The sequence below is a fragment of the Plectropomus leopardus genome, chromosome 13 (genome assembly GCF_026936395.1).
Source record: "Plectropomus leopardus strain MGB_pleo_1.0 chromosome 13, ASM2693639v1, whole genome shotgun sequence".
Lineage (NCBI taxonomy): Eukaryota > Metazoa > Chordata > Actinopteri > Perciformes > Serranidae > Plectropomus > Plectropomus leopardus.
The window spans coordinates 16,757,573-16,890,000 of record NC_142188.1 but is presented as its reverse complement, the minus strand read 5'-3'; the positions used below and the strand labels follow the sequence as shown (position 1 = coordinate 16,890,000).

Sequence of the window (132,428 nt, the reverse complement as noted above, 5' to 3'; positions counted from 1 at the left end):
TTTTGCGTGTATTTTCAGTGATAGGTTGAAGCTGTTTGTGTGGAAGTGAAGTTGAGGAAAGAAATGTGTGGTTATAATGAGGGTGCAAATACAGAGTATTATAATGAGCAATTATTATACATTATTCTACATTTTTGGCTTGTGACAGCCACATTTACTTGTATTATGACCTCAGTTAAATCAAGATATTTTTGCTTCTCAGGACGTTTCTCTTAGAAAGACTTTCAGTTTCAGGACGAAAAAATGTCAAGTGTTTCAGAAAAAATATATTTTTGTGTAACAGATTTTTTTTTCGTCTTTTTTATCCTTTTAACCATCTCGTGCACCATAATTTTATCTCTTACACCATCATCAGGTCAACATTTATATTTAGCAGAGCTGAAAGTAATAGATCTGCACACCAAGTAGCTCCCGTGAGAAGGATTTGAATGCTGTGTAATGTTTTGAGTGCTCAGCTTTCATCAGACTAAAGGAAGCTACTTAGGGGGTGTGTGTCTTTTTCATTGTTTCAAACTTTCAATCTGGCCAATACTTTGTAAATACCTGCAACATTCCCACTGTGTTTAGTGTTAGTTAACAAATGTTAACATGGTAACACACTAATGGTTAACAATGGTTAACACACCTACTATAAATCAGCATGTTAGCACTGTTATTGTTTGAGTGCTTAGCTACTTATAAATCACACACACACACACACACACACACACACACACACACACACACACAAACACACACACACACACACACACACACAGCCCTGCTGTGTGGTACACAATGCACACTCACACTCACTGATCAGTTTATTGTTGTGTGCTTCCATGGAAAACCAGTAGGAAGACTGAGTAATGCTGGAGGAGGTGTGTGTTTGTGTGTTTCTGTGTGTGTATGAGTGCGTCCCCTCTCCCTCTCCTTCCTGGAACTGCCCTGTACCTCCCTGAGTCCCACAGTAACAAGTGAGAAGAGAGTTCACTTCTGTTCTCTGACTTGGCACTTTACTGCCATTAACACAGCCCACCTCTCCACGCCGAAAATACAACACCAGAAAGCTTTTGAGTCTTTTGTGTGTGTGTGTGAGACTGTGTGTGTGAGTCAGCAAGAGTTTCTGTGTCAGTCTCCGAACAGGCAAATACATCGTAAAATTGTGTGCATCCATTCAGTGTGACATGTTCAGCTCTCGTATGAGTCACCACGGAGCAGGAGGAAGAAAGTGACTTTAAAGAAAAGTGGGATAAGAAGTTTAAACTTGATTATTAAGTGGATTGGAGCTGCATGAGGTCAATATGTTCACCAACTAGTAGGCAGCTAACCTGCTGTTTGGTGCAGAGCAGACAGCGTACAGCTTATCATAGTTTATTAGAGCTTTTTTAAAAACAGCTGCATGCTGCTGCTCAAAATGATGCTGATGAGAGTGGTGAGACTGAACCAGAACACTTAAGTTGCAGCCCTTAAATCCAAAACAAAGATGCTACAGTTTTCTGCAGAGCTCAAGGGAATAATGTAAATAACTCACCTCTTTCACATTAAATAACACAAAAATATAGATCCGTGCAGCTTAAACTTGTAAGAAGCATGTATCAACAAAGATAAAGTACCAAGATGGACTTGTTGTGTGGACTCCTTTGTATTTTCAAAGTGACCTTGCCTGAGCAGGCAGTGCAGGACAGCTAATGAAGGAAGGGGACAGCTGGGCTGGGATGGGCTGAGCTGAACTGGAGGAAAGACAGAGAGCAGAGGAGACAGCGGATCTGTAATGGAGACGGTGGAAAGAAGAGAGGAAGACAGCTGCTGCTGTGTGGACCACACATTATTATCACCCTACATATCTCACAAGCTCTGCCCTTTTTACTGCGAGGCCTTCAGCTGATAGAAATGATAAGGAGCTGGTGTCAGGACGCAGTGTTGTGTGACTGCTCGTAGCCCCAAAACAAACAAAAAGAGATTGACACAAATGAGTTTAAAGGAGGCTTTGTGGAGGAGAGACTGCAGAGAAAATTAGATTTGTGGCAGCAGTAAACAGACAAACACACCTTCCCTGATTTCTTTGAGGTGCTGCTGTAATGGTTTAAACCATCACATTATAGGGGTCGCAGTCACATGCAGAAAACACTGTTTGTAGACTGATGCACATAATGTGGAACCAAAGTTCACAACCACGAGTTCCTCTAAGAAACTTTTTGCTTTAAGCCATTAGCAACATATCCCAAGGTTAGCATAACAAGCTGATGATGATGCCACTGTGATGAAAAAATTCTACAGAACACGGGTCAACAGATTATTGGACTGGTCGATTATTAGAGCTAATATTTGGCATGTTGCCGGCATTTTATTGTAATGATTGCCAATAAAATTAATTTATTATAAAGTGTGCATATTACACTCAACCAGCACCAGGGAAGGCAGTCTATACATGCAAAGAAAGTGTCAGCATGGGAGGAATTTTTACTTTGTGAACCCTCAGGGAGCTATTTTTATTTATTGTTTTCAAATTTTCACTTAACCTTATAAAAATAAAATTTGCTGAAGGCATTTAAACAAAGTTTTGTGTTAGAGTTTGTGATATTCTAAATTCTAAATTAAGACAGAAATATTTTAATTTTTATTGTAAAAGCATAGCAGTTCCAAATATCTGTTATCGGTCTCATTAAGTACTAACAATCGGGTCTACTGTGAAAAACCAATATGGGTCAACCCCAGAAAGGAACAATTCTATTGGTAACATCCACAACTTTTGTCCGATAAAACGCAAAAATAATCGTTCTAATGAGTAACAAACTTGAATGAACCCAACCGGACTGTTTGTTGGAAACGAGGCTTTTGAGATATTGTTGTCACCCGGCTGCCGTATGGAACAGCACAGACTTAGACACCAATTCCTGACCCCCTGACCCCTCATCTCCTCCTCCTAAAACCCTCCTCCCGCCTCTGTCACACACTCCAACTGCCATCCATCTCCAAACTCAATCCCTAACCCGACACTTCAAAGACGGAGGCCAAGACCCCCATTTCCATAAATGTGTGTGCATGTGTGTGTCTGTGTGACAAAGTGACCACAGCGGGTCACTCCAAACTGAGGCCACACCAAGAAATCAGACCATTGATCAATGTCCCCAGCGCCCCAAAAGACAGGAGAGAAAAAGAACAACACCGAAAGGGAGGGAGAGATAGAGCAAGAGGCGTAGGAGGAGAGGGGGACGCTTGAGTCAGCAAATACTGAAGGTCAACATCGTCAGAGAAAGGTTTTGTCTGCAGAGGGTGTTTTATTTTTTTGTGTGGTTCTTTACCTCAGAGTGTTGCCCAGCGTACTCCTCCTGGAGGTCTGGGGGAGACAGGGAAATGGCAGAGAGCTCTCATCCCAGGACCTCGCTCCTCTTCTGAGCCTCTCCTCCTGCACTCCTGGGGGAAAACACAAAGGGTTAATCATACCATAATCATATTAAACCTGCAATACTTTTTTGGCCACCCGGGGGCAGCAGGAACAAGTTGTAATCACAGCACTGACATATCGTCAACTTTTAAGTTGATATAGCAAACGTAGATTTATATACACATCCAGCAGTTACAGAGCAACATGAGCATTAATTCAGTGTGTTTATGTCCAAATGATAAATGTAAGATCAATATTTACTCTTTTTTGGTTTTGTTTTTAGTCTCTACAATCTCCCGTGGGAAATTTCTGGCTCTTTAGCTGCCAAATGCTCCACTACTTTTATCAGCTATAGTCACTAATAGTGTCTGTCTGTTAATGTTAATTGAATTTTTAAAGCTTTCTCACTGAAAAAGCTGCCTGCTACAGCAAAAATGACATTTTGAGAGCTACATGTGTGAATCATAACAGAAAAGCTGTGGGTCAAACAGCTAAACAATATGTTGAAACATACTATGAGTTTCCTGTTCTTTGAAATGATCATGTCACTGGCAATGGAAATCTTGGATTTTAGGCTCCCTCCAGCAATGCTCATTGGGTATGTATTAAAATGAAAAAAGAAAATCATGCAAATAAAAGCAAAATGAGAATCTAAGACATAAAAAATACATAAAATATAGGGCTAAAATATAGACATATATAAATTAATAAAATACAGGTTTACAAATGTGAGTAGACAGTATTTGCACATAAAAAACTCAATGTAAACTAGAAAGTAGTAAATATATATTAGGGCTGGGAAATTTATTTTATTTTCAATAATAATTTTGGCTCCATGCAATTATGAAAATAAGATAACTGAGATAAAACAGTTACTGTGCTGCACTCTTTCACAACAATGCTCTAATTTTTTCTTTGACGAAAGAGTTATTCAGACCATCTGGGAAAAAGCAAGAAATACATTCAAAAGTATTATACTGTGATTAATTCTAACTCATCTAACGTCATTGTCATACATTTTTAACCCTCCACATTGCCTGTAATCTCTCCATTTCCAAATACAGAATTTACTTAAGACAGTCAAGATTTGGGCAGCTTTGTGAAAGTAACAGATTTAGAAGTCTATCTGAAGTGTGATTATTAGTTAAAGCCACAGTTTAAGTCTCTCTCTCTCTGTAAAAACAAGCCCCTGAACAAGCACCCACATGCAAACAAAAACAAAAAAATGAGCATACAAAGCATCTAATGATGACGCTGATTTTAACAATGAAACTATTGTGCATTTTTGTGACACAAACTCTGCCCTCACATAAAATACTGCCAATGAATATGAGTTCCCGTGTTTGCATGAGCTCCCTGCTTCCAAGTGTGGAGAACAAATGATTTTACTGCGACTCATTAAAAAAAAAAAGAAGAGAAAAAAGGGAGGAAATTATAGAGGAAAATGAGGTAACAAGGCAGAAGAGCTTGGTGATATATTGATTTTGGTTATTTAATATCCTGAATTAGTGTTTCCTGGTTTTATGGGCTGCCTGAGTTAATCAAATCAAATCCCTGAGCTCATTTAACATCAGATGAATGAAATAAGTAATGAATTCCTCTGTGTATTTGTTCATCATATCCACAGTACTACTTCTCTCTCAAAATATTCTTATGTGTATATGTCAGAACAGACTGTAGTGCCAAGGTATTTGGAAAAAAAAACCTTTGTGAAGTTTGATTTTGACAGTATTACCACCCCCTGGTGTCCAATGACAGAAACATAAGCACTTCTCTTCTCTTGGTACACTGGAGGGTTTCATCTTATCTCACAAAAATGCTAATTCACCCTTTTTCATTTATGCGTTTTTATCTTCTAATCTCCCTGCTTCTTTCTTTTTGCTTCCTCTCCACCACCTCTCCGCTCTCTGCACAAGCAGCCGATGAGGTAATCAGTCAGCTTGTTACAGTCTGATAAGTGATACGATACGACTATTGATTTTGGCCCTGGTGTCCCAGTGCAGGGGTCAGTCCTGAGCCCCTGAGCTGCTTTCAGGAACCAGAACAGATGCTGACCGAGCTCTTTCACAGCTTTTGTCAAAAACAGACGGACTTTAAGAATATGAACAAAAGTATTGTTAAGGCAAATTGTATCAGCTGGAATTTGATGTTTTGGCTGCACAGAAAATCAGCTATTCAGGTCAAACTTTGATCAACAATGGATGAAATCATCAAATGCATTCCACTTGAATGGCATAATTACTTTAGCACAGATTTGAAGGTAGAGAAGTGTCAGAGTGCATTGTTTCCCCGTCCACCACAACACAGACAAAAGCAGAAAAGAAGACGACCCTTTTCTCCATCATCCACCAATCAACATCGTCTACAGAGAAGAAACAAAAACACTAATTTAATTAAAAACAGGGCATAATGCCTAACCTTTCAAAGCAAATCAATACAATTCATTTGACATATGATGACACAAAACATTGTTATTGATTAGCTGTTAGATATCTTTAAAGCTCTGATGTTGCTGATGTTTTTAAGAAATATAAAAATGGGCCAAACATGAAATGAAATCAAGTGTTTGTCCGTCAACAGAAAATCTCACAAACTTATGAATGTATTTCCATGAAATCCAGAGGTCATTTAGGCTTTAGGCTCAGGTACGACTGATTAAAGTGGCAATCAGGATCTGGGAGTCCTGCCATTAGAGGATTATTGTGTTTCAGCCATTTGATTTGACAACCATGTGCCTTGTAATTGTTATTGTGAACACCAGTGAGACAGTCTGATCATCTAAAACTGATGACAAAAAGACATCAGTCTGTCCTGACAGGGAGCCCCAAGAAGGACAGATGGTCAAGGTCTTCCCTGAGGGACACAGAGGAGGGTTGGGGGTGGAATTTGTGAGATAACAGGGTTTATTCAGATGCCTCAATCCCCTTTAAGTGGATTATTTTTCTTGGCATATCAAAATCTGTGTAAAAAATGTAACCTGTGAGATGGGTGAGACCATTTGATGATGTGTTACATATGCGACCCATCAGCAGCAGTTGGCAGCTAACTCAAAGAAGAAAATAAACCAAAAACATCCCCATATTGGGGAGACAATGAGATCCAGGAGCTCCTTACCCTAGGAGCAGAGGATGAGATAAGCTACTATGTAACAGAGATGGTAAATGATTGTCATTCCTTTGTTATGCCATTGTTATTATTTAGAAAGCAGGTGCCCAACGCTTATATATTTCAAACTAGAAGCCAACCCAGTTGTGTTACGTGTCATGCCTCTTCGCATAATGGAACGCCGGCATGCTATCTAAAATCACAAACTTATGTGGCATTATGCCAGCATCATTTGGTTCTGTACAAAGAAAAGCAAAGATAGTGTACTGAAGGGTCTTTGTTGCAGCCATATCGCTGGAGCTCTGTTGAATAAAACTTAATGAAAACAATGTAAACAATAATAAAGTTAATTTTAATCTACCAGGAATATACTATGCATGTATTTGCCCAAATATGTCACAATGTGTCAAAATTTTAGCAACGTTTTTTAGTGTGTTAGCTTGCTAACATCTGCAGATTAGCACTAAGCACAAAGTACAGCAGATGCTAATGGGAATGTGACTAAAGTTGCAGGTATTTAGTCATAAACTTTGGGGAAATATTGTAGAAATTGAAATTTTGACTTCATGATGGCACTAGAAAAGTTACAATAAGGGAACATCAACATTTTTGTAACTCATTCTCGAAGGAACATGAAGGTCTGGACCAAATTTCATTACAATCCATATAGCAGTTGATGCAATTGTCCAAAATCACAATTATCAACCTCAAGGTGGTTCACTTGGGAGAGTCAAGGGATCACCAAGGTCACAATGATTCATCCTCTGACAACCATGAATGTGTATATGCCAAACGTCATGGACACCCATATGATAGTTGAGATATTTCAGTCTGGACTAAAGTACTGGACTGACTGGCCATCCAGTCATGCTGCTAGTGTCTCTAATAAATCAAAGAAAGACTCATAGAAACAGTGATATGCAAATGCAGGTACAAATACTGAACTGTGTACATGTACACATGCATGCACATATAATTGCATAGATCTGACCCAGGCCCTCTAGTGATCAGCTTTACATTTTTTAATTTTCATAAAACCCATTTCAGGGTCAAAATACACGAGCTTTGATGATCTCTGCATGGAGTTCATGAACACACACGCACACACACACACACACACACACACAAAAACTATCTCTTATCAGGAGATGACATCTCACCCTGTTTGATGGGCTGATGTGAACCCGTGGCTGCAGATTAGATAGAGATTATTAATCCTTTAGATCACTGCTAGATAGATTACATCGCTATAGCAGCATATGTCCTCACCACAGGGACCACACTTAATGTGAGTACAATGACACTATGGTTCAGGGTCCCACAGGGTGCTGCAGTATTAACTTCAGCTCAGAATGTCATTAAGGTTATGCAGCCCATGTGGCATGGCTTCACTTTGTTAATCACAACCTTCTAACGTTATAGTCATTGGGTTACTTCAGGTCTCTGTGTGTTTCACTGCTGTGCTGATGAGGGAGGAGTAAAGGAGGGTGAAGGAGAAAGAAGCTGCCGTCACACAAAAGGTGTGGCTATATCTGTGCCAAGGTGACTCTTACAGAAGGAAACAAGTGAGAGAGAGAGGTGTTCAGCCCAGTGCCCAAAGAGTGACAAGCCAGCAAACACATAAGACTTATTAATGGGGACAAAAACTCAGTATATCACACAGTATATGTTATTTTTTGTTGAAATATCAATAAATATCGTGTATGTTATATGACAACTTTTATGAGAAACTGTATAAAGATAAAATAAAGACTTTTATTTTCTCTTTTTTGTTTAATCTGCCAGTTATTTTATTGGTTAATCAATTATTTGTCTTGTTTTGTTTCTAAAATGTTAGAAAATATATGTTTGTTTAAAAGTTCTTAACAGTTTTAGAGTCCAAGATTACATCTTCAGATGTCTTGTTTTGTGAGACCAACATCCCAAAAACCACAGATATTAAGTTAACAAAAGATATAAACCGAGAAAAGCAACAAATCTTCACACTTGAGCCGCTGGAACAAGCAAATATTTGACATATTAATTTGAAAAATGGATATACATCCATGGCTATCAGAATAGCCAAAACAGATTATCAGTTTCCTTTTTTCTGATGTGCTTTAAAAATGATAAAATGCTTTATCCTGTGAACTACAAACCCAATTTTATCATAATACTTGTAAGAAAATATTGATACACTTGAGTATGTTGATATTGTTTTGTGATTTTGTATCGATTCTCAAAAACTATTTGGATTTTAATTTTTTACAATCTTTTTATTTTCTTAGTTTGTTTATGTTAAGGATCCTACAAGCACTTTTATTTAATCTTTTCACTGATATACGCAAGTGTTCATTCATTTGGTCACATTGAACAAAAAGTAGTGAAAGTAAGCTGTCTGTATGCATATGGTGGTGTTTCCTTTATACTACGACAGTTTTCCTGCAATCAGATTTAAAAAAAACAATCACAGTATCATAATATATTGCAATTAGGGCTGGGCGGTGTCTATTGAATTGGCATATGACGAAACATTGTGATAGGCAATGATATTATCGTTGTTTGGAGGGGGTAATCAACCACTCAAACCCCACCGCAAACTGCCAGCTTTGTGAGTCACCAGCAAATTTAAAAAACAACAAAAACAAAGGCATTCAGCCCCATAGCTGTGAGCAGATATTGATCAGACAGTGGCAAATTGTCATGATGGCGTCAATAAACTTTGTTGCTAAAAAGGTACCACTTTGCCCATTTGGCAGCTCACAGTTCATCTGGTGAAAAAAATCACAAAAGTCACTTTTTAAGCATGCATTGATGCCATAGAACCACCACAAACCTGGACGCCAGTGATGGTGTGGTAGGACTGATGAATGTCATTGTCTATCAGCTCAACCCTAATTGCAATATATGGAATCTTCACCTTGGTATCGTGATACTTATCGTATTGCCAGATTCGGGCCAATACACAGCCATTTGCACATTCACATTTGGTAAATGTAATATTGCCAAAATGCAAATATTCTCAGTGATTTTCCACATTGCCCACAATAACCAAGTACAGAATTAAAACAACTGAATTTATTGTTTCCCTTAATTTTCAAGTGAAAATGTCCAAAATTCTCTGGTTGCAGCTCCAAAAATGTGTTATCATTGTGAACTGAATATTTGAGAGTTAGTAGGTCAGACTAAACAGGCAAGATGAAGAAATCTAGGGGGATTGTTTTCTTTCACTTTGTGAACCAAACGTCTAATCAATAACCAAGAAAATCCCTGGTCCGATACGACCAGAGATACTTGAGTATAGCTCCCTCTGTATGCACTGAAAAATCTCACTATCATAGTATATATCACCACATTGCTCTTCCCCAGACATATCCATTAAATATAAATAACAGAGCTTACAAGTCAACAGCACAGTTTCTCCACCAGAATAGAATCAATGGGAATAGTAAAACACTTCCCAGGAATAGAGCAGTCAGGTAATGCGATTTCTATGTATCTCTCTTTCCATTTTCGCTGTCATTAACTGAACATTCATATTGTACTCTGCGCCCGGCACTCTGCCGTCTGCCGCTGTGTTTTTTTTCCAAGAAAGTGGAAAGCTGCTTTGTTGCCATAATATGCCCTGTGTGATGCTTGGCCCACTTTCCAGCCTGCTTTCATTGTGTAAGCACACATACATAAAACATGATTTGCTGCTTCAATTTCTGACTTTTATTCAGCTGGGATTTGGTGGCAGACAACATCAGAGCCATGAAAAGCAGAGCAGAGCAGCGGCGAAATGCAACTCTGGCTCTGATCCTCTGAGCGAGGGAGGGAAAGAGAGACAGAGACAGAGAGTTGGCTTCGTTACAGAGAACAAGGTTTAATCACTGACCTCTACTCTTACAACTGAAGACAAATGGCCATGATTAATGAGGGCCATTCATCTTATAGGTTACGAAAAAAAAACCAACAATGGCGACTGCATTTGCCCGAGCTGCTCTGACCGATCTACCTGCTGTATATATTAAACTCCAGCTCTGTTAGTTTGCACTTCACTTCTGATCGAGCAGCTGAGGTCAGGCTCTGTGTAGATTCAGTGCTGTTCACTAGAGGGCAGCCTGTCTGAGTGTGCAATGCAGGCTTTCCTCACTCAAAACTGATTTGATGTTCAGACCTCAGGGAAACACTGTTGTTACAACAATTAATAGAGGAAATAATCATTTGAATAATTTCCGTAGAAAACTGTTCCCTCCAGCTTCGTTTTAATTTATTCCCTAAATCGTCTCTTTCACCTTTATCCAGCAACGCGCACCTTGAAGAGAAGCATGAGCTGAGACCAGCGGGAGAAGTGCTGGAAATTCTTTTTTTTCTGTGTACATGCACCATTTTTTTTTTTTTAACCTAAGCCATTTCACTGCAACATTTTATGTTTGTCTTTCTTTTTCTGCTCTTCCTCCACAGCTGGATCAGACTGAAAAAACAATAATTTACAGTGAAACTATTTCAAATTTAAGCAAAATTTTGAGCAGCTTCCTAGCCAACCTAATATGGAAATGTTTTTGGGCTTTTTTCTTTTTTTGGAGGGGGCTGAGTCTCTCATAATTTGTTATAGTTCATAATCCCATCATATTTTGAAAAAATCTCAAATCTGAAGTAACTGATAATTAACCGTTGCAACATTAATTTTTTGGAGTATAGTACAATATTTGCTTCTGAAGTGAAGCAAGCAAATATAAAGTATCTTAAAATGAAAGTACTTATAATACCACTTGAGTAAATGTACTTCCACCTCTGCCAGAGGAGAATGAGCTCATCATGTACAGTACTCAATCCTCTCTGAAGTGAAACGGCAAATCGATACACTCCTCCTCTTACTCTCCTTTCTCGATCCGTCTCTCCGCCCTATAATGTTCCTCTAAGATTTCACATCTTAACTCGTCCTCCACCGCGGCCAGATTAGATGAGATGACATGAGATCGAGGGTTGGGGGATGGCGGCAGCAGCAGCAACGGCTGCAACTGGTCAAATCTATCTCTGTAACTGATCTTAGGAGCAACAGCTGATGCTCAGCCGCAGCCGCACACAATCAACCATGACTATGAAAATTGTACCAGAAAAAAAGTATGATGTAGCATGTTCACAGACAGCTGATGACTAATGAGGGTCCTCTGAGAGGACACAGTGAGACGTGGGCAGAAGCAGCAAAAGCTGACTGCACAAAAGAATTAAAGAGAGCAGGAAGGAATTAATAAAATAAAGACTGTAGGAAAGTTCTCATTTGACTTTTCAGCGCTTCAGTGACAGCCAAAAGCTTCGTCTCGGCTTTTGTCTGTCTCCGGCTCTATCAGCCTGCTGCTGCTGTTGTAACAATTTGTCTGTCTGGAGGATGTGGATCATCTCCTTTCATTCACGCACTTTGTCTCCTCTCGCATTATTCTGCGTCTCCTTGTCTTCAGCTTTTCTTCTACTATGTCGAATACATTTCTATGCACAGATTTCCTCTTTCTCAGCTCAAAGGAGTGGGAACATAGTGTGCATGGGGAAGTTGTCACAGAGCGGGAGGTCTGCCAGACGAGAGATCTACACATATTTCATGGAAACACGCTGGAGCACCTGTCAGCATCTGGCTACACTTTAACTTTGCATTGAATCTCTATGCAGGGAAAGTTGAAATGACACAAACAGCATGAGAGCCGCTGCTGTCACGCTTCACACCGGCTGCAGAGCTGTGAAAGATTTTTGTCTCTATCATGTTTCTCCATCCGTGACTGCTGCAGGATGGTTTGTGCTGTCACAACACATGGAAACAACTCTGAGGGTGAAGCTCACAAAGCAGAAGTGGAAGAAGTTTGCTTCCTCCAGCTTTAGTTAAAGCACCAAAACAACAATTTAACAATACTGCATTACAAGTAAAAGGCCTGCATTAAAAAAATCCTACTTAATGTTGTGGACAAAACAACATAGCCAAAAACAAACCCATGTTCTGTATTGTATGAGCTTATCATGTTTAATTCATATAAAATCTCAACCTGAAAATTACTTGTGACTAACTAGCTGCCAAATAAATGTAGTGCGGTAAAGGTACAAGTCCTTTCTGGGATGCATAAAATGGAAATACTCAAGTTAAGTTCAAGTACCTCAAAATTGTACTTGAGTGAGTACATGTAGTAACTTTACACTACTGCACAGATATGCCACTGTGAGCCACAACAGAGTGTAAACTCTAATTTACAAGAGTATAATCAGTAACCAACAACACAAGGAAGAAAAGCACGAGAGCACAAGATTAAGTTCCAGACAAGAGAACAAAATGCTAATATCTATGTCAAGCCCTGAGATGATTTCCAAGTTCTGCCTCTATATGCAACACTACATGGTGGCAGTGGAAACAGTATATTGTCTTCCTCTCTGCAAGTGTGCAGGCGCCTATACATGTGCATCATGGATGAATGTGCATACTGTGAATGCTTGCATCTATGTGTGTTCATGAATGTACGTCTGTGACTGTGTCCTCTGCCACGGCCACAGTAAGTGTGTTATTGGAGCAGGGTGAGCCGGGGGCAGAGACAGCAGAAACAAACGAGGTCCTGTGCAACCCGGAGACTGTTCCATGAATCATCCAGGAACTTATGCAGCATACAGAGCCTTCAGCTCACAGTTAATAACTTCCCATAACTTTCCACAGTGTGCAGATAAAAAAAAAAAAAAAAATCCATTGGGTCATATTCCTCTCAAACACCCAAATAAATATAAACGGCCGTTGGTTAGAACTCAACTTAACACAATGAAATAAGAGCTGTTTTTGTGTAGTGGTGCAAACTGTGAGACCGAACATGCGTGAAAATGAAACCAAAATCACCCTCAGCCAGCTCTGCTACAGTAAATAAAAAACAAACATCAATATACCAAAAAAATGTTATTTGCAAAAACACTTAACACCCCCTGAATTTAGTTTAAAACATGAGCTATTTCTTCTGCCTGTGACTCAATTAGATCATGCGTGTGTGCATTTGCCTGCAGCAGGTACAATAAACAAGAACACAGATAGCATCAAAGTCGGCCAGAAGGGAAGCCCACAGCTGAGGGAACACGTTTTTCTCTCTGAAGCACATGCACTCACCTGCACGTGTGCTTGTAGATGTACAGTATGTGAGAGAACAAAAAACACAGTTATGCAAATGTGATCTAAGAACAACAAAATAACTTGAAGGACATGGGAGATTATGTGCTGTTAATTTATTCCCAAGATTAAGAAGTAAAATCAGGTTGTTCTTTGTGTGTTCTCTCTGTGTTTGATTTTCTTGTGTTTTAAAGTGTAAGTTTTAGGGGGATTCAGTGGTATCTAGCAGTGAGGACTGCAGATTGCAACAGGCTCTCCTTGTTGGGATTCCTTCAGGGTTCATTGTTCAGGAGGTTTTTACCGGGAGCCAAATTATCCGTAGAGGTCTGTACCTCTCCAAAACAACCACATCTGGTAATTTAAACCTGAAAAAACACAGAAAAAACTGCTTTATGTTACAAATCAGTGTTTCTCTGATGCAGATTGGCATGTCGAAGGCAGGCGGCTTGCCAACCACCTGCTAACAGCTCAATCTAAGAAAAACACAAAAATCTTATTTTCAGGTGTTTATACACATAATCCAGTTATTATATTATAGTATTATATCTATTCCCCTAAATCCTACACTCTGGCATTTCACATTGAACCCACTGCCCCCTGAAGCATGCCGTTTGCTTAAAAAGACCATCTTCTTATGCACTGAGCTGAGTGGCAGGCCAATGTTTTCACAGCATATATACAGTATGTCAGACACTGATAACTAGCACTTCAGCACCTTACACTCACTCACACACACACACACACACACACACACACACACACACACACACACACACACACACACACACACACACACACACACACACTGTCAGATCCGTCAGTGTGTAATTTTCTTTTATTCAGTGGCAAAGGTCAGTATACACACATTTTCGTGACAGCCTCAGCCTCAGGGTTTACTACACACTGTATATGTGCGTGTATCGAGCTAATGGAGACTGACATGAGGACTGACATGGACGCTGAGCTGTGCTGCGCTGGGCCTGGCGGTCTAACCCAACAGCAGGGATAAACTATAAATAGACAATCTCATTCACCCCCAACACTCCGCCCCATCCTCCCTTTTTTCTGCTGTTTCCTCTTTTCCTTTATCTGCACACCTTTTATCACATCTGCTTCGCTTTATTTCCTCCAAAAACTCTGTGCTCCATCCCTGCATCCCCTTAATTTTTGTTCCTTACTTCATCATCTCCCCCAAATCCCCATTTTCATTCTCCTTCTGTCTTTTGTCTCTGAGGATTTTTGTTCCGGAGAGAAGATGAGCCACAGAAAAAAACAAAGAAAGAAAAAAAATTCAAAATACTGGAAATACTGGAATAACAAATAGGCCACCAACAATCTTGTGATCTCAAAAGAGAGTGTGTGGGATGGAGGAAAGGGGGAGATGGGCTAGTTAAGGGGGGAGATGGAGGGGGAGACTGAGTTATGTAAGCGAGGCTAATCCCCTCCCAACCCTGCATAGTAAATGAGACGGGATGACACTGGCCTCATTTCATCCGTTCATCTCCGTATCCGCCGCCCCTACCCCTCCAAGCCACCTCCACCTTAATCTTTCCGTTTGATCTCTGACAGCAGACAAGAGCTACGTTTTAAACTGCAGCAAATCCTGGTCCGCTGACACTTTATTTTATCCTCATATCAACGATAACATCTGATTTTTGAAAGCTCGCTCGCAGTGAGAAAGGAGTGGAACACATTCCTGTTCAACAAACTCAGCTGACAGCGACTAAAAATATTCCAGATCTTTTCTGGTATTAGATTCCTGACATTCATGCTCTAAAAATGGAGCTATGGTAACAACACATCTCCAGACTTAATAATACAAAGCTTTGGATTTAGACTCAAAAACAAAGGCCTAGCTCCCACCACATGACGCTCACCCCTCTAACCCGACAGTCTGACCTCTCACCCACACAGTCACCCAGACATCCTAATCTGCACTGCTAAGTGTTGCTCAAAAAGGTCAACAAGGCCAGCAGAGTGTGCTCATAACGGTGGATCACCTATCAGGTATCACAGCACACAACTATTGATTGGATCATCTCACAAGGAAACATAAGATATTACATTACATGTAAGGGTTTTCTGTTTAAAATGACCTTCTCTGTGCTTTTTTGTAGCCAAGTGTTGCAAAAAGAAAAACACGAGGAAGCAATCAAAAAACACCTGCATATGGCTATATGAGAGAATAAAATCACATGCAAGCATTGATATGTGTACAGCAAATTTGGGCTAGCGCACAGGCTCACAGAACTGCTAGCACTGAGTCTCGTCTAGTGGGAGGCAAGGCTGTCATTAACCCTTTGAAACCTGAGCAAATTGCTTTGATTTCCTTTAAAAATATGGGGAAAAGGCAATGAGCAGCTCAACTAAAGAAAGAAAGAAAGAAAGAAAGAAAATGCTGAAAACTGATAAAAACATATGTAGATTTTTTTCAGTGATTTAAAATATTTAATTATACTTATAAGAAATATAGTTTTTGTGACATTTACCCTTGTTTTTTAAAATCTTCTGGTCATTTCTTTTTGCGTTTTACTAAATTCTAGCAATTTGTAGTACATTTGTTGTGATTTCCTTATGTTCACACCAACATTCTCAGATTTCAAATGGTTAACTATCAGTATTATTACGTCAAGATTGTGATGTATGATATATTTTTTTTTTATCTTTGAGAGCCCAACTGACAATAAATTTACACATTTGGGACTTTAAAGAGTAACTTCACATCAGAGTGAAAGGCAGAGTTTTGCTGCCCTCTCTGGCTGATTGTTTACCTCACCCTTTACTAACCTTGCACACAGCATCACTGACTTTGTTTATGTAAACAGTAAAATTCAACTGTTATTCTGAATATGATAATATTCTGAATTTTATTCAGGTCATGTGAAGACCATACTCTGTTTAGATATTTTGTGTGACATTTTCTAATTAATACATGTGAGATATGCCGATATCGTAGGAATATTGTCTTTTTTGAAACAAGGGCAAATACAGCAAATTTTGTACATGCATATGTAGTCACTGACAAGTGTGGTTGGTGAGATGCGTTGCAACTGTAACCATGCGCAACATTGATGTCATGGTGCACTGACACAAAGCGGAGTAAGCCTTTAAGGTGAGAACCACTGTTGTGCAGCTTAAAAAAACCCCACCAACATAATCACATAACATATTTTCACATAACATGGTCCCATAAATATGGTTATTTAAAAATCGATGTGCACAATTTAAGATATTTCCTGGTTTTATTAAGCAGGGATGACACTCTTTCCAATCATAAACATATCTTTGGCATTTCTGTGTGGCAATTTCTTAATATTCATCAGATAATCTCCGCTGACACAGCTGCGATAAGCTAAAATCATCCAATAATAAAGGCAACCAGTCAAGTTTCATGACCTTCATAAATATGTTTTAATGAGTTTTTCCACTTAACTATCAGCCACCAATCAGTTAAAACACAACATTAATAAACAATTATTGGTCCGAATGATATGTAACGTTTTCCTAGAAAGCAGACGGTCAAACTCTGTATGTAAATGAGCTACATTGGCATTATGATACTGTTTATTAACCCCTCCCCACCTCTTCAATCCTCCTGCTCAGACAGGACGCTCCACTAAACTTTGACCTACTTATGTCCGCCCTCCGTCTGGGCCAAGAGAGGGGGAGAAAAACGCCAAGACCCCAAACGGAGCGAGCTTCACGCTGATCCAGCCTGTTAAAAATAATATGAATATCAAAGGCTTATTTGGACAATACATCTTTTGAATGTCAAATCGCAGGGGGAAGCCGAGGGAGGCTTGAGGACGCGTGCATGTGAAACAATCACACTGGACTCATTGTTTAGTACTTTAAAATTCAGCAAGGCACACACACACACACACACACACACACACACACACACACACACACACACAGACACACATACACACACACACAAATACATACACACACATACACATACACACACAGACACACACACACACGCTGTATCTCATGCTGAGGACTTGATTTCACTTTTCTGCTGATCACCCACAAGACAAACCCCGTCCTTCATCTTTTTATCCGCACTGTGTCTCTCGTTTCCAAGAAATCTCACTCAGCAGATGGACACAATCCTCCAGAACCAATTCTCTGCAGGATAATGCAGAGCAGACAAAGACGCCACGACACAAAGGCAGACAACACCTCCATGATTCAGCTCTGTCGCTGTGAGCCCACTGAAACTGAGCCGAAACCCGGTGACAGCATCACTTCATAAACCTCAACTGTGTTTAAAATCTGCCAAAATGTTTCATAAGCACAGGACGGCTTCCAGGCCAGCTGAGTCCCAGCAATCCACGTGTGATGGGACCACTGAGGGAAGAGGGCTGGCTCGGACAAGAGGGTGGTGGGAGTTATGTTACCACGGCTGGGACAGCATCCCAGAGGTTCCCGGAAGATTTCTGGGAACATCAGGGCCCAACATGTGCATGGGAGAAAGAAAAAGACGGAGGCATGAGGGGGGAGACATCTGTCAGCAATTTAAAGGGAGGGATCAATCACATATTTTTGAGAGTACAGTATGCAGAGATACACTGGGGTCATGATGCAAACACTCTCTCGTGGTTAAAACTTCCCAACCCCCCCACCCCCCCTGCTCTTTCTCCTCTCTACTTCCACGAGACAAGCTGATCACAGTTTACCAAGCTGACGCAGGAAGAGGGGAGGGGCACCGAGTGGTACGCACTCTGCCGAGGGGTCATCTGGCAGACGCATCCTCTGAGCTGGCTTCACTCCGCCGAGCAAAACACACACACACACACACAGGGAAAGAAGCTGGCCAAGAGGGCGGAGGAAAGCTAATCTATAAATCAGACACAAGTCCAAACAACTGGGTGTCAACAGATCTTTGCTTATGTTATTAGCTCAGAGGTGCCCCGCTGCAACACGCCGAGAAACACACTGTTTCGGTTCTGCTGAGGTAGTTGTTTCAGATGAAGAAATTCAGTTTAGAAAGACAAAATCATATCTGAAGGGCCCCATTAAAAAATCCTGAGGAAATTACAGCTAAAACACGCAAGCAGGGCAAACAGGCTTTTAAACTGGATCAATAATTCATGTTTTGCTTCCCTTGCTGGCACAAATCAGGTTTCCGATAGAAGCAAATCAACAAACAGCTTAATCAATGGCTTTCTCGCCTGTGAGAAAGCGGGGTGTTGTTAGTCACATGAAAAGCTCAACTCTGACTGATGATTTCTCTTAATAATTTCAAGCTGGAGGAAGAAAAACATCTCTTGATTCAAGAATTCAGAGAATGAGTTTTCTAATGAAGATAATATTGCTACCAACAAAAACACCTGATTGTTGCAGCTGCAGATCGTCTCCCGACCTCCAAAAACCGTTCATCTGCTACCGGGCAAAGCGCCTCAGTTTTGGACCTAATACAGGTGTCATCCATCAATCTTGTGTTTGTGTGTATCTGTGTGTGAGTGTGTGTATGGTCTGCTGTTTCAGCACTGGCCATTTCAGTCCTCATACATCAACCTCCTGACAGCAGTGAAGTGACGCTTTGTGACATATGAGGCCACTTTGCCTTCTCCTCGGAAAGAGAGAGGGAGAAAGGCAGGGCAGCGCTCAAATGGAAAAAAGCTGTTTCTATGTATGATGATGGTGCTCAGAGAACCCGTTTACACTTGAAATAAAGTTACTTTTGGGCGATGAGATTGCATTTGGAAAGTGCTTGACTACATGAATGTACAGGTATGAATGCACCAAAAATGCATTCAAGATGGACTTTAGGGCGATATGGTGATATGGCTTAAAAATAACATTACAATTTCTTTTTAAGGCTGTATCGCAATACACAATATATATTTTGAAAGCTCCTATATACTATTATAGATCACTAAAATACAAAATTAGTAAATTAACTACAGTTACAATAAAGTTATATAAAGTAGCTACTTTTATAATGAAGTTAAAGAAACTACTGCTTTAAAAACTTAAAGTCTTTCTATAATTAAACAAATTCAAGCAGAACCACTTGCGCTTTTATTTTGAAGCACTCGGCCCATCTAGTGCATCTAGTGTTGAAGTTTTGTTGTGAACATGAAGCTTCTGGTCAACAGATTGATATTAGCAGTTAGCAGAGAGTTAAATGTTGATGCAACGCAAGAAATAAACTAACAGCTCTCCAGTTCATATATTAATATTAACTGCACGTAGAACTGGCGCTCCATGGCAACCCAGAGCGCCAACACTGGGCTGGCGGAGGACTGTGTGTGAAGTATCATGTTTGTGAATCTTTCTTTTTGAATGCGTGTCTGTGAAAAGGAGAGAGCCGAAATGCCAAAGCAAGTCTCATGGTGGCGGCTTAAAAATGACGTGGCAATTTATACTTGATGTTCGCGATATAATCATTTTATTAATCCCATGTGGAACAAGCCATGATAATCTAATCACCTAAACAACATCTGGAGGGGGTCAGGGACACGTTGTGCCCACATTGAACACAATTGTAAATGCAATTTCGAACTGTGCTTTTACATACAAAACCTACATTAGCAGAAATACATAATTGCATGCAACTGTCCAAAACCATCAAGGTAGCAGACTTTAGACAAAGCTAAGCTAATAGCAAGAAAGCTGGAAAACCTATGGATATTCACTCATGGATGGAGTGAAGACTGGAGTGCTTTCAATTTAGTCAGATGAAATACAAATACAAGCAAAACTTGGCAACTGAAAATGCAACCGAGCAGTTTATGATGCGAGTAAGCAAATGTCAGAGAGTGGCTATAACTGTTTGGTTGTTTAAGCTGGACAGAGCTAAATGATCTCAATGTGGACACTGGAGACAAATATTAATACCAGGTGTAAACTTAATAAGGTTAAATCACAGCTAAATACAGTCTGGATACCAGACCCATTTTAATGCCAGGTGTAAGGGGGGGGTCATTTTTAGCACAAAGGACAGCTGCTGCTGGTTGCCAACTTCTTACATAATCACTGTGATTCTTTCATTGTAACATAATAAGAACTTTTTGCAATTTGACTGTGCAATAGAAGTTTCTCTACAGTGTCTTCGGGGCAAAGTGAACAAATGCACGCGTGTTGAACAAACACAGTTTGATTGGCCTGCTAATGGATGTTTGGAGCAGTTGGCAGACTTCAGCACTCCTGGTTCTAATGTGATCTGTGCCAGAGCGCTGCCCACTAATGTCCATTATACACAGACTTACTCCACTCAGCATTGATTCTGTCTCTTCTTACAGACTGTAAAGGCTTTCAGAGCCCGTCTCCGCCTGCCATCTCAGCTATCAGATTCCAGCAGCAATTTAATTGACCTGCAATCTACTTATGCAAAAAAAACACGTTTTGAAGCTGCTTTCATGTTGAAAAGGGTTCTGCATGAGCATCATAACAGACAGGCAGTGTGCAAGTTCATGGAGCATTTTATGGCTGTTTTGGGTTTTTCTTTTAAGTCTGTAAAAGTCAAAGGGGGTAATGAAAGACTGAGACTGAGGACAGCTTGATGATGACAGGAGCGGTCCACCCGAGTCTGTACAGCCACACCTTTGGGCTGATGAATGAGCAGATGTCTGTCTAAGGAGCTCTGTATTCCTCTGGACTGGTGAGGTAACCAGTGGTGCTTTGAGCTAAATGCTTATCTCAGTATGTAAAATATGCTCATAATGACAACGCTAACATGCTGATCTTTAACAGGTATAATGCTGATTTTGCTCTTGGCTTAGTGTGCGTTAGATATAATTAGCACTTGATGGGAATATCATTAGTTTTGCAGGTGTTTGGTAATATAAAAAAAAAAGTGCTACCTCTTTTGACCTCCTGCAGCTTGATGGATAAGCCACCTGCACATGTTCATGACTTGACAAATGGGGTTAATTTAAGTGTTGTGGTCAGGAGATGGATTCAATTTGGACACTGAGAAAAGGAAACCCTCCATTCATGCATTACCTTTTTTTTCTTTCCTCATTGAGATTGCTGTTTTTTATTTTGATTGCACTGCACAGACGTGGTCGTCATCAGTGCACATGTGACGGTCTTTATTGCAATCACTCTATTAGTGATTATCCAATAAAGAATAGCTGCAGTGTAGAACTTTATGTTAAGTATATCTAGACAACAGACAAAAATCCTAAAATTCACACTTACACTCATAATTTTGTTTGTCTGTTGAGCTAGATGAAACTTTCAATGAGGTTCAGTTTGTGTTGCAGTGTCTTATTTCTAGGGACAAAACGGATGTGCTTTTTAGTAAAATTACATCAATTTATGTTGACTTCTCTTCGCTGTACGACTTTGAAAAACTTGAGCAAGAGAACCCTTTTTTTGTAGATTTTATTTCTCAAGCTTGGGAGGGAGGGAAAAATATTTTGTTCAAGACCAAGCTGTGAAATAACGTGTAAGTTTGAAATAAAAAGTAATGAAATCTTGATCATTACAATTGGACTTTTGGTGTCTTGTAAACCTGTGAGCACTGGGCACTTTGTGAACTTGAAGAAAAATAATAAAGAAAATCAATCAATTAATCAGTAATAGGACAAGTCTGAATAATGCAGACTTAAAATGTAAGAACGTAAAAAAATCATTCATTCATTTTGAGAGCTTTGTGAAATTAACAAAGAGCTAAGAAAACCCAAAATATCCCCCGTCAGTCATACAGGGTCAAAATGCAAAGCTCTTTTTATCTGCATGGCTGTGTTCATTTTTTTAATATAAAATTGTTTAAAAATAGAATAATTCAATGGCGAGCATTTGCAGAGGAGGCTGGCTGCACTGTTAATGCATGCACAGGAAACTATCACCACAAGTCAATTTATGTTGGAAGTTTCACCCACTGAATACTCTTACACTGCCACTGTGAGACCTCACTGATTTTACTGGGAGTGGACCATCAATAACTCAAGAGTTCAAAAAATTACACTCTGCAAAAAACCCTCAGATGTCCTTCAATATTTAACGAGGAAACGAAATGATATTATAGATTGCAGCGGCAGTTGGGCCTCTTAAAAAGTTCCGAAATCTATAATTTAAGATTCGTCAGAGAAGTTAACAGTTTGGCACACAGGATCAGACAGAATGCAGCCTCCGTTAAGTGAACCATCAAGTGAAGTCAGACAGTGGAACTAACAAAAATTAAGAAAACTCAATATCATATTTAAGGCTGATTTTCGATGACGGTGTTTCATAGTAAAACAATTCAATATTGAAAATTCCATCTGAAAATAATCAGAGTTTAATAACCATTTCCCTCTGGAATCTGAATCTTATGAAGAAATGCTGCCTGATATCAGAGAGAATTGTCAACCCGTTACAACTCGATGGAGTGAGCGGATTCAAAGCCCTGGAACAAGCCAAGAAGCAATGAGATAAATGTCTCTAAATGACGCCTGTTTAAGTATTTCAGCAGAAAGTGTCTATAATCAAGTTCTACTCAATTCCAATAAAGTGGGATGAAACTAGAAGAAGATGAGCATGTAAATGCATGTCTGCCACTGTGAGCCAGGGATGGATCGGTGTATGTCGGATGTAAACATGAAATCTGCTCGCACTGCTTGAGCTTTGTAAAACTGTTTTTAGGAACATTTTTACTGTAACAATTTGTCTCCCCTTTTACAGTGCCGACACCGACTCTGAACTCTGGCAGCATTTTACTGTAAATGCCAGAGATCAAGACTATACATGGAAAAGCAGTACTTAGTTTTTATGCACCGTAAATCTGAAACAAACACCCAGAAAACTGCACGTCTGCTGCACCTCTCAGTTCTTTTAAACAAAGACTACAGACTTTTCTGTCTTTTAATAGCTCTGTTTTTTTGTTTTTTTTATTTATTTCAGGTTTCACATTCACACTATACATTTGTTCTTGCATTTTATACCTGTCTTTGCATGTTTTATCATGTTTTTGTTTTCTATTCTCTGTTGCTTTAATGACTGTTTTTAACTTTATTTAAATTTCTTTTGTGCTTTGTCTCAATACTTTTGATGTTTCATGTCGTGTTTTTATCTTGTGTTAAGCATTTTGAACTGCCTTGTTGCTGAAATATGCTATATAAATAAACTTGCCTTGCCTAGAGATGATTCATCATTGGCAATAATCAATAGCAGGCATAAGAAGAGCTATCTCCTCCTCCACTCCACTCATGTCCATGCTGCTTTGTTTATTTCTGGCCACAGAAAAAAAATCTCTGGTATGAAAGTCCACAAAATGTATCTACAAATGAACCACACATGCTTCATTTAAAGACATGGGAACTTATTTTACTGTCAACTTTAGGAGTTTGCCAGTTTATTAGGCGCCCACTCTGCCTGACAAAAGACAGATGCAACATGCTGGCGTCTTCAAGTGTAGAAGTTACAGCTTCAATATGTTGTATATTTGACACAAATTATAGCAGATGTCGATAATTCATCTCCTGTATAATATCTCGGTCAGTGACTTTGAAAGTAAAAACTGTATGAACATAAATGCAAAGATCTCAGTGATGTTGTTGCAACACTTCCAGTCCAGAATGGGCCTTTTAAAGCAGGAAAAGAAAGGTCACTGCAAACCCGGGCAGCTAATTACCCTCTCACATACAAGGGTAGGCTTTGTGTGTGTGTGTGTGTGTGTGTGTGTGTTTTGCGTCTGACTGACAGCTTGTCTCTCCCCCGCTGTGCTCTTGCTCTTGTCCTGTTTTAATGGGCTGACAGTGAGAAACTCTGAGGGAAATCTCAATGACGCTCCTACCGCTGAGACACATCACAGCTGAGGGGAATCACAAGCAAAACTGGATCTCAGAACCAACATAACTCCCACAAACTGCATCTAAATAAACAACTACACAGGTGATAGCAAACTGCAGCAGAACATCGAACATGTCTGACTTTGGACACCAAAAAAAAAAAACACATCTGCTGCTCTCCTTTTGCGACTCCTATCATCCACATATCAGATTTTTCACATGAAAGTTCAGTATTTAGGAAAACAAAACACACCTCCAGTTTCATACCTACAGTGACGTCTAATAAGAGCGGTTTCAGTTGTGTAAAGCTTTTGGGCTCTATGTTACATCACGATGGATGACAACAAATTAAATATTGTTGACGTGCCACTTGCGTGCTTTTAATCACATCCGCCGCTCAACATCAGCATCATCATCGCTGCAGCAAAATGAAATGGAAGCCATTTCAGTCCCAGATGGCTGCAGAGGCATTTTGTTAATTGAGCCTCACAGGTGTGGATCAGATTCCTGGCTCTCTCGATATCACTTTAATGTGGGATTTTCCTTTACTTGTTATGTAAGAGAGCTCCCGAGTGCACAGATGTGGCCCCTGCGTGAACATTTACGTGCTATTTTCAGCTGAGATTATCTAATGAGCAAATTAAGCTGCAAAAGGCTGCATTTTGAGCAGGGGGCGTGTCTGCAATGTTTCAGCGTCTTCAGAGCTGTGCAGATGTGCATCAGCTGTGATCAAGCCTCCAGCTGTGCTCCAGTTTTCAGACTCACACATATTTGTTGACTCGATGCAGACATGAATGGAGATGATGCGAAGTCGGTTTATTCTACAGTAGAAGAAGAAAGCAAGGGGGGGAAAAAAATCTCATAATCAACTTGAAAAGGGAGAGCGGGAGCAGATAAACTACTACTATGAAAAGCACACTGACCGTGACTTTGGTCATGTTCACGCTTGGCTGCCCCCCCCCCAGGGCTTCCACTCCTGTGACGAAGCCATGTGATAAAAATGATCCCTCAGCATCACACCCTCCTCCCCTACCTGCCCCCCATCCGCCTCTTCAGCTGCGCCAATCCTGATCGCCTGACAGCTTGGTTATCAACTCCCACCACCACCACCACCACCGCCCCCCCACCCCCCCGTATGTGTCCTGCCACGTTCCTCCCTCCTCGCTCACGGCCCTGCCTGTGCTGTGCTGGATGACAGGGCAGGTTGATATAGGGTTTCCCGATAAGGTGGCGTGATGCCTAAACACCAAGTTAACATCTGATCAGGAGTGGAGGGAGCAACAAGAATCCATGTTTGCAGCATGCATGCATTCATGTGTCGGTTGTCTTAATGTTTAAGTCTTATAGCTGTGACAAGATGACATCAATCAATCAGCTGCAGGGGAGGGGGCTCACCACAGATGGGAAGAAGATGGAGAGCATCTCAGGCATTCTTCAGCATTTCTATCTGCTCCTGCGGGGATTATTTATGGTCCAATAAGACCCTGGGCGTTTCCAGTTCAACTACTAACTAATCCATATATTAAAGTGGGCCTTGAGAGCATAAAACAAATGGTGCTGAGGTGTGTGACCTTTCCTTTTCATCACATTCCCTTCATCCTCTCTGCTTCTCTGTTTTAATCATACAAACAAAACAAGCCGCAAGAGAGAGAACAAGAATAGTGGCATGCAGGAGCTGTGTGTGTGTGTGTGTGTGTGTGTGTGTGTGTGTGTGTGTGTGTGTGTTTGTGTTTGTGTATGGCAGTTGCAAGGGGCAGCCCAAACCCCATTCACTGAAACAGCTGGATGAAGATAACAGAGCAAAGCTTATTCTCTCCCTCACGACCCTCTCTCTCTTTGAGCACGCACACACACACAAACATACATATATACACACACACACACACACACACTAGTTCAAGAGGGCAAACAGCTGAATTTACTGCAAGAAACTAAAGAAACTCGAAGGAAAACTAACTGGAACCACTACTCCAGCACTCTAAACACTCAGACAAGTCAAACTATCAATAACCAATCAGTCTTGTAAGCGATACACACCCAAACACAACACAACCCCCATAACTTTGTATCATCAACCTCCATTTTGACATAAATGGCCATTTGCCACGCTAGTTTTTGGATAATTTTGCACAATTTAGCCAAAATCACAAAATAAGTTACTCCCCTTCTTAACTATAAGTATAAAACACGCTTTAAAACAAAGCCAACAACTTCTCTAGACTCGCACGTCAAAGACAACAGCGCAAAAACACAGACTGTCCCACCAAATCACTGTTGCACGCTGTGATCTACTCACCTCAAGCAAGATGTTCTTTACGCGCAGCCCCGTGCAGCAATATTTCCTCCAGCAGTAAATGCGTGTATCCGGTCGCCTTTTCTGTGCGCGTACAACTTTTCTGAAAACAACAACCAGCCAGAGGAAGACAAGATCTCTACTCTTCTTTATCTGTACTTGTGTCTGTAGTTTCTGCTCCTTTCCACACAAACAGAGCCGTGCAGTCCTCGACAGCTCCGGAGATCCGCCGCTGCTGCCCGGGCGGAGTGTGTTTGGTACTGTCACCGGCAGAGCCCGGGCTGCTGCTGCTGTGCGGGGCGGGCTGCCTCTGCGCTCCAGAAGGGGCTCGACTGCTGATCCACAACAGAAAGGTTTAGGACCGGGGAGGAAGGGCAGGGGGCTCCGCGAGGGGGGGCTGCGACGACCGGTGAAGCAGTTTCTCCAACGGATGTTGGTACTTGTACTTCACTTGAGTATTTATATTCCATGCTACTTTCTACTTTTAATCTTTTACATTTCAGAGGTCAATGTTGTTTTGACTCCACTATGTTTGACAATATTAGTGGTTAGTTACTTTTTATTGTTTAGGCTACTATATAAAATAAATGATCTTATATTATTTTCTATTCTAGGTGGGTCCAGAACCCTGGTTTGGACTCACTGTCTTAGACTGTTGAAGAACTATATAATGCATATTATGAAAAAGACATTTATATGGGGATATTTTTATTTTGGGAATTGAAGGGCTCAAATTTGGCCTAAAAGGCTCAGTGACCTCAGTACTTTAGAAAGGATGTGATGCTCATGCAAACAAAGAGGTAATGAAAAAAAACATCCACAATATTTCTTTAATGAGGCCAATTTGCTGTTTAAAATCTAGAACAGGGGAGCAAGTTTGGTACAGGTGAGCTCCTTACTGGCTCTGCTCGGCTTTGAACTCTCAGATTCCCGCCCACCACCTCATGTCCACTCAAACACCCTTGAAACACAATATGGGGTCTTCTCTTCTAAACACAATGTACTGCCACCTGCCTGATTCATCCATGAAAGAGGAGCTTTATGAATGCCTGAATGACTTCATTTGTTGGAGGGATGTATGGATTTGATTTCCACAAGATGTTCAGGTGCAAAAATCCCTGTCTGTCAAAACGAGCAGCTGCTGCAGCGATGTTAATCCATATAGAGTTACCTGAGTATCCTGAGGTGTGAAAGGCTGGCGGTCATGAAGAATGTATACATGAACCGTTAAATATTAATAAGTTACATCTTGTATCAGTCAGTCTGTCTGGCAATGTGTTAATCGGTCAGTCAGTTTAATTTAGTTCGGTAGTGTGAAGCATAAAAAGGCAAAAGAAAGCAAACATAAAAGTGCAGTTTCACTTGTTTTAGGATTTTTTTTCTGAAAGCTAAAACTATAACTTGAATTGTGTCAGAACAATTAAAATCACATATTAGTATTAAGAAATGGGCCTTTGTAACAAGGCACTGACCATTAATGTCATTGTCCCTGTTTTGTTTTCCTGGGGACTGTTGTTTTGCATTTAGTGCTCTTCATTTCTTGTCATCTCTCGATTGTTCACTCACTTGAGAGGGAATCAAATACACCAAAAAGATACTCAAAAAAAAAGATTCCCACAGATTTTTGTTGCTCATTTAACGGCACCGTATGACATTAAAGGGATCATTAAGGTGGAATCTTTGTAATCCAATCACCAGAATTTACGTTGGCATTGTGTGTTTCTGCAAAACGCTGATATGTAACATTTGGACGTTGTTATGTAGCCGACATGTTGAAACTTAACATCTTTTCAACCTCACTTTGGTTATTGTGTGGTTATGTTTAGGCACATAAAAAAAACACTTTTTTTATGGTCAGGAGAAAATTTTGTTTTGGCTTAAATTGCTTGATTTGTGTTGAACAATCACAGCTGGAAATGCCACCAGTGTCTCGCTAAAAAACAACTGCTGGTGCGACCTCTAGCTCACCTGGTACAGTGTGCACCCCACATAGGCTGAGTCTTGCAGCGGCCTGGGTTTGATGCCAGCCTGTGGCCCACCTTTCCTGTCATTCTATTGCTGTCCTGTCAATAAAGGTGTGAACACCCCCACCCACCAAGAAAAAGAAAAAACCCTTTCTTTGGGGGCACAGCACCACTAGAACTGGCACCAGTCCCTTGTTAAAAAACACCCGTTTTTGTTGCTCTCAAACAGCAACCCACCGTCCCCTCCACCTCCCGATGCTCATACACATCTAATCAGAGTTATGTCACTTTAGAAACGTTCATGTGTTACATATGAATTGTACAAATGGAGCATATTTTTGTTTTGCATGCACAGTATTTTCTTCTGGTGACCTGGCTGTGCTCCTGTACGGCAGCATTAAATTGTTCCCATGTGTGATGTGATTCATCATCCAGCAGCTCAAACATGAAGGTAAAAAACAAAGTGCAGCTTCAAACTATCTCACAGCCTCCACAGCATCACCTTCTGTCTTTGATGTTCAGCCGGCCGGCCTTCCTGCCTATAAGAAGATAGATATTCAGGAGGCATGTCGCTGCTGAACTCCTACTGACCTCTCCTCCGCTGCGTACAACATGCCAATTTATATCCTGCACCAATGCCAAGTACCTAACCCCCACCTCCTCCTTCTCCTCCTCTTCTGCCCCTCAGTTTCTCCTTATCATCTCTCCCTCCACATTGTCAACCACCTCTGCTCCTTTTCTTCCCTCTAATCCCACTCCATCCAAATAACCTCCACTCTTCATCTCCCACTTTACTGAACATGAGCTCCATCTCCTCCTTCTCTGCTCCACTCAGCCTCCGCCCTCCCAATTCACCACCACAGCCCTTCTTTTCTCAATCCCTTTCTCCTTTAAATCGCCTCCATGGTTCATTTCAACTTCAGGCTTTGGCAGCCCACAACGCTAATATGATTTCCAGCTGAAATGAAACGTGCAAATGTGCTGCAGCCTCTCCTTTTCCCCCGTGGGTTCCCATTGGAGTCTACTTCATTAGGCTCTGGGGTGGCTGGAGATTTTTTTCTTTCTGAACTGGAGGAGATTAAAGTCAGACATTTTCTGGGGTTCATGTTTGTGGGTAGAGCATCACTTATTTTTCCAGCATCACAAGAACCCAGTCACTTTATTGTCTTCTTACACAATATGCAAAGTATGTGTGCGTGTACTGTTGCAGCTGTGTGTGTGTGTGTGTGTGTGTGTGTGTGTGTGTGTGTGTGTGTGTGTGTAGCTCTGTGTTCTCAAGTGTGTACTCTAAAAAAAGTCCTTGCCCTCGGCAGCCTGGAATTTTGTACAAGACAAGGCTGTTGATTTCATAATCACTGAGAGAAGGATGCTGCATATGTGAAGCAGGTATGGAAAGTCCTGCTCATTTAACATTTTTCTCACATTTGTGCTGAAATGGTGCCATTTTAGCAACATTAGAAATGTGACTCCAGTTAAGGCGAAATCAGTCTGTTGGTCTACCGGGTGGATTGCCATTAACTTTATCCAAGTTCCCAAGAGGATGAACTCTAAAAACACTGGTGATCTCCTGACTTTTCCCGTAGCACCACCAGCACGTTCACATTTGTGGTTTTCAGTCAAATACCTCAGCAACTATGACGTGGATTGCATCACATTCATGTTCCCCAGATGAACTGTAGTAACTCTGGTAATGCTTTGACTTTACCTCAGTCATCTTTTAAATGTGTTTAACTTTTTAACTTTATTTAATAAACATACACCTCCAAAATGAATGACATTTCTACGAGCCTCTGCTGTAAGTTGTGTTTGGTGCTAATTGGCAAATTTGGGGAGAGTGGGGCAACTGTAACAAGGGGTAATTTTTAATAATATTTTAAACTGCACCAGTCAGAAACAATACAGAACCACAAAATTCATTATGGACATGGTCTGTGATGCTCCCTTTCTGTCAGTGGACAAACTGATGTCTCATTTTTGTCAGAGTTTTGTTGTTATATTTATATAGTTATTTTAACTAATTATACTGTTAAAATTAGACTGGATTTAATCGTCCAGCGGGTATTACGTAAATTGTTCCACCCATATCTGTTTTCTTTGAAGTTTTTAATGGTCCTTGGTATTTATATGAAGGTTTCAGTGTCTTGATATAATTGCCCCCATATGCTGTAACCGTTGCCCCGAGTTGCACATGGGGGCAGATGTAACATTTGGCTTTTTCAAACACTATTGTGACTCTAACAGTGATTGTAAAACAATTTAATGACTGTTAACAAGTAGAACGTAGATACATGTTACATACAAGAAAACCGGATTTAAACAATTCAAGAGGTTTCTGAGTAATATTAAAAAATGTGATTGAAAAGTGACAATTGCTCCCAGTCTCTCCAAGCCTACACCCACTAGAATGTCTGTAGACCAGTTAAAATAAAAAAAAAAACATTAAAACATTTCAGACTTTGATGATAAGCAGTGCATGTTCAGGTTTTGTGTCAACAAGGTGTCAAACATTTGTCTGCTGGACTCTGTTTGCTTCTCTCTGCTCGTCTGCTATACATACAGGTACATACAGGTATATATATATATATATATATATATACACATACAGTATATATATATATGCTCCACTGTAGATACTCATGCTGTGTTAGTCAAGCACACATATGCCTCTGCAGTAGCTCTGATACCGTGAGAACGGGCACGGGGCTCCGCAAGGGGGGACTCTGAGAAACAACCTCACAAACCCGTCTCACACAGTGTTTGGTGTAACAGCTCCATAAAACAAGATGAAACAGATTAATGGAGAATTCCTCACGCTCATGCCTCAGCAGAAATAATACACTGCGAGCCTTTGTTTCCAATCCGCTTTGGTCTGTCCGTGGCTGTCTGTGTGAAGGCCGAAAGCTTGGATCATATGACTCACACATGCTCTGTCCCCTCAGGGTCTTCATCCTCCACAAGATACCTGACCAGAGCCCGACCCTCAGCCTCAGCATGATTCAGAAATACCAAAGTGCTTCCGGCAGAGCTTCTAAAATTATTCAAAAGATTCTTGTGATGCGCATTATTGCATTTTTGTTTTGTTCTGTTTCTTCAAAAAGCACCCTTTACTTGTCCAAACTTTATGTTTAATGACTCATGAATTGTTTATGCCTCATTTGCCAAGAAGATGAATTTTAGCCATTCAATAAACAATGAAGCTCAAAGTGGAAACAGGAGGGATCCGCTAAACAAAACAACGTAGAGGGATTTTGAATAATGCCATTATCTTTGTTTTGGCCCGTTAAAAATGTATCAAGCGTTCTAACATCTCTGTCATGTTCCCAATTAGAGCTCCCCAAACCCAGAGCTGCACCGCCTGCTCTCTGTGGAGGTTTATTTACATATTTCCATAATGGTCAAATCAGGAGAGTGCAGTGTAGCATGAAACACTTTATTCTCTGAAATTCCAGCTCTGGTCTGAGCCTGCGAGCTCATCCGACGTTGAGTTCTTTGTCTTTAAGCAGAATCAGTGTGGCTGGGAAGCAGAGGAACTGGGGCAGAAAACAGCTTCATCTCTGTTCTGATACTGCTGTCTGTTCAGAGCTTCTCATCTCTTTGCTTGTAAAGCGATATGACAGCTCAGTTTCTGTCTAATTCTATGAAATACTTTGCTGCTGCAGTCGAGGCCGTGGCAGCGCAAACTCACTAACACCACACACTGAAGATGATTATTTAATACCGCGTTTCTACACATGCTCATTAAGAGTATGTCTGTGCAACAAAAATAACCACATAGATAATTTATTCAGTCACCAGCCCCCACTTTGATCTTCCTTTTATTCCCCGTCCTGATGCGCTTTCATACATTTTAATTACAGTCCCATACGCTCATCCATCCTCTGCTACACTGGTACAGCAGCTGAACTTTGACCTGCGCAAAACCCCTGCATACTGGTAAGATATCATTTATACTCATAAAATATATAAATGCAACCATAACATGCTTCAGGAATGTAAGTATGAACTCATGACATTACTCTGAGAACACTAAAATGAGGATTTTCTCCTCATCAAAGTTAAATACGAAAATGTTTTACTATTTTAGAAAAGGGTTATGTAATCTTTTTTTGTGTACTATAAATGTTTGAATGTATGCATGAATTTTGTTCTCTCATCTCTCAAGTCTGTGGCTCTAAACCCAAATACCCATCTGTACTGAGGCAAAGCTCAAAAAGTATCTCACGTTATTGTTGAATATAAGTTATACATAAGTTATTGTGCAAATTTTACCTCAAAGTTACAGTTAACAAAGTCTTATTTCATAATAAAGTCAATCTTTCTTTTTTAAATTAAGGATATTCTCACATTTAACTAACCAATTTTGTTTCACACTGTTAAGCGCATCTTAAACAAGAGTATCTCTAAAAAGCGACACAAAATCAGAAAAAAAAATGTTGCAATATACGCTTCTGCAAACCACAAATATGTTACATTTGCAAGTTTTATACATGTCAACATTTCTAAAGTTATATAATATATGAGCTGAGTTGCCGTCAGTAGGTGGAGGAGAGGGTGGATGGTGTGTCACCTAGACTAGATGCCTGCCAAGCTGCAGACCATTGTTCAAGATCAACGAACACCAAAAACTGTTATGTTTAATGTTTATGTTTTGTTGTGATCTGTCAATGTTTTTCCTGCAGCTTTTTAGGCTCCAATTTTAGGGGGGTTTGAAGTGACATGTAAAAGTTTTTTTCATTAGATTGATCGAGTGGCTTTTCGGCTCCCCATAGGTGTTAATGCAACCTGTCGTTAGGGATATTGGCATGAAAAGTGGTTGTGTTTTTTTGCCAAGACATTACTGCTTTTCCTGACTGGGTTGTGCTCCCTAAACTGGGTACTGTAAACCAAAACAGGATCTTTTTCAAAAAATATCAAAGTGGTTTTTGTGACTAAGCCGAACCATGTGTTAACTGCAACGCTGATAAAACATAATGTTTCAACATATCCTCTATATAATAAAGACAAACAAATGTAATGAATCTGTGGTTTGCAAAAACTCACCATGCCTACATTACTCAGCTAAAAAACATTTGGTAATAAAGGCAGTGTGGTCTCCTCTGTTATGTCATTTTTGGTGGTGCACTTTCCTGGTTGGCTTAACATTAATGATTTGACCTAATGTTGACATTTAAAGTGCAGCTACAGTACAAAGTAGTCTGACTGCAGAGAAAATATGGCAGTCTGAAAGCATGAATATTAGGTTTTGTTGTTGGTGCTGTCAGAATCAACACACAAGTGTTTCCTGACGTCTGCGTCTAAGAGAGAACTGAACTGAGATCAATGAACTACAAGTTTTGCTTTTAAGTAATACTGCATGAAAAATCATCTCTCTCCTGCACCTCCTTGTGATGTGAACACACTGTAAGAGCAGCTGAGCAGATTTTCAGGCCGCCAGATTAAAGCTAACTACCTTCAGTAGCTAACACCGCTTCTCAGCCTCAACCTCCAGATTCAGATTTGAATTTTTTTTTTCTATTTTTTATAGCAGCTAATTTTCTTTGCTGAGCTGAAAATGGGATGCCAAGAGCAATCCTCCCTGGATTATTTAAACAGCTACTTCAAAGGAGAGCAATTATAATCCTACATTATTGATATGAGGAGAAAAAAAAACATAGTGAGTAAATGTCATAGAGAGGAACTGTCACAGACACATTTGGACGTGGAGAATGTGAGCGCAGGATAAGTGCTTTTTAGGTTTGAGGGTTTAATTTCTTTATATGACATAAGAAGGTAGGTTGAGTAGAATTAATCTTACACCCTGTTCAAATACATAACAGTTCATATAACCATGATTACTTGCACCCACAGAAAAATGCTCTCACTGACTGCAGAAATACATTTTTGGGCCTATTTATGAGCTTGTTTTCCTTAAAAAAAATGTAAATATTTTTTGTGGATCACTGGAGCAACAATTGAACGTATATAAATAATAAAATGTAGCTAATACGCATACACAAAATAGCTGTAGCGTAGATTATGGTTTTTATTTTTTGTGAAATTAAACTATTTTGTGCTTTTTATCATCTCATAGTAAGCGTGCTGACCCAGATTAGAGCATGGATGTGTGTGTCTGTGTTTGTAGTTAGTAGTAAGTGGCAGTGATTTATGCTGCACATGTCCCAGAGAACTCAATGCAGATGGTTATTTTAGTCAGGCAAAACCTGCAGGCAGAACGCTGTCATGTTGTGTAAATCTGACTGCAATGGTCCATCGCTGCAGGTTAATGATGAGATTACTGCACGTTTTTTGAGAAATGATGAATGAGAAAAAAAATAAAATTATGTTATGTTATGTTATTAAACACTCACCCGAACAGTTGTGATTTTACATTCTGCCGCCCTTGTAATAACTTTCTGTTCATTGCCATCAGCTCTGCATGAATAATAACCTTTTACGCCTCAGTGACCGCGGCATAAGAGTTTACTGACCTTTAAAAATATCTGAATCAGGACCAAATGCTTTTGTCTTCAGACCTTTAATTCCTTTTCCTCCTATTATAAACCCCCTAATATACTGTATGTTTTTAAACTGCACGTGTTATTTTTGACTGCGCTTTGCATGTTTTATGTGACTGCAAGTGCAGCCACAGGATGTGTGCCTGCGTATACTCACAATACTGGACATGTTGAAGGTTGGACTGTAACGTGTTGATGGTGGGTGACTTATTGCTTTCTGCCAAGATGGCGAGATCAAGCTACCAGCATGTTTCTAATATCAAAACAGGTCAAGGACGAGGCCGCAGGACAGCGCAACTCACAAATCACCGCTGCATCTTTTCACAGCGACACGTGTGTGAGGAGTTTGTGTCTGTATACTCATTCACACCCCAGACAGGAAAATAGAAATTTCTAAACAAATTTTTTCCTGGCAAACATTTTTTAAATGGAGCTCACTTGCAGACAGATGCACCGCTGTTTAGAAAACAGAATTGGGGGTCTTAGTTTGAAACAGCAGCTGTGGAGATGTTTGGATTGGCTGGGCTGATGCAAACAGCGTGACCGTCTCCAGACACTCAGCAGATGTGCATGAACACACACACACACAAACACTCACTTATGGTGCCTGCCGTCTTACAGTTATGTCTGAACTGGAGTCATAAATGTTGTTGTTGCAGGGTCCTTGAACTCTGAGGAACACTGATGAGTCATGCACAGCTTCTTTGTTTGTCACAGTAAAAGGATGTGTGCAGGGTGTGTGTGTGTGTGTGTGTGTGTGTGTGTGTTTATATGTATTTATATGTGTTGTTGTAATGAAAGTAAGGAGACAGTCTTTCAAATGAAGGTGTCAGACTAAAATCTCTCTCCTGAGCAATATATAGCACACAGATATACATATGTCCTGACCTTTGACCTGTAAGATTATTTCCCTACTAGTATGAGTGAAGTATTATAGCAGCAAGTCCTCAAACCCATACAACCATATTAATTTGTCATTCCTCTTCTAAAATATGACCTACAGGAGAGTTTTGTAAATTAGCACTCATGCTGGTTAAGTTAAGTTCAGTAGAAGAATCAGGGTTGAGCAAATACATTATATGACTGGACTTGATGTAATGACATAATGTGACAATGTGTACATGTGTAACTTAAATTAACACAAAGCTGACTTTTAATATGGGACAAGATATAGGTTTGTTGTTTTTTTTAGGATGGCAAAGACATTACCCGTCCTGCTCTGCCTTCCTCTGCTTCTGATTGGCTTACCCTAACAGTCTTGCCCCAATCCTAACCCATTTCAGTCCTCATGCCTAAACCTAACCAATCCAATCAACAACAGCAACGAGTGCTAACCACTCAGACGGAGAGAAGGGTGGGTCATTGCCATCCTGAGAAAAAAAAAAGTTGGCACATGGGACATGATTCATGGTCTCCTCTGTAAATGTTCTTTGTTTGCATGAGATCATTACTACAAATCAATGCTTCCCTCACACACACACACACACACACACACACACACACACAACAACAACAACAACAAATAAAGGCAACAATGACTTAACAAAAGTATGGGATAACAAGTCCAAAAGGACAGTTTGTTGTGATTAATGGGTGAGTCTGAACCCTTGCACTCTGACTCTAAACCATTAAATAGTTTTGATCTTGGTCTGATCTTTGTAAGGCCAAAGTGTTTAAACATGGTTACATTCATATACTCTATACATACCATATGATAATGCTTCTTCTATTGTATTATATTGTGAGTCTTTGCATGCACTCAAGAAATAATGCTGCACCTGAAAAAAAAATGGCTGAAATCTTTACATGTCTTTACAAAATCTGGTGCCCATCCATGTTGAGATAATTCACAGGATAAGTAGGCGAAAAATCTGACTAGTGGTGCTAAAGAAAAAGTCAGTAGGATTAATCCTCTGGGTACCATGAATGGCTGCACCAAATGTAATGATAAGTGGTGGATTGACCTTGGCATCACTGGCAGAAAAAGCTAACTTCAGGCTGTGAGACATGTAGCAGCAATTTGGAAGCCTTTATTAGTTACATTGCTTATTCATGAGACAGTAAAAAAGTCAGTGGACGACAGGAGAGTGATCCAGGAGGCCATTCACACCCAGGGCCAACCTTGATCTGAACTTGAAGACTGCATTTGAGAGCTGAGAAAAGCTTGTAACTTTTGAGCTCAGATTATTTTGTAACACTCGGGGTTCAAAGCGGGGCTGCTGGATAGAAAGATGGTTTTGAGCAAAAAAAAAAAAAAGCATCAGAGAGGTGAGAAGGGACTGAGAGATACTTTTTATGTCAGGAGGTAAGAGGTACATGTGAGAGGACGAGAAAAGGCCAGAGGAGGAGAGGAAAGAGGGTACGCTGCACTAATGTGGGGAGACAGGGCCAGTCTGGGGAGCATCTGTTTTTAGAGTCTCTAAACTCTGCTCTCCATCCATCCTCTTCCTCCTGACCCCCTCTGCATCTCACTCTGTGTCTGTCTTTTATTTTGTGCCCACAGTGTGCTCTAAACAGCCCGTGTTTCGCCATCAGAAAGCAAAGACCAGGATCTTCTCCCAGAGGAGTTGGATAACAGCGAGCGGAGACAGCAAGGCTGCAGTTACTTTTCCACAGCCCAGGGTCAGTCAGGACTGCTCTATTTAATGGCAGAGGGCTATAAAAATATTGAAGTGTTATTACGGTGGGGGCTTGAGAAATAATTCAAAGCATGTGTTTGTGTGTGTGTGTGTGTGTGTGTACCATTATTACATAAGAGATTAGCATTTGCGGGTCTGGATGCAGAAACAGGATTGGAAAGAAATGAGGGGAGGTTTCTGCCCTCATTTATTTCTCATCGGCAAGAAATCTGGAGATAATTTGAGGTCGGGAAACCTCAATCACACAACAGTTATTCAATAATTTAAGGATTATTTAATGCTTGTTGGAGTTCAGCCACTTGAACACTGCTTTTTGCACACAAAAAAAAGTAAAAATCGTCCTTTTCTTCTAATTTCTTCAGTGTAAAAGAGTGGAATTTACTGAAAACATGCTTGTCATGCTCCTCCCATGTCCTCCGCTGAACCCCACAACTATTTCCCTCTGTTTGCAGGACTCCATAGCTCGTGTGGCCTCTCTGGATGACTACATCATTCCATCTTTATATTTTACTTAGAGAAGGCGAAAGTAGGTCTGGGAGTGTAAAAAGAAAATACCTATGTAGTTACCATGGCCCCTGGGTCAACCCTGAGCTCATAACAAACACTAAACTGCAACACCATTAAAACTCCCATCAGTCGTGATCAGGAAGGATGGAGAGAGGAGCATTCAGGAAGGAAAGAGAAGAAAAGGGCTCTCCAGTGCTGTAAAGTCTAGAGCTGCACTAATATCAACCCCGGAGACTCTCTGACCTTCACTTTCAGCCAAAAAAAACCCAGCAGTAACAAGCAGAGCCATGTCTCAGAAACGTGCCTTTTGTAAGACTGACTTTTTTTTCTTTTCTTTTTTTTTTGCACGTACAACTGCTCTGCTTGTTTGCATAGTTCTCCTGTGATGTCTAACACAAGTGAATATAAGACCTCCTCACAGATCCTGGTGGTTAAGTTGATAACTTTTTTTGCTTCCCCATAAAAATAAATGGATCTCCAGCAAAGTATGATGCTTGTTCCCATTAGCCAGTTCACTAACTGCATCATCGGTTATTCGACCAGGTATTGAGGATGATAATGAAGGAGGGAGGAGGGAAAGGGGAAACGCACGCAACTGCTGCAATGCAGAGCTCGCTGGAACATGCATCACTGAGCCTGAGGTGAAGGTAACAAGTGGAGTCACATAGACGAGTGCACACACGCACGCACACGCACACACACACACACACACACACACACACACACACATACACACACACAGAAAGTCATTAATTGCTCCCTGCTGACTGGACACCTGGTACTGTTGTTTCTATTAATCAATCACCAAAGCAGTAATACCCACACAGATTTCCTCATTATTTTACGCCGCAGTTTTGTGTGCTTTTGTCTGTGCTTTGCTGTGTTGCATGTGTGTGTGTCTGTGTGTGTGTGTGTGTGTGTATGTGTGTGTGTGTGTGTGTGTGAATGTGTCCAACTGGGTCAAACCCCCCTGTTGCCTCTCAGATATTCCACTGGGAGATAAACATAGAGTGATGAGCTTTAATCCAGGATTGGAGCTGGATCCTCTAACTCAGTTAAACACAGACACACACACACATACACCTACATTCACAAACACACGCACAAAACGCACAGTAGCAAAGCATGTCAGATCTAACGAAAAAAAAAACCCTGAAACTAACTTTAACTCCCTAATCGCTACCCAGTTACAAGCTCAATGCACCATCACACACACTCATGTAAAGTCTTTCCCTCCAACACTTATACATACACACACACACACACACACACACACACGCGCACACACACAGTCAGAGTATTAAAACTATTATCTCCATGTCATCTGTGCCCTATACTGCATGTATTTTGGTGTCTGTGTGTGATGTAACAGCAGTCTGTCACAGATTGTGTTTTACAATCTTTCAGTCTGATTCTGTGTGTCCTTAACACAGATGTCACTGTTTGTTTGTTTTTTAAAGTTAAAGGGAAACTGAAGTATTTTTTAGCCTAGGTCCAGTATTGAAAGAGCAAAACATACTGTGATGTAATCCATAAAGGCAATTGTACACAATCAGTTTACATCCTTCAAAACTGTTGCTTTTGCTACTAACAGGCTCAAATTGTTATCAGAATGACCCCAAAGAGAAATTAAATGCTTTTCCACACCTTTCACTGGTCTGTTTGATCCTGTAACCAAATCTCATTGAAGGAGGTCTTGTTCTGAAATCTCATGTAGGGTGATGTGTTGCAGGAAAAACAACAGTGAAAACTTTAGAGAGAGTTGGAGAAAGAAGTGCTGGGAAGAGTTTGTTGTGCTGGAATACAGAAAGCATAGCTTAGTGTTTTCTAAAAGATTTCCAATATCATGACTGATGAAAAAATCTGCGACATTTCAGAATGAGATTTAGCATTGAGAGACTTGGTCACAATAGCAAACATACCTGCAAAATTAAGGGAAAAAAAATCTCTGTCGGATCCTTTCCATAATGTTGTCAGACATTTATAATAACAATCTGAGCATTTTAACAGCAAAAACAAGCACTTTCAAATGACAGACATTGTCCAATTGCTCTTCTGGGCTAATTTTAAAAATTGCATTTCTTATTAGTCATCTGGACACAATGACATGGGAAAACAGGAGGCAGATTTTAAAATAGCAGCATTTCCCTTTGTTTGTATGATTTTTCTTTTTTTTAAAAAATCTATTTCCAGGTTATTATAATCTAACAAACACATAGGTATGCATATTATATCCTATTTCTGCTTATAGATACCCCTAAATCCTACAAACTGGACCCTACTGGACTTTTGGCAGAAGAAGGCACAATAAGGCCAGCGCGCCCTCCACCCACCATCGGTGTTGATGGTTGTGGGCTGAAGTTAGCGTCAGCAGCAAAGTGAAATAATTTGACAGTGTATTGACGTAAAGACAGCACCAGCTACATGTGCTTCCAATAAATGGCAGGGCAAAATGATGGAAAGAGGTAGGAAATGGTGTTAGTCAGCAGAAATGAGACACACATGCATGAATCAACACGCACGCACACACACACACACACACACACACACACACACACACACACACACACACACACACTCTCACTATGTCTGACTTCTCCATCCATCCTAAACAAGAATGACACTGAAATACAGACAAGTGTTCTCGTCACTGAAGCCTGAAATTGCCTTTCCTTCCTGCTGTTGATTGTGTTTCACACTCAGTGAAACAAGAGCTGGGACCCCATGACAGATTCAATGTGTGTGTGTGTATATATCTAGTCCTATTCATTTGTGCCACGCTCACACCAATTTGAAAGAGATTTGATATTCTGCTTGCTAGATTGAATTTATGCATGGAGGGTACGCACTGTTCAACAAGAGAGCTTTCCGGTCAGTTAACCAGCCACCAATCTAACTCCTCCTGCAGTTAGCACGGCGGGACCGCAACGAGTCATGTGGCTGTGCCATGCTGCATATACTGTGAGATTAAACTTTATTGCAAATTAATTTATCTGCAGAAAGCGATTTTTCTCTGCAGCTGAACTCTTTCTCAGAGCAGACATTTTGACCTATAGCACAGGTGTTACTAATAAATCTAATAATGGCTCGGTGTATTAAAGTGCTCCAGTGACAGTGAGCAGACATCAGAATACAAAGATCCTGAAATCAAAGCAGCTAAATGGTATTCAACCATCATTAATTTTATTATTTACACCTGTGTTGCTGTTTCTTATGTGACATGTCAAAATGTCATCCAGTCACTATCTACAGGGAACCAGCTGCTGCTGCCTGGCCTCACCAAAAACACACTGCTGACACACCGAGCAGGACAGGCCATCTCCCAGTTTTTTCAAGCACGGTAGAAAAACAAGCCTTCTTAAACCACCATTATTTTTTTCCTCTGGTGACAGCAAAATAATGTTAGCAACCATATTAACTAACATCACCCTTTGCATGGGAAATCAAACGCAAATAGCCTGGTTAGGCTAGAGTTAGCTAAAATGTGCACAAAATACAAAACATACTGTAAAGGTGTTGTCCACTGTGCCAGTAAAGGTAAATGTAAATGTGCATGGAAAACACAAGTTCCCCCTTAAAATAGAAAAAAATCAAATTCTTACCTCGTTTAGGAGAGTTTTCTTTGAGTGCCCAGAAGCTCAGTTTTTTTTTCAGCGGCGGCTGAAGATTTTATTCTGGCCTCGGCCCTTGCATGTTGTTCCTTCTCTCTCCTCCTTTCACACTTCAGCTGTCCTGTCAAATAAAAGCAAAAAGCTTTTATTTTTTATCTGTGTTTGATTTTAGGAAAACTGAACAAAACAGGTTTAAACCAGAAATCACCACTTTCAATTAGGTCAATGCGAAATGCACTTTAAATAAATGAAACAGTCGTTTCACTTATTCAGTGTACCCACCACACACAGTTTAAGCTGCATTACTTTTGAGAGAATGAAAAACACCTATTTCCTTTATATTGCACTCCTCTACTTCACTATATTTCAGAAGGCAAAAAAATGTAATAGTTATTCAGTTTACCATGTTCTTCCCCTCCTGATTTCCTGTGCTTCTTTCCTTCATTTGCCCACTACACACCTGAGCTGCATCAGCCTCGTGAGTCCTTCACCTGAGCTTGTTCTCTCCGTTTTCTCCACCTAAACTTCTTCCCTTCATCAGACAACTTTGCATTGAACACCTGATTTTCAGTTTAGTCTTTGTTGAATCTTTGATTTGGTTGTGTGATATTCTGTTTGCTTTCCCTTCTGTAAAGAGCAATCTTTTTAGCTTCAGTCCCCTCCAGTCTCATGCATTTGTGCCTACCTGCTTCACACCACACAACAACTCCAGTGACATGCGACCTCGTCAGCTCCTTCATCTTGTGCATCATAATTTAATTACATATATCATTATTAGATCACTTAGTACTTTGAATTTAGTCATGATGCATAATAAGTACTTTTGCTAGTCTATTTTTGTGACAAAACTTACTTTAACACAGTATTATAAATATTTTGGAATCTAGGACTTTAACTTGCATTGGAGTATTTTTATATTTCTATCTTTACTTACACAACCCGTGTGTAGTATTTAGGGACATATATAGCTCTTTTTCAAGGCTGACATTTTGACACACTATAGCAGGAAAAGCAAAGTTGTATGTACTAAAATTAAATGATAGCTGCATTCCACTAAGGTCAGGCCTTGACATCGTTCACGCACGCTCACTGGTATAGCTTACTTGGACACTAAATAGAACTGAGTCATGTGCTTTTCCTTCTATAACAGGTACAAATGTCTGCTGTGAAAAAGGGCAGAAATTGTATTTTTTGTGTACAATCACCAGAAACTACGAATCATCATGTTTTTGTTACTTTTGAATGACACGTTCATATCTACATCTTTCATGTTTTTACCTTACCTGAGGGCCACCGTAGGTTCTCAAACATACTTGGAAAAGGAGCGTTATTTGGTTACCTGCACCCTCACCATTATATGACACTAAATCCTACAGACTGCCCCTTCAAGAAAATATTTTTTGACCCTCTTCTGCCACTGGTTATATTGGTTCAGTGTGTTTTATTATGTACTATTATCCTGTGATTGTCACTTTGTGGCCTCACTGCCTGCTGTTCGGTAAAAGCACATGTATCAGTATACAGTGTTTTGATCTTAGTTGTTGTAGTAGTTAATCATAGTTGCTGGTTTAGACAATACTTTACACACTTAAGAAATAGTTTGAAACTGTGACTGATGTGTGTATGAAAGAATACAAAACTTCTTGCATAAGCTTTAGAGATACAAATTTTTCTACCGGTGGCAGCATTATTTACATCAGTGATACTGATGTAGAGTTCAACTTTCAGACTCTCTCTGGGGAGTTTTCTTTTTGCACAGGAAGGTCAGAGGTCACGGGAAGCTATGGAACAGCGCCTCTGGACCTGGTGGGAGTTCAGCCTTACTGTTGTTCTGTGACACATTCATCAGGTTGGATGCCGTCTGACATGAAGGAATGATGCCGGGTTTTCTGGGTCAAGGTCAGTTTCCCTCTTACTACGACAACCTGCAGGACTGTTTAAGTTTAGATAGATAAATAGATTTATTTGACAAGATTTAAAAACATACACGACATGCTGATCAGTGACAGACTCCATAACAGATATTTTAAATGGTTAAGGATTAAAAATTTAAAAAAAGCTTTATGGCTTACTTAAATTGTGGTCCTCAGGCGTGGTTGTGTTTGTCTTATAGGACAATTAAAGGAAAAATACTCAGCCTTATCTGCTGCAATCTAAACTATGTAAAACAACAACAACAACAAAAAAACCTTCAGCTTTTCATTCAAGCTGAAACAATGACCTTCATCACTTACTGAGGCTGTTTGATTCGGGTCTTTGCCCGAGATAATCCTGCTCCTTCAGCCCAGATGTCATCCAGCCAGGAAGACAGTGAAAGCTTTACTGACGTCTGGACTAGAAAACAGTGTATACTAATACAAACCTACTATAGGAAACACAATTAGATTACTTGCCTCTCTGAATGTTTTGTCTCCTTTAGATTATCTCCACAGCTGTTTGATCTGCTGTGTGTCCTGCAGACAGGGAAAATATGATTACATTTGCAAAGGTATGTGGATAGATGAGCTGAAACAAAAGAAAATGTAGTATTAATAATGCAACTTTTTTAATATAGTTAACTATATTTGTTATGAATTGAGAAACCATGCTGGAGGATTTTCCATAGACAGACTATCTGTGACCTCCAGTGGTAAACAGCAGAAGTACATTTGACATTATTGCAAAGAAAGGATCACTAGGTGGCGCCACAGGTGTGAGAATGAATGAGTATGAGCTCATAGTCAAAAGGGGAAGCCAGTGCAGGGCCCTGAGCAACACACACACACACACCCACACACAGAAAAAAAAACCAACACTAATTACTGAAGCACTCAGGATGAACATACAACCATAACATGCAGCAGAGCTTCCTGCTCTGGAGTATAAATCGAGTCTTCTTTTCTGTTTGGCCAGTTTCAAACATCAAAGCTTAACACACCATGTGTGCTGCGCTGGAGGTTGTTTACACACTGTCAATATTTCAAAAGTCCAAAGGTCAAAGATGAGACATTTAGTCTCTGCTGCTCCAGTGTGTCAACAGCTGCTGGTGTGTGTGTGTGTGTGTGTGTGTGTGTGTGTGTGTGTGTGTGTGTGTGTGTGCGTGTGCGTGTGCGTGTGCGTGCGTGCGTGCGTGTGAATATCCTCTTTAACACAGGTACACAACACCTGAGCAGCAGTCTGTGTTTGTCTAAATCTCTTTTATTGTTATTCGTTGCAAAGGAGAGGAACAAAATCACATGTTGGAGCCAGTTTCAGTGTTATTGCTCACTGCAGTTTCACTTGAAAGCTGCTATCAAAACAGCTACCTGAAGTGAAAGTGTGATATCAGAAAAACTTGACTCACTCATTAGATTGAGAATGTGGTGTGAGCTGATCATCCAGGTGACGTGTCACCAGGACACAGTGGCTTGGGTGTGTCTGTGACCTCCCTGGTGGCTGCGACTCTAATTTCCTCCTCTTGTTACTTCCTCTACTCCTACTGAGCCATCACAAAACCACAGGGCATCTTTTAATATTTTGAAAAAGCTGCCTTTTATTGATTTTGTTGGCTGCTGTCAGGAAAAATCAGAGGAAATTGGCTGCTGTTGAGACAACTACAACAAAAGCCCAAAGTGGTTTATTCTTTCTGACTTACATTACAATGCAACCAATAAGCTTTAAATGTCAGGAATCATTTTGATCTCCAATAATTAACCCAGTTTTGGGCGTTTCCAGGATACAACTTGAAATTCTACACAGGTTTATCTTCATCCTGTCTGAGTTTGACAGGCATGTGTCTCGTCTGAAACAACTTTGACAGACAGACAGCAAGCCGGTCGGGCCGAGTTGAGGAAGCAGATAAAGGGCTGATTGATATGGGAATGTGGCGTGTATGACAGCAGAGACGCGTGGCTTTCCTGGCGTCAAACCGGTCTAGGAGGAGGCAGAGAGAAGAGTTTGCGTGAACCAGCAACAGTATCTGTTTGTTTTGGGGAAGAAAAGTGCAGAGTGACACACATCCCTTTGTCACTTCAATAGACAGGCTTTCCATGATGGTGACATCCTCTCAACTATCTCAGTGCGGAAACAGCAACTTACATTATCACGAGTTGATGTAGCCGTACAATAGCTGCACACAGAAGTAACAGTGAAGTGTTATTATGAACTGAATGGATACATTTGGTATTCTTTCTTTTTTGGGGGGGTGTGAGACCACAGGGAAGGACTTAAAGACGACTCTGTCACGCCTGTCCCAGCAGTATTAGCTGTACTGTACTTTACTGAGGCTCCAGATCCTCTTAATTCATCCCGGCTGTCAAAACTTTAATACCACACATTTCTGTCTGTGTGACATTTCCAGCATCACACAGGGTGCAAAGATTCAGCACGCAGAGTTGTCTTTTGATGGGTGGATGGGGAGAGAGAAAAGGTTAAAAATGAACCTTTGACGTCAAACATTGGGACATCAAACCTTGAATTCAGCTCTCGTTTCTTTGTTGTATTGTATCTTCATCACAAAGCAGTGAATGTATTCAGCAGTTTTGCGCAATAATAACCCATGTACAAGCTATTTGTCCTTTCGCCAAGCTTAATGAGTCACTCTGACTTTGCTTTCTGATTTGTTCCACATGACATTTTGTACTTGTGTAACTGTAATATGTAGGCTATTAGGACACACGCTTAAATGGGTGTGTCTTCGTTCTTGTTGTTTCTCTGGCAAACACAAAAGCACCGCTGCTCACGTCTAAATAAGAATTTAGAGCCGCAAATAAACAACAAAAAGCAGAGCAGAGATAATAGAGCCAGCAGGAACAGAAAGAAAGAATAGGCTAAGAGGAGCAGGAACTATCAACCGCTCTGATATGATTCCTACACCTCTCTACTCTTTCCACTTCATCTCACCTTGATGTGTGATTGATTGTCTGCAAGCTAAAATCCTATTTTTCACTATCGTCTGTCACCGCCAGCCCTTTCATCTGTCTCTCCTGGGATGATATTTATCTACAGCGTGGATTCACAAGAAAGACAAAAGGATCTGTTGAAATATGTTTCTCTGAGATGTAAATCCAGTCCAGGAATAGAATAGATGTTTTAATCTCAGATTATGATACGTGACAGGTTATTTCTATGAGACGGAGTGCTTTACAGGCAGATAAATCATAACCAAAATCCCAACTCTAACCAATAAGACACCACTGTAAGTTGAATAATGATGAGAGTGATTAAGTTGTAGTTATAAAATTTAAAGTGTTTGGTGCTTTTATGGCATTGCCTCTTCAAAAGAAAGAGTGAATTTCGCTTGTCTCTTAAATCATTTTGCTCATAACTTTTACTGTTATTTTTTCTGTACTTATTATTTTGAGATAGTTGCAGTATCTTGGAATGACATGAGTGTTATTTATTGTTCACATTGTTCAAGTATAATGACAAAGTTGGCCTGAATTGAATTAAACTGAGTCAAATTAGGTTATTGGAGAGTTTTTGCCCAAGGTTTAATTTCTCAGGCAGACCTTTATCTCACCTCCTTCACCTTATCCCAAACAAGCTCTTATCTTAAGTGGCTAAAACCCAAATCTTGATAAAAGCAGGTATTTTTTTTAGGTTATCTCAGTCTGGGAAGAGAATAAAAAAAAGAAATTAACAAAAATCCCTTTTCCCATTAAGATGTCTACAATCCTTATCAGTGACTCTTAAGCATTTTGCCTTGTGACCTAAACAGAACAAAATGTGCGATACATTATAATTAGAAACTTTCTGGAAATAATGACTTAGTATCTCAAAATAATGAGAAACTCTCAAAATAACGGGAAGCCACACTGACTCATTATTTCAAGGTAAGTGATTATTTTCAAGTTTGTCATCTCGTGAGATACTTTGTCTTTATTTAGAGAGTATAAATAATGGACGTAGCTACCATGACATCATTCTTTTGTGTGGACTGCTGTGTTGAAGCCGCAAGTTTTAAAATTTTGGCCGTCACCATCCTGTTTATTTGGAAGTGACCTTAGTTGAAATAAAGGTTGGAGCTGTGGGCTGTCACTCAAGCGGCCCCACTTTTAAATACGTGACAGTGCGAGAAGATAAATCAGGGGGTTACCAAAGTCAGCATGGGTTCTCCTTTGGGAAACATGAACATCTTCACAAAATTGTATGCAAAGTTATCAAGTAAATGTTGGGATATTGAGTATAGAGTACAGAGTACCCGCCTCATCGGTTTACCCTGTCACGTGTACATTATACTATAACACCTACACAACTTCCATTAGTTTAGTTTGCATGTGAAATAAGACGGTAATGTGTTGTGGCTGATCAGCACACATTACATCAAAGCGGCAGCATTTTTATTTACACACCACTCGAGAGGCCAAACAGGCTCTTGACGTTGACCCTGATTAAAACCGAGGCAGCATTACGCAAACAACACACCAACCAACGCTGTTTGTTAATCACATGTCAAGCTGTACGCACTGCAGGTACCTGGCACTTTTACAGCTCGCCCTTTGGCTGTGTTTGACTGTGTGTGCATGACACTGCTGTCCTATTTATGGCTGTTCTGTCGTGCTGCCGCCTGTTAATATATGACAACAGCTGAGTTATTGTCTGAATGCTGGGTGTTGCCCTCTCACCCAGGAACATGAGTAAATGTCACTTGGATGATGGAAAAATCTTTGTTGTGTATTGAATGTGACATTTCTGAAAGATCACTTCAAAAGGCTCTGATTAAAAGTAGGAACGCTGCTTTTTCACAAAAGCTGAGGGAACATTTTCTTTTTTAATGCCTTCACAGGACATAGGAAATAGTGTATGTTTGTGTTTTGTCAGCAACAACGTCCTGAGACAGTCACGTTGGATCCGAACCAGTCCTAGGACATCAACATTTTCCGTACCACTCTGTGCCGTGCTGTCTTGCAGCCCTAGGCTGTGCAGCAGGAGCTCAGGCCAGCTTCCAGCAGCAGAAGCCTCTTTTTCCAGAATGTGTGACAACATTTACCAGCTCCTACAATTTGCTAAACCTCTAAGATACAAAACACCAGTTTCATTCCATTTTTGTGAAATGTGAGAGTGCAAATATACACAAGCAATGTTGAGGAGAGGGAGAGGTTGAAGTACAAAGTTTTATTTGAACTCATTATGGCTGAAATGAGAAGGAACCCACTGTCCTTTTATTCTTTGTGTTAGTTTAGTGAAAAGAATTTGCTTTGTGTGCAAGCATGATGTAACATGCAAATAGAGATCAAAATATGCAGATATACAGTGACAGATAAAGTGAATGATCCCTAATTAATAGGTTAAATTGAAAGGGTAAATTGTTGTATCTTTCCTCTCATTTGTAGGTTATAAATATTAAATTCTGTGGTGCTGGTGCAGCCTCTGCATGCTTTTGGCTACCGTGCTTCTATTTATTACATTTTGTGCAACACAGGTGACTTGTGACCCTCCTGTTTCTCACAAGTGGCATCTAAACAGCAACACTGACAATAACTTCCAAAACACAATGTACAAAATTACAAAATAAATATGCTCCTTTTTTAAAATCTTTTTTTTTTCTGGTTTTGCAATAAAATAGGCTCACAAAGCTCTTTTTAAACAACCTTGGCACTTTTCATTAATATTAAGATGAGTCTTTGTTTCTTTGACTTTAAGGGAAGAAAAACACAGCAGGTTCGAAACATAATTCATGCAGCAAGTGTAAGAAAAAGGTCATCATACATTGAGTTTGGTCTAAGTTTGCATCAAACAGAAGCGAGGACGCTCTCTGCACACAGAGAGTTGTTGTCTGCAGAACAGACATTGCTCGGTGCAGCCAACAATTTTCATTCCAGTTGAGAGGACGCGGAGCTGGAGGTGCTGTAGACTCATGTTGTAGCCCTTATCCAGCTTCTCTTTCTCTTCTGACTCCGCTGTCCACTAATGATGCTGAATTTCATTTCACTGCTCATTAAAAAAACATCTTTGCAGCGGGTCCTGCCATCTGACGCTGTTGCAGAGATGATTTCCCCAGGAATGAAATTAAGAAAAACTCAAACTGACCTGTACACATCAGACCTGCAATGAGAAAAAGGGAAAAAAATAGAGTTAGTCTCAGCAATGTGTTTCCATTGAATGGTTTGTTAAAAAGCAATCACAGCATCAGATCTGACTATATGTGGACAGTGCATGAAGAATTTACATATTTGCATTTTTGCAGTATGTAATGAAAACTCCACAAATAAAACCCTGCCATTGTGTTCACCTTGTCTCGTGCTTTGGATTGAGGTCAAAGGGCTTTAATGAAGGCTTTTAATGTGTGAAGTGAGCATCTATGTCTTTCTTCTTTCATGACTTTGATCAGTGTCGCTGACTAGAAAGCTTATTGTGAACCACAGCATCACGTACAGCGTCTCAAACACTGACATCACAGGCTTGTTAGATTCAATCACATGTGCAATAATGCAACTGTGCCTCAGGACCGTCTATGGTTGTGTATGCATTGCTATATATGCATATAAGCTTATGGTGTATCCTTGAGATGCTTTTGCATTTTTATTTTGATATACAGTAATAAAATACAAATCCGCAGCCTGACCCCGAGGGTATGAGAAAATAATTGGGAGCTTGGAGTTGTGTTTCACACTGTAAGTCCCTGGGGAAGATCTCTAACTCCGTCTCTTTTCTCTCTCTCCTTCAGCTTTAAAGGTCAGACGAGTGTTTAATTAATGCTGCCCTCTGACAGGAGATGCGGCATAAGGACACTGATAAGAGAAATAAACTATGTGATAATGAATGATAATGACTGGTGATAAAAGTGAGAAGAGTGACTTATAATATTAATTTAATTTTTTGTAAAGAGGAAATCGCAAAAGAAATGTCAAGAATTAAATTGAGAACCAAAGAGTCGAGCATGAAACTCCTCTGTCACCCTGATTTCTAAGGAGTTTTATACGACATTCAGTGGACATCTATGATCCAGAGTCTGATTCAGGTTGTATGTACACAGTTTTTAACACAGATGTGGCTGAGCTGGTGGCTAGCAGCTAACAGTGCTAGCAGTGCAAACAGTGCTGACAGAGCTAATTCTGTTAATCTAGGGGGGAACCGAGGGTGGGCGCTAGACTTCTGCCACAACGCCGTAGGTGGAGATTATGTTACCAGTGGTAACTGCTGTATGAGGTCAGAGCAGAGTGGCAGTGATTAGTAAGCCTTCCCAAGTCATCACATGTTGGCACTTTGCAGAGGACTACCGCGTCTACATATTATGTCTTCGGTATCCTTCTATATCTGCTGTTTATGTTGTGAGATGCTGCTACCGTGACACACATGGTGGGATAACGTGGCACACAAGCACATCGCAACCAGAAACGTCAACAAACGCACATGCTAGCATGATGATGTGATGGTTAGGATTGGGGAAGGAGGCAAATGGTAAGGTCTAGAAAAAAAGTCATCACAATCACATGGGAAGTGAACACCAGACTCCCGCATGGAAGTCCGAGGTTTGTTGGACCCATCCACCACCACTCCCACCCTATAAGCGCCCTCATGCTCCTTACATTACGTCATTACTGGCAGCGTTTCAACCTGACACCATCTTAATGCGTTACGCAACGGTTCTGTCCGGCCACGTTCTCACCTAACACTGTCCAGCACCGTTACAGTCGCATGTAAAAGGTGGCTTTCGGGGTTGCTATCCCATCTCACTGTCAAAGCAGCAGTATTTTAAGAGTTCGGAATGCGAACAGGCTTGTGGGACACACACGCACAGAGTCGCATGCACCAACATGCATGCGCTGCTATGCTTTATATATACCACAATAAACAACAGAGAAGCTCGGATTACAACTCACACAGAAGGAGTGTGACTTCATTCTCTGCTCGGGACGCCATTACTCCACTACATGTTTACATTAAAAATACTTGTTTGCTGCTGCGTTCATGCTCTGAATTTAGTTTACAGCTCCTTTAATGTCTACCATGGTTGGGTTCCCCTCATAAATGTTTAAGGTGATACAGTTTATCTATGAATCAGTCTGTAGCACATGTTTTCATTTGTGAATCTCTGAACCTAAACGTTTCCACAAATTAAAAACAACCCAGCAGTCAGATCAACAAGCTGTCAGCTTGCAGATGGATCTAAATCCAGTAAACTGTGAGATAAAACTGAGTTCTCAGCGTTGTGTATGTATCCAGTCTTTAAAACATCAGTGCAGCGAACTCGCACTCCAACTCTTTGATCTATTCCTTTAAGTGCTTGTTTGGCAAAGTGCCTGTGTAGGAGAGATGATGTGTTGGTAAGGTATATAAATGATTTACCTCTGATGCTTTTGGCGAATGCTGTGCCCTCACAGTCCGTCATTCTGCGTTACAGTCTCATGCAGGGTGTCACTCAGCAGAGGATTGAGGCTCAGATGAGCCACAGTCAGTTTTCTCCTTCTAATCCACTCGAGTCAAACGATGTCCAGCTGACAAAGCTGCGGCCTTCACTGCTGCAGCTCCTCATGCTGAGAAGCGGCCAATAAAAAAGCTCCTCTGGTTCCTGACAGGCTGCAGAGTCAGATTCCATAAAAGCAATCCAATACCTCTCCTTTAAAACTGGTATTTAAAGTGCATTAAAATAATACTGTCATATTTTCCTCAGGTTGTCAATTAACATGTGGTGAAATAATCATTATTTAATATTTCTCCGATTATGTAAAGGTTAAATAACATCATTTAATTGTTTATTCTTGATTTTTTTAAAAATGTTTTTGTTTATTGGCCACTTGTTTCTTGTTTGTGGGAACTGCTGAAATGAGATGAAATGTTATAATTATAATAAAAGCCAATATACGGCTTCACCATAAGGCAATTTTTAACCATATATAATGGATTGCTTCAGCTGCAGCCATAAATTAGGGCTCCAGTACAGTTATGCTTATTTGTTTGAAAATATTCTTGTGATAATTAAAAGTTTAACTCCAACAAATCATTAGCTGTGGCTGTCAAGGGTTATGAATTTAATTTCTTACCATTAATAACATATAAAAGACTATCTGAATAATTAATATTTTCAGTCATTAATAATTAAATACCGTATATTACTATGTCATTAACAATACATGTAAAACAAGGTGATATATTAAGAAATTTACAAAAATGATTGTTAGTGATATTAAATAATGATTAGTTCACCTTTTCTTATTGATGGCTGGTGTAAAGTGTTATGTGCCATCATGAGTTACTTTGTATTTTTTTGTGTTGGTTATTGCAATTGATTAAGTCAGTATTAAAAGTGAAAAACCTCGCAAACCGAATTCCTCTGCTCACCACGTCCATCTCCCTCAATATTTATAATGTGTGAATGTCACGTTTAAAAATGCATAGGCCATCTGTGCACTTGTCAGTGCAAACAAACTTTGGCTAGCTGCCCTCCAGTTTGAATTGAGCCAAATACGGCCACCACAGAGCAGAAGTCTTCACATGTATTTATATTCCCATGGGGCTCTGCTTCTCGTTGGAGTCTGTGTGTGTCTTCTGCTTTGTGCTTTGTGGATCAGGGATCTTTCTGCAGTTGAGATCTCAGTCCTGATACTCCGACTGGACTACAGACTGACTGCAGTAGTCATTCTGGGCGGTAGTGAGGTGAGGTAGATTACACTTTGTTTCCATTTCATGCCCGGTCCTTCAGTGGCAGTTCTTATTTTCACGTGTTATGTGTTTGGAAATTAAGCTTGACAAGCAGCTCACAGGTTAAAACAAAAGAAAATGAATTTCTCAATCAAAACAACAACAAAAAAACTCAACAGAACAAAGTAAAGAATGTAGTTAAGACTCTCATTGCTCGAGTCCTCAACAATAACGAGTCATATGACAGGCACTTCAGCACCAGGTAAGAACACAGCAGTCCTCCCACCACAGGGGGAGCTATGTCTCTCTACACAGAGCTCTCATCCGGCCTGGGCAGCAGCTGAGTGTGTTTCCTCTTCTCTAAGATCCTGTTGAGTTCCTCTGCAAAGGAGTAGCAGAGCGGTGATGTGCTTTCAGACTCACTCTGCCTCAGCAGCACGTAGCTGTTGCCGTTCATCCTCCTCAGGACGCTGGGCAGTGTGGCCGACAGCCCGTTGGGGAAGTCACATTCTGTAGAGGGACGCTGCGGGGTTGGTGGGAGAGGAGGGGCCGGGGGAGGAGGCTCCTTATTGGGTGATGGGTGACCCTCACCAGGGACGATCTGGAGGAAGCCTCCGTCCTGGATGTTGCCGTTATGCTGCTTTGAAACGCCGTTAGAAATGCCGTTGCCGTTGCAATGGCTTGAGATGGTCTTCAGCTCCATGTGGGAGGAGTTTCTGTGTTGTTTTCTGTTCCTGTTGTGTCTCTTACTGTTTGGGTACGCAGAAGCTGCGGCACGTAATGAGTACTTTCCTCTGTTGCCCACTCGCAGGCAGAAGCCCACGTAGACAAGGACCACAGTGAGGACCACACACAGGCCTCCCAGGATGGTGATGAGGGACAGGTACATGGCCTCCATGTTCCTGGGGGAGAGCAGCTCTGAGTGGGGGAGAAGAGGGGCCGGGGGTGGAGGCAGGGGCCTCTCGGAGGAGGGACGCTCAGTGGGCGCTGGCAGGGTGGCGAAGAGACTATAAGGGTCCTCAGTTGGTTCAACAGGTGGGGGAGGAGGCAGGTCCAGACGGATGGTGACATTGTAGGTAACCATGGGGACCTTGATGTTGTTCTCGACAGCGTAGCAGGTGTACAGCCCACTTTGGTCCTGGCGGGCCTCGATGATCAGCAGGCCGTCTGTGCCAGTTCTGAAGCCGGAGTTAAGGCCATAGCCCTGCAACTCACTGCCATCCAAAGTCCAGAGGGGCGTCGCCAGGTTGGAGTTGAGCTCACACTGCAGCAGCACATCATCACCCACACGCACAGAGCGGCTCCGCACAACAACATCTGCAACACAAACACGTCAATACTGTGAGTCTTATTTCACACTGAAGGTGCGCTCCAACACCCATACTAACGTACTTTGTAGTATGCCAGAAAAAGATTTAGTATGTCAAATGAACTACGTCAAAAGCACCAGGGATGTTCTACTGCATCTGGTGGCAGTTTGCAATATGCAAGCCAGCATGATTTTCTGGCTATTCTGACCCACAAGCCACTATGCAACAGTACATATGTCACACCGACTGAGCCTTAAACAAATGGCAACTCATTGACCGCTGAAATTTTGGATTATGGATCTATGAACAAGAGCCAAAGGGTTGAAGTTCAAGGGTTAGGGTTAGGGCTGCCCTGCCCTTAAATGTGTGTGACTTTGGGCCTTAATAAAATGTCGCCAGATTCTAAAAAATTTAACTTGTCATGAATGTTGAAATTAGCTATGGGACAATTGGGGAAATTGGGTATTTTACCATGGGGGTCTATGAGGATTTACTCTGTTTTTGAGCCAGCTTAAGTGGCCATTCAAGGAACTGCAATTTTTTGGCCCTTCTACAGTGACTTTATTCTTTAGCCTCAAAAGTTGTTGCTTTTTTATGACAAAGTTGTATGTCTTGATTGTATTCATACTCAGTGAAACAGTATGTACTTTATATGGGCATCTGTGGTATGCACAGAAAGTAAAAAAGAAAAAAAATATACGATTCCTAACGCAGGTTGAGTATACACGGAAACTCACCAATTAGCCTCTGACTCGTTTTATATACCAATAATGTAAAACCCTGTTACTTTATCAAAGGCTGTCAAACATTATTGAGCCACAAACTCCATTTCCAATATCTTTTAATTCCTGAAATAATTTTACCTGGGACAGAGAGAGAACAATGAAGGGGCAGAAGATGCTACATTTTATTGGATTGAAATTGCAAAGAGAGAGAAGGCATTTGCCTGCCTTGAATATCAAACAGATCCCTCTCCAGAGATGGCAAAAATGTGATTAAAGAAAGGAAGAGAGGATTTTTGCCAACGCAGTGTGCATAATCAACTTTCAAAGAGGCCTTCATGCCATCTGATGACAACGATGCATCTTTCGAGTCCTTCCTAACATTCTCTATTTTTAATCTCCCTTTCATCATTCACTGCGTAAAAATGAAACTTTTTTTGAAGCAGCAGCACCTTGCTGCAGATGAGATTTCTGCATACCGTCTTGTGTGTTTTCACATCCTCTGCTGCCTTGCTGGATGTCCTGGATTAAAGTGGATCTGTGAAGAAAAAACAATAAGCATATTAGTAAAAAACAGGTACTTGCTGTGACAAAAAACATATCCAGTATTGCTGGTACATGTACTGAGATCTCTGTTTATATTATGTGCTGTATTCTGTCACATATCATCTATTGTCTCCATAACAGCTTTCAAGTGGGTCAGCAGATCTATCCACGTTTTATCAGCCCACACTAAGTACGCAGTTGCATGTTTACGATCACCGCCAGCATTAAGTTTCTGCCAGTGTTGTGATTACTCAACAGTTCTGGGAGCTGACACTGTGACAGGGCACTGTGATACTTGAGGTTTGTCAAATCAAACACACTAAAGGGCACCTGCAGCACTTTAATCATCTGATCCAATAACACACACACTTGCACCCTTCAGCACCCACCTGTCTGCTTGTGCCATTACGTCCACACACTGGGCTCCGTTCCAGGCACAGTGAGGGTCCCTGGCGAAGATGCAGTCGTAGCAGGAGGTGTATCTGTGACAGGTAGAGAGGGGGAGCTGCACCACGCCTGATGGAGAGCCGACGTACACGCTCATCTGGTGGAGAAAAAGAAGAATTAGATACTGTAGGACCAAAGATTACTTCTTAAATGTGTTTGTGTGATCGACAAAAAAGCTACCTGTTTTGCAGATAGCAGCAAGTTATTAACAGGCTGGGGTTCCTCAAACGGTTGAAGCTCCTCAATGATGTGCAGCTGACCTTCGATTTCCACAGCTTTATGTAACCAGCCTTCATCTGAGTGACAAATACAAAGAGGAGAAACACTGAAATTACAGGGCTATAACAGCACAGCAGTAGCAAGTACTACCAGCTGAGAGTAATATGTATTTCTGTCAGCCAGTTTCCAAAACATCTCACTGGGTTTATTTTGATTTTCTACCTTGTTGGCAGCCATTGATTGCTTTCAGTATGCCACATAAATTAACTTGTAAACACTTGTAAACAACTACAGGTAAGCGGTCCACTTCTTTGCCTTTGTTTCCCACAGGGTAGTAGTAACAAGGTAAAATATTAAGTTGCACTCTTAAGTTTTCTCAAACACATCAACAACATGATAACCATAGAACAACCTTGTAGTTTGACTAAAACTGTATAGAAGTTAAGAAATATGATTAAAAGTAAATGCAACTAGTAACTGATACTGTTTGCACGGCAAAAGTGACAACAAGACTCCGGGAAGTCGCTGCACTCAGAGGAGAAAACCAAAGTGGATTTTTAAAGATTTTGCTACACATTTGTAAGCCAGGCCCCCTGTTTCAAGTCTTTATGCTTAGCTAAGCTAACCAGCTCCTGGCTGTACTGTCGCTTTTTATTTAGTGTACATGAGTCTTGAGAATTATTCCTTTAAGAGATTGCCTTATTAAAACCTGACATAGCATGAATTCATACACACCTGTGCCGATGTATAACACGTGGTATGTTCGTCCATCTACGCCTTGGACCATGTGTACAGCCATGTGTGTGTAGTCTGTGGTCCGCCTGAATAAAAGGGGGCGTCTGTCTGATGGTTGCACCGGCTTGGACATCAGAGGATGCCTCCTGACAAAGTTCAGCACGTCATCGGGCAGGGAGGTAGACACGTTTATGCCCTTGGCCCTCAGAGAGTTGGTTATACACTGCAGGAACAGAAGCCACCGAGAGGGGATGATAAGCATAAGACAACGTACGTGGGTATGTGGGCTGCAAGGATAAGCGGGACAATTCTCGGCTCATTTGTAATAAAGTTCTCTGTAAATAGAGACGATGGTGGAAGGCAGAGAGGATGTCACGAGGCTTAGCGAGATGGTCTGAGGGGGAAATTAAGAGATCAAGGGGAAAACGCAAGCCTGTGGAAGACAGTGTCTGGAGAAAATGCCACTTTTCACTTGGACAACAATGAGCCTGTGTGAGTTCAGCAGACGGCCTGAGCTGACACGCGGGCGACTCAGCTCTCTCTGCACCTGACTAAGGAAACGACTTCCCTCCAGCCAACTCCTCTAAGAGGCTTTCACGCTCCCAAGTTAAAGCCCTTGACCAGTTCTTCTTTCCGTTTAATAGCAACGTTAGAATTAAGTCCTACAAAGTGTTGAAGTGACACTACAGTGGATAATGTCTGCTCCTGCTAACGATGCCACGGCCCTGAGTGCCGCACTAAGCCATTGTCGCCAAAGCTGCCGGCTGGAGTTAATCGCCATGGAAATGGGTTTCACTGACATAAGCTGGTTGTGTTTTGAACCTCATCCTTAAGGCTGTCACTCATCTTCGCTATCATTTTCACTTCATCTTTACTTTGGATCAGTTTCATCTGCTCTCTTTTGGAGTTTTCTGGTGTGAATCTTTGAAGGCTGAAGATAAGTAAAACATTACTTCTTTTTGAGAGACAATGGGCCTCATGCAAGAAACAATATATGAAAAATAATTATCTTGTGTTTGCTCATATCCAGAGTTTCCTCTTATTTTGTTAGGACCCATTGATTTTTGGGATTCACCAATGTTTTCTTATCTTTGCTTTTCTCTTAGGCAAGAGAAAATGTTACGAGTGGTCGAGAGCATGTGTACCAAGATAAGAGAAAAACATTTCACAGTCCACAAAAAGTTGTCCAGCACAAGGAAATCTAAGTTTTATATTTGAGGCATTTTTTTAAAAAAAGCATTAATATCATTTGATCACATTTAGAAAATGTTTTAGAGTAATTATACTGACTGTATTATTAAATTCCCGGGCTTCTACACTTGGTGCACTTTTATCATATGACATTTTTCATGCAAAAAACATTTCATGTTTCCAGCTTCTCATATCTAGACCACTGTATGTGTAATGACTTTTTCTTTTAATTATTTAAAATATTTTTATTTATTAAATGGGATTCATTATTAAGCGCACCTGGATAAAAGCAAATTTGGGTGGTTAAGAGCACTTAGTGCATCTGGAGCTGACTTTTCTTATATTTTCTTTTACCAGAAAATTAAGAGAAAAAATAAGAAACATTTAAGAGAATGTTGCTGCATTAGGCTCAATGTGTGTGCATCTGTGTTTTTACCGTTCCAGGTCGTGGGTCAGGGATCTTTCCAGTGTACTCCTTCCACTTAGACCCAGAGTCTGTGTTCTCCATGTAGGGTCCTTGAAAGGCATCTTGGACTTCAGACAGAGAGAACCGACACACCGCAGACGCCTTAACGTTTTTCCTAAAGACAGCACACACACACAGAGTGAGAAAAAGACCAGAGCACACAGGCTGGGAACAATAACAGCAATAAACCCAGTGTTGCCATAGGGACAGCTGAAGAAGTACAGTAGATCAGTGGCTCACCTAAAAGACAGAATGAGACAAACGGGAGAAAAGCACAGGGGAGGGGATGAGCACTGTCAGAGATAGTATGAAGACGGTTAAAAGTCATACATCCCTGAGAAGAGTAGGAGGGGAGGAGGAGAACGCTACAAAATGGTTTCAGAGAGGTCTAGTAAGAGCTGAGGTAAGAGATGGAGCTTGAGAAGAGACAGCAGCAACAAAAACACTGACGATAACGACTGTCTGAATGTCAGTTTATGCTTTCCACAACACAAAACATCTTGCTATGGAATAGCATTCACTTTTCAACCAATGAATTCTGGCAGAAATGAACCACATTAAACAGTGAAATCTAGTTCACACAAAAGGGCTACAGTCATAATCACTTACATTCTCCTGAAATCAAACCCCATTTATGGTACTAGTCTGCATTTTTTTCTGCAATAGCTATTTGAGGTAAGTAAGTAACTAACTCTCTGTATAGTATTTTTTTTTAATAGTGTTAGACTTCTCCACAAGAGCCTGACTGTAACCTGTGCACTCTCTTCACACTGTGTAAGAACTGTATTAAGTTACGGCTCAACTTATATCTATAAACAGATATCTCAATGGTATAATTTACATATTCAAATCGTGTTACTAACAAACAGATCTTATTTCAAAAAATATTAAAAATCTATATGTGGGGGCAGATGTTATCTGGTGGGCCGCAGCGAATAAATGAATGAATGTCAGGGAAACCCTGCAGTTTGTGTGGAGAGGCAGAACAGATGACTGACTCTTGTCCAATGCCAATTTAGCTTTATATTAACTTTTTTTAAATGAGCTGTATTTATATGCAGATATCTGACCAGCACACTTATTATAGCTTATTGTGTCAGACTGATCGCTGATGGCTGATGCTGATAAATTAAACCCATCATGTTCTACTTCTATGTCTTCACATTACAGATGTGTAACTGAAAAACTATGAATCAGCTTTTATTGTGAAGCAGCAACGGAGAGAAGGTTTGTCTCTGATATCAGCTAACTGCGATTGTTCATTTAAAATGCAGTTACAAAACAAGACACATTTTTCATCAGTGCATACATTTAATGTTTTTGCAAGGAATTAATGAAAGACAAAGAAAGCAGCAGCCACGGTGAAGATTTCACAGGTTAACTTTTCTTTAACTTCTTTTTAGCTCATCTGCATTTCTAATTAATATTCTCTCCTCAAACTGCAGTAAAACTCCACCCAACTTCTTTTTTTCACATCATTTGGATGAAAATGTTCTCCTCTCTTTGTCTCGCCCCTCTTTCATCTCGTCCGTTCTTGTCTCCTTCAACTGTCTCAGTGTATCGATTGCTGCCTTTCATCTTTATCTCACTCATTTACATCCTCAAAGTCCCCCTCAGCCGCAGATCTTGACAACCCAAACTCACCACTCCAGGCCGAAGATGCCGTAGAAGAGCGTGTCTTTCGGTGTGAGGCCAGGCGTGACAAACACGCTGCGCAGCATGTTGAAGTGAAAGTCGTACTCGGGTAGAGAACAAGTCAGCCTGGCCTTGAGGAAGGACGTCCACCTTTTCTGGAGAGTTAAACGGCCTCCTCGGTCCCCCTGAGGGAAGAAGGATGGGGGAGAGAGGAGAAACAAAGGGGGAGGAGGGAGTAGAGAGGGTCGTATGAGGTAAGGTCTGGATAAATGAAAAACAGTGTGAACGCTCAGCTCAAGGTGACACAAAAGAGGAAATGAACCACCTAAAGAGTGCAACAGATGGCATGGGAAGGTAATAACGATGCCGTCAATAAGATTATGGCTTCCCATAGGTAAAACTCCCCACTGTAGTCTACAGGTTTGTGTATGAAGGTGTGTTTTTGTCCCCCAGCAGACTGCAGCGCACCTAAATGCTGAATAACTCTTGACAGCTTCACAATGGAAAAACTCGACTCAAGGCCACATTTTTTTGGGGAAATCCAGCAATTGACATAATCATGCACTTTGATTTTAACTTTCAAATGTTTTCAGCCTGTGGCAAGTTGCAAATGTCACACATGGCGCCGCAAGGCACTTCTCTTGAGATGAAAAAACAAATACGCCGCTAAGCTTTCAAGGAGAGAACTTGTGAGCCAACTTCATTTTAAGGTGCCACAAGAGAGACCAACAAGGTTATTACACTGTACAGTTAGCTCTCACCGTTTTTAACTCCTTCCTGTGCAGCAGAAAATGTAAATCATTCACATTTCATGCAGCAGACGATGCTAAGCAGTCTGGTCTTCCCCCTCGCAGTCATCCATCCCTCTCACTCTGAGCCACACTGACTCTGCAGCCCATTCATCAGCTGCACAGTCTGCTCCTCTAATCACACTGGGGCCTTGTTACAAATGCATCCTCCATCCAGCCCCTCATCTGTTACAGCACCCTCAGTCTCATCAACCATGACATCACTCAAGCTGGTCTGACTCAAGGCTTCACTCCAAGTTGTAAATCATATCCAGCATCTTTTTAAATCTCACCTTACAAACGCGAGCTACTCGTGCCACCCTGCTGTTGCTGTAGGTTGTCGTCTGCTCCTGACTCCTCTCCGTGAAGAAATAATAGATCTTGTCATCATCACCGGTGCTGCTGCCCAAACTCTCCCTCACCAGCGCTGAGCCCACAAAGTCTGCCTCTGTGTGGGGGAGAAAACCATGCACTGACTCATACTGTGTTTTTTTTTCTTCTTGTTAAATAAATAAAGCCGCTGACATGAGCCTTTAATACCATGAAACTTATATAGATGTTGCCCTGAACAAAACAGTAAACATAATATTCTACCTGTCTCCCTGAGGTGTCTTGCCGAAACATGAAACAGTAAAAAAAAAAGGGAGATAGATGCAGACGAGCATCTTTAACTGAGCAGTTGGCTACTTGTTATACAAAGGGAAAGAAATGGTAATCTGAGTACTACCACAGTATGAACAGATGGTGAAAACAAAAAAAAGGAGATGATGTAGCTGCTTCGGTTATCAAAACATCAGGTTTTGCATCACTTCAACCCAAAACCAGGTTTCTGGAGGAATATATTAGGAGTCCACAGTCATCCTGAGAAAAAGTGAAGGGATCATTAAAATCACGAAGATACACTGTCTGGGAATGATGAACATCTGTACAAAATGTCATATCAATACATGCAGTAGCGGTTGAGATATTTTAGTCTATACAAAGTGTTGATCTGAAAACAAACCATAGACTGTCTGCAAAAAATGGAAGTAGCCACTTTGACAGATTTTTGGAGCAAGAAGTGACCATAATTGAATGAGAGGATAGAGCTTTCACGCAGCAAATGGTGGATTTGACTCAGATGGTGTTGACAATTAGAGGATAGCCAGTCACTCAAATCAGCACATCCTTTATTATGCATAACTTTAAGCATTAATAAAAATGTAAATTGGTTAGTAATGTAAAAAATTACTCCCTGTACAGTTATACAGTCATTAACAAGGAAATCAGCTATAGAGACCAAAATTCCCACATGTCGCTGCAGAGTGAGTGCTCCTCACTTTTATCCTGCTCTTCGGTACAGGTATGCATACACGAGGCAGCCAACAGAGGAGGAGACAATCTGTCCCTTAATGCTCTGAAATATCATCATGTTCTGCCTTTTGCTTAGAAGTGATGAAATTACAGCCCACAGCAACTCAACACAACACAGTCTCTGGCTTTTGTTCACATTGAGCCAGACCCCCTTTAAAACTCTCAAACTCTATATGGAAAAAAAGAATAAATAGTTAAATCTTTTTATTGACAGGCTAAATCTAAATTGCCTGACAAAATTGTGAGTTGGCCTTTGCCTCACTCACTTCTGGAGCCAGCCTCAAGTGACCAATTTGAGGAACTCCAGTTTTTCAGCCCTGGAGGTTGGCGCTAAATACAGAATTGTAAATGCACATAAAACTAAGCTGAAATGCTTCAAGAATTAGTGGAAGAATCAGCAGAAGAAGTAAAAAATCATATCATTGATCATCTGGCACTGATAAAGAAGCACTTTCTTGAGTTGCTGTGGCTGTTTCAGCAGATTAGATCTTGTCAGTTTGGAGACTTAAACATTGTACAAACTGGTTGACAGACAGAAGCTCTGACCATTTGGACCACCTGGTCACCTAAACCTGCCCTAAAAGGGCTTTTATCATTCCAGGAGATTAACTCACCATTCAGCCAGCGTGTGGGGGCATCTTCTGTCCTCAGCGTGGGTGGTGGAGAGTTGCGGCGGATATCTGGAAAGCTTCTAAATTCATACTGTGAAGCTGTATACATCTGCTGGTCTGCAGAAAAAAACAACAACAATGAATCAGTTTCTTCAGATTTTAAGTGAAACTTTGGAGGCGACTGACAACTGTTGAGGGGCTTACCGATCATAAGGGCAGTGTAGCCCGTCATTGGACCGTAGGGACATTTGTCTCTTCCTTCTTCAGGCTGAGATGACATAACAAACTTCTCCTCATCCTATACAGAACAGAACATTTGAGTACAGATGAAGACATTCATTAATCTTGAAGCCACATGAGGGAAACACAGATTTATTCAGTAAATGCAACATGCAAACAGATTGCACTTGCACTGTTATATTAAATGTATTCAACAGCACTGAAAGGGCGGTAATGTGTTTTGCAATGACATACTATATATGCGCAGAGAGGTCTGAAGGCATGAGTCCCACACATGTATAGATGAGTTGAGTTGAACCTCTGAAGGAAGCGGATGTGATTAAAGCACTCCGTCTGCAAGAGGAAGAGAAGGATGGAAAAGATATTATGCCAATAAATATCATAGGAGAGAACCGAATACAAAAAAAGAGTTGAAAAGAAAAGAAAGAGGGAGGAAAAACTAAATGCCTACCTTATTGTCTTTTCCCTTGAGCAGACACTGACGTTTTTGCTCGGGGGAGGCTTCCCACTCAATCTAAAAAACACCACATATACAGTATGAGCACACAACATATTGGATGGTTTCACATCACTGACTTGCATGCATTTTAGCAGAATACCACAGATCTGACAGCAGATAAAAAGAGAGTAATATCTTTTCTGCTTTAATAATTCATACAGCAAGAATTTTGACCTTGCTGCAACAACAGCAGCGTGTTTTTTTTTCTGGAACAAAGAGTGCTCTAACAGGTGTATTTACAGCAGGAGATGTAGGAATGGTTGCGAGAAAGTGTTACGCACACACACCAGCAATTATTCTTTATGACAGACACCAACGCTGTATTTACATAATTAGCATAGCAGCTTAACGTCAGGTTGTCACCAGTTAACAAACACAGCAGCATGACGTGAACGAGGATTTTCAGCTTCTGTGTGTCCTCAAAGGGACGGTCAACTTTAATGACGTGCAGTCGTTTCAGAACTAGACTCAATCACAGCAACATTGCTGACAATATGCTTTAAAGGAACAGTTCACCCTAAAAGTACAAATCTATATTTTTTTATCATACCTACATTGCTATCAATCAGTCTAGGCTGTTTAGGTGTGTGTGTGTTGGAGATATCAGCCATCTCTGCCTCCTCTCAGATATAATGGAACTAGATGGTACTCGGCTTGTGGTGCTCAAAGCGCCAAAAAAACTCAACAGCAAAGTCTCTTTTCAGAAATCATGACCCGGTTACTCAAAATAATCCACAGATGTTGCTGTGAACAATTCCATTGTAGGAACTATTTTCTTTCTACTGAACTCTTTCACCATGCAGAAGGAAACGTGCATCTACTTATGGATGAGAGGATCGTGACAACACAAGATGTAAATATTAACAGCTTCCTCCTAAACTGAGCTGTAACGTTAACTGGATCAATGATGCTGTGCGAGCTAGCAGTAGATGCATGCTTCTCTCTGCACAGCAATACAGCTGGCAGGTAAGTTTGGTGATAGTAACCGGGTCATGACATCTAGAAGGAGACATTGCTGTTAATTTTTTAAAAATGTATTTTTTGTTGCTTTAAGCACCACAAGCCAAGTGCCTTTCAGTTCCATTATATTGGAGAGAGAGGGCAGACACTTCTACGGCCGATATTTCCAACACTTAGTATCTTATAACAAAACCAGCTAAGTAGCACTGCATGTAAGAAGAAAAAACATGTGTTTTTGATTTTGGGTTAACTTTTCCTTTAAGAAAACGAATACTATTTATGGCTGTAGCTTCTGATTAATTCTGTTTTTGCCAACAGATGTATCTATTTAAATAATAACTGGCAACACTAGGTGGAGGTAGATAATATGCTAATTACTGCATCAATCAGAAACTATTTCTGTGTCAACATGTTCCAATATGTGGATTATATTAACATGAATACTGTATCTATTTAGAGATACTGTAAGAAGATACAGTATTTCAGTTTTTTGTCATGAATATGCAAGTTTATGCAGCAAGATGCTCCTGTAGTGTAAGTGTTTTTGTGTTATAAGTAATGTGACTACGCACACACACAAACACACAAGGGGAATAAGTAGTTTTGCCCCAAAATGAGATATTGTTGCCACAAAAAGTTCCTTCGATGTGGAATGCAAATGAAGCCGTGGCAGAGGAAAAGATATGGCAGCTGAGGTGCACAACATGCAGCAACACGGAAACAAACAAACTCACAGTGAGAGCAGAGCTGGCTGAAATGTCAGAGGCATTGAGAGCGAATACGGCCCCCCGGGCCCCGACATAGAGACGCTCACTGTCAGCCTCCAGCAACATGGTGCTGTAGTTAACTGTGGAGGACTGGAAACGTCTGCAGCCCTGGAGACCTGCGGGAGAGGAGAGGTTGTTAATGACTGCTTCTGCTGCATCTTTTTATCAGCTCCTACTGTTCTTTAAAAAAATACATGACAGACACACACCAGGCAGGCTGCATCAGTGATATGATTGGTAAAAGTTTAGAGATGACACACTGAGAATCAGTGGGAGCAAAAAACATTTTTTCTTTAGTTGTTGTACTTCCTCAGATAATATCAGCAGTATATCCCTGGTACGATTATTGGACAGCACAAGTAGCTGAAACAGCCTGATTCGTATTCTTCTGGCTCACCGCATTACCACCTGGGTATATCTCTGCACAAACACGGTCCACTGCTATTGATTATCATCTGCCTCTGTGGAAACAACTAACAAATACATTTTTCAGAGAAAGAATCCTCTTTTCACGCTCATATTTTCTTGATGAATTTACTTATTTTTCCTCTGTAGAACTGCTAGACTAATTACTGTTATATGTAAACATAAATGAACTGATTATATTTTCATCTGGATATTTATGTGATAATTTGGACAAAAAAGTATGAAAGAAATCCACTCGTACACTAACATCTCCCTGAAAGCCTTTAGAAAGCCCCTAAATGCGCATAAAGTTCTTTGCATCAGAGTAGGGTCACATTAAGAGTGAGCACTTTTTCAATCAAACCCGACAGTATGAGAATAAAGGGAGGAATAGAAATCTATTCATCTGCTGTGATGGATTTCTCGCTGTATGATTGCCGAACGTCAAAGTGGTAAGAAGGCTTCGCTCTTTGATTCTGGAGGACTTGCTTCAAAATTGGAGACTCTTTTTTTAGACTGCTGGAAAAAATAATTCTATTAAACTCCATTGTACTGAAGCTGCACAGAAAATCGCTTTATGAGACTTCAGAGTTCACTATGTTTTGCCAGAAGTAAGAAAAATACACAATGACAAACAAAATGGGAAAAGAAAGATACAATATTCTATAATTATTTTTTATAGTTGTTATTATTGTTGTTGCTGTGCATCTCTCTCTGCACCATTTTTTTTCATATGGACTGCAGTTTTATTATGTTGATCTGTTCTGTACAAACAACATCTATTGCACATCTATCCATCCTGGAAGGGGAATACTTCCTGAATTGCTTTTCCTGAGGTTTTTACCATTTTTTTCTATATTAAAGGGTTTTTTGGAGGAATTTTTCCTTATCTGCTGCGAGGGTCCAAAGGACAGAGGGATGTCATGTACTGTAAAGAGAAGCAGTGTGTAGGTATTTTCTTTGAGACTCTTCATCTAATGATGTTCCCCTGCTTCTTATGGTGCTGAAATGATTAGTCAATTATGAATTAGTTTATAAGACAGAAAATTTAATCACCAAGACTTTTGACAATCAATTGTTTCTGTCATTTATCAAGAAAAAGCCCCTAAATTTGTAATTTGAATATGATGCTTCCAGCATCACAAGCATGAGGATCTTCTGCTTTTCTCAGCTTTAAATATAGCTGTATACAGCCTTGACCAGAAATGAAATTACAACTCCACCATGTACAATAAAGCCAAGGGATTATGCTTATCCAGCACAGCTCTGCTGAGCAAGAAGATAATGAAAAGAAGCCAAACACAACATCAGATATCAGAGATCCACTTCTTCTTAATGTGGGTTTCTGTGGTTTGAGTTTTCTTTGCTTTGTGTATATGTCCCCCGTCAAGCTCTTCAGGCTATATTGGGATGCATCTGTTTTGACAGGACAAGTTACTAATGAGGTTCACTCATACAAACACTCAGCAAAGAGACAAGCTCTTCAGCACACACACACACACACACACACACACACACACACACACACACACACACACACACACAAACATACACACACGCTTACAAGACATGTTATGAAGACACTCGCTGAAGTCATGAGATGCCGGAGAGTTATGTAAGTTCTAAACATATCTATCAGGTGTCCACTTAGCTTGGGTAAACACGACACCACTGTCAACACACACAGACACAGAGAACCTCTAGGCATGACAACATCTCCATAACCGTGTGCGGCCAACAGTGGTGGAGGAAGTATTCACATCCTTTACATGAGTAAAAGTACTAATGCCATCCTGTGAAAATATTAAGAGTGTGTGTGCTGTTAATACACAAAATAACAGAAAAGTGTCAGAGTTCCTAACACTTCCCCACTGAAGACTGCATGGATATCAAGTAAGCCGTCATTAAGATTCTTATCAGCTGCTGCAAAACACAGTCCGCTCTGCTCACTTCAGCAGCCGTTGGTTCCCATCCCAGACTGCTCCTAGCTGATCAGGTGTCTACTTTTTCTCCCTCATTCTCAGCAGGAGGAAGAAGAGTATTACCTGTAAGGGATTTTAGTACAATAGCTTTTCCTACGTGATGCGAGTGCCCTATTGTGAGTGAAGACAAAGCCTTACAGAAGAGGCAACGCCTTAGCTTCCTCAGCGTAATCCGAGCATTAGCACACACAATGTCCAGCAGCTGGAGCCAGGTAACAGAAGACTACCTCGCTGAGAGCGTGACACAGCAGAGGAACAGTTATTAGCTCCATCTGACAGAACATTTTAGCCTCGGCTTACAAGACTGCACAAGAGAAGGCACGTTTGATTCATCTTTTGGGAAAGAAAATGAGGGAGGGAGAGCCCGGATGATTTTATTTACTGAGCAAACACTTGGAGGGACCTCAGCTGATCTGCACAGCACACAGCGTTCAGGGACACACACACACAAATGCACACTCGCTGAACCTCTAGGCGACGGACTGTGACGTGACAGCCTTACATACAAATTCACACTCGATTGTCAGGTCTGTTTACGGTCCAGAGTACTCTGACAGGCCGGCAGGCAGTACAGAATAAACAAAGATAAAGGGATACTTTGCAGATATTTAACCAGCTTTGCATCATAACAATGTGGGTAGTGTTTGTAAATGAACTGTAGTAAACTTTACACCATCAGACCAGCACTTAAATCCGACTCCCCTCCCTGAGAGACGCTGCTTGAGCTGCAGGTTGTACTTTCACATTTTCATATTGGATCAAGACAATGACCCGCCTTTCTCTCAAGATTCTGTTACTGTTTTGCTTATTTCTGCTTTTAGCAACACATTTCAGCTTACCGTTTAACTGTTATACATTTGTTAGTTTGTTAGATCGTTTGTTAGCAGCAGGCCAGCATTGTGTCAAACAGATGAGTTTGGCGCTAATTTGTAGGATATCATACAAACTGTTCTATGAGGAAATGTTGAGGTTTTATACCTCATGAAGCACCAACTTCAAAAGTATTTGCATCTTTCTACTGCATAGCAGTCTTATGAAGAGAACATATTTCCAGTGGTGAAATTCTTCTTTAAATCCACTGACTGTAATTCCCAAAATACTTGACATCAGTTGAAATCAGTGCGTGTACTGAAAAGGAATTTAGATGTAACACCACTTTTCATTCTTTTTAACATCTTGCTATCTCTCTGTTTTGCCAGTTTTTAGCCTCTTGGCTCCTCAAAACTGAGCGCTGGAATTTGTCAAATTAATAACTTGTAACAACACCCCTCCTCAATTATTTTTTTTATGGTGACGTTGCAGTGAGGAGAGAAGACGTGTGTGTGTTTGACTAAGCTTGTGTGCATGCATATGTGATTTAGCCACACAGGTTTGGAGGCTTTGCCTTAAGGTTGCTAAGAAACACAGAGATTAAATGGATTAGAGGTAAGTTTGCATATCGACTTCTTCTCATCAAGAGGAGGGAAACAAAAGAAACAAAGACTAGAGGTAAAGACGAGGTAAAGGAGTTAAAAGAGGGCAGGCGGACCATGAATAGTACAGACTAATGAAGAAGGAATTGAGCAGGAGAGGCAGAGCTAATGTGCAAAGGCAGAGAGCTGAATAGTAGAGGAGGGGGGGTGGATGAGAGAGTGACGGGGCAGCAGACAAGGAGATGAGTCGTGTAGGAGGACCTGTGGGCAGGCTTGAGCGCTAACCGATGATTTACAGAAACTGAGATAAAGGTATCAAGAGAGGTTCATGGCAAGAGCAGGGAAAAAAGATGGATAATGAGTGTAAGTAGGTGAAGTAGTCTGAGAAAGACAACTGTTTAAAAAGAGAGAAGGGGAGGGGAGGAATACAAGTAAAGCGAATTTGGCTGCAAGTCAAAATGGAGATGTGAGAAAATGTCTTTCACACGTCTGCGTATCAACAAATAAAGTCCAGGATCAGATAATGGCACTGGTTTAAAGGAGATACACACACACATGCCCACACATGCACAAGACGAAAAATACTGTATACGGCCGTCTTGCGCCATACTACAACAGTTGTCATGGTTACGCTGCTTCTGAACTACCTATGGTGGTGTCAGTCTCCCTGGATGCTCCGCAGGGATCCAAGTGTAAGCACTTCACTCATCTTGCCTCTGTCTCTGTTACACCTCAGGCAACATGCCATCACTCACACAGGCTAAATGATAATAATCACACGTTGGTGAGAAAAAAAAATTACAGAAGAAGCAGGTGTAAGAAGTACCGGAGGCAAGCCGGTGCATGCGCAAGTTGGTGAGCACAGAAATGAGATTGAAAAGAGGGAGCTGTGTCAGGAGAGAGTAAAATAAGATAAAGGAAAAAGCAACAATGCCTGCAATACTACAAACAGAGACTAAACATATACAGTTTCTCTCCAAACGGAGATATTCTCCATTATATGCAACATCCTACTCCTGATCTGAACATAAAGAACTGCATTATTGATTCAGTTATGAGTCATCTTAAGGGATTAATCCAAAAAAAACAATGTTTTAAGGTTAAATGATAAAGATTTTTAACCATATGACAGGTATGTGATGTACAAAAAACTGCACAAAAATATGCAGATTTGCACCACTCCCTCCTGTGTGCTTGTGTGCATGCTTACCGCTGCTCAACACGGTGATGCGTGGTGTCACATCCAGATCCAGGGGCGTTCTGAACGGGTAGCCAGCTGCCGCACACACACAGCAGCTCAGCAGCAGGAGCCGCGCTGCAGAGGATAGAGCTCCTTGCATCTCCACTGAGCGTCTCAAGGGACACACTCTCTCCGACCAGGGTGTATGCACATGCACAGGTGCTCACACAAACATACTCACCCCACGACTCTCTCACACACACACACACACACACACACACTCACTGGCAGGCAAGCAGGCAGCCTCTTTTGAGAAACCTGTAAAATAAAAATACACACAAAACCGACTCTGTTAGTAGTCATGTATACACTGGGGGAAAAAAAGCTGCGCATGTGAGCACAATGAAAGTGTCGCCTGAAAAACTCTGAGAAGTTGAAAAAGAAACAAAGCTGGTGAAGTTTAGCAGCACAGTTCAAACACATTAAATAAGCTGATGTGGAAGATTTCACAAGGATGACGACAGAGATATGAAAGAAACACAAAGTGCAATCGCTCAATAAAATATCGGGGTCTTTTGTAGATCAGTGACACTGTGTGAGACCGGGGACCAGCTCTACATGTTGCAAAGTCTTACAGTGTGTGCAAACAGCAGCTGCCCAGGACTAAACGCATGGCTGCAAATATCATTAACCAAACAGTGGTGGTCAAACAGAGCTACGTACCAATATCACGAACAAACAACTTGAGGATTTAAACAGAGATGTGTAGCAATCCAGATCGATAAGGTGTGAAAGCAGGTCAAACAGCGGACGTACCTGTGTGGAGCCAAATCCACGAGGGGGGAAGATTGTGGAATATGAAAATCTTTAAAATGTGTGTGTTGTGATGTGAATGCAAATGTTGTTTCTGGCAGGACAAGACTCTCTTTTTGGGGAGTGAAGAGAGAGATGATGAGGGGAGGGGAGGGAGGAGATGGTGTCATTATCACATGCACCAGTGCGCACACCAACACCCAGTTTACACTCCACACAATCGAGCATCACCAACCCTCTCCAGTTTTATTAAGAGGAAGGGAGACATCTCTCTCTCTCTCTCTCTCTTTCTTCCTTTCTGTCTTTCTTTATTTCTCTGTCACTCTTTCAAACTCTCTCTCTCTTTCTCTCTCTGTTAATACTCCACCTCTGTCTTTAAATGCTTTCCCAGTTCCAAATGCAAACAGTCCCTCTTTAGCGCTTTCCTTTCACAAAGCATGCATCCAGCACACTAAAGAGCTCAATGTCCAGGGACGCTGCTTGTTCCCTCTATCACGAGCACACACACATGCACACACGCTAACACCAATCTATTTACACACATGTATGCAACAAGAAAAAAAGAGCATAAAAGTGAAGCCATTAGCAAAAGTGTCTGTGACTGCACTCTTACAGAAAGTCCCAGCAGTCCCTCAGGGCTGACACCATGACAACGGCTGGCTTGAGTGCTGCATAATGTAACGGACAAACACAGCAGCATGCAGGTGTGGAGGGGAGATACTGTTATTTTAACAGCAGGTAGTAACAGTAACACAGGGAATCACAGGCTCATAGATGTGCTGCATGTACTGTAAACACTGTGATGTTATAACATTTTCTACCCACTGTCCCGCCCACAGGACACTAGCGATATGTAAGACTTTTATGGTGAGTTAGTACTATAAAGGGGTACATGATTATAGTCCTAAACGAGTAATATGTATTCAAAAAGGGAAAAAAGGAACATGTTGCTGTAAAAATACATAGAATATCACTCAGAAGCAGAAACAAACAAGAGAATTACGGTGGCTCCAGGGGGTGGTGTTAAAGGGTTATTCTTCAAACTGTTTTTTTTACAATTTAAAAAAAGAATCACACTGGGGGTTTGCATGTTTTAAAGCTCATTTAGAAACATATATATATATATATGTCTGCAGATTGGTTTTCTATCGTCTTGCAGTTACCAGTGTTAGTGGATTTCTCGTGATATGAACTCAGTAGAGAGACATGAACCAGTAGATTTAGGTCAAATCCAGGTGAGATAGGTAATACTGTACATCCCACTGAACATTTATTCCTCTTTATTTTTCAATAATATTGCAGTGATGCACTTTGTGAGTCATGACTGCTTTGTTAAAGAATCTGTGCTGGGCCAGTGGCCAAAAACTGTTGGATTCACAAGTTATTCTGTCAGATAATACAAACAAAAATGACAAAAATGACAATATAAGTTAGGGATGGTTTGGATATTTTGGAAATAGGGTTGTATGAGGTGCTTATTCATAGTCAGTGTTTTACCTAAAGTAGATGGCCACACAATGACACAAACTAACCAATTGAGGCGAGAAGGGCAGTAGCTCTTGTGTTCTGCGAGGTAAAATTACTGTTTTTCTACATGAAGTTTGGCGGCTTTGGAGAGAGCATAAATGGATGCCACAGCTTCAGTTCCCTATCAGAAATTGCTGTCTACCAGCAAAGTAAAACAGTGAATATATTTTGGATGTAGCATATAATTAAATTGATACAGATGGTTTTTTAGGTGTGGCTCTTTTTAGGTCTTTTAGGAGCTTACATAGCAGTACTCCTGCCTGTTTTTCCAAACTGGGGTCACGCTGTCTGCCATCTAATGTATGTTATACACTGGATAAGTACCTCATAAAACTCCACTTTAAAAAATCCAAACCATCCCTTTAATAGAAATGTCCTGGAAAGAATGCAGTGATTGTTCAGTGCCGAAATGATTAATTTATTGGTCAACTGACAGAACATTAATCATCAAATATTTGCTTGTTCCATCTTTTATAATATGAGGATTTTTGCTGTTTTCTAACGGTTTATTTCACTGGTACTTAAAATACCTTTGGGTTGCAGACTTTTAGTTGATCAAAAATTTTAACGCATCACCTTGGGCTCAGACAAATTTTGGTGGGTATCTTTCACTATTTTGTATTGTTTTGTATTAATCCCAAATTTAAATAATAATTATTTGTTAGTTTCTTGCTTTAAAAATGACTTTTCAGCAGCTGACTTGATGCTGTCTTGGATGCTGGACTTTGCCAGAATACACTGGCGATGAAGAGTTTGAAAAAACGTCCCTGATGGCCAATTCATTATTTTTTGAGAAGTTTGAAATAAAAGTGAAGTCAACTAAATCTTCACACTGATGGATTTCAGATCCCTGCAAAGGCATGTCTCTACTGTACTGGAGTGATACTAAACTGATGGCCAGAAGGTTAAAAATCAATCTGAATGCTTTGCAAATGTTATTTGATCCTCCAGGCATGAAGAAAAATGTACAACTCCCTGAGCCCTTAAACCTCAAGATAATCTCAAAAAACATGCTTTTTCCCGAAGTGTAGCTATTTTAAAATGCTTTTATAGCTCTATATTGTTCCCAGTATGGCAAATATACTTCAGGGACACGTCAATTATTTCAGTCGTACATTCTCTTTCAGGATGTGCTGCTTCTCCTGATGCCTGTCAAACACTGTAAAGGTGCGTCAATCGCCCTTCCAGCCAAGCTCCCCTTAAAAGGTGGCAGAGGAGGTGCAACTGAGGGGCTCTTTATACGTCATTTATCGGACTCATGCACACCAAATCACTCAAATGGGCTGTCAGGGTCTAAATCTTGTCAGTCAATCAGTCTGTCAGTCAACCACGAGGGTCCTGATGTGGTCTTATAATCCTGAGAGGAAGAGGAGTCTATTCAGATGGAAATGTTTTGCAGGAATATGACGGAAAGAAAAAGAAAATAAGGAAGAAAGCAGCAAGCAAGGAGGTAAAATACTGTCTGAAAGTCCAGCAGCGCAGAGCAAAGAGCCAGTAATTGTGACATTCCCGATTCTCTGTCATCTAAAACCCATTACTCCCCGACTTGCTCTGAGTACAGCGGACCGACCCCCTAAATGCAGAGGCTTTCAATAGTTAATTGGCCACTGAGAGCACCAGTCAAAAACTTTTGGAAAATGTAGAAAGAGACATTCTGAAAATAAAATGAGGGCTGACCCAGAGGAAATCACAGTGACTCTACCGCTCGTGACCTAACCTTCCTAATCTGTCTTCCTCCTGATCTCGCTGCCAGCTCTCTGTCCCACGACATCCATTCACAGAGATGGATTTTATCAGGCAATTATAAAGTGTCTATAAACCTGCCTGAATGGAAGAGACTGGAGCGCTGTGGTGACAGCTCCATCAACAGACAACGACTGTCCCAAAGGACTCAAAAGTCTCTGTTTTTTGGAGTTGGATCTGTGTGTGTATGTGTGTTTGTGACGAATAGTAGAGAAGATTACAGTCAAAGCCATTGAGCTGTGCTTCAACTGAGAGACAGACTGCTTAAAAACACTCTTGTTTCACAGACAGACAAAAGAAACCCAGCTGAACTGAACTCTACTTGTTCCCAGTACTGTAGCTTTATACTTTTTACAGTCGCTCTGTGAATGTAACACTGGGCTCCTTAACCCGACACTGGAGTTACTCTGACGATGTAACAAAGAGGCAAAATTGTGTTTGGTCAGTGTATTACTGAAATGTTGCATGACACAACCTCACAGCTTATTTGTGTCCTTTGTTTGCATCTTTTCACTCTGCAGCCGGTTCTCCGCGGGGTTAAAGGAAATGCAACACTGATTTAGAGTCTAAAGTCTAAAATAAAGTCTAAATCCTTTCCTCTAGTTTAAATAAGAAGTTGTCAAACATACAGCCCATGGACCAGAGCCCAACTGTCAAAGGGGCCAATCCGGCCCACTACTGCCCCTTTTTAATCAGAATCAAACCAGTTCCATTCTGGTTCCTAATTTTGAAATGTTCAGTGCATTTCAACCATAAATAAACTGCCTCCAAACCAGAAAAGTTGGTTTTTAGCTTGAACCAAAAAATTGCAGGTTTTTCTTGACTTGAAGTGCGATCCGTGACAATGTGCCATATTCCACAGGTTGGAAAAAAAAACAGGCCACAATGGAAAAGTCAAGTGAGAAATTGCCAGAAAAAAAGACTGTGCAGTGGTTTCATTAATAGTTGGTTCAAGCTTGTTTTGGGGATAAAAGCCAATATCTGTAATAACAGAACAAAAATTGGCAGGTAAACAGTGAAATCCTCCACTTTACTACTATTGCCTACTTCCATTTTGCATTGTGCAATTCCTTTCATTGATTACACATCCTTCATCACAATGGTTACACTCAAAACTTCTCGAAATGCGGCCATGGTTTTCAGAAACTAGAATCCAGAGCTAATGTGGTGGAAAGGGGTATGAATGACTTTGCACGCCTAATCTTAATGCACTTGAGTGAAGACTAAGAGGTGCCAGGTGTTAGGAGCAACTAAGACCGTGAGCAGCCGAGTTCTGCTGCTTCAGAGGATTTTTCACCCTAAAGAATACAGTTCTCTAAAAAAAACAAAAATATGTATTGTGGTCATATTTAAAGAAAATGAAAATATTGTAAATCAAAAGCCTCAATACTAAATCATCTGTATCAATCTAATATCTTTTTTTAAGACTGTTTCTGGGCTTTTTGGCCTTTAATCATCAGGATAGATTTAGCATGAATGGGGGGTTACATGCAGCAACGATTTGAGGTTGGAGTCAAAACGTGCGGACACTATGGCAAGGACACAGGCTTTGTTCATGGGCCGCCCACTCTACCAGGTGAGCTAGTGGGCAACCCATAAGACTAATAAGACTAAATGTGTAAAACTGAGACATTTTGTTGATACTGCGCTTATTTTTCTTAAGACATCTCAGGCTGTTCATCAACTGTTTTGTGAATGGTTGAACATTTTCCAAATGTGATATTTTCTGAGATGGTTATTGCACCATAAGCATCTCATACCGTTGACCTATATGCCATTTATCTTATGTTGCATGTGCAAAATAGATTAAAAAAACAATAGTAAACTTACACTATAGAGAAATAGATTTTATAACTAAAGTGCAAATATCTATTTGGTACATGGCCAGGAGGATACATTCTTATAGAAACCACTGATAGACTATTGTGACTTCACTCTGAACTTCCTGTTTTTAGGATTAGGTTTTATCATGGTTGCCCCATTTGGACTGTGCTAAATGCCAATGAGCAGCTGCAGCAGAATGAGATAGTCAACACTAAAAGCATTGGTGAAGTCATTACAAAAGTGATTATAAAATCCAAACATTTGAATAACAGTTGAAAACTGCTTTGAAGAATAGAAATAGATTAAAAAGCAATAGGAAAAGACCATCAAGGACACTATCTGTATAACAATTACATACTTTGTGTTAATGAACACATCTTTGCATATCTTACAAGCATTTCCTTCCACTTAGGTCTTGAATTTTTAAACACTAAAGCAGGTCAATAAATGGGGTTCACTGGGTTTCTTTATACTAATGATTAGATCACAGTTACAAAGACTATCAGCATGGACACCCATCTTCAACAGATCAATTGTGCTCTTTAAGCACCTTCAGCGTCATCAGTGTGTGTTTACCGCTGATCTACTCTCACCAGAGCTGCTCTTGCAACATGTTTTCCATGTGAATCACAGGCTGCAGCTTTTACTTTGCATGCTGCCCAGTTCGCCCACATCACCGTTGATATCTCACTGATTGAAAGTCAGTCCAGCAAATGCAGCAACTGATGAGTTGAAACGAGGTAATGCAGTAAAGTGAAGCAGGGAGGCACATTATATTGTACAGCAATTAGCCAATTTTACACACATTCATTATGCCAGTCTCTACCTCAGTTAGATCTTGCACCTGTCTGAATAGGCTCAGTTTACAGGTTGGCAAATTATCCCATAATGAGACCCATTATTCCACATTTTAAGATGATATTGTACAAATATCCCAAGTAGTGTGCATTGGACCATTGCATAACTGGCATAAAGATTTTAGGAGATTTTAAAAAAAATGCACCCCGTCGACATCCACTTATACCACAGCAGAAGTAGGTTACTATAAAAGGTACCAAAACAGAGCAACAAAATAAACTCACGACTGAGTGACGGTATTTTTCTGTATCTAATCAGCGGTCGTGTTAAGGTCCAGCGTGTCTTACCTGAGTCACGCACAAAACCCTCGAAGAGACAGATATATACGTTTCCTTGAGCTCAAGATAATCCAAGTGGACTTTAAACGCCGAAACACACTCTTGAACACACAAACACCCACTGAACGACACACAGCACTTACGGCCGGACTGACTCGAGGCTCCTCTCCTCTCATGTGCCGTCACAGGTGGCCCGCCCTCCCACCACGCTCACTTCTGCCGTTTTTTTGCTCTCCACTAACCTCCAATTCAGGCTTTTACTTAACCAGCTCGTTGTTATTTGATAATTTGACGGTTCCTATGTCATTATTCCACTTTTTTCAGGGTGTACCACGAGCTCAGGCCAGCCAGCGCGAGAACAGTTACAGTTACGAGGCAAAGTGAAAAAGGTGCACGGATGCAACCTGCCTGTTTAAGACTGCAGGATGGCGTCACACTGACACCTAGCGCAAATAGGGCGAACTGCACCCGGCCAGGTGTGTTGATTATAAAAAGTCATATACTTTATTTGTTTATAACGACGGGATTTTGGGGCCATATTGAGGACTTCTTTAGACTTCGAGAATAATGTCATAATATTTTTTGTGAGAATAAACTCGTAATATTGTGACAATAAAGTCGTAATTATACGAGAAAAAAGTATTTTTACGAGGAAAAACGTCGTAGTTTTATTAGAATTAAGTCGTAATATTACGGGAAAAAAGTCGAGAGAAAAAAGAAAAAATATTATAACAATACTACTTTTATTTTCCTCAAAACATAACAACTTTTTTCTTATATTACGACGTTATTCTCGAAATTACGACTTTATTCTCGTAATAATATGACTTTAGTCTCAAAATCTAACATTTATTTCTTCAACATGGCCTCAGTTTTCCGTCGTAATACATTCAGCCGTTCATTCATTCACTCATCCATTCATCCATCCATACATTCATTCATTCATCCATCCATCCATCCATCCATCCATCCATCCATCCATTCATTCATTCTTTCATTTTTGAGTTATGCGGAGGCTCAGGGTTGTAAACTATGGATTTTGCATTTCTCCAATGGGTACTATCTGTAAGTCTCTCTTTTGGACCTTTTTCACAGCAGACATTTGGACTAGCAAAAAAGCAAGGTGAAATTCATCATATTAATGATGGCTCAGTTCCATTAAAGTGTCTCGGTAAGCTATTTAAGTGAGCAAGCATGCACAATACCAGGGCCTCCCCTAAGTGGAATGCAGAAATCATTAGTTTTTATTAAATACACCTGTTTTTCCTCCTATGACATACCCAAATGTCTGCTATGAAAAAGATCTATTGACAGCAGTGTTGTTTTGATCTCTCCTGAAAAAAGGGAGAGATGACTAAATCCAGTGGGCCTGACATGTGATTCTCCAATATTCTGCTGCATCCGATGCTGCTTTGTAAATTCAACCAGTAACTGTTAATTAACTGATGATCAGATGAGATTAGAGTTTATATTGAACATGTTATCATCATCATTATTATTATTATTATTATTATTATCATTATTATAGCTAAGAGTTTGCAATAGCTAGTTTGTTTGTTTGGTTGGTTGTTTTTGCATCTGTAGATTAGGTGAGATTCATGGTGCAGCAGATCTCATATCCCAGTAAATGTTGATGTTATGTACACAGGAGCTCAACACTTAATGAGGGTGCCTGTGAGGGAAGCTGGCTCCATTGCTCTCCCCTTTTCCTACCCCAGAGAGAAACAAACCCAATGAAATAACATGCCCACAGGCGATATGCACGGGGTTTTAGTTATTATATTGCATAAGGCAACAGTAACAACATAAATCAGATATTTATTTGTGTGCATGCACCCTGCAGGTCCTTACACTGCTCAGAAAAACACAAAGGGCTTGTGTTCTGCAGACATCAATGGTTGTGAAGGGGGAAAACAGCAGCTATCTGTCATTTCACTTCTTGTCGCATTTATACAGAACTTTTAATCCATTATGAATGTATGTATCAATTATAAATGCAGTTAGTCATGTTCAGTGGGCAGTGTTGATGTTGAATACAGCCTTTTATCTCAATTCCTTATTGCAATTCAGCAGGGGATTTCTGCAGCACTGGGGTTGTGTCTTCAACATTCAGCTGCATTAACCCCACAAAACTCACAAAGGGACACAACAGAGGAACTTCACTGAAGCTGATGGAGGAAGGAGTGTCACTGTTGCTGGTTACCATGGCAACAGGGGTACCTGGTGATATGGTTAGTTATCATGAAGACATACAGTATATGTTGTGGATTCCATACATTGCACGGCATTGTGTGCTGCTTGCTAGTAATAATAATAAACGGTCCAAATCAAGTTTTATGTACTGCATCAAATATAGAACAGGACTCTTGTATTTTATAACCTGCTCCCACACCTCAAACTCTTCTATATTTTGGAATCATGCCAAGATACATAAAAGTATCACCTTCTGACCAGCAGAGGGTAGCAAAGATTGTGTATAAAAACAATATGCATCCTGACCCCCACATTCCTGTTAATGTTTATCACAATGAGGAAAAAAAAGTGTGGTCAAACAAGTAGACTATATAAGCTTAGTACAAAGTATTTTTATTGTAAATGTTTGAAATACTACAGTACATATGTGGTTATAGTTCTGACAAAAGGGCTAAAGAAAAAAGTAACAAAAATAAATACATCTGCAATGACAGAGATATGTGATAAGTTTTGGGAACTCATATTGTATAAGTTCTATCTTTTTTTGATTTGACTTGAGAAGTTTACTTAACAATATAGTGTCATCATTGCCTAATGATTATTACAAAGATTAAAGGTGTTACACCTGCCTTCTCACATTACTGTATTGTCAAGAAATGACCTTAATAAAATATTAAATTCATACTTTCATGACATCTTATTCCAGGTCAAAGTGCCTCTTAACAGTCTGAAAGTCCATTTTCATAACAAAATCATTGCTACAGTAACTTTTCACTAGTTTCTGTGGCAGAAATACACATAGACAGAGTATCTGTGGCATCTCAACCACGTACCATTGCAGGGAAGCAGACTGGCTTTACGGGTATCATCGACCACAGAATGAACAGCAAGAGATCAAAAGCTTTTTCCACCAGTCATCTCAATTGTTTATGCAGAACGGTGTAGGTCACAACTGAAGCTTTACACCTCCAGTGCAGTTATACAGAGGCACAGTCACTCAACACAGATGACGAGAAACAAGCCCCCCAAAGATTGTCATGGTAACAGAGCATTTTAAAAGCATCATCATCATCCACTCATTCACCTCATGCAACATAGAGCCCCAAGTGTGTTAGAAAATAACCAGTAGCCTGCAAAACAAGTTTTAAAAGACTATTCAAAAGTGTAAAAATGACTGTCTAGCAATAAAAATACTGCTTGTTCCATTTACATCCCAACATTTGAGCTTCGGTCAGTTAAGAAATAGTCTCAGACACTAATTACAAAAACAGTGGAATAAAGGAAAACAATGCCAATAGTAAGTACACAGTACACAGTGCGGCCTGAAAAAATAAGCGAGGGAGAATCCCTCTGTTGTCGATACAGGAAAAAAAAAAGTGCGAGTAAGAGTTCATAGTTGATCCTTCATATTGTTTGGTCTGTCCATGTCTCTTCATTTCAGAAGTGTCCTTCGCTCCTCCATACTGTTAAAGCCTGTGTGTGTACATGGGTATGTGTGTGTGTGTGTGTTCTGGAGAGTTCCTGCAGACTGGAATGTGCAGAGATCTTAATGATTTAAGCCAGGGTTCTCTGCCTTGGCTTTATTCTGGGGTAAAGCTGTAAAAGACGACAAAAAGACATATCAACAAAGCACATTTGTACGTGAAATGCTTCCACATTAAATTCACACTTTACTTCAGGGTTCCTTCATCATACATCTGTTTCAAGTGTTGTAAACGTAACTGTCCTCATACTTAGCATGCGTCCTTTTTGTTGGCATAGATACCGCCAATTCAGAACGGTCAAAAGTGTCAGACAATAACAAACAAGGCAACGGTGGAGGAGGTCGTAATATTAAAGCTTTAATTGAAGCAGTGTTGTAGACGGTGTGTGATGCCTCTTTTCAATATATTAGAAATTCAGTCCACCACTTTTTAAATGTCTTCTTCGTGTACTACTGTTGTATTTTGCTTCAACTATGTTACACTGCCCCCATGATCCCTACTGCTCCATTTTGTCCGAATCTGTAAGTGCATAAATACAGTCGAAATGAACACGGTACAGATGAAAGTCTCCAGCTGTCATATGAAATTTAAGACCCATTATACAATAACCAAAAAGGAGGAAAAACAAAACACATGAACCGACACCAACATCATCAAATACCTGATGTTTGTTGGCAAATTTGTGTTTCTCATTCTGCATGTGGGACTCCACTGCCTTGATCCCCATGCACAGTTTTAAAAAAACCTTTTTGCCTTAAATACAAGCCTTGTATGAATTGCCTTCTTCTGATTTTAGCCATGCTCCAAAATCTTGGTTTATTTGCCAATTTTTGTTGAATGTGCAAAAAATATTGTTAGTTGCACAAACTGCATGATGTTAATGCAAAAGGCATTCTGTACATAGTTTCTAAATTAATATTAAAAGAGATCTTACCAGTTATTTTTAGATTTTACAAATTAATGTCAGAAAAAAATGATTGAGAAAAATGTTTCAACTTCTCATATCGTAGAATTTTTGAGAATTCGGAAAGACTGATTGTTAGTATGTATTTTTATGGTTATGCATCCTCCATAGTCAGTTCAAAACTCCATGTCTACCTCAAGGAAATACCTATCTATATATGGCAAAGTCTTAGTGCTTGTAAGTTATGCTTGACCATGGATACCTGAGCTGGACCAGTGCCAGTAAATTTAGCAACACAAATACATGCCTCATTCCTCAAAAGAAGTCTAGTACCTGACATGTTAGTAACTGATACCTACCATCTACATCACAGCATTGTATAAATACTACTGCCTTTCTGTGTGATCGGTGTCAGCCAGCCTTCTATGTTCTGTGTCAGACCGCATTTAGTCTTGTCTCTGTCTGGGCTGACCCGAGCGCTCGTTTTTGTTGTACTTGTCCTCATTTGTAGTCTTTGTTTTAGTTCATCTTTGTACTCATCTTCATTTATGTCGTACTTGTTTGTTGTACTGTAATTATAACTGTATACATATACTTTTACTCATATTAAAGGTGTGCTGATTGAAGCTTCAAGAGGTGTCTTCATCCATCAGAAGTCATGACAGAAAACTCATACTATCACTGATTTGAGACATTTTAATACTAGTTGAGTTTTTATATTTAGATTATTGAATTAAATGCCTTTTGGAGTTTTTTAAGGATCTGCAGAAACCCTGACTTCAGTTTCAGTGACTCACCCCAAGGAGGTTGCGTGGAATGTAACCCTCAGTGTCGCCCATGCGTGCCCACCACCATTCGATCTCGTCTTCGTCTTCTCTGCGGACAATGGTCATGCAGTCTCCCTCGTGGAAATGCAGTTCATCAGGGTTTTCACCAGTGTAGTCCCACAGACCGTAGACCACGCCCCTGTTCATGATGCCCATCTTCTCTTGCACACCTGAGGGGAGACAGATATAAAATACATTAAAAAATAATGAGCAATAGAAAAGTTGTTCTAACGTAGTGAGTTTTTTATAGAAAAAAAGGAGACACGGGACACAATAAAATGAAAACAGTAAAAGGAACAAAGCATGTATAATATAGAACAAGAAAAAACAATGAATTAAAAAATAATACGTTTTCACTGACCGTAAAGGAACTGAGAGCACTGAGTGTATCCCTCCTCCATCTCTTCACATTTATCAGCTGCCGTTTGCATGTCGCTGTAAGTCATAGCAAACACTGCTGCACCTGACTCCACCAGGAACTTGCACACTTGCACATTGTTGCAGGACGCAGCACAGTGAAGAGGCGTCCTGTATTAGTGGGTGGGTGAGAGAAAAAAGGGAAGAGGAGGTAAGAACAAAGGAAAAAGAAAAGGGAGAATGAGAAACTCTAACCACTATAGAGTTAGACTTTTAAAACACTGAATTTAATGACTGGATTTTGGTGATTATAGTTAAAGCCACAGCACTAAATTCAGGTTTCTGTTGTTGCAGAATTATGTTCAGACTTCTCTAAGGTTCATCAGCTGTGTCCACTTGAACTTACCAGCCGTCACTGTCCGCAGCATTAACATTGACACCAAACTGAACCAGAAACTTGACAATCTCTGTATGTCCAGCACAGACAGCGTTGTGTAGAGCAGTGATGCCTTCATCATTGGGCTGACTGGGATCCTCCACCTGCGATTGAGAAATAACATGGAGTGAAGGGACCTTCAGTTTAGTACAGTGAAATTTAGTCATTACTTAAAATAAATTTTCAAGTCTGAACTTCTATAATACAAAGGTGGCTAACTAAAACAGCAGAAGAGGAAGCCACAGAAAGCACAATACATAGCAAATGTTTCTGGTGGATAAAAATAGTCTTACTTCGTAGATGATTCTCTGGACCAGATCAAACTCTCCCTCCAGAGAAGAATCCAACAGCAGAGCCAGTGGGTTGAACTTCACTCTCATGTTGTGACTGATGCGTTCAGAGCCAGCCTTGCGCAAGTTCGTCCTCTTTCCCTAAACACACAATCATACCTTTGTATCACAAAATTATCTTAAACAGCCATCGCATCACAGAAAAGAGAATCAAAAATCTATGATATGAGACGGCACAGTCTTGTTCTGAGGTCTGTCCTACTGAAACGTCCACTCTCTGTCGTGTTCAATCCGGAATGAGAGAAGAGGAGGGACTTGTTTTCAGACCCTAAGTGCTTTGCTAATCCAGTTTATCCCAAAACAAATTCATTTCTGTAAAACCATGATTATGCAACCAAATAGGTCTTAAATGGAGGTGGCAAAAGGAAGGAAAATGGGTCATAATGCTGATTTCTCATTGGTTTACCTTTTTGGGGTAAAACCTGCTGCATCACAATTAAATCCACTTAAGGAGTCTCACTAAGAGCTTAAGAACAAGAACACAAACTGGTGTTTATTTACAGCACAGAATGGGGCAAAGTGGGGTGGGTATCCGCTTAGTGTAAGCAGAAAGACGCCCATTTTCTCCAGAAACAATAGTGGTTCTTGATAAGGATTATTGAGTTATATAACAACAGGCCAGGTCACTTCTGTCAACCAGCAGGTCATTATAAAGTAGAATGTGCACTGAGTGTTTCTCATGACCTGCCCCCCCCTGGTACTAACAAACAAACATGTGAGGGGATTTAAAAACACACGTAGCACAGAAGCACACAACGGTAATCTATACTGCCGACTCAGCACTGAAGAGACATGTGAGAGACTCATGATAATTGTGATTCAGCAGTTTAAGGTGGTGATTCATACCGGTGGCAGAGTGACCTGGCCAGTGACCTCCGGTGCCTTCATGTTAAAGGTGTCCTCTCCCAGACTGTCCTGCTCTGCTCCACTTGGGTACGGGGGTGGTGGGTAGGGAGGGAATTCTTCCAGGAAGCCCTCTGGAGGTGGAGGGGGAAGGTTGGCCATTGCGTCCTCCAAGCCAGCAGGGGGTGGCGGTGGGAAAAAAGCATCATCTGGCCTGGGGGCTGGGTGGGATGGGGGCGGAGGGGGGATAATGTCCTCGCTCTCTGGGATGGCTGATGGTGGTTTGGTCTGTTCAGGAGCGGCTGGAACGGGGACATTTGCACCTGGGATGTGAGACGGGAGCTGTCCTCCCTCCAGAGTCTGTCCTGTCTCTGATGGGTGGCTCTCTGTGCCGCTCAGAGAATTTGGAACATGTGGCCCCGCAGATCCCTCTGCCGCCTTCTCTGCTTCACCAGCATATGTGGGAGTGGTTGGTGTAGTCACGGTCTCCATAGCCGCCAACGTGGTCTTCTGGTAGAGGAGTTTCTGAATGTTGGGCCCTGCAGGACCCTCTGGCTCAGTGATGGAGCTGCGTTTCTTCAGGGGCCTCGGGGCATTGTAGAGCTTCTTTCTCAGAGCCTCCAAGTCACCGTCACTCTGATGCCTGTAGGGGTTGGAAATGAAGGGAAGCAGCTTGGTGGGGCTCAGGGGGCGGGGGATGCGTTCTGTTTCTGGTTGGGGGCCCTCAGATGGGCTGGGACCCACATTGTTGGCTCCATTGTGGTCAACCTCAGATTCTGGGGCAGGGGAGCGGCGGTCCATGTAAGGGTTGTCTGGATGTAGGGAGCCTCCACTGGGGATCACTGGTTTACCATACACTACAAACAAAAATAGGACAAGTGTTATGACTGCAGTGTCTGCAAAGATATTACCACATTAGACAAATGATTATGACTGACCATTTACGAATTAGGACTGACCATCTGTTCTCTATCTCTTGATGTATAAACTACTTTTGGGCCAAAACAAAGTGTTATAGCATGATAATCATCAGACAGAGCCACATTAGTGCACACTTACCATGATAGCAAAATAGAAATCATCATGCAAATTAATTACTGTATTTAAACCCTGCCACCTGACTTGACCAGCCCTTAAGACTTGCGTCAAGTCAGCAAAGTGCTTAGCAACAGATGCAGAGAAAAACACTGGCAAAGACAAATCAAATAAAAGCAAAACCATCAAAATACTGCTTTGTGTGTTTTGAATGACTGTAAAAAAAATCTGCTTGTATCATTTTCTAAACCTCCTACCCAATGACATGTTTGCATTAAATATAATTAACTGCTTAAAGGGAACATTGGTCAAGAATGTTCAGCTGATGGGAATATCGAACATGTCAACATGCTTGAAATACTGTTCTAGTAATTTGTCTTTAAACTGCAGCTACAAGACATTAAGTGCATTAAGTGCTGCACACCTACTGTACATAAAACAACTACTGCTCATGCAGAATTAAAGAAATGTATCTGGTTTTATAAATGAAATTGTCTAAATCACTAAACACTGTATTACTTAATTATACTGGACATTTTACACCCATATTGGACTTCTTCTATTCCTATTTAGACTTTAGACTCTGTACTTTGTCTTTTCCATCTACAAGAGGGTCTCTTTTTTAAATACCATTTTCTTTTCTGTATCCTTCAAAAGTCTATAGAAAAATAATACTGTATTCGTTTTATATAGCTCGCGTGGATTACATAAATTCCTCAGAAAAGACTTAAGACTAGGGAAAAACTTGTTTCAATATATTTCCACAATTTCAGTCAGAAGCAGCAGGTAAAGATGCCTGTGAGCGTGTTTGTAAAGGGAAGATGTAATGCATGGCTTTGCCCCTCTAGCTGCTCCTCTGGTCAGTGGCGTGAGAATATTTTCTTGTTGCGTGTGCTGAGGACAAGATGAAGACTTTTCTTTACTCTTGTTTACATCCTGACTCACGCGCTGTCATAGTCATACCTTTTTTTTCTCACATATCATTTTTATGTCATTTTAAAGGATACTTAATTCAGATGCTAATATGAAAACCTGGGGATTGATATGTGTACATATACATTTAAATTTTGTGTGGATTCATGTGTGTCCTTCTATTTCTACATGTAATCTATTTAAAGGCTCTGTTTAACTGAAGCTCGTACCCTTTCAGATGTAAACAGTGAGCGTAAAGACAAATCACAAGGACAAAGGTTGTGTTCATGACCAGACAGACTTCACCTATTCGGTCAATTATCCAGGAACTCAATGAGAACGACCCCATTCGTCCGTATCATCTCAACAACACTGTTCATGCACTACGTTTTAAAAATTAAAACTGTATATTCTTACCACTGATAAATCCATTGGTGCGGTTCTGAGACCTGTTGAGAGCGCCCTGCACACCAGGCTGCTGTGTGTACATGGAGTAAATGGAGCTGGCCGCTAAGGTCTGGGGCTTACTCAGGCTGGCATCTTTGGGCAGCTCTGGGGTGAATGGTCGTACTGTGGCTGCAGGTGGAGTGTCCTGCTTGGAGGGTAGGGGGAGTGTCTGGCTCTGTGAGGGAGGGAGAGGGCCACGGCCCTGGGAGGCCTGGGGCTGCTGGTTGTGGGGCTTGGCTTTAGGGAAGGTGCCTGTGTTGAGAGCTTGTTTTCCGTAGGGCAAAACACCGGGGCCTTTTGGTTTGGTTGGAACAGGAGGAGGAATCTTGATTGGAGCTTTGGGAGCAGCCTGGAAAAATGAGAGGTGAGACAGACAGCAGCAGTGAAGGTGTATTCCAGCTGGTAATGACCAATTCTGACTGGTGAATTTTTTCCTGTGAGGATGTGAGGACAGTGTCCCCTCATACCTGAGCATCCCTGACCAGGTCATCGCTGCTCTGGTTTTTGCGGAGGGAGGTGGCGGGAACCTCTGTTGGCTCGAACATGGAAAATGGACGCACCTTCCTGTCCCTCTTCAGTTCTGTCTCATCTGCTCACAAACAAGGCAGTAATCAGTTTCATCTCATGTTTACACAAAGTGTATTTCTATAGAAAGACCGAACAAAAGGTGCTTTGGAAGCTTTTGTGCTGCTGCATTGCTGTTTTCACACTTACAGAAAGGGACTGCAATGCAGATTCTGTGTGTAAACTGTGCATGTGTGTGTGTGTATGTTTCTCTTACCTTGTTCTGTGTTCGAGTTGGAGTGAGAAGTCATTCGTGGCAGTGTTGAGGCTGGACCATGACCATTTGTGTTGGATTCTGGACCTGAAGAGCCCCAGTCTGCCAGCTTGGATGGCTGAAGGCCTGTGGGACCCGCCGGAGAGGAGAAGGCAAAAACCAGAGAGTGTTTAAATGTTAGTATGTACCGTGAGATTTTACACAGACACAGATGATAACACAAAGCACCAGTACACGTGGAGACTTGCTTCAGCCATTATTTAAAAACAGATAAACACAAAGTTCCCAGAGCTGTGTGTTATGCAGTAACACAGAGCAAACAATACTGGATTTTTGAAAAAATAACAGTGCATTTTGTAGCATTTTGCCGCCTTCATTACTCATCATTTGTTGTTTTGGTTGACTGATTAGGACCCAGCCAGTGGCCATGTACGTCCGCAGACATCCACAGTCAGATGAGCCACAAAAGCATGAAGGCTCTTCTAACTAGCAAGATTAGCATCAAATCAAAGATGGTAAAAACATGATGATTTCCATCGCAGTGCCTGCAGACTGTAATTAGAAGCTCCCTCTCAAGAGGTGTTGTACAAATACATCAACAAACAAACACACACACATTTTGCAGACGAGACCTGATTGGGTTGGTCAGAATCCACACAGAATGTCAGTTCAACTGAAGGTTATGTGTTTGTTCCAACTGACCCATTTAGAGCGGCAGAAAAGGAACTGAGGAGAAAGCTCAACAAACACGCTTTAACAAACAACAGCGAAACAAGCAAATAGGACCAAAAGATCCAGCCAGGAAATGATAAAAACATTTCAGTTTTTTCAGTGAGAATCACTCTCATGAAAAATAAACACAATGAAACGAAAGCCGTTGAGAAGCACACACACACAAACACAAGTGTGTACCTTTTCTCTTAGCCCGCAGCTCTTTCAGAGGCTTAAGCAAGAACATGGCTTCTGAGGAAGATGCATTCGAAAGACAAGAAAAACAAAGTAGCCTTAGAGCTCCAGATCTCCCCTTGCTCTAGACATGCTGTTGGCTGGGCCCAGGCAGGGGCCCCCCTGAGGGGCCACACAGAGACCAACACAACCCTCAGGAGTCTGCCTGATGCTATGCACAACGTCCCAGCTAGAGAAGAACTGGGAATGGGTGTAGACTAAGAGCAGATTCTTCTGCGTCCCCGCCCATCCCTCCCTCTCTTCTTCTCATACAGCAAATCACCTCAGCGTGCAGAAATAATTGCGTGCAGCATCATGACAGCCTGGGAAAAACCTGTTACTTTTACTTCCTGTTTGTGGAACTGCTTTAAATATGAAAACAAGGGTTGACGAAGAGGTGAGGGAGTGAATGAAGGAGGAGGGGGTTCCCCTCTGCTATTGTTTTGTAATTACTAATTTTGGTGTTGGATCATTCATTTTTAATAACATAAAGCGCATTGCTGGCCCACTATCCGCTGGGGGACTGCTTTAGGGCTAAGAGAGCGAGTCTAGAAATGAAGCGTGTGAGAGAATTACTGAGAAAGAGGATGGCATAAAGAACATCTTTAAATGGGATATATTGCTCTGGTCCGTCATTGGTTAGACCAGAGTTTGTTCCCCTCCATTACACAGCAGCAAACATGCTACTGCAGTCCGCTGGGAGAGGGTGCTGGTGCAACAACAGCTGGCTCTGCACCGTCTCTCATGCTCGATTTGAAAAGAAAAAAAAAAAAAGAAGAATGGCACAAAAAGACACACACAGTGGCAATAAAAACTGGTTCACTCACTGCAAAACATTTCAAACGTTCTTTAGAAAATGTAATGAGAGTGGAATTAGAGTTCAGGCTCAGCAATACTCGGTCACAACACAGCATACAGGAGCTAACTAGCTACCTTCTGAGCTCAGAGTGACATCACAACCAGCAGGTGTCCCAGACCCCTCTGCTCCTGCTGGAGGCAGGACAGTCTTATCACATTTCAATTTAAAAAAAAAACATACCCCGTTCCATGATGATGACATTCACAAAGAAACACCAGGAAGTGTAGCCGAGGACTCTTTACTATTGGCTTCTTTACATATTTAAGCTACGTTTTGAACTTTGCTGCTGAGTGAGCTATTGTAGACTCAGCAATCGCTAAATTTAGATGAATAAATTATATGTTAAAAGACAGATGTTAAGGTTCTCTTCCAAGTAAGAAATCTAAGTCATGGGCAGATAGGAAAAGGCTTGATTTCTGAGGTATACTACTGGCACTCATCAGACTTCACTTTTTATTTATTCATTGATGTCACAACGAAGATGGCTTGTCAGCTGAAATGCATTCCTGTCCACGATTGCCCTAAATAAGTGAAGTCTTATGAGTGCCTGTGGTATTTCTCTTTACTGATCACACTGCTATTTTTTTGCTATTTTTTGTTTTTCTTGATTTAAGAGGTGAAAGGCTGCAGACAGCGCGTCATTTCTGGCTGCTCACCTGTGCTGGTCTTGCTCTGTGGGTCGTGGGCTGGAAGGGTGGCAGTGCCGTCCGGATAGGCTGGTTTTACAAGCAGGTCGTGCCTCACTGGGCCCCTCGGCATCGTGGACGACTGGATGTATGGGCCGACCGCTGCCACACGAGATGGACCCGACTGCTGTCCAGCTTGGCCATCTGAGGGCACCTGTACAGGAGAGAAACAAAACAAGAGGAGGCAGTTAGAGCAGCGAGTGAGACTAATCCAGAATATCTTGTATTACAGTAGTAAAAGAACTCACTATTCAGACACAAACATATAGATGACAAAATGGCAACCAAAACTTTATCTGATGTTCGTTAATGATACGATATCACTGGTGAGACTGAGATGAGTATCACAGAAAGCATGCTGAAATTATTGTTAATACTGAGGCATTAATAAACAACACTAAAAATCCAACAGCCCTCTAAGGCAGTCATGTCCACAACTTAATTTTCTTAGGTCCTTGACAATAGAGAGGCAAAAATACAAACTTTGGACTGAGGGTGGCGCCAGAGAGAATCATGTTGTTACTCAAATCAAAAGGATTTAATTTAGTCATCTGAAAGTGTTTGTAAGGACGTTTTCTTCACTTTTATAACTTGTGTATGGTGCTAGCAGAGTGGGCATTACGGCGAGACCTTTCGAGGTGTATTGTGATTAAAAGTCTGACAAAGGGAAGTAGAAATTTAGGCCTGCTGGTAGGGATTAATGATGGGTCATGTTTCTCTGAAGGCCATTAATGTTTACAAATGCAAAACATTTGCAGTCCACCTAACAGTAAGTGGGATATTTCAATCAAGACCAAACTGTCAGAATGAAAGCCTAACTTCGCCATCCTCTGAGCCCTGCCTTAGCTTCAACCACTCACACTGGTTTTTAGGTTTCTTAGCAATCACTCTGTTAAGTTACAGCTCAGTAACCATATTGCTTCAAGAAAGAGCATGCATTACAGTTACTGATGTATAAAGATTTAGCTTATTAAATATTTATACCCTCGCATTTTATTAGCACGATGCTTTTTAAAAAACATGTTGTGCTGGAACATCATGCAGTGCTTTTAAAGCTGCTCCAACTTGGAGAGGATTTAAAATCCACACTGACAGCATGTCTTAAATACTGTAGCTTCATCTAAGGGTTAATGGAGAATTCTTGACATTGGAAGACAGTCACTTACATAAATACAACATCTTGCAGAAGAAATAAACACATTAAATGCCTAAATATGCATACAAAGATTGTATACAGGATTGCTGTAATTATTCCCTGCAACATGCTGCTTGGATACTGCCACTTTTCAAGCCACTAGAGGATTTTCAGCAATTCTATTTCACGTTCCCTTGCAAATTTATATATTGTTTTTTCTTTTTTGTATTTCTAGATGTGTAAATAAAGAAATGAAACAAATGCCTTATGCTTTCCAAAGCCAACAAACAGACAGATTAACTTTCAGGTCAAATTTTGGTTAATGACTTAAACCATCTTTAAAAATACAGCTCACGTCATTATGACAAGCTATCCCTTTAAAACAAGATGAACATGGCTCACTTTGCTCATGAAGGGTCTGAAGCAAAAAAGAACAAATGGAATTGGATGTGCCAAATTAAACTCAAGAGATCAGATCAGAAAGAAAAGAAACACATGTGTTTAGCTCCACTAGTTTAGTTACCTGAAGATGAGTGTCTTTTGAAGCCCTCTCTTTACCAGGATAGCCATTCTTGAAAAAAACAAAAGCACAAACATGCAACAGCAGTTCAAAATACCAAATAATCCCCCTTTTCCAACCTAATATGAGCTTTTGCTAAGTGTTTCCTGAACTATGTAACTAAGACGGTGCAGGATGACTGTAGGCTGGCAGCTCTCAGACTGCCTCTCTTCAGTCAGCACGGTTAAACGTGCTTTTTGGGTGATGTCAGCCAGACGCTCGCTGTTTGGTTGGAGGAGAGAGCGGATTGGATGGAGTGTGCCTTTGTGCCAGTGTGAAAAAGGCCCACTCATTATGATTCCAGGCAGGGTGTGGGTAAATCACCTCCTCACTAGGGCCTATTCAGGCCTTCATCTCTAAAAAAAACACACACGCACATGTACACACATGGAAACACCTTTCTCTGCTCTGCTCTGCTCCTACTTTATTATCAAGGGGGCATCTAAAGAGAAGTTTGGCATCTTTAAAGTTGGATTAGGGTTCAATATGCTGCTTCATCTAAAAGGCTTCCAGCAGCGCTTCAGAAGGATATGTAAAATCTCCATTATAACATTTATTATTTATGCTCTAACTTATAGGTCACTTTAGATCTCTCATACTGCATTTGCTAAGTAAACATTGCATGCTGCAAACTAAGAAGGCAACATTTTTGGATCTAAAACACAGAACAAAAACAGAATCTGACAGCACTGAATATAAACAGCTTTGTGATTTGCATTGCAAAGTTATGAATCAGCATTGCATAATGAGAAACAATCTTTAGGGTTAATTGGTTGAATGTTAATTTGGTTGAAAGAAAGAAAGTTAATGGTGAAGGCCAATAAAACACCTCAATTATATCTGAGAGGAAGTGTACCTGATCAGCGAAACTGATAAAAGAAATTAAAGAAATGACTGCATAGAGGACAAAGTAAAATGTGCTATCAAAGGAGGTAAAAACATAAATCATCCATCATCCAATCAGAATGATTATGTTTTCTTTTGCTATCCCTACACAACCATTTTAACCTCGAGCAGAGAACATGTTAATGTCTCTTCCTCACAGTCTGTTGACTCTTATTTACAGTCCCATGGCAACCTGTGTTCAAAACAACTCCTGGAGAGGGGAGAGAGGAGCAGAGGAGGAGCAGGGAAACACCAGGCAGCAAGATCAGAGCCAAAACTTAAGTACAAAGACTGGTTTATTATGCCTGCTAATTTCAACTATGTGTTGAATTCTGTCATGTTTATTATAAAGTGTTTTTCGAAAAGTTTTAAGTACGATGGTTGCTTCACTTGAGTAAATCAGTCATTTGCCTCTTCCGGTTTCTGTCAAGAGCACAGCAAGAAAAGATAGCATCTCCCCTGACATTCCTGCCTGTCTGAGATGTCACCCCGCTCTCATTACTCCTCTCTCATCTCCAGGAGTTATTTCTGCCAAATGGGACTGAAAACACAGCTGAGTGAAGAAGTGGGAGTGTACACTCAGATGCAAGTCTGTGATCAAAACGATGATCAGTCCCCACCAGCTATCTCAGAAAGAGAGATTGAAAGGATGGAAAAAGACGGATAGGACTCGAGTCCTTTGAGTGAGGGGGTCACTAGGTTGTCCCACACAGAAGACAGTGAGTTTAAGGAGCCTTACGTTGGCATGGGCGAGCTCTGAATGCCAGGGTGTCTGAGGCTTTCGAGGGTAGAGAGAGATACAAACAGCCTTTAATATAACACCACTGGGGGGAGCTCTGATCAAAACCATTTTCATCACTTATTTGCAGATGTGAATAATAGTGGCTTGACAAATTGTTAGAAAGTCACAATAAGAATTAGAGCTATGTGAACACCTTTCACAAGATATAAAAAATGACACACGAGGGGGTTCTGGATCAGGCAATCTTAATGTTTTTTATGTTGCTGTGGTGTAATGATACTTACAGGCAAGTTCTCCTTTTGCTGCAGTGCTGCCTTCTTCTTCCACAGCCGATCTCGGAGCTCACTGATCCGCTTGTCCATCGCAGCCACCTCCAAGTTGCGCTTGTTCAGGCCTTCTCTCTGCTGTTGCAATTTAGTGTTCTGATCCTGGTTGAGCTTGTTCCTCAGCTGAACATCAAAAAGGACAAGACATGAGGACAAAGAGAAGTTAATTCAACATTGGTGCTCATTTAAAACACTGTTGTCTGAACTCTATTTGGTTTTGGTTAAGAATTTAATTTAGTCAATTTCATTTCGGCACACCTGTAGCTCTTTGTAGAGGCGGTCTAGTTCAGCCACAGAGCTCTGGTTGTCATGGAAGTTGTCCACTTTGCCATTTTTAAGCAACTCCAGCTGTCGGCTGAGCTCCTCCACCTTAGATGCAGCCATCACGAGCTCTCTCTGCTTCTGCTGGAACAGGTTGTTCATCTGTTCGATCTCCTCCACTGGAGTGGGAGAAGGAGGCGGGGAGAGGGAACCACAGGTAGAGAGAAAGCGCGCGAAGATGATGGAGGCAGGGAAGAGAGAGACACAGAATATCATGAAGACAGGAAATCGAAGAAGAAACATTGTGTCTTTTAATTGTAATCTGTTTAGTCTATTAATTTAATCAATCTTAGATGCTTCCAGTAGTACAATACTTCAAGCAGGCATCCATTCATGAAAGTCCTTGAGCTTACCGAGTTTGCCATTGCTCATGCGTTTCTGCTCCACCTGGCCCTTGAGGGCCCGCACCTTCTTGAGTCGTGTCTCCTGGTTCTCGATGTTCTCTCTGAGGCGCTGCAGCTTCTCCTGCTCTGAGGCCTGCTGCTGCTGACGCTGCTCCTGCTGCTTTAAGTAGCGCAGCCGCTGCTCCTGGAGAGACAAAAGAGGGGAGAAAGGGAGCAAAAGTCAGATATATAATTTCATTGAGGAGTAATCCATGGCTGAGGATGCTTTCTTTAACAGCTGCTGTCCAAATGTCCTCAGGAAAGGCACTGAACTACACACTCTGGTTAAGAGCGAGCAGCAAAATGGCTGCTGTAAGAATGTGGTTTCACCCTCTAATGCTCCTGCAGGCTGTTAGGAATGCATTTTATATCAACATGCCTGGGTAAATAAGGGTTAAGACATTCTGTGGAGCTAAACAGTGTTAAGTGTTAAAACTGAAAGCCAGTCCTGAACTATGACACAGTGTGCTGTACACCTGACAGCTTTCCCAAACAGGTTCTCAGAAAAGAACAACGTAGTCTCTCCTGCAACTCCACCAGGTGATGTGTGCCGATGGTCATGCCTGTTTGTTTACTCAACTTGTATGCCTAACATGCCTGCTTTAAGCTAAATTCCTTGGCTTGCTATATTATGCTCAAGCAACAGTTGACTGGATCAGAAAGTGGCTCAAGGACACAGGTTGCAGCCTGTGTGGTACATTTGAGCATATTTATTTAAGAAAAAAAAAGTTTTTAAAAAAGTTTTCTAAATAGAGTACATACAAAAAGAGAAAGAAGCTTGTTTTTTTAAGTTTTCTTAATAGAGTACATATGTGTGGATCAGCAGTATGAAAAGACTTTAAGGTGTCTCAGCAGGGACCAAAAAGGCATAGGAGAAAAATGGTCAGCCAAGTCTTTAATTATATCATGGCTGTTTTCTGTCAAAAGTCTTTCCCACCATTGCCAATAAATCCTGAGCAAAATGTGAAACAAGCAGAAGAAAAACATCTTCAAATACTGGAAGTGTTCCACGCAGTGAGAATCCAGGGCAGGCAGCTGTCTCAGGCTTCTCATATTATAAACATTACACCTGCAGCCATACACAACCCATCTAACCTGTCTATCACAAGCATCACGTGCAGCCTATCTTTGCATCTTTACTCCCATGAGTGCACCAGACTTGTTTTTGTACTTGTATTATGTGAGGTGTCTGCTCATTTTCTCCCAATAACCCCCTCTTTAATCTTGCTCTATTATTTTGTCTCTCCTCCTTTGGCTTTTGCTTTCATCTCCACCACTTAAACTTCTCCATCCCCTGCATCTACCCGTCCCTCTACCAGTCCTCATCTCTCCTTTCATCTCGCACTCTCGTCTCCATGCACCTTGGAAGCGAGGAGCTGTTGTTGAGCTTCTATTTGCTGCTGCTGTCTGGCAGCCATCTCTTGTAGTTCAGCCAGTGTCATGTCCATTCGGGGTGTCGCCACCTGCGCAGGAACGAATAGAAGGACAAAGGACAAAAGACAATACATTCAATCTTGTGTTACACACTCTATCATTGCTCTCTCAATCAAGGTCGAAGAAAAGACAGTGTAGCCTTGAAGTCAAAAAAACAAAAGCAGCAACACACATATGGGGAGGGTAGGGGCGCAATTCCTTTACCTTCCTATTCAAACTAACAAAAGAATACCAACATAGACCTTTTTGTAATTTTAGGATTCATAGTACATTAATTTTCAAGTGACACTCTCAAATTATGAAAAATAAGAACAGTCATGTCCATGTTATGATGCAGTGATTCATTTTTCATTTGCATTTATACACTGCAGGATGTTTTTGAATTGAATTAAGTGATAGCACCCCTAAGCATATCAGCAAGTTGGCTTGTCACAGAATATTTCTTAACAGTAAAATCTATGACCTACATGATGGGAATTAAAGTACAAATCTTGGTGAAAGGACGACTTTAATCCAAATGTTATTCCAATGAGGTGCAGTAAAAAGGTTTTGTAAACGAGTTACAGGGGTTTTGTTCTTCTTAAATTAAAATAAATAACTAAGTGTGCAAGAGTATGAATAAAGTGTTCACAGTGCCTAATTGGTTCAGGTAAATTTTTTTCTCAGGATGTGCCTTACATTTTTTTCTTAAAATGGAAGCATCTTGCTGAACACATTTCAAATTGTCTAAAACGTAGAAATCCAAACTCACCCCATTCTCCATTCTTCTGTCTGGAGGACCCTTCACTCCATTCCTCTTTGGCTCTGAGCCTCTTGACCCACCTGAGTAACCAACAACATATAAGAGTTCATCAGACATCACAATCTATTGTAAACCCTGAGATGACTCCCTGAATTTAGTCCAAACTATGAAACAGCAAACAGAGCAAACTATTAGCCTTTGCAGACAACTGTGAAAAATGCCTTTTTGCCTGTCACTGTCTCTGTAAAACAAAGGTAAACACTGTACGGCTTTCTCTGGACTTGTGGCAGAGGAGGGTGTGCATCAGTAGACAGCTCTGCAAAAGAGACTGGCTAGTTCTGAATGATCTTAGCTCCTCTGGGAAACAACTGGGATCAGTGCTCTTTGTGACTTGCAGTAATCTCAGGACTTAACCTAATACATAACCGTCTGGCGGTGGGTCCCACAACTGTGTGTGTATGTGCTTTTCTGTGTACATGAATGCACTTATATCCAGCCAAACAACCGGCATTTGACAGCTTGGGGTCTGGCAATCTAGATCCCATCTTTAAAGCCGCAGCCTATGACCAAAGCCCTTTAGCTTGCATAATGGTTTTAGATGACCCCTGACATACAGTACACATGTTAAATACATGCGCTAGTTAAGTGATGGTGTGAATAACACCATGCTAATGCTCCATTAGGGAGTGCAAGATTCCTTAGCTAGCTCAATTCTGCAGAAAATAAATGTTGCCCTCTGACCTGGTCAGAAAGAACAAGCCTGCACAGCATCAGGAGGTGTCATCATTCAACTGACTCCGTACTACAGGTAGCACTGAGTCTAAAACAATTTCTATAAATAACGTAAACATCATAAAAAAGAAGGTAGAAGAAGAAAGGTAGAGGGTAGATTTAGGAAACCCAATGTACATGTCTTTCACAAAAAATAAACAGAAAAAGTTAATGCAGAACTCTGTTGCAAACACTGAGCAGAGCTAAGCTAACAGTGTGGGAAAACAAGAGCAGGCTAAGATAACAGGAAGGGAAAACAGCCATCTAATCCCTGGGCCAGACTCAAGCTGTGAGGGGTAAAAGGGCTTAGTTACGCAACTGGGGGCTGAGAGGATAGCGCATGACCAAAATACTAGCGTTTTCTGTGTTCCTAAGAAAACTGAAAAGTAACAGGCTTATGACGATGTTACTGGGACACCCTGGCCTCCAACAGTACGGCTAAATAAGGCTTGTTCAAGGATTTGAGTCCTGCTAATATAAAACCTTTCCTGGATAAAGGCAGTCCTCTGAGTAAAACTTCCAAAACTCTGTATAGTAAGAAGAGCAAAGGTGGTCTGAGTCTTTCTTAGCCTCAAACAGGCTGTTCATGTAAATCTACTTTCATGAATCCCAACACCAGAGTGGATGTGTGTACTTTTAGAGGCTGCAGGCATCTGTGGAGTTTACTACGTTGGTGTCGAATGTCTTTTCTCTGGGGACTGCCCTGTCCAAACCATGACTCTTTTGTGAGAGAAGTGACCATAGAAACCCTTGCTTCTGCTTCATTATCTGTATTTTGCGGTTGAAGCTGTGTGTTGCAAATTGAGACTTACCCGACTCCCTACTGGGGGCTCGGTTGTGACGCAGAAAGAAGCGCACTTCTGCCCTGTGTTGTCCCCATCGCTGGAGCACGTCCAGCATCCTCTCCCCATCACCTACAGCTCGCTCTGCACACAACATACAGAAATGCATCAGCACTCAGGGGTGAGATTAAAAACACACCCATTAACTCAATATTAGATTTGTAATTACATTTAAAATAGTAAGGTTAAAACGTGACAATACAATGTAGGTCAAGTTTACCTATGAGGTTTGCTTTGTAAAATCCTGCCCTACTATTCGACTGACACTGCTGGCCTACACTGAGATGACACTCATTTCACCAACGCCATCTGCATCTAGTTGATCTTTCTGAGTAATGACCTCACGGGAAACAACTGTGATGTGTTGTCAATTATTCTGGCTGGTACTGAGCCAAAGGGCTCATCTTCTATTCCTCAAGACATTTTCTTCAACCTGCTTAAGGCCATTTCATTACACAAATGGACTGACACATTACAGTCAAAAGGAGGTCAATGAAACTGATCTATTATAATGGCATGACTGCAAAACAAACCAGTTATTGTGATATGCAGGTTATTAATAGCTTTACATCTAAATCTGATTCAAAATGTCATTGCTGTGTTTTCAAGGAGAGTCACATAGTGGTCTGTGGAGAAAAATGGTTGCAAAATGAGACAATCTTTTCAGACTACTTGTGGAAGCTCTCAAACACAATAATTGGCACTTTCTTCACTCTTACGGCAGCATCACCATGGAAACAGCTATGAAGCCCGGCTCCTCGAGTTTTGATTCTGAATACCTCCTGACTCTCAGAGATGGGGAAAAGGGGAAAGGCATGAAATCTCACCCCCCTCCCTCCTCCCACCTGAGAGATGTGGGAGATGTCTGGGTGCTTGTGTTTGTTGCAGGGATTATGAGCTCTGCTTCATTTGCATTTTGCAGCCCCCAAAAGAGATAAGCCCTTCAAAAAGAAATCACCAAGCAGTTGACCACACAGCTAATCTCTATATATGGGCTACTTCAGAAAAGCAATTTCCCTCTAATTAAAAGAAGGAAGACAAACAAGTGTCTGCACACTGTCCCTGTCCCACAACCAAAACAGCATGTGACTGAAAATCTCATGCTCTTCATTGTGTTTAGAAGGATAACAATGGGTGAGCTGGCACCGTCACTCACCAGATCCACGCCACATCTCAGACAGGTGGCAGTCAGCCTCCCCCGGCTCCTTGCATAACTCCACCACGTCCCGGCACAGCGTCTCCGGGGTAACTGGAACCTCAGTAAAATGCTGGTCATTGTTACTGAGGTATACTGTCAGGAACATCTGGGGACAGCGGGAGAAGCAAAGTCAGGCAGATTAGATAAAGACCATAAATAACAATAGAAGACAGAGGAGTGTGGAGCGAGTGACGTGTGTGCGTCACTTGCACTTAGACTGGCTTTTTGTGACTTAAATGTTCTGTTATACTTTATTCAAACAAGACAGCACATTTACAATTAAATTTACTTTACTGTTGAAGCCCAAGAGATACAAAAATGTTACTAGGTCCCATCTAGTAGTAATACTCCCATCAACACCTTTGTGTATAAGTGTCCAGGATGCCATGTCACACAAATTTAATAAAGACAACATTTTGATCCTGCTTGAATCTTCATCAGGTCAAAAAGGTGAGGTGTGCATGTGTTACTTTTTTTTCCTCCCTGTACACTGTTTTTCGTTGTTTTGTTTTTGTTTTTGTTTTTTTTCTAGTCTTGCACCTACATGATGTGTGTGTAATTATTCTCTCTCAGGGTGCTTATTCAGACATCACAACAACACGTCATATTGTCTGATTAACATAAGGGGGTGCGTGTCTGAGCGGGGCTACATAAAACAGGATCAGTTTCCCGACCGTCATTCCTCTATGTCAACAGAGAAATCAGAGGCCAGCTCTCAGAATTCCATTTAAACTCACGCCATCTAACTGCAAACTAGTGCTGTCACCACTGTGAGAGGTCCCAACACACACACACACACACACACACACACACACACACACACACACACACACACACACACACACACACACACACACACACACACACACACACACACACGAAATACTCCTGCCAAGCACTCTCAAGAGACTGACCCACTGAGGACTCTGCAGATGTTGGATCTGTATGTTAGTGTGTGACTGACAGATGATAGAGAGACTGATTTAGGACTATTTAAAAAGAAATGGACTATCTCAATGAAGATGTCACTAGAGTGGAACGTGAAAGCCTTCAGCTACTGCAGAAGTAGGATCAACACATTGACACTGAGCAGAAAATTGAGCTGTCTCACAGCAAGTGTCCTGAAAGCTGGAATTCTTGACACTTTCCAAGCTGAAACTACATTTTCTGTACTGCTTAGAGACATTTTAAAGAAATGCTCAAATAATAAATAATATTTATACAGAATATTATTTATCTTTATAATTGTAGGCATTGGGAGTCTGAACTGCACCGAACAGTGCTTTAAAGTCTCGTAGTGGTGGCTGCGCAAAGGTAGTGTAGTTTGTTATAGCCTAATATTAGCCTTTTTACTTATGGCACCTGCATTTAGGCTTCAAAAATCCTGAAAATGGTGTTCATTAGTATCAAACATTTGTTTACTACAAAGCTTATTTTTCTGCAGTGATACAAAATCCAGTGGAAAAATCCTGTAGGCTTTTTGACGATGGAACCAGGGCATTGTTAACTTCCAGGTTCGCCTACAGAAAAACGTCATCCCCGGGGCACTCAAAACAGTGTCTCTGTGTAATCATGTACAGATGTATGCTTAAGAGGCTTTCAGGGCTGTGCTGGAATATGCTCCCATCTGTAATCTGATCACACGAAAGGAGAGTGAGAGTTTTGATAAGACCGTGACAAAACTAATATGACATAACAGAGGTGTCCTGGGGCATGGCACAACTTGGACTTATTGAACTTTTCTGTTTCAGCCCCGGGTTTTGACACAATTTAATATCTTCTCAGTGACTTCAATAACGCTGCAGTCTGAGAACTGGAATAACCTAGAAAGTGTGTAATTGTTAAATTAGTATTGTTTGTGCCCTAAACCTCCAGGATGGACTGTCAGGTTTTTCTATTCTCAGCACGCTGCCGTGAACGGCCGTGCCTACAGGGGCCGTGGTGGGAACATCAGGTCAGCAGGGTCATAAGCACAAAGGGCTTGGGGGGCGAGCATGCAGAGCAGCTGCAGCCATGGTGCGGAAACAAAAGTAGTAGCTTTTGAACTGTGGGGTGCACCGAGCAAAAGCACAACAGCCTTAAGATAAGTGACTTCATTCCCCTTTTCCTCTTCAAATGAAGACTACTGAGTGAGTGGGCAGGTGACATGTTTCCGTTGAAAATCTCCTTAGCAACATACACAACTGAAGAAAGTTTGATTTTTTTCTTTGTGATAAGGTGACGGTGGAAACGGGGGGGAAGTGGTGTGACTCAAAGGACCTGACTCAACTGGTTTGTTCCATAGGGATGTAAATGAAAGATCCCCATCAATGGAGCGAATCAGTAGTGAGTCATCCTTGTCAGTAATCTACAGTGCAAAAAGCTGTAAACACACATTGCCCCTGTGTTCCTCATCAGCTCTAGAAGACCACCCTGGAGAATAAAGCTAAAACCAAGACTTTTCCTTTCCTGTCTCCTTATCAGGATAGTTTTATGGTTTGTGGTATGTATCTGAGAACTAAACTGGAATCAGTCAACATAATAAATTACACTGTCAGGGCCGGTAATTAAAATAAAACCTCAACTGGCATCAATTTCACGTCAGCTATTAGCAAAAAAAAAAAAAAGCCATTCAGAGATCAGCACAGAGCAGCTGACATCATCACAACTTCCCAGCAATGTAGGACATTCAAATGACCCTGTTAATATTTGGAGAGTGAAAGAGACAACAGAGTGAGGGGAGGGGGTGGAGGGTGGGAGAGCGCAGGACTGAAAGAGAGAGAGGAGACAGGACACACTGATGGGAGGGGACTGGAGTCTTGGCAATGCCTACACTGAAAGCCAATTCTCTTCAGCACTAAAGTTAATGATCCGGGGCCACCACTACCCTTCTCCTATCCTCGATCCAGATGAGTTAGCACTTTGCTACTGACCTTCATCCACGTATTGCATGCGGTCACTGCTTATGGGTAAAAATATTGCACACATGTGCTGCAAACAAAATTAATTAAGCTAATCATGGCAATTTTCATACATATTTGCATGTTCATATGTCTTGGGAACAGATGCAAAATAGGGTTAGGTAATACATTTTTAAATCTCCTATCACTATACGTGTACTAAAGGACATTTTTTTTCCACTATTAGCAGACCAGTGTGTGTAAGAAAGACAACTTCACATTTAGCTTTCCATGCAATAACAGATTCTGTGAAATACACAGTGCTGGATTAAGTACCTGAAAGCAATACTTAGGTAAAAGTAAAGAGAATGAGAAGATAATGAGAAAATGACTTTGGTTGAAGTTAAAGTCACTGACTGTGCACTAGCAGACTTGTGTCTCTTACAAGCTAAGAGAGAAATAGCTATGGGGTGGAAAGACTTATTAAGAATTTATCAACATGTGTTGCTGCAGAAAAACTGACATATACTACAAAAGTAAAGTGGTCAGGTTTTTTTAAATATCTGGGGGAGCTTCACAGACTTTTGAAACAAAAATTGATAAAGATGAATAAAACCTGGAAATGAGAACACGAGAATATAAAGTGCTGTAGCCTAAGTAATTTTCAAGATTTCTGTATATTGTAATTAGTGTAACAGCTGCTTTTCCACTCTGTTTTAATGACTTTTTGTTTTTGTTTTGGGCTTGCCTTTTTATTTTATTAAGTAAAATTTTGCTGCAAAGACTATTTTATTTATATGTAATATCTGTTATAATTGAAACCCCCAACAAAAATATTGTTTAAAAAAGATGTTAAAGTCACCTTTTAGAAAATCACGTGGGTAAAAGTCTAAAAGTATCTGATATTTATTGTACTTAAGTTAAAAAGTAATTTTATGATATTAAATATACTTAAGTAGTGAAAGTAAAAGTACAAGTTAACATTGTTAATACAAAGTATACAGTTAGAATTCTAAATCAGCATACAACTTTAGCAAGGAGCATACATTACACTTAAAAAAAATGTCTTTTTCACCACATAAAGGATTTCAAGAGCAAAATCCAGTTTTTCCTTTATTCTTCTGTCCAACTCAAGTTAAGGACAGATACTCCCAAAAAAAAAAAATGTTATTATTTCCTTACATTATACCACTGACTATACAATATATTAATATGATATCAGAATATTGTGTTTACTCCATATTGCTCAGCTGTACTGCAGTGCCTCTGCTAGCTTGATTAAGTGGAAAAAGACACCTTAAGTGGCCTACCGAGGCAGATAGGTCAGAAGAGCTCCCTGACTCCCCATTTTGACCCAGCCAAACAACTTCATTAAATATTCATCAATACAACAGTGAGTAAAATTAAACAGCTCAATAACAAACTGATATTCCAAAACACAAAAACAGTAGTACAGCAGTTTACCGGAAAGCATCATCTTAGGTCGCTTCACACAACCAGGGAGCCAAGCAGTACTCATTTCGATTGCACATGACAACGTTTGACAAAAATATGCTACTCGTGGCCTCTGCCCATCAGAGTGGATGACAGAAGCAACTGCTGAATTGCACTTCCTGCCTACCTGAGACAGGGCAAAGAGATCGCCCTGGGGAAGGAGAAGGGGGACGAGCTGCCTCGGCTGCTGCGGTTCACTATTATAGCGATAGATTTCTAATTCCATCACATCAGCTAAGTCAAAGCTGTCTCCCAGGGTTTGGGACTGGTGTGACAGCTCAGAATTGCAAACTGACAATTATAACCATTGCAGAGAAATGTGGCCATTAACACTGCAGCCTGCACTGTAGATATTCCTAAAAGCAGAGCAGCTATAAGGCTAGGTCATTGGGGCTATATCTCGGGGATTAAGTTAATCCGCTATATAAAAATATAGCCTTTCAACCAACCACTGGCTCAGTATTACAATAGTAAGCTTAAATTCAATAGCCTGCAGCTCGGCTACAGCCACTGCGCCTTAAGTTTAAAAGAGAGTATACCTCTGGGTAACCAAGGCCGATGAGTATGCAGGTGTGCATCCTCATAAACAGATCTCAAAGTTCAGTACCTGGTTTATAATGTTTAAATCCTAAAAATGAAAGTCCTGTAGTGACTTGGAGTTAAACAAAAGTCTTTGAGTCTTTAGAGTCAGTGGCACATGCTTAAGAACATCTGTTCTAGACACACTAACACAGATAGGAGAGTGTGTGTCTCTGAGATGAAAGGCTGTAACATCAAACCGTCAAACAAAGGACGCTGTAATAAGAACACATCTTGGAGAGAGAGTGGCTGCAGCTGGCAGCACGTACTTGACCTGCCCTGTTGAAAAGAGCCGAGAGGTTAAGAAAGAGAGGGGAAAAAAAACAAAGCGATACTGTTACAGTTTTGCCGTGTGACTGCAAGGAAAATGATTCTACACTGTATTAAGCTAAATAAAATGCAGTCCCACTGCGGAGGTGAAGGACTATTATGTGATTCACTGTAAGCTGAAGATATCAGCTCCAAAGCCTACAGCACATAAGATGCTGATTTGGCTGTTTACTGTGTAATTTGGAGCCCTTCTCCCATTTAAGCCAGAGGGGCCATGAGGCAGATGCCATTGATTGCAGTCCTGAGGGGAACAGGCTTTTCAAGCCTCTCTAGTTGTTTAGACAGAGGACTCTGAGATGGCTTGAGTTTAAAGATCAACACTGTAACCGTAGCCAATTACAGGAGGAATGCTGTGTTGGCGTGTGTGAGGCACTCCCACTGATTGTACAGATAACGAACATGTACACTGCAGCAAATGAATTCAGCCAAATTCAAGGAAAATTAATAACAAGTTAAAAGAATAATCTTTTTAAGCAAGCCTAAAAGCATATCAATCCCCTTGTCTCACCTTGATGATCCACTCTCTCCTTGTGAGGGTCAATTCGACTGCATTAGTCTCTCAAGATCCTTGTCCAAATGCAATTGTACCTATATTGAGTTAGGAGTGATCAAAACTCTGTGCCACTGCAGTTCCCCATTTCCAAGAATAGACCAACCACAGGAGATTGTACTATAATGGAATTACTCTGCAATATCAGGGTAACTAGTGAATGAAAGCCCATCCCGTCACTGAGAATTCATCGATACAACTAAAAACACCCACCGCAACATTGGAGATAATTTATTATTTCAGTTTTGATGCTTTACAGAAAAATCCAGTCAGATATCCTCACTGATGTTTTCCGTAACATCAGCAAGAAATAGATTTTCTGCTCAAATGATTTTTCTTACAAAACTAGTATGTTTGTTTTGATCCATAATGTTTCTGTCATTTAAATATGAGTCTATTTTTCATAAACACTGCAGTTCAAACTGCAACGAAAGCTTTTTTACATTGCTGATTAAACTTCAGATAATTTAATAAGTTTATAGAGAATTTATTCTCTTCTGACTTATTACGTTCAGAATGCTAAAAATTTACACCTAGAATTGTAAGATCCCAAAATTACTACCGTCTTTATGATCTAAGAGTCAACATATCTAAATGTAGTCAATTTAATATGATATAAAATAGTGGAAATAGTCATGTGCTCATATGTCAGAACCACAAAATGTGTGATAGTATTACTTAAGAGATAACGTGAAGTTATAACTCAGTTGTCAGAATTCTTAATCTCCTGTCAATCTACTATTTCAACTATGGTAAAAAAAATAAAAATAAAAAAGGCTGACAGCAGCCTGCTGTTGATTTGAATCAGTCATGTAAAGTTTGCCCTTCACGCTCAAGTGTAAGGGGAAGAAAAACATTACTTCTCTCTGTAGTAAGTAGAATTAAATATATTTTCAGCTTGTCGTAGTGTTGCATAAGTCTGCTCAATGTCAAACAGGGAACCTGTATACCCATGCATATTATACTGTGTCACTATGGTCCCAGTTTTACTTGACTACAACCTCCCGCTGATACCTTTTTATCAGTTATGTTCATTCATTAGTAGGTATAGCTTTGCTGCTTACGTGATGGCCACAGTGTAGTATTTATTGTAGTATATGTAGTATATTTAATTGTGTTAATAAATACTGTGCAAAATATATAAGTAGTTTTATATACAGGGTTCCCATACATTTTTACCAATGAATTTTCAAAACGTTTCCATTACTTTTCCTTAATATTTTTCCACGATTTTATTTATTTATTTTTTAAATTTCATAGCTTTTCCAGGAATTTTATGACCGCAGAAACCCTGTATATATGCATGTATATTTTATAAATAGCAGAGCAAGTACTGACAGTGTCCCTGCCTTCGAGGAGCATGGATGTAGTCAGATCAAATGAGGCTGAGTGTCATACAGGCTTGATGTAACACACTGGGATTGACTTCCACGTATACATAACATCTAGGGCCTAGGGGAGGAATAGGACAACAAGGAAAGTGGACAGTGTGAGGCAGGGTGACAGCAGCAGAGGAAAACAAAGGCTATATCTTTGACCATGCCTGAGGGGGTCTCACCTTAGGGCTGCTGGGCCTTCTGTCTACGCACACTTTCAATTACACGTACTGCTGTGGTAAGCGAATGAGTCAACTGGTTCTTGTTGATGGAGTCACCTCTGAATCTGATTACGGCAAGTTTGTAAGACGCTGCTGCAGCATCATCTTCCCGCGTGTCTGTTCCCCCTGCCATAGCTTCAAGAGCTGACACAGTTCCAGCGTAGCAGTCCTTCAAAAAGGCGAGGCAGCAGAAAACTCCCTAATGGCTTTATGCATTATTCCTCTTCATCTCTCTTTCACTCTCCCTCACTTTCTTTATGCTGCATAAGAGGGATGAGGGGGCGAGGGAGAAAAGGTCAGGGGTAACAAACAAGAGAAAGCAGAGGGAATCTGGACTCACAGTAGCCTCATTCAGCAGCAACATCTAGAAAAAAGCTGCTTTTACTACACACTGAAGCTGCAGAGAGCTGTGACTCTTCGCTCAGGACAACCTCTTCTCTCTGTCTGCACTGCAGTACTTAGCCTATCACTTTATGATCTGCACTCTCGCAATAGTCCTCCATTCCTGGTCTCTGTGATGAGACCATTCCTACTTTGGGCTTATCTGGGAGATAAGGGAAATGGGAGTCGAAATGACGCAGAGGGAAGAGGACGTATCGTTTTTTCCCAAGTTTTCTTGACAGTTGGATGAAGTGATTCAGAGTAAGAACACGGCCGCAGCAAACTGGACACTATTAAAGATAATATACACAGATTTAAACTGCATAAAAGTGCTATATAAATAGTCTGTCAGCTGGTCTGTTATATGGAGGTCTACTGTATGCAAAACTCTTTTATCAACACTTATCTCATGAAAGAGACTAAAAGCCAAGAGGCAGCATTTCAAAATGCAGCAGGCACACTAATTGGCTTCCTTAACAAAAATGCACACTGAATGGTGCGTTTGTTGTGTTTAATCTGTCATATGCAAAAGAGACTTTGGTGAAGCAGGAGAGAGGGTGATTGGAGGAGGCAGAGTACAAAAGCCCCTTTTCAACACAGGAACTTTTCCAGGAACCTTTTTCAGGACCCAGGAACATTCACTACGTTTTGTTCAGAGGAACCAGGATCTAAATTTAGCTCCCAGGCAGAAGTTTCTGTCCCCACAAAACCCTGGACCAGGGGCATAACTCACCAAGCAGCCAGTGCTGGTTTCCAGTAACATCAATATTAGGACTACAAGCGCTTAAATGCAATAAATGTTTGGCATTTAAACAAACCAAAAGAAAATTCATTGAAACATCAGAATGGCACAGCGGTAAATTATAAAACAGTTGTTTTGTTGTCTTGCAAAAAAAAAAAAGTCTCTAAAAACCCACTGTTTTCTGCTAAATTTTAACATTAGCTTCATGGCTCTTGAGATGTGGTAGAAGTGCTAACAGGATTGCACAGAAGAAACTTTTGATTCCTTTTCAAGCAGGAGGATTATGACCTAATAACCTCTGGTAATTTGTAGGCTAATAATTGCAGAAGTAATCTGTGATCTTAAACCCATCATGTATATAATTTATCAAGTAAAAATTCCACTGGAAATCACCTGCCATATTTTGCCAAACACAGAGTTCATGTGTCATATTAGTTCTGTTTGAATCAGCATCCATGTCATTCGAGGTCTCATTTAGGTTTTCTGTTTTCTCCGTGTTTCATTTCTGCCTCTTTCTCGGTCAAGAATTATGAAGGCTGCTTTAGGAATAATAAATAAAAGTTTTGAAAACATTTTGGGTAAAGGAAGCACATGTCCCTAAACAGCATGGAGACCTATTCGCAGAAAGAGCAAGCTCAAATCAATTAGAAGAGTGAAATCTTGAAAGATGATGAGAGGGATAACGTGACAGTGTGTGGCAGAATTTGTTCTGTTTGTTTAACCCACATTTAAAAGACAATAAGGATGTTAACACTGTATGACAACGCTAGCAATGATGTGTAATGTTTCTGTGTGTAAATAAGTGCGGTTACATGTACATCAATAACCTGTTGATGAGGCTTATACTGGTTATGATCATAATTGGGATATGGTGTTTACATGAAAACAGAGAAATCGGGTCAATCATATTCCCTCTATACATCTCAGTTTCTTTCAGAGTACTCCAGGTAGCATATTCGGGTTTCTCATTAACGGAATATGATGTTTACGTGCTCAAACACATTGACGGGATACTTCAGAAACCCGATCACAAATTGCTTATTAATGTCCATTTAAATGCACCGTGTGCATCTCATACAGGAGATAATGTTTGTAAATCCATGTAAAATATGGACCTTGTTGAGCTAAAATGTACTGTGTGAAACACAGACATGGGGTGGTCATTTCTAAATCACATGAGGTCTGCAGGTGACACTAGTGTTGGACAAATAGAGCTTTAGTTCCTGCTTTAACTTAATTCCTGGGACTACTTAGTCAAAAAAGGGCCACAAGTTTCCTAGAAAACTGATTTCCAGACCACCCGGAGTACACCTCTGAACCATGGCCTGCCTGTTCCCCATGGTTAGAGTAGTGTTTCCACCTCAGACAATGCTGTTACCATGCTCGTGCTGCTTTAAAAGGTTTTTTTCTGAAATTGTACCACTTGAATGTGTAATTCTGCTTTTTGCCTGGATTCCTCACAGATGGGAGTAACTCAATATTCCGTGGTAAGTAAGTCGATACCTGCTCAGGTGACTCTGGTGTGCCTCCTCTCAGAAACCAGGCTGATGTGATGCTGGTATTGTGGCGTTAGTACACTGCACAGTTTGCATTCAAGATAAATAATTAAAAGATCATCAGTTGTCTAAGCAGATATTCTTTTTTCTACCCTGCAATGATTAAAATCTGGCTTGTGTACAAAATGCTATAGTACTCACAGTACAATAACTATATACTCACAGTGACAAAACACACATAACCAGCTTGGTGCGCTGCTGTTTTTTTTACACCACTCTTTCAGATAATACATCATACAAAGGACTACTCTTCTTCAAATTTAAGTCAAAACATTGCCCTTGAAAGTCCTTCACTACCATTGATGAGGCTGCTTACGCAACCACCACATACTCTCTCACAGACTAAACACAAAGCCTATAGTGGCTGCACAGAAAGCCTTCTCGGGTTTCTGTTGACACACACAGCAAAATCAGGCTTCCCAGAGCATCACCTCATTTTCCCACCATCACAACACCACCACCAACACCATCGAGTCTAGCAACAGTGAGATTTGTTGCAGCGTAAGTGAGACACGGGACAAATCTGTGTGGTCAAAGAATGCAAAACCAAATATTGCAAGGCAGGCACAGAAAAGGTTTATCTGACTGGAAATCTACACAGCATGCAACTCATGTCATGGGGGAGGAATGAGGAAGTGGTATGTGCCCTGCAAAATTTGAAAAATCATGTAGAAACTTTTCCCCACTGATGATGACTGATGTTAACAATTATTTTTTTGGTTTCTGATCTTTTTTTGTTGCCAGCGTAGGCTAATGAATATAATTAATCTTGACAAAAGTACATAACAATGAAATATTGGCTAATAAACCAGCAGGGAATTCAAGCCTAAATGTGTCATTAATAAGTGTCTGCAGAACAAAGCCTGGTTCAGGTAGAGATAACCATATATCAGGAGTAAATGAGTTATACCTCCCTATGGTTCAATGAAGGGGGAGCGTCCCTTATCAGGGTGCTGCCACACAACAGGCACACACAATGTGCTTTCCACAACATGCTGTTAAAGAGTCCCTGCAGCTCATTGTGTTCAGGAAACAGTGACCCCTTATTTACCAACCCGGCCAGCAATTACGACACTACATTCACACTACCCCTGAGCCCCTGGCCTGTACAAGCAGGGTCATGGGCTACGGGTGTAATTTCTAAGACAATACCTCCCATCAGACATGGCTACATAGAGGCCATTTTGTGTTTATCAGGCGAACGCCAGAAGCTGTATCTCATTCAAACACACTAAAAGACACACACCAATATATTCTCGGGTGACGGAATCGGGGTAAAGAGGGCAATAACAGCGATCTCATGCAGCCTATAGAGAAACAGATCTTGAATGAAAACACACTTGAGGGACAATTCATACTGGTGTCCACAACAACAGCACTTAGTGATAACAAATGACCATGTGCCGGTAGCAGACTGAGGTCATGCACCAGACAGGAGGCATCCAGATACGACTGTCTCCACAGCTAAGATGATTAATTCACTGATCAAGCTGTTTTACTGGAAGCACAGGTCTGAGCAGAGACGGGTATCATTAGGAGAACCTGAGCATACCACAGAGGATAAAAGTGTTTTTATTAAGATCATTGTAAATTAACTGTACGTGTATGTTGTAAAGCGTGTAATTTAACATATTTGTTCACAAAAGCAAAAATGTCCGGAATTTACCAGAGAAGCTGAGGCGAAAAAACAAAAACACAAATACTATGGTGTTAACATTCAGGTAATGACTGGTCTGTCCTCTATGAGCTAAACATCCCGGAAACTAGGGCTGAGCCAGATTAGTTTTGAAATGATTACTTTAATAAGCCGATCAGCAGAAAATGAACCAGCAACTATTTCGACAACAGATCAAACATTAAAGTCAGTTACCAAGATGACATGTCAAACATACTCTGGTTCCTGTTTTATATAGCCTAACTAGAAAATAAGGCTGGGCAATATATCAATATTTTTATCAGTATCGTGGTATGAGATGAGATATTTTGGAAATCATAATACTATAATTTTTCTATTTTGCTGGTCTTATGGGCTACAGTAAAGTAATGTAATTTTCTGAATCTACCAGACTGTTCTAGCTGTTCTATTATTTCCCTTTACCCATTTAGTGGGGGTGGGAGGGTGGGGTTGATACAACATAGTATCACAATATTTTTGTATGGCAATATATTATCGATACACAGATGCAAAGTAACGTTTTTTGTCTAGAATACCATGATCAATTGCTTTTTGAGTCCACTAGATAAATTTTGCCTCAATAAGAATGACTGACGCAAGACAAGCAGACGTTAAAAATATTGTCATATTAGATAATACAAATGTTAAACAAAGTTTTCCTTTTAGTGATATAAGTTGCTGTTTAAAAAGTTACACATCGCAAAGTATCACAATATTGCAATACTCAAAATACTGCAACACGTTTAAAAACGCAATAATATTGTTTTGTGGCTTATTATTATTAATAAAAAAATCTCATAAATATCTGTATTTTGTAAAAGCACAAATAGTCAATATCATGATATATCATCCAGCCCACTTGTAAAGTGGATATCTTTATGTTGGTACAATAAAATGAACAATATACATGTCACCTTGAGCTCTGGGAAATTGTGAAAGTAACGTTTACTTCTTTATGGCATTTCATTGAATCAATAATTAATCAATAATGAAAATATTTGTTGGCTGCAAATGAGTAAATTCTAGTCATAAGAATTTTAGCTAGGTTTAACGCTTACTAGTTTCCAATCCAGCAACAATTTTCTGAACTTTGCACCTTTACCAAGCTTTAACAAGCTTGCTAGTCATAAACTTGTTACTATTTCTATTTGTTGGGAGGGTTATTCCTCCACAGTGAGCACATGCACCAGTGTCTGCTGCACTCTCTCCACACATCAAAGAAGTGCTGAGAGACAGAGGCTTTCACTGCAGCAAAAGCAATGGACCTCTGATGATGGTGATGATGGTGATGACATGGCAGGAGTCCAGAGCTGAGGTTAGCGTAGTGCCATCCAGACTTGGCAGGTGCCTTCTGCTTGTTGTGTGTCCTCAGCAGGATGGATGTGTATATACCAACAAAGCATACAATGAAAGCATCCACAGTTAAGTGAATGTTTTCAGGTGACCTATCCCGTGACTGGATACAGATACAACACGGCGTTTTGACGCAGGAGACTGGTTTACATGTAAAACAGACGTAGTCGTGTGCGTGGACTAATATCCCACAAAGCAAATAACTGACATAACCTCAAACCACATGCTCCGATCACACACAAACAGCTGTCACTGCAAATAAACTTCACAACAGAGACCCGTGCTGCCATAATACTGACACAAAGTAGCACCCGCATCAACTTGCCACGTCAATTTAAATGCCCAGGTAATATCACAGTGGTGACAATATCATCTCAAAGCGCTTATATAATGTCGAAAGCGTAATTATTAAGCTACAGGACAACGCCGAAACTTATAGCCAAGTAAATAAAACAGAAACTCACCGGCATCATTTTAGCTTCGTACCGCATTTAGCTAACCAACACAGCACGAATCCTCACTGGCAGTTTCGACGAAAGCTGCGGGACTGGCGATCACTTTAATCCCAGAGCCTAAACCCGCGATGGGCAAGGCTACTTTCTCCTGCTTGTGGGTCCCGTCCTGCATTAAAAATACAGCACTTCGTTATTTTACAAACCACACAAACATATTAAAAAAACATAAAATACACTAATGTTTATCCTATGTCGAGGACCTGTTGCAACAAATAACAAGGCCTCCACGACAAAAGTTTCCGTTGTAGTTCTGTGAGCATCGTTTAGAACTTTTAAAACGGCTCGTTGTGAGCGCAAGGCACTGTTAAAAAGCCTCTTGTTTTGTAGGTAAACTATAGATTAAACATATTTTAGGTATATATAAGGATTATTTGGTATTTTCTAGGTTTTGCTTACCCGAGGACTCCTAGGTAATGAGCCCGAAACCCCGTTGACTGACAGCGTTGCTCGATAGCTCGCAGCCTATCCCAGAGTGACGTATCGGGAGGAAACTCATTCCAGTTAGGAATTCAAGCTCCGCCCCGTTTGGAGCAGAAAACACCCCCAACGGTTTAACACCGGACAGACTAACACTTTACACCCAGCTGGAGGAAATAAAAGTTAATTTTCACTGACGTTTTCTCCACGTCGACTTTATATAGGTGGGCAAGATAATACCTGTTAGAAAATGTGCTTACATTACAAGAAAGGATCAACCTGAGTTGAATCGGACCTATGTAAGAGGTCTCACTCTGCTCGTATTTCACGAGTTGAAAACTACAGTTGGAGTGGGCGGAGTTATGGCAAGCAGCCTGTGGTAAAATAATTTAATACATCCAGAATATTCAGATCCTTCATAAAATAAATAAATAGATAAATAATAATAATCTAAAAATGTTACAGTATGTATATTCTCGAAAATGTAGCCTACTTAAAGGTAAGGCAAGGAAGCTTTATTTGTATAGCACATTTCATACAACAGGGCAATTCAAAGTGCTTTACAGAGCAATAAAAAACATAATGTATATATGTTTACAATAAAAGAGTAAAGAAATGAAAGACAGAACAGTTGGAAAAGGTCTATGAAAGAGAGCTGGAGGTAAAAATCACTGAAACATGGGAAGACAACTGCGAAAATGCAAAGAAAATTTTGTTTGTAATAGAACAAAAGCACAGAACATACTCTGCTGGACATCTGATAAGGCCCCTGGACTTTCTGGTTGACCTAATCTAATCATGGAGTACAGTTCATTGGACTTCCTAACATGTATAACACATTCTAAAGCAAATAGTTTTCATAAAACATGGCAACCCTTTTTGAGATACGTTGATGTAAACCTGCTTGCTATATGAACAAGAGCCTTTGTACAGGATATATTGACTGTTTTGATAAAAAAATTATCTGATGCTTGAAATCTGTGAGGGGAAGAAATGGAAAATCTGCTAGATTATTGCGGCTACCTGCCTATTATTGACTGATATGTGTATTTGTATGACCATTTATTTCATAAGGTCGTATGGAAGTCAAACGTTTTGAGGCTTTTTTTCTTTGTATTAGTGATTGCTCTGTTTATATAGACGATCTTCAGAGAAATGGCGCTCCGACTACAAGTCCCAGATTCCCCATTCAACGGCGAGCCGGAGGTTCAGATAGCACATTTTGTGCACGTTGGTACCTCCCTGAGTGCACGCAACCTACTGTCGTGCAGGTGTTTTGCATAAGGAAGCTCCTCGCTTTCGCTTTAACAGTGTGCCAGACGCTACCTGAAGTCATGGCTGACCAGGTGGCCGCCATGTGTGATCAGCTTATCAAAGCTGTGAATGTGATGATGGATGCAGAAACGGGCCAAATTTACCGACTGGAGGCCCTGAAGGTAGCATCGCTATGTGTTGCTAGCTAGCTGCTAACTAGCTCAGCTTGTCATTAATGTAGCGGTTGAGAAAGTAGAAACAAGTATCTGCGTGACGTTAGACAAATAAAAAGTCAGTTTCTATTAGGCGGACTAGTAGTGTTAGTAAGAGCATTGCTTAGGCAGTTCGTTTACGTATGTTATTGTTAGTTAAATTTGCAATAATGATGCTTTGCGAGCTAGCCGGTATGTCATGATTATCACCTCACCACCACATCCACTGTGGACTCATTCATTCATAGTGCTGGTGACATATGCTTTAATACTGGTCGTCCCGCGGAGCTCGATTTAACAAGTCCAGTTAACTTGAGCCTAGCTTGAATGTCTTCTTGATATGTTAGCTTTATGCTATTTTCAAGTATTTTAATACTGCTGAGACATATGTTGCTGCAGCCTCTTAACACATGACACGTATTGGGCTATATTAAGTCAAGTATTATTTTTTTTTAAATTCTGTTTATCTTGGTGTCTGTTATAACAAGCTTTTATTTTCCCCAACAGTTTTGCGAAGAGTTTAAAGAGACGAGCTCCTTCTGTGTCCCATGTGGCTTACAGTTGGCCGACAAAGCCCAACCTGCTGTAGTGAGACACTTTGGTTTGCAAATCCTGGAGCACGTCATCAAGTGAGTGTAACACAGAAATCAGTTAGGGGATTTTCTGTATTTATCAGAGGAAGGGGTGACTGGGGTGTGACTCTTTTTTTTTTTTACCCTCCCTGGTGCTGCATGTATTTTTCCTTGAGCCTCGCTGACATGGGGAAAATGCATGACCCTCCCTTCATCATAAATTAGTTGCTGGATTTTAAAACGCGCCCTCTGATGTTTGAAAGTCAAAAGTTTAAGACAGACTCTTGGAGTTGAAAATCAAAGCCTTGTCCTGCATGCTGGTTAGTTAGTGGACTACAAATGCTTTATTTTTGGCCAAACTTTAATTGATACTTGTAAAATAAAGTAATTTTGATGAAATATCCCTTTTTTAAGCTTAGATTTGGTTATGGTTTTTTTTCTAACAGAAGCCTTAAGTGCCTCATAGTGTGTTTAATACTGTGGAAAATTTGAAAATCTAACATTAATTTCTGTATTTACTTTTTTGGGCTGTGATTAATGTGGTAACTTTGGCAAGTTTTACAGAAAACATGCAAAAATTGGCAGTAAAATAAATACAAAATACAACCATTTAGCATTTTAGCCTCCCCCTTTTTGCACCACGCTCTATATGTCTGTGTGTGTGTGTGTGTGTGTTTAAAACACAATAAAAGCTGCATGTTACACAGCAAGCTTATTTTTCTTGCAGGTTCAGATGGAACAACATGCAACAACAAGAGAAAGTACATTTGAAGGAGTGTGCCATGCAGCTATTATCAAATGTAAGTGTGAAAATAGTGCACTGTTAAACAACATAAACATCTGTCTTGTGGGTCAAATAAAACTTGTCTTACTCTCACAGTTATAAACACTTTTATGACACCTGTTTTGGGTCATATCAGGGCACTCGCGCTATCCTGGAGGAGGAGAGCCACATCAAAGACGCCCTGTCACGAATCATAGTGGAAATGATAAAGAGAGAGTGGCCTCAACATTGGCCAGATATGCTGAAAGAGATGGAGGCTCTCACTAGCCACGGGGTGAGTAACTTACATAATGCAGGAAGCAGTACTTTACTGCATATCAGATGTGTTCTTTGCTAGCTTGCATGCAATATGATATCAATTATGTAATAACTTGCATGCAAATAAGTTCCAGTGAAGATTAGTCATGTTCATTTTCATGTGGGGTCATCATGTCAGCTTGGCCACTGTTAGATATTACAGGGTTTCCGCGGATCCTTAAAAAGTCTTAAAAGGAATTGAATTCATTAATCTAAAAATAACAAATGTTGGTTCAGGGTTCAGGTTTATTATTTTTTTTTTTTTTCAGTTTTGGTCAATTTAAAATTGGTATTTAAATTTAATCCTGAGTAGCATTAAAGAGGTCTTTAAAAGTATTAAATTTAATTTGCCTTAAGCTGTAGGGACCCGGTATTAGCAATAGTGCAACATCTATGAACCCAAGAACTTATTCCACTTAAGTGAAAACTATATTCCTAAAAGATGCAGCCCTTAAATCCTTTGCTAATGAATTTTTAATTGTCTAATGTAAGTAAATAAAGTAAAAGCAAAAATTCTCTTTTGCCTTTCACAGGAGGCACAGACGGAGCTGGTGATGTTGATCCTGTTGAGGCTGGCGGAGGATGTGATTACCTTCCAGACATTGCCCACCCAGCGACGCAGAGACATCCAGCAGACACTCACCCAAAACATGGAAAGCATCTTCAGCTTCATGATGGCCATTTTGCATGTTAATGTCGAGGACTACCGGAAACTGGTCAGTGGGGTCTTAACTTTTATAGTGTAACCCGCCCCCCTCCCATCCCATCGCTCTCACTGACTGCCACCACTTAAACACTATAAAAGCATTTATCTAGCAACATTACATTAATGCATAGTGCATTGACTCTGTTTGCAATATTTGCATGAGGCATGGTACCCCTACTTTTCAGCAACATATATTTGCAATATTTGAACGCTGAATGGTGTACCTTACTCTTAAATTTAGGGTTTTTATTTAACTTATTCTAATTTTTTTATTGTTTTGCATGAAGGCATACCTCAAATCACTGTGATTTCACTTTGCATGTGACGCTAATCCTCTTGAATTCTTGAATAAGTAGCATTAAGATTCATTTCTAAGAATAATCTTAAATTCTTATCTATTGATACATTCTTATTTATGTTGCTCAAAGAAAAGTGACTATAATATTTGCTTGATTTTTCTTTGAATCCAGAAAGGGTCACCTGGACATGAACTGCAGGTGAGAAAACATGCATCTCTGCTCTTAACTTAGTTCCTTATGAACTTTATCACTTTGATTACTTACTTTCTCTCCTCCTTCATTTTCCACACACAGGCCAGAGCTCACTGTCGAGTCGCTGTGGTTACGCTGAATACACTCGCAGGTTACATAGACTGGGTGTCTCTGGTGCACATCACCTCTGGAAACTGTCATCTCCTGGAGATGTTGTGTTTGTTGCTGAGTGAACCGGAGCTGCAGCTGGAGGCAGCAGAGTGTCTGCTCATCGCCATCAGCCGTAAGGTGAGTCACATCAGTGGTGATGGTTAAGCTGTAATGCTTGCCCGATGACTGCAAAGCGATTATTATTTCAGACCCATTTTTTTTGCTGTTTTTCATTAAGTTACTGCAGGACAATATTGTAAAAACATCTTACCAGAGTTGAATGGAATTTGTGGAAGTTGGGCTGTGGGTCGTGGAAAGAAGAACTGCAGATTCAGAGCAATAGTGCCACCGTGTGGCGAGTTATAACTTGCTTATTTTAAGACATAACCCCTGAACCAAGATGTGTTGAAGAAAGTCTTTTTCTTTTCATTCCTAGAAGGGCTGCAATTAAAGATTATTTTCATTGTCAGTGTATAATTTTCTCAATTTTTTTGAGCTATAATATCATAAAATGGTGAAATATGTTGATCAGTGTATCCCAAAGCCCAAGATAAAGTCTACAAATGTCTTTTTTTCCCCACAACCTAATGATATTCACTCTACTGTAATAAAGAAGTGAGGAAACTAGAAAATTTTCACATGTATGAAGATGGAGTTAGAGAATTTTTTATCATTGTCTTTAAAAATAGTTATCTATTATATTATATTTACTATTATCGAATTAGTTTTAGATTCAATTTATAATTGACAACTAATCGATTAATCGTTGCAGCTCTAATTCCTAAACAAACCCATCAATTTTGAAATGTTTCTTTTCTTGACGCCTACCGATTTCATCAACAAAATCGATCAATTGGACGTATTGATGAGCTTCAGAAGTGTTGAACTGATTGTATGATTTGCAGATATAATTATCGTAGACGTATCTTATTTGACATAGATTTCCCTGACTCTTAAATGCATCATGCAGTTGTAACCACATTTGAAAAACTTGCACAAATCTACTCCGAGATCCTGTAAAATCTGATTGAAAATCATTTAGACGGTGCTGTGGCTATATAATAATTTAAATGGCTTTAAGTCATGAGTGAGACTCTGACATTTTGTTGATCACCCCTGTGCAATTCCTTATGTTCTCATTATGTATCCTCCAAAATCCACCATCAGCCAATCACCATAACAGTCCTTTTCACTGTGTGTTAAAGATGCTGATCCAGATGCAGATTTTGATATAGTAAAATAACTCATTTAAAGGATCTTGCAAGTCAGTCGGAGGAGTTATATAGGAATATGAACCAGCCTAATCATTGCCTATGGTATGCTTGGCTACATCATAGAAAGTTGACATTAACAATATTTAGTAATGTGTAATCAATTGTGACATTCTGCTGCAGGGCAAGCTGGAGGATAGGAAGCCTTTCATGCTGCTGTTTGATGATGTGGCCATCCACTACATCCTTTCTGCAGCTCAGTGAGTTCAACTGCTTCTCTCCACCATCCCATGATTTACAGGCTTTAACCTGCCTTTGCCACTGCTATAAATGTTGTGTGTGTGTGTGTGTGTGTGTGTGTGTGTGTGCGTGCATGCGTGCATGCGTGCGTGTGTGTGTGTGCATGGTGTCACAGGTCAGCAGATGGACTGGCAATATGTAAGAAATCCTCTGATTCACAGTAAGTAATGTGACACATCTGACTACTGGGAAGCACAAGGACAGATCTAAGTCATAAAACACACAGAAGTAAGTTTATTCAGTACATCTGGCAGTGAATAATGGTCCTGTGTGTGTACCTGCAGAGCGGTGGAGGTGGTGGAGCGGCGCTACATCTTCCTGAAGAGGTTGTGTCAGGTCCTGTGTGCTCTGGGAGGCCAGCTCTGCTCATTAGTGGTGAGTTTGTCTTAATTTGACCACAGATTAATTCTTCTGTTTACATGGTCTTTCTTCTGGGTTTAGTCCACATGTTGTGTAAGATCACAGAAGCATGTTTTAGTAGTTTAACACTTGCATTTGTGTTTTGTTGTCTCCACAGGGTTCAGATGTGGAGGTTGAGGTACCTGCAAATCTCAGCAAGTACATGGAAGCACTTTTAGCCTTCACTACACATTCCAGTCAGGTGAGATAGCAAGCATTCATTGGCGGACTTCACTTTAAAGCTTTCACCTCTAAATCTTTTTGTTAAAGGCTACATATGAATTCTTAAGCTTTTTGTTTTTTTTAATCTTAATTGTGACTTTTTTTCTGCAGTTTTTAAAGTCGTCCACTCTGCCTACATGGGGAGCTTTGTTCAGACATGAGGCTCTATCGAAGGATGCGGTTGTTGTGGAGATGGCCATCAAATACCTCAGAGCGTCTATGACCAACCTCGTCAAGGTGAGACACTGATCTCAGTGCTACCAATTCCATATATTGAATTTGAACAGGTGTAAAGGTACTGTCTTTCTCTCCAGACTGGATTTCCATCTAGAGATGATAACCCAAGTTGCGAGTACTCCCGTGTGGACTTTGACAGCGATGAGGACTTCAACACGTTCTTTAATTGTAAGTATTACAGCCTAACTTTACTTAAGATAAGAAGTCTTTATTTTATGATGTGTTTCACAGTGTATGTTCATGCTTCACAGCTTTTAGAGCGCAGCAGGGAGAGGTGGTGAGGTGTGCGTGTCGCATGGTCCCTCTGGAGGCTTTCCAGATAGCAGCAGAGTGGTTACAGTATCAGATCACCAGCCCTATTGATACCGGGGCTACAACATGTAAGTGTCTGTCTTTATTCTTCACATGTGATGGGGAGGATTTTTCTGTAAATTTGTCATGGGTTTGGTTAATTTAACATGTAAAATATGCAGCAATATGGAACTAAACTTGGGCTTAAAGAGACTCCTGGTAGGTTAGATTTATTAGAGCAATCCAGCCTGCCAGTGCGTATGCATAGGCAAAATAATAGTTTTTGAACTTTTGCTGACCATTTATTTGATGTTGATGGTCATGAATTCTCACATGCAGCAAATTAACTTCCCTCTTTGCACCTCACTAGCTAAGGCTGCTGAGGGCCTGTGCTCCCTCCTGTCTCCATCAGTGGTCCACTGGGATGCGATGACCGTCTTCATGGAGTGCATGGTTGCACAGATCTTCAAAAATCTGGAGGAGGAGGTAACAGGATCAGTTTTAAGAAATGGCACAAAATTGCGTGAGAAAAATGATGTTGATTGTGATGATGTGATGTTTGCCCCCCTCCCTCCGCCTCTCACTGTGTAGAAGTTGCCCATAGATCAGAGCATGGAGCTGCTGCAGGCTGTGCTGAACTACGACACCAAAGACCCGCTCATCCTGTCTTGTGTGCTCACCAACGTCTCCGCACTCTTCCCATTTGTTGTACATAGACCGCACTTTCTGCCACAGGTCCTCTACAAGGTCAGCGGAGTCATCATTGACTACTACATGTTACTGATGTGTATTTCCTCGAGGCATATAGAGACGTCATTATCTGTAGCAATTTAGCCAACAAAATGATCTGTGTCTGTATATGAATATATGACTGGAAGTGGACGTGGTTTAAACCAGAAGTCATATTAAATTTTTTAATTGTTGTTCAAACAAATAATTTGTTTGTCCCTGCAGCTCTTTAAAGCCATCACATTTGAGGTTGATCAGGACAATAAGGTGAGGTGCTTTCACAAATAACAAATATCAGCACCTCATTATTTGTGTCCAAGACCAAAAATTAAATTATCCAACTTACGTCTCCAGGCACCTCGGACTCGAGCTGTAAAGAATGTGAGGAGGCACGCCTGTTCTTCCATCATCAAAATTTGCCGGGATTACCCACAGATCATCTTGGTAAATGTCCATGTATCCCAACAGCATGACATAGATTGTACTTTCTGTTAACTGATTGATTTTACATGTACCTGAAGAACAGTGAGCTTATTGGGCAATTCACACAATATCTTTTTTCCCTCTTCAGCCTTGTTTTGAGATGTTTTACAATCACGTGAAGAAGCTGTTCTCAAGCGACGCCACGCTCACTCACATGGAGAAATGTTCGCTGATGGAAGCTCTGGTGCTCATCAGTAACCAGTTCAAAGACTTTGCAAAGCAGAAGGCTTTTCTGGACGAACTGATGGCTTCAGTGGTTGCAGAATGGACCTCAGATGACACGAGACTGTGTGTTTGATTTCTATTTCCCACATGATGCCTTTTACTGTCATGGCAGATAGTTGACTGTCATCTCTTCTTTGTGTTGCAGTGTGCTGTGGGACCCCGCCGTGTTCCTGTCCTTTGTTGGGGCTGATCAGGTGGTCACTGAGCAAAGTAAAGATAAAGATACAGCGGGTCTCAACAGGGGACGGGTGAGTGTGAAGGTGTAAATGTTAGTATGTGAGCTCCAGTGACTGCAGAACGTCTGTCACTTGTTTTTTAGAGAGGTTGTAGACAGTTGAGATCATGATAGCGCATCATTGGTTTTATACACATATTTTTTTTATTTTGGTCTAAAACTGGTGAACTGACCAACAAAGCAACATTGTAATCCTCAGAGCCATGTCATTATTATTTCTAGAAATTGCTCGTAGCTAGCTGTAATAATGCAACAATTATTTATCTGTTTATCTTTCTTATTTTTCTCTAGTTGAGTTTCTGCTTGTATGCCATGTTGGGGGTGGTGAAGCGAGCACGCTGGCCTGCAGATCTGGAGGAAGCCAAAGCTGGTGGCTTCGTGGTGGGCTACACTCCCACCGGAGCTCCCATCTACAGAAACCCCTTCACCGCCCAATTTCTGGTCTTGCTGCCCAACGTGCTGGCTCTAATCAGGTACGTCTGTTACCTTAGTTATTCAGATGTGGGTTATTTGTGTAAAGTTAATAGATGTCTAACAGTGGGGATTTTTACATGCACACTAATATTCCACAATTATAATAAAGGTAACAATATTCAAAATTTGATGCAGGTCATGTAAATAACATATTTGTGTCACATATGACAAATTAGGCCTGTTTCCTGAATGTAGCATTTACCAATTAAGACGTGAGTTTTGCCAGTATTAGTTGAGTTTTAGCAGCATTGTTTTAGCATGTATACAGCATGTATGGAATATGTCTTTCAGTCGGGGGATTTACTGCAGTTTGCAAAGGTTGGGCAATAGATGCTTGCCCAAAAGAAAAGACCACATTACTGGTTGGAAGGAGAAACACACTTTGTTTTAAATGAAGACTTGAAAATCAACAGGTTTTTGGATATGCGCATATGATATTTGTATTATTACACAGTTAAAATGCACAAATTGAAGGGAATGACAGATTGCATTTTACTGGAATTGTATTCATGCGATTTCTTGTGACAAATGAATTGAATTTCATTTAGAAAACAGAATTAATATCGCAACACTAACCTTTTAGGAAGGTTGAAGGAATGAAAGAGGGAGGCTTTGTTCATTTGGTCACTATCAGTGAAACTTTGAAAAAATGCTATTTTGATTTAAAGAAGCAAAATGGCCTAAGCAGCTGCAGCCATTTTACTTTTCTATATTTTGACATGATAAACGGCACCTTAGGGCATATTAATTCGAGTAGCATGTCTGCATTTAGACACGTTAGTGGAATATTCATTTTCATTAACCATGTAAACAGCTTAGTAGGGATATTTCCTTTTGAAATAATGACAAAACACTGAATATTTTGTGCATGTAAACACTGTAATTATCCAATTTTTCTGACCATTTTGTTTTCTTTACTCCTCACCGCAGGACTCACAACAGTCTGTTCTTACCCGAGAACGTGGCTCGTCTGAGTGAGTCTTTCACCAGGGCTCATGAAGTGATGGACGCAGAGAAAAATGTGGTTCTTGGTAAGACGAGCTCTCTGCTTTTTTTTCCGTTAGTAGCCGTCATCAGAACAAACTTTCTTTCTCATGTTTCTCATCATGTGCTTCTTTCAGGTCTTTCTCAGCATCTTCTGGATATTTACGACTCTCCCGTGTATCGAACAGACCTGGAGCGAATGCAAGGATTTTTCACCACATTGTATGACAACTGGTGAGAAATTTCCCCCACACTTTTATTTTGTACTGTTTATTCTTCACATGCTTTTGACAATTAAACTCTGCCTTCTTACCTCTGTAGCTTCCACGTCCTGGGAAATGCAGGTCTGTCCCTGCAGCAGGAGTTCTACACCATTGAGAGGTTGGCGGAAGAAATCGCCAGCTCTGCTTTTGTCTCCCTCGACCACGTGCCTGACCACAGACTTCGACCCATGATTCATATCCTTATTTGCTTCATTTGATTTTTTTTTTATTTCCCTGCTGTAGTCAGTGGTTTGACATCCATAGGTGTAAAAGATCCTTTTCCAACACTTGCTGAAATTTGATACTTTGTGCTTTGTGTTAACATGGAATTTCCTTAACAAGTGCACGTGTGTTTCTGAGGCAGTTGGTGATATCGTGTCCTCCAGATTACTACAACAGTCTTCTCTGCCCCCTGCTGGGACCTCTGTTCGCATACATGCTGCAGGTCAGATCTCCACATTCTGTAACAATTATTATCAATTTCACCATCAGACACATTTCATTTACTCAGTCACTGTGGTTTTTTCATGGCCGCACTTTTGTTGCATATGACAGAGACTCAACGTCAAGTGGCAGGTCATCAACCAGAGGACCTCTGCCAAGTGAGTTGTGGGAAAGTGTTTGTATCTGTGTGTGTTTTTGTGTATATATCAAGAACCTGGAAATCATGTATTTAAAAAAAACGGGTAGTTTTTTTACATCCTCAGATGGGATGGCTATGGTTTGGTCAAAATGGAGGCTGCTGAACGCTGAATGAAAAAATACTTTTTTTCTTCTTACTTGAAGTGCTTTTTATCAATCAACAGATTGTTTTTGTAAAGATGTCCTCCTTCTCTTGAATATAATGGAACTAGATGGCACTCTGTTTGTGAAAATCTGGTCATGATTTATGGAAAGAGACATTGTTGTTTGAGTTTTTCAAATGTTTTTTTTTTGGCACTTGGAGCACCCCAAGCAGAGTACCATCTAGTTATATGAAACCTGTAGATACATGAAAACATAGTTCCTTTGAATCTTCATTCAGTTAAAAGAAGCTAAGAGCTCTTCTCAAATCACTTTGAAGTCTCTGTTTCATGGAAATGTAACTTATACAAAATGCGGGGGAAAAAACTGAGAAATTGTGGCTGTTTAACAGTAAAAGCACTCAAATACTGGCATATCATCAATAACAAAAAAACTTAAAAACAAAAATAAGTAACAGAAATGTCAGTAATGCTCCATTATTTGACTCTGACCTGTTAGCATCTAAACTGCAGTTTACAATTGCCCTTTACAGGGGCAGGCACAATGGACTGACTAAAATGCACATTTTTTGAATGAGACCATGTCCTGCAACAGGAGATTGTGGACGTTTGTGTCACAGTTTCAGTCTTGGTTTCAGATCCATTACACCTCACTGTCTGTTTAATACTTGGACGAAACAGGAAACAGGATATGTGGACTTACTGGTAACCTGTGTGTTGTGTTTGTAGTGGTGAGGATGAGGAAGAGGTGGTGTGTCAGGAGAGCCAGGTGACGCAGGAGATGTTGGAGGAGCAGCTGGTGCGCCTGCTCACCAGGGAGGTGCTGGATCTTCTCAGTAAGTCTCAGCATCTCTTAAACTTCTACCATTTCCATTTCCATACAAGTTTAAAAAACAGATGGTGGTGTTACAAAGAAATAAAAGTGACTTATAATATGACAACACAGAAAGGTAAAACATCTCAAGAATGCACAATTAATTTAACAATCATTTATTACCTGAAAATTATACGAACAGATTGTTGTGAAATAAACTGGAGCGTAAGGATTTAACAGTGAAAGAAGTGTACTAACTTGCATTGCAATGAGCACTATGTGCCAGCGGCTTTGCATTTGTCAGCATAATTATTGATTAACAATAAAAGTTTTATTACAATGATGTTACACTTGTTTTATGATAGCAATATAATGTCCCTATCTAAACTCACAGTAAAACGAAGCGTGAAGTGAAGCTCAGGGCTTAATTCCTTAATACTGCTAATGCACTTCAGTCATGTGGTAATGTTGTATTTGTGCCAGTTACACAAGCTAAAAACGGTTTCAGAAGGCATCATGAAAGTGAAAAAATCAGCCATAATTCCTGGATAGAGCTGAAACTCTACAAACTATGGCAGATAAGACGGTGTTCGTTCCAATAGGATTTGTCTTGGGTGACTTACAACCTCTTGCCTGAATTTAATGTCATTTACCCAAACTGTGCACTCCCAAACTAAAATAACCAAGATATTGGAAGGGTGATTTTTGATGTTACATATTGAGAGGGTACTAAGAAATATGGGGTGTACCTGATTGGCGTTTACTCATAACACACCCACTCACACTCTCAGGTCATATTCAGTTTGATCCCTCTTCAACTTGATCTGTCACACTAAACTTTTGTACATAATGATTTTATATACTGTAAATTTGTCTTGTTAATTTAACTAATCTGTTTTAACACTGTTGTTTTTAACTCTGTCTTGAGTGTTTTGAAAGGGGCCTACAAGTACAATGTTTTATTATTTTTATTATTTTGGATTCTAATAGTCTTCTTCCTCTTCTAGCTGTGAGCTGCGTCTCCAGGAAAGGGCCTGAACCAGCAGCAAATAAGGAGGAAATAGATGGTGAGAGTCAAATTTAAAACATCTATTAATGTGTTGATATTGTTTGTTTTTATACTGACGAGTGTCTCATCTTTTTGCTTGAAATGCACTCTCATAGAGGAAGACATGATGATGGATTCGGTGCAGACGGCGGCTGCTGCTCAGCCCACAGAGGAGCTGACGGAGTTGGGAAAATGCCTGATGAAACATGAGGTCAGCTGTGACATCCAGAGAGCAGCATGGTCACTCATGAAAAGCTGTATGTAAACTTCATGATTCTCTGTTTCTTTGTCCAGAACATCTACATGAACATGTTGACCCTCTCCTTCACCTCTCTGTCATGGAAGGACACCACTAACTGTCACCGCACTGCCTCCATGGTCTGCTGGACACTCCTGCGGCAGGTAGCACACTCAATGCAAAAGATGTGTAATTGTACACAGAAGTCCTGCTTTGATGTAGGAATCATGGTTCAGTGTTAGTTCAGTACATCGGTAAAAAACACACGCATAAGGATCAGCGTCTTTTTATTTGTTCTGGACAAACATTAGTGCAAAGGCAGGCAAAATCCTCCTGCTGAGGTCTGAGGTCAAATTTCACCTGCTGGCAACTTTGGTAAACTATTTTAATTTTAATAAAAATAGGGAATCTTTCAAACACTATTACACTACAAGAAAACTGTGAACACTTTCCCAAAAGATGACAAGTTACAACATGCTTTAAAACTGAAAAGCATCCCTCATGATATGAAACTGAAAATACTAAAGAAACAGGGTAAAAAAATCAAACCTGTGCATTAGGAGGACCATTACTCCCATCTCTGCCTTGGCTATAATTAAACATTTAAAGCATCCAAATATTTATCATCCTAGTAATGGGCACATATTGGTGATGCTGTTGAATGTGCGTTAGCAATTTGGATGTGTCTCCATTCACATTCCCTAGAGTGGAGCAACGCCGACACACAGTGCTCATTTCATGCACGCATGTCTCTCCAGTGCTGTTAACGCTGACAGGGAAGAATCAAACAAAAGATCTGCACACTATTAAAAGCTCCTGGTAAATTGTAATTGTGCAACGTTTCATATATTGTACTTTTAGCTTTGTGGTGTCAGGGTTTTATACTTCATTGAATGTTTCAGTTGTTTCTCATTCATTGTCTGTGACTTGAAAGGTGGCTGTAAAAAGTATCTTCAATTTACACACATTTCTAACGTTTTTCCTCCCACATCCATTATGTGTTTGTGCAGGTCGTAGCGGGTAATCTTCTTCCCGAGGCGGTCACATGGTTCTTTACCAGTGTTCTTCGGGGCCTTCAGGTTCACGGGCAGCATGAGGTCTGCAACTCAACCCTCTCTCAGCTGGCAATGCTCATCTATGAAAATCTGGTGAGGCTGAAGGGAATGTTCTGTCATATCTGCTCTTTGCTGTTCAGTTTTTCCTGTGAGAGTAAAAAAGTCACCCAAGAACTGCAACATACTGTATTTTAGCTTGTTTTGTCTATAACATGTTTGGAAATAGTAAGTAATGACTGAGACGATGTCTTCAGATCGAATGTTTTATCTAAATTATAGCCCAAAATTCAATTATGTTCAGTTTACTGTCATAAATGACAATGGGAAGCATAAAATCCTCATATTTGGGAAGCTGGGATCTGTGATTATAATGGCAATGTTGCATGAAAAAAAACAGATTTTATAGTCATATAGTTCTGTTTTTTTAGAGGCATAACAGAAGTTGCTGTCTGTTCCTGAGCATGTGTCTCTTTTAATGTCCTCACCTGTCTGTCCATCTCTCACAGCGACCTCGCTACGTAGAGCTGAGAGCCGTGATGACCCAGATCCCAAACATCAGCATGGAGGCTCTGGACCAGTACGACCACAGGCTCATGGACCCCAACGCCCAGAAGATGGGAGACAAGAAGAGGAAAGACCAGTTTAAGAAGCTCATAGCAGGAACTGTTGGGGTAATGCCACGTTTAGTCACTAGAGAGCAGTGCTGCTCTGTAATATCCCACTGTAGCAGCTCATGAGAGGTGACCACAGACACCAAGTCATTACTCAGCGGTGTGATTCTGGCCGTACTGTTAAATCTTCTGCACTTGGCAGCAAAAAAAAAAAGTGCAGCAGCTCAACAGGGCTGTACAGTCTAATGAAATTCTTTCTGGTAGATCTCGGATAGCTCTGTTTAACCTCTCCCCTCTCTGCCAACAGAAAGCTCTGTGCCAGCAGTTCAGGAAGGAGGTTCATATCCGGAATCTTCCATCGCTCTTTAAAAAGCCGAAGCCAGACAACGATGTTGTGAACAGTGAACCGTTGGGCCTGGCGGCGCTCTTCTCCCCGGAGAATGATACCCTGTAGGATTGCACAGCGGTTCTAATGGACTAAGTACTGACTGAGTTATGTGTACAAACCAGGGTTTCCCTCAGCGTCCTCCAGCTGGGACTCTACCGAACATAACTGTCAACACTTCAATCTTTGATTCCAAGCCTCTTTGTGCCATAGCAATACTCATAAGTAACACCTTTCTACAAGCCATTTGTGCAGAAAAAGTCTCACACAACAAAGTTTAAATCTTGTTGCACACTTCCTCTCCATTCCCTTGCTCATACTAATTAGTTAGATCTTTATTTCAAAAATGCCAAATAAAATGGGAGAATTAAAAATAAATATGAAAAACGCACCAGAATGCCCATCGGACCTTTTCAGTAAACAACATAAGTATTTAATGTTAGAGAAGGAGTAGGAGGAAAATAATGCTTATCAAGTCCTATCTCCTTTTTTCAATTTTATATTTAAAAAAAAAATTAAACTTGAATATTCCCAATTTCTACCCTAAAATTTACCATACAGACCTCAATCAACTCAAACTGAAATTAAGACAAAACAAGGGCAGATCATTCTGAATAAGCACACACACAAAAGAACAAAGAAAACATCAAAACAAAACACAAATTCACATTATCAAAAGCAACCTACCTATCTTGTAAAAAAAAGGAGGTATATGAGCTATGGGAAGTACTGCTAACTGTTTCAGATTAAAGAACGGTCTGTGTCCGATTGTGTTAAGAGACGATCTTAAAATTGCAGACAAACCATAAATATTTGCTCTGCAGCAGAAGCTTTATGGAGACACATCACTATCTTGAAACAGGACAATTCTGTTTTCTGTAGTTTTTCAAAAATAATGGGCAGTGTTTGCCCATTGCCCAGCGTCGTGCACATGAAGTACGTCAGCTTTAAGAGACGAGGGATTCAAACCGAGAGCCCAGCTGTGGTTTCATTGGCACTGAACGAGTTCAAAACAAGCAAAGCCAGTTTAGACAAAAGCGGCAGGAGTGGCCTGTTAGGAGGGATTGTGTGTGTTTGTGTGTGTTTGTGACGAGGCGGAGGTTAGTGCTGGCAGATATGTTGTGAGACCACACTGCTGCTGTACATTCTGGCTCAAGAAGAAGAAAAACCCTTGGAAACATCATGGTACTTTATTTGCCGTAATTTCTTTGACTGAACAAGCTGGACCGCAGTCTGGTTCTGGAGGATGTGCTCAAGGTACCTCAGGTGCGACGTTCCCCAACACGGGGTGAAGATGCTTTATGGAAACAAACCATAAGAAAGGGGGAAAAAAAAGCAGCTGGATTGTGTTTTCACGAATGGTTATTGTAGATATATATATGAACAAGATTTTTCTAGTTTGCCGATGTTACACAGTAGTTGGTTTAGGCAAGTTTGTATTTTGCCACTCAGCAGAATATCAGCAGAACTCACTGTACACAGCCCGAGAACTGTTTTAAACTGCATATTTAATGCATATCTGACTACAAAACAAATAATGCAGCCACATTTTGTGCCAAAACACTCACAGTAGACCTGTTGGACAAACTTGATCAGACAAAGATGTTTGAGAAGCAAAACCTAAAAATGTTAAAGGGTGGACTCAACGACAAATGTGTAGCTTAATCCAAGTCTTTATGTCGTTTCAAGCTGTTCAGTTGGTGATGAATTTCTGTTGTTTTTTGTGTTTGTACTGTTTTCTCTCCAGCCATGAGGAAAAAATGAACCAGCACTACATTCCCCCCATTGTTCAAGAGATTGTTTTAAAGCAGAATTTAATGGATGTGTTGTGCTCATAAGGAGCTACCTGTCATGGTCGAGTGATTTGTTTTTGTGTTTTATAGATTCAGACATAAATTAATGGGAGTTGTTTGGGCTTCCAGTGAGCCCCCTTTACATGCGTATAGACCAATTTCAGCTAATTACTGAAAACAGGTTCACATCATACTCGCCTAGAAATAGGAACATTTATGATGCTTGACTTTCCAATGAATTCTTTTCCCTGTCTTTGTGCTGACTGATTGTTCACATGTGGCCATTTTTGAAAATGCTCGTTCAACACTAAAATGTTATGTACAGAGGAGAAAATAGGCTTTTTAAAAGTGTAGTGCGGTTTATATTATGTTGTTTTTAAATAAAAACAAAAATTGGATCTTGATTTCAGTGTATCTCTAATTTCATCTTTTGATCTTTATTATTTAGAATAAAGTGAAAAGTAGTTCAACTTTTGAAAAAGGTTGTTTCTTAAGTAACTACAAATGACGTGAATTATTTGTTTTATTTTGCATATCAATCATTTTTGACATTTTGCAAAATGACGGACATGGGTACATAGTTGTAAATACAAATTTGACTAAGCTAAAATTCTAAAAAAAAAAAAACTAATATGGAAAAGTAATTTATTTTAAATGAATCATACCCTCAAAAAAGCATTAACCTATGTTTTGTTTTCCTGTAACCATTTTTTTAGTTAGTTTGGTACTATGTTATTACAATGTTAAGCAATCTCAACAGTGATACAATGGGTTTTTTTTGTAAAAAAAAGTCTTTTAAATGTCTTATTTTGAACGAATTATAAATATATATGATATACTGATGATTCCATGAGCTGCCCAGTTTATAAATTACGTACATTATTTCAACAGAATTCAAAACTGTGACGTACACC

At 40.6% G+C, this 132,428-nt stretch overlaps 4 protein-coding genes across 9 annotated transcripts in view; 1 reads left to right on the top strand and 3 right to left on the bottom strand.

Annotated features, from left to right (window-relative positions):
* The window catches only part of lzts2a (leucine zipper, putative tumor suppressor 2a), a 51,012-nt gene extending 24,114 nt beyond the window's left edge, over positions 1–26,898 (bottom strand). The window contains exons 1-2 of the mRNA XM_042502163.2: positions 26,583–26,898; positions 3,285–3,396 (exon numbers count right to left, since the gene is read on the bottom strand). The gene's annotated coding sequence lies outside the window, so the exon portion shown is untranslated. The remainder of the gene's footprint in view (positions 1–3,284; positions 3,397–26,582) is intronic.
* Positions 26,899–48,853: 21,955 nt separating this feature from the next.
* LOC121954565 (semaphorin-4G-like) lies at positions 48,854–78,241 on the bottom strand. Of its 3 annotated transcripts, none has more exons than XM_042502148.2 (16): positions 77,990–78,241; positions 70,834–71,121; positions 65,792–65,940; positions 64,050–64,112; positions 63,833–63,931; positions 63,563–63,656; positions 63,362–63,475; positions 61,688–61,842; positions 60,616–60,791; positions 58,942–59,086; positions 57,315–57,537; positions 56,541–56,656; positions 56,303–56,457; positions 55,847–55,905; positions 52,043–54,652; positions 48,854–49,798 (listed from the first exon to the last, which is right to left on the bottom strand). In XM_042502148.2, the coding sequence occupies exons 2-15, from the start codon at positions 70,961–70,963 to the stop codon at positions 53,643–53,645; spliced, it is 2,688 nt and encodes an 895-aa protein (XP_042358082.2). In that variant the 5' UTR covers positions 70,964–71,121; positions 77,990–78,241; the 3' UTR covers positions 48,854–49,798; positions 52,043–53,642. The 3 variants fall into 3 exon arrangements, with proteins under 3 accessions (XP_042358082.2, XP_042358081.2, XP_087942502.1); XM_042502147.2 differs by having other exon boundaries at positions 77,856–77,991; XM_088086376.1 differs by lacking the exon at positions 77,990–78,241 and adding an exon at positions 71,620–71,751.
* A 2,170-nt stretch (positions 78,242–80,411) lies between these two features.
* On the bottom strand, positions 80,412–114,437 carry tp53bp2a (tumor protein p53 binding protein, 2a). Of its 4 annotated transcripts, XM_088086387.1 has the most exons (23): positions 114,288–114,437; positions 113,841–113,997; positions 100,199–100,346; positions 99,013–99,126; positions 97,439–97,509; positions 96,615–96,716; positions 95,224–95,398; positions 94,808–94,989; positions 94,508–94,672; positions 94,221–94,259; positions 92,561–92,608; positions 90,873–91,056; positions 90,291–90,347; positions 89,325–89,375; positions 88,416–88,538; positions 88,102–88,223; positions 87,605–87,983; positions 85,244–86,097; positions 84,341–84,478; positions 84,018–84,151; positions 83,616–83,782; positions 83,225–83,424; positions 80,412–81,635 (listed from the first exon to the last, which is right to left on the bottom strand). In XM_088086387.1, the coding sequence occupies exons 2-23, from the start codon at positions 113,865–113,867 to the stop codon at positions 81,594–81,596; spliced, it is 3,522 nt and encodes a 1,173-aa protein (XP_087942513.1). In that variant the 5' UTR covers positions 113,868–113,997; positions 114,288–114,437; the 3' UTR covers positions 80,412–81,593. The 4 variants fall into 4 exon arrangements, with proteins under 4 accessions (XP_087942513.1, XP_042357748.2, XP_042357749.2 ...); XM_042501814.2 differs by lacking the exons at positions 89,325–89,375; positions 90,291–90,347; XM_042501815.2 differs by lacking the exons at positions 89,325–89,375; positions 90,291–90,347; positions 94,221–94,259.
* Positions 114,438–115,502: 1,065 nt separating this feature from the next.
* On the top strand, positions 115,503–131,918 carry xpo5 (exportin 5). Its single transcript, XM_042502475.2, has 33 exons — positions 115,503–115,744; positions 116,282–116,403; positions 117,074–117,146; positions 117,267–117,404; positions 117,961–118,143; positions 118,604–118,630; positions 118,727–118,912; positions 120,169–120,245; positions 120,401–120,445; positions 120,570–120,660; positions 120,803–120,886; positions 121,018–121,143; positions 121,221–121,311; positions 121,395–121,523; positions 121,805–121,920; positions 122,026–122,181; positions 122,389–122,430; positions 122,518–122,607; positions 122,735–122,934; positions 123,017–123,119; positions 123,398–123,579; positions 124,511–124,611; positions 124,702–124,798; positions 124,886–125,022; positions 125,175–125,272; positions 125,383–125,429; positions 126,300–126,406; positions 127,392–127,451; positions 127,549–127,643; positions 127,727–127,834; positions 128,681–128,818; positions 129,232–129,396; positions 129,644–131,918. Exons 1-33 carry the CDS (start codon positions 115,643–115,645, stop codon positions 129,788–129,790), a joined length of 3,663 nt encoding a protein of 1,220 aa, XP_042358409.1. The 5' UTR covers positions 115,503–115,642; the 3' UTR covers positions 129,791–131,918.
* The last annotated feature ends 510 nt before the right edge of the window (positions 131,919–132,428 follow it).

Excerpts from the sequence above, each read along its gene's own strand:
- LOC121954565 (XM_042502148.2), bottom strand. The coding sequence starts at position 70,963 with ATGCAAGGAGCTCTATCCTCTGCAGCGCGGCTCCTGCTGCTGAGCTGC. Across the intron at positions 63,657-63,832 it reads GACCTCTCTGCGCATATATA|GATGAGGAGAAGTTTGTTAT; the intron begins GTATGTCATTGC and ends TGTTCTGTATAG. Across the intron at positions 56,657-57,314 it reads CGTGTTATACATCGGCACAG|ATGAAGGCTGGTTACATAAA; the intron begins GTGTGTATGAAT and ends TTTGTCACTCAG.
- tp53bp2a (XM_088086387.1), bottom strand. The coding sequence starts at position 113,867 with ATGCGGTACGAAGCTAAAATGATGCCG. Across the intron at positions 92,609-94,220 it reads CAGAGCTCGCCCATGCCAAC|AATGGCTATCCTGGTAAAGA; the intron begins GTAAGGCTCCTT and ends GTTTTTTTCAAG. Across the intron at positions 89,376-90,290 it reads TGTCACTCTGAGCTCAGAAG|AAGCCATGTTCTTGCTTAAG; the intron begins GTAGCTAGTTAG and ends CATCTTCCTCAG.
- xpo5 (XM_042502475.2), top strand. The coding sequence starts at position 115,643 with ATGGCTGACCAGGTGGCCGCCATGTGTGATCAGCTTATCAAAGCTGTG. Across the intron at positions 121,312-121,394 it reads CTTCAACACGTTCTTTAATT|CTTTTAGAGCGCAGCAGGGA; the intron begins GTAAGTATTACA and ends CATGCTTCACAG. Across the intron at positions 122,182-122,388 it reads TGCCACAGGTCCTCTACAAG|CTCTTTAAAGCCATCACATT; the intron begins GTCAGCGGAGTC and ends TTGTCCCTGCAG.